The sequence below is a fragment of the Acanthochromis polyacanthus genome, chromosome 4 (genome assembly GCF_021347895.1).
Source record: "Acanthochromis polyacanthus isolate Apoly-LR-REF ecotype Palm Island chromosome 4, KAUST_Apoly_ChrSc, whole genome shotgun sequence".
In the NCBI taxonomy this organism is placed as follows: domain Eukaryota; kingdom Metazoa; phylum Chordata; class Actinopteri; family Pomacentridae; genus Acanthochromis; species Acanthochromis polyacanthus.
The window spans coordinates 15,505,361-15,649,539 of record NC_067116.1 but is presented as its reverse complement, the minus strand read 5'-3'; the positions used below and the strand labels follow the sequence as shown (position 1 = coordinate 15,649,539).

General features: G+C 40.9%; 3 protein-coding genes, 1 non-coding gene, 1 pseudogene and 2 gene segments (V, D, J or C); 4 read left to right on the top strand and 3 right to left on the bottom strand.

Annotated features, from left to right (window-relative positions):
* Positions 1-20,366, top strand: part of LOC127533664 (Ig kappa-b4 chain C region-like) — a 27,764-nt pseudogene extending 7,398 nt beyond the window's left edge.
* The window catches only part of LOC127533661 (Ig kappa-b4 chain C region-like), a 52,072-nt gene extending 7,737 nt beyond the window's left edge, over positions 1-44,335 (top strand). The window contains 1 exon segment of the C gene segment in view: positions 43,839-44,335. Within this exon segment, the coding sequence occupies positions 43,910-44,179 (270 nt within the window).
* Positions 25,610-26,005, top strand: LOC127533662 (Ig kappa-b4 chain C region-like). The segment is given in 1 exon segment: positions 25,610-26,005. A coding segment is annotated over 1 exon segment (270 nt).
* Positions 44,336-69,339: 25,004 nt separating the features above from the next.
* On the bottom strand, positions 69,340-89,715 carry LOC110966663 (retinal Mueller cells isomerohydrolase-like). Its single transcript, XM_051947314.1, has 14 exons — positions 89,574-89,715; positions 88,834-88,916; positions 86,864-87,014; positions 86,225-86,332; positions 79,957-80,098; positions 79,560-79,707; positions 78,802-78,883; positions 78,534-78,666; positions 77,740-77,882; positions 77,523-77,652; positions 76,483-76,597; positions 74,357-74,451; positions 74,125-74,236; positions 69,340-69,881 (listed from the first exon to the last, which is right to left on the bottom strand). Exons 1-14 carry the CDS (start codon positions 89,582-89,584, stop codon positions 69,736-69,738), a joined length of 1,599 nt encoding a protein of 532 aa, XP_051803274.1. The 5' UTR covers positions 89,585-89,715; the 3' UTR covers positions 69,340-69,735.
* Positions 89,716-91,833: 2,118 nt separating this feature from the next.
* Positions 91,834-106,875, bottom strand: depdc1a (DEP domain containing 1a). 2 transcript variants are annotated; one of them, XM_051947286.1, is made up of 12 exons: positions 106,693-106,875; positions 104,704-104,969; positions 103,072-103,210; positions 102,747-102,877; positions 101,555-101,685; positions 101,227-101,274; positions 100,478-100,615; positions 99,096-100,088; positions 97,558-97,730; positions 97,146-97,322; positions 95,858-96,064; positions 91,834-93,466 (listed from the first exon to the last, which is right to left on the bottom strand). In XM_051947286.1, the coding sequence occupies exons 1-12, from the start codon at positions 106,738-106,740 to the stop codon at positions 93,329-93,331; spliced, it is 2,589 nt and encodes an 862-aa protein (XP_051803246.1). In that variant the 5' UTR covers positions 106,741-106,875; the 3' UTR covers positions 91,834-93,328. The 2 variants fall into 2 exon arrangements, with proteins under 2 accessions (XP_051803246.1, XP_051803247.1); XM_051947287.1 differs by lacking the exon at positions 99,096-100,088.
* Positions 106,876-113,743: 6,868 nt separating this feature from the next.
* On the bottom strand, positions 113,744-113,815 carry trnah-gug (transfer RNA histidin (anticodon GUG)). The gene has a single exon. It is a non-coding gene; the product is annotated as a tRNA-His (tRNA).
* Positions 113,816-114,388: 573 nt separating this feature from the next.
* Positions 114,389-135,779, top strand: aspm (assembly factor for spindle microtubules). Its single transcript, XM_051947279.1, has 19 exons — positions 114,389-114,808; positions 115,082-115,225; positions 116,112-117,624; positions 119,993-120,088; positions 120,316-120,417; positions 120,523-120,669; positions 120,770-121,009; positions 121,107-121,174; positions 122,391-122,532; positions 123,500-123,630; positions 126,413-126,588; positions 127,973-128,118; positions 128,351-128,436; positions 128,531-128,743; positions 130,288-130,495; positions 130,935-131,077; positions 131,702-131,830; positions 133,797-133,991; positions 134,397-135,779. The coding sequence occupies exons 1-19, from the start codon at positions 114,533-114,535 to the stop codon at positions 135,675-135,677; spliced, it is 5,436 nt and encodes a 1,811-aa protein (XP_051803239.1). The 5' UTR covers positions 114,389-114,532; the 3' UTR covers positions 135,678-135,779.
* Positions 135,780-144,179: the final 8,400 nt, after the last annotated feature.

Here is a 144,179-nt window from a genome sequence, read left to right as displayed (position 1 = left end):
TTTAAAACTCTATAGATAGATAGATAGATAGATACATAGATACATAGATACATAGATAGATATCATAACAGTTTACAAACAAGCTTCAAAAGTGAATCATTTTTGTTTTTTTCTTAAGAAATACGAGTGATTAAACTTGGATAACATTGTAAAATACACTCATTCTGTTTTGCTTTACAAAATCTTTCATGGCAAAGCTCCCCTCCACTACAAGAATTTGTAAAGAAAAATTCCAGCAGATCAACCAGAGCAGGCTCTAGAGGTAATTGCTTTGTACCATTTAGGAAAAGTGCTCTTGGCCACTCAGTTTTCTCTTTTTGTGCATCACAAACCTGGAGTACTATAACAAGTGCCATTCGTGAACAACCACATCTTAACTCATTTACTAAACATCTCAAAGCATGGCTACTGGAAATCAGATCTGTGATCATAACACTGTGAAATTTGTTTGCTGTTGATGGGGCTTGTTCCTGAGGACTCTGTGTAGTTTGTTTTAAATGTGTAGATGTGGGATTCATGCAATATAGTCATGTGTAATAGTGTTTGAGGATCATGAGGGAAAGTGATAATGGGAAATGTGCAGTAGTGTTAGAAGGGACATGTATGGGGTAATTATGTGTAATTTAGACAGAGATATGTGCAATATTGATTAAGAGAAATGTGCAATATTATGTGCCATAGTGACAATGAGAAATATGCAATACAATGATATGTAATAGTGTCAGAGGGATATATGTAGTGGACTCTTACATTATAGTGACAGAGGGATAAGTGTAGCATAGCAATGTGCAATAATGACAGAGGGATGTGTGCAACAACAACAAAGAGATATTTGCTATATAATCATGTGTAAATGTTAATTAATTACTGTTTGGTCGCTGCCTTGATCTCCCAGTTTTTGTCTGTTTTGTGCACTACGTGTTATCGCTTGTTGTTTGTTTTTCTTTTTTGTATGTTTTTGTTGCTTATGGTTTTATATTATTTGTAATTTCTTTATCTTTGATCTGTCAATGGGACTTGAGATGGGAATTAGCTGAATGGCTACAATCTCTCATATTTACATGGAAATGTACATTAATATGAACTTTCTCATTTAAAAATAAATAAATAAATAAATGAATAAATGGAAACAATGTACAACAGAGCATGAAATTGTCGTTCAAATTGTGCTGGTCAAAGAAACAGCAATAAGTTGCTGGTATTTATAGAAATGTGCAAACATTGTTGATATTTAAAATAAGATTCAAGTTGGTGGTATTTATAATAAATAGAATGTGATCAGATGGATTCGTTATCAGTCCCACAACAGCAAATTTGCAATTGAGTTTGAGTTTGAGTTTATTTCGAGCTTTTACCAGGTAAAATTTATACATGTTGTCAACAGTACTTTGGCAGTTTTTCTACTATTTCAAGATGTGTTGATACAGTTTCTTTGATCCTCATAAACATATCAAACATACAAAAGAAAAAAAAAAAGAAGAAGAAACCCCACACAAAAAACCCACACAAAAAAGAAAAACAAAAGCTCGAAAGGGAGTGGGGAGAAGTAAAACTTATTAAGCTCCCACCCCCTTTACACCAATATTTACAAGCTGCATGCAATGTCCTTTCTCAGATACATCATCATTCGGTGCGTTGGAATAATATAAATATACAATTATATATTTACATCTACACATATCTATTTATACAACCTTATATACTTGTCTACCTATGCAACATACACTCATAGCTCTTTCTGTACACCCATTTACACATACAAATATATATACATACATACATACATATACACATATATATAAATATAAATATACATTTCTACACATACAGACAGACCCATAATATATCTAGGTATATGTGTATATCCTGTATACATACATACCTTTTAGATGATACATTGAAATGATGTACATATAGAATAATTGTTGTTCTAGTTTTACATTCGTAAGATAAACCATCATGGTCAGTAGAATGGCCGCTCCAGACAATCTCCCCATGCCAGGGCCACGGCGAATCGGTAGTCCGAGAGCACCACACGGCGGCTGAGCTACAACACACAAGAGCCCCTTCTTCCCATGCTGCAGCCATCTCAAATGTGAAGTATATCATTTTGTACAATTTTTCCTATAATTATTAGGTCCTTGCCTTATACAAAACGAGCCATGACAACTGTGTGTGTCATTGTCCCTCTGCTGGTCAAGGAGATTCCCTGGTTCATCCCTTCCTTACACTGAACGAGCCATAACAGCTGTGTGTGTCATAACTCCCTCTGTTGGTCAGGGAGATGCCATTAACAATCCCTTCCGTGTGCAGAACGAGCCTTAACAGCTTTGTGTCACTGCTCCCTCTGTTCACCAGGGATTTCTCATTGTAATTTTCTTTATTTTATTTTATTTTTATTTTGATAACTCCAGCACGTCAGTTAGGAGCCCCTGAATCGCAGCCCGCCACAGAATCGTACCACGGCCCACCGACCACCACTGCCCCGACAGTAGGAGCCAGCCGAGAGCAAACACACCACCAGCCACTAGCATTTTCATAATTTCCATCATTTCCTGACTTATCTACAGTATGGATATTCATATAATACAATGATAATTGTCTATGACACAACTCTTAACAATAATATAATGGTATAATGTTCACTATACAGAGACCATACTAAATTAAAATAAAAATACTACATCCAATGTTAACAATGGACTGAGTTAATAAGTATCATCATTTACCATCTATGTAATATTATTGCTATTACCATCATGAATATGTTTAATACCATATAACCCTCAATTATTTCTACCCAACAATACTCAATAGATATATATATATATATACAATCACATACTTATTGTTATTCATAATAAAATAATAAAATTCATAATTCCTGGTAATATATATGTTGTCAAGAAAAGAAAGAAAAAAATATATATATAATAATATTCTCAATATGTTATTATAAAGGTTTATGTATTTCTTTATACCTACATATTCTTAATAGCAGTTGAATACTTCAGTCACCAATGTCATCATTTATTTTCCTCTTTCATATACTGTGTCCATAACATCAGTTTGTACTGTGATTTGAACTTATGGATTGTCTTGCATTGCTTTAGTTCATTATCCAAATTGTTCCATAGTTTGACCCCACACACAGAAACACACCAGCTTCTCCTGGTGGTTTTCACCGCAGGAAGTTTAAATTTACTATATCCCCTTAATGTATACCCAGAGTTCCTCAAAATAAATAGTCGTTGTATATTCTGTGGAAGATTGAATTTACTGGCATTAAAACATAAGAGAGCCGTTTTGAGCCTAACCAAGTCCATTAATTTTAAAATCTTACATTGCAAAAACAGTCTGTTTGTGTGCTCAAAATAAGCTACTTTGTTAATAACTCTTATCGCTCGCTTCTGAAGTATACAAAGGGGATGCAGTAAAGTCTTGTAGTTGTTTCCCCAGATCTCAATTCCATATGTCAAGTATGGGAGAACTAAGGCACAGTACAGTACACATAGTGCATTATACTCTAGAATTTAATTTTACTTTATTAATAATTGATATACTTTTAGAAACTTTTGACTGTGTGTATCTGATATGAGGTTTCCAGCTAAGTTTTTCGTCCATGATGATACCCAAGAATTTCATCTCCGGTACCCTCTCAATTCTACTGCCCTCTATATATACTGGTAAATCTAAGGTTATATTATGATTCCCAAAAAGCATGATTTTGGTTTTGCTTGTGTTTAATGATAGTTTGTTTACATTCATCCAATCTTTTAGTTTGTTTAATTCTGTATTTAAATTGGTGATGAGATCATTGTAATTATCATTAGTGTAAAAAATGTTTGTATCATCTGCGAATAGTATCAATTTTAGTAGGTCTGAGACTTTAAAAATATCATTTAAATACAAGTTAAATAATTTTGGTCCCAATATTGATCCCTGGGGCACGCCGCAAGCAATATTCAACAATCCAGAAGCCTTGGTACCCATTGATACAAACTGCTGTCTTTCAGTTAAATAGCTATTGAGCCAGTTCAGCGCCACTCCTCTGATTCCGTACGTTTCAAGTTTTCTTAGAAGTATGGAATGATCCAGTGTATCGAAAGCTTTTTGTAGGTCTACAAAAACTCCCACTGCATATTTTCTGTGATCTAAAGCTACAGCTATTTCTTTTGCTGCGTCTATAATTGCCATTGTTGTTGACCTTTTCTTCCTGAACCCATATTGATTTTCATTTATTAAATTAAATTTGTCCATAAATTTTCTAATCTGCTATCGAACAGCCTCTCTAAAATTTTAGAAAACTGAGGAAGAAGAGAAACCGGTCTGTAGTTTGTGAAAACATGTCTGTCATCACTTTTGTAGATAGGACTTATTTTTGCTGTTTTCATTCTTCTTGGAAATATCCCAGTTGAAAATGATAGATTACTTATCCATGTTAATGGTTTTGATATACTGGATATAATTTTTTTAACTAGACTCATATTTATTCCATAGCAGTCAGTTGAAATTTTGTTTTTAGCTTTGTTAACAATATGAATGATCTCAGCTTCCTCCACAGCAGATAAAAACATACTATTTAAGTTCCTGTCTCTTGCAAATATCCTGTTTGTACCAGTATTAGGGATTTTTCCTGCCAGTTCTGGTCCCACTTTTACAAAAAAATCATTAAATTTATTCACTACTTCCTGGAGGTTATGATTATCCATATTCTCAATTTTGAAATACTCTGGGTATTCTTGTTTATCAGTGCCTTTATTTACTAATTCATTTAAAATTCCCCAAACTTTCTTTGGATTCTGCTTATTTTCTTCTAATTTCTGTTTATAATAAATCTTCTTGTTGGTTCTTATAATACTGGTTAATTTATTTTATATGTCTTATATTTAATTTCTGATTCCTTTGTTCTTGATTTGATAAACTTTGTGTACAAGTTGTTCTTTATTTTGCAAGCCTTTTTTAAGCCTGTGGTTAACCATGGGCAATCTTTGTATCTATTCTTCTTCTTATCATTTATAATAGGACAGTATTTATTAAATAACATAATGAATATTTCTAAAAAGTTCTCATATGCACTGTCAACATTTTTTTCATTGTACACTGATGAATTAGATTACAGATTACAGTAAAATAGAGTAGTATAAAGTACAAGGTGGAATGTGAAAAATAGAACTAAAGTGTCTATAGGAGGAGGTGGCGCATGGGTCCTGGTGGGCTCAGGGTAATTGTTTATTGCATGGCTGAATTTAGTCACAGGAATGTAGCAGACATCAGATCAGGTCATGAGCATCTGGAGAAGATGGCTGGTGTAGTAAAGGATGGACTGCACTGTGTTGTGTTTGTGTCTCTCAGCCACAGTCCTCAGAGAGTCCAAACTCCTGCTGAGCACAGAACCAGCGTTCTTCACCAGCCTGTCCACTCACCTGGTGTTCCTCTCAGTCATGCTGCCGCCCAAACAGACCACAGCAAAGAAAAGAACAGAATAATGCAGCACATCAGATTCACTTTGGTTAACAAATCCATGAGTGATGGTGAAAATCTTCTCTTCATGACCAAAGCTACTGCTCTATTTAACAGAGTGAAAGTTAAATGAGTTGCTTTGTGTTTCTATAAAGCAGAAACAGCTACATGATCATGTGCTGCAGCAGGAAACAGGAGATCGTCCAAACTACTGACTGTCAGTGCATGAAATCTATGAAGCTTTAATATATGAGGAGCTGATGGGTTGACATCATGTGGTGGGTTCATGATTCAGGTGTTAATTAGATTTTATTTCAGTGACTCAGTCTATAAAAATATGATGAGAAGAATTGTATTCATGCTGCTGTTAGAAACATCCATCTAATCCTAAGAAGAGAATGAACAGTTTGTCTGTGTCGTGTGTGTGTGTGTGTGTGTGTGTGTGTGTGTGTGTGTGTGTGTGTGTGTGTGTGTGTGTGTGTGTGTGTGTGTGTGTGTGTGTGTGTGTGTGTGCCCAGGTTCTGGCTATACTTGTGGCGACCAAATGTAGGGACCAAATGTCCCCACAACTGTAGGAAAACCAAAAAACATGTCATTTGTGGGGACCTCATTTTGGTCCCCACAAGTTTAAACAGTGTTTTCTTGGCCATGTTGTTGTTACTGAAAAACGTAAGAGTGCAAAACGTTTCTTTAGGGTTAGCCATTGTTTTGGTCTGGGTCAAGGTTAGGGTTGGGTTAGGGTTTGGGTTTGGGTTTGGTTTTACCAATCAATGGCACTGGCCTATTGATCCAAGGTGTATAATAAAAAAATATTTGTATTTTGGAAAAGGGCCCTAATGGAGGCCATTCGTAATCGAGGTGGTTAGGGTTAAAACTCTAGGGCAGGGATAAATAATATATATGTGCAAAAAAAGAGAAGAAAAAAAAGGGGGGGGAGGGGGGGAGAGGTCCGTTTCTCGCTACAACCTTGCATGTAGTATAGTTCCACTGGAAGGGCCATGTCCCTGGTCCAGTAGACCAGGGTTCAAAAACCATCTCATGCCACCCGCCAGTAAACAAAAATGTTTCTTTAGGGTTAGTCATTGTTTTGGTCTGGGTCAAGGTTAGGGTTAGAGGTTAGATATCGATGGGAGTCAATAGTAAGTCCCCACAATGATAGAAAAACATAGTATGTGTGTGTGCGTGCGTGCGTGCGTGCGTGCGTGCGTGCGTGCGTGCGTGCGTGCGTGCGTGCGTGTGTGTCTGTTCAGTGAACTGTATCAGTCACTTCAGTTTCTGTTCACTCTGATTGAGGGAGGTTTTTGTACGACGTTTTTTCACTGTGTGAACAACCACTGACTGTTGATGTTATGGAGACTCTGACAGTAATAAACTGCTGCATCTTCAGTCTGGACTCCACTGATGGTCAGAGTGAAGTCAGACGCTGATCCACTGCCTGTAAAACGACCTGGAATCCCTGAATCTCTGCTGCTAGCATAATAAATGAGCCGTTTCGGAATTCCTCCATCTTTCTGTTGGTACCAGGCTAAACGGTTAGAGTTATAAACATCCTGACTGGTCTTACAGCTGATGGTGACGGAGCCTCCCAGAGCAGAGCTCACTGCTCCAGACTGAGTCACTGTGACCTGTCCTCTGGACTCTGAGGATACAGAGACACAAAGAGAAAGCAGCGTCATGGTTCTGTGGGCTTGATTTGAGAGGGACGGATGTTGATAGAGGAGAGGAGTTGTATTCTCTGGACTTTACCTGTGAAGCAGCAGCAGAGGAGAGTCCAGATGAGGACGCAGATCAGAGTCATGTTTCTGATGAGGAGGATTTGTGTGTCTTCTGTTGTGATGAAGGACAGCTGTCAGTCATCCAGTGTTCAAGTGTCAGGACTATAAAGTCTCCCAGAGCACTGGAGCATGGTGCTGCTGATGCAAAGGGTCTCTCTATGGAAATGTCCTCATTGGAGTTCAGAGTTTTATGGTAACAAAACATGTGAACAGCACTAACAGAGACCATTTCCTCATTCAAATATGGTTCAAATGAAGACTATTCACAATGCGTTCTGCAGATGTAGCTTGTCCAGAGAATCAAAGACTGTTTCTGAAAGATTTGTTGCAGCTAAATTGTCTTCTTTTAATGCTGTACCACAAACTAAATTTGATATTTGTCATTCACAAGAATGTAGGTAACACACCAGGTGATGTATCATGCATAATAAAAGTATGAAGGTAAATTTGTTTCTTTATTCTTCAATTGAAAAAAAAGTTGCTCCAATCGCAAAACATGTTTTCAATCAGAAAAAACTTCACTTCAATAAAAAAAAACGTTTTCAATCAAAGAAAAAACTTGTTCAAACGCAAAAAAATATTTAAGATCCAAAAAATTGCCTATAAACACGTTTTTTCTTTGATAGAATTTTTTTTTTGCTGAAAATACATTTTTTGATTGAAGTCATATTTTTGGATTTGAGCCATATTATGGGTCGGACATTTGTTTCTTTATTACTCAATGAAAACAAAAGCAGCCCCAACCTCAAAAAATGTTTTCAATAAAAAAAACGGTCACTTCAATAATAATAAAAAAATTCAATCAAAGAAAAACACGTTTTCCCAATAGAAAAAATATTTGAGACTTAAAAAACAAATGCATTCGAACACGTTTTTTCTTTGATTGAAATTTTTTCATCATTGAATTCAGTTTTTATTTGACTGAAAATATATTTTCTGATTGAAGTCATATTTTTGGATTTGAGCCATAAAATGAGTAGGACGTTTGTTTCTTTATTACTCAATCACAAAAGATATAACTTCAATTTAAAAAAATATATTTTCAATCAAAGCAAAAAAAAAAAAAAAAGTGTTCGGAGTGTTTCGACTTTGTTTTGGCATTCAAACAACTTTTTTTCCGATCGAAGTGAAAAAAGTTTTGAAGCCTGTTTTTGCGATTGAATCATTTTGACACAAACATCCCACAGTGGGCGGATGCTTCTCCATTGGTCGGGCATGTTTGAGTGACAGGTGTCCACACCAATGACAAATCTTTCTCCAGAAGAAGCTCGAAGCTTGCGACTTGTGTGCGGGGAAGTCAGTCTTTTCTATAGTCGTATGTTTGTGTGGCTGACACTGCATCTGTGGTTGCAGGCGCAGGCCACTACTTATTCCACCACCAGCTGCAGCTGCATTGTAGTATCCACAATACTGAATTTACTGTGAGTACAATGCCCTCAGCACAAAATAAAGATGTTTTTTCTTCAAATCAAAAACGTTTCTGAGGATTTTATTGATTAATCAGAAGTGTTATTCCAGTTAAAATCTGCAAATATGAAAGAGATGCTACAATGTGATGAAAGAGAGTCTTTCTATAGCAGGGTCCATTTTATGAAAATGTCAACGATCATTTAGCTGTATAAATACAAGATGATGTCTTCATTCAGCTCTGATACAATAAAGCAGCTCGTAGTAACGTGGGAGAGAAGGATGAGTTAAGTTCATATCTAAGAGACCATGGAGCTGCCACAAGCAAATGAAAAATTAAACACTTCATAATCATGTCCTATAAATGGCTACAACATGAAGACAATCCTAAATTATTTTCATTAAATAGTTAAAAACTATTATCCTACAGTGCTATTAAGTATTCAATGCATAATCATTAAATTAGTAGAATTTTAATCATTAACCCGTTTCATCCCATTTGCAACAATTCTTGCTGCTCATTTTTCTATCAGTTTTTCTTCTCTAAAAGTGTTGTTCTGGCTTTGGACAGCTCATGTAAGTTTTAAAATCAAAGAATAGGTTGTCTCCTTTAAATTGCATTAATATCATGTAACTCGTGTGAATGGTCACATGACTAGGCCTCTTTATTTTCTGCCTGCACTGATGGAAGGAGATGTCTGCTTCAAACTTGCACAAGAATAATTTATTTGAAGAGCGTAATTAACCGATATAATAGAGATATTTTGTACATACATTTTTAAAGGGTCTGCTGCTGATATATAATGAGAATTTTATTCCTGCATGCATCTTTTGATCATAAGAATAGTAAATGTAAGCGCGGCAACATTTGCTGCAGCTAGCATGATACATAGTCCAATACATGCACAGCCAATACAGTCCATCCAATAAACCAGATTTTGTGACACATGGAGGAACTGCAGCAGACAGCATGAAACAAACTAAAGCAGACCTTGTTGATTTGTTCCTGCTGATGTATCCTCTAACTCTAAGGGTGTTCAGAAGATGATGCCATACACAAAACAGCTATCAATTGCATGAAAGCTTTATGTACACTCATTCTCTGGCCATGATGTTAGTGTTCAGTAAATAGTCAATCTCAGCTACTGCCACAATGTGAATTTCCTTTATTTTTGTAAACTATGGTGAGTTCTTATATTGTAAGATCAAACACTCTTAGCTCTACAGTTATTTAACTGTTTTATGAGACTGTGAAATGTACTAATTGCAATGTTGTCAATTTTAGTTCTCTTCAGTATGCATAGCCATGGTATCTTTATCCATCTTATAAAGTTATGAACACATTTATAACCATGCCTAATTATAATATATTCTACTCATTATTGTTATTGTTCCTTTCTTTTTCTTTAAATGTGTAAATAGGTCAAACTGAAGAATTTGTGTAAATTTAGACTATGCAGTTGCTGAGTGTAAAACCTACATTTGCACTAACAAAACCAACATGAAATGAAAAAAATATATACATATTATGTGTTAGGGAGGTCTAAGGAGTAAAATACATGCACTTATTTTGCAGGGAATAATTTGGGATGGAACGGGTTAGTTGGAAAAGTTTTTAGTTTTACAAGTAGTGCAACAGTTTAAACCTTGAACTCCTTCATCAAATCCTGTACACCAGTGGTTCTCAACCCTGTTCCTCAGGACCCCATGTCCTGCATGTTTTAGATGCTTCCCTGCTCCATCACACCTGACTCAAATGATCAGCTCGTCATCAGGCTTCTGCAGAGGCTTGATGACGAGCTGATCATTTGAATCAGGTGTGTTGGAGCAGGGAAGCATCTAAAACATGCAGGACAGTGGGTCCTGAGGAACAGGGTTGAGAACCACTGCTGTACACCACATGCAGGAAAGAAAAAGCAGGTTCTCCACATCAGAGAGCTGAGGCTGATCTTACAGCAGCTGGTCAACGTCTTGTTCCACCTGAGATCTCATTGAAGAGTACATGTGGACCTGAAACCTGAAAATAATGTAGTTGTGATCACAATATAAAAGTTAAAGATAGAGACAAGAAATCCTTGTTGGATTTGCTGGAATTTAGCAAGAAATTCCGTAAATTTTAGGAAATTATCCAATTCAGATGTTTTAATTCTTAAATTTAGAGATCAGTTAGGGATAAAAAGAAGACATAAGATAAGATAAGATACTGGCTTGCAGGTTGTGACAGTGCTCTCCCTCTCCCTTCCCTCAGACTAATCACCAGTTACAGCTGTACAGGAGATGGCAGGTGCTGCACATCAGCAATCAGTTGATCTGGCGGCAGCAATTGGGATTGGCTCATCACCTACACCCTATGCAATAAGACGAGACCTCACTTCCACTCAACGTGGGACTGTGAACAAGCCACAGTTATTTGCTGACTCTTGTTTAGTTCTGCTTGCTTTGTTAATTGTTCGCTCTGTGCTCTTCCAGCACAGGCGACCCCACCTGCTCCTGTTCCAACTTGGATCATCCTCCACTGGCTTCAGTCTACTACAGCTGCCTGAACCCTGGGTTCTCTCTGGTCTCCAACCATCCATGCTATTCTGGATCCTGGCTACCATGTGCAGCTTTAAGTCATTTCCTGAATTCTCCCCACATTACGCCACCTGCCACCAGTTTCCCCATTCTCGTTATTCGTCAGCTGAGTTTCCAAATCCTGAGCCAGGCTGGTATCATTTAGAGATTTTGTTGGTTTATTGTTCACTGCAATTCATTTTTGGTGTATAGTTCAGTCATCATATATTGGTCTTTGTTCTCTATAGATATATTTTTGATTGCTCTCAATTCTTAGTGTTGTATTTAGTGATATTGCCGTTGTATCAGCCTTTGTTGTCGGTAGATCCAGATCTACTTGGTCTCAAGTAAAGTATTTTGGATTGTTCGTCATAGTTGGCCTCTAGCCTCTTTCTATATTCTGTATGAGCTTAGTACTAGTTCAACTTCGTAGTAACTCCATATGGCAGAGTCTGGTTATTCATGCATATGTTCTACACAGTATAGATTGCGTCTGTATTGTCTTAGTCTGCTTGAGTATAGTTCTCCTGTCGAGGTCATACCTATTGTGGGTCTGTTGTAGGGATGGTCCGATCCGCTGGATCAGTATCGAGTCCGATCCAGGCCAAAGTGACTGGATCGGACATCGGAGTTCTTTAATTTGAAACCGTCCCATCCAATTCATAAGCCCAATCTATCTCATATATCCTCATCTTCACTTTTCACGACATGCCGTAACACAGACGAGCTGTTGCCATGGTTGCCATGGGCCCGTGTTTTCGTCACGTGAGCAGAGAGTGAACAGAAACCTGGAGAGCTGTGGCCATGTCTGCCGTGTGGAATTACTATATGCGAACGGAGGAGAAAAGTAAAATAACTGAGTGCAACGTTTGTAAAATGAGTGTCTCAAGGGGTGGCAGCAAAACCGGACATTTTAACACAACGAACTTAATAAAGCATCTGCAGCCTCGCAATGCCATTGAGTTATAATGTGACTTTTCTGTTTATACACTGGGATTATTTAGTTTAATTTAAATATGTGCATCAAGTTGCAGTTTTATTTCAAACATTTGAATGGTGCAGCTGGGTCTGTTGTGTTTACAAGCACTGTTAAAAGCGATGTGAGCTTAAGTTTTAATAAAGCTCCAGCAGTTACATATAACTTGTTCTCACATGTTTTCCTTCTTTCTTTAGGGGACCAGAACAGGTGTTGTACAATGAATGTGCTGTTTTTAGATGTCAGTATCAAGCAAATTACATCCATGTATTATTAACAACTTTTAGAATGACAAAAGGAATCATATCGGTATCGGATCGGTATCGGCCGATCCTCAAGGCTGCAGTATCGATATCGGTATCGGATGTGAAAAAGTGGTGTCAAGCCATCCCTAGACATGACCTGAGTGTGTTGTATGGTCTGTTTCAGTGTTATAATCATAGTAAGCTGTTATGTGAACAATTGGACAAGACACTTTTATGTAGGTTCTGTGTGATATAATGTGTGTCTTTCTTTATAGGTTTGTGACACAATCCTGGGCCATGCAAAAGAAAGGTTTGCCTTCACCAAACACCTAATCAGTGCTACACTGCTTCAAGGAGACAGATTCCAGGAGTACGACAGCCAGTTCCCTGAAGCAGCGCTCAACACCACCATGGAGGCCTGTCCAATGCTGAACAAGGGCAAGCTGAAAACTGAACTGTCACTCATCTTTAGCAACACAGAGTTCAGGAGTTGCAATGGTGCTGTGGCTCTGTACCAGCTCTTCATGAGCAACAATCTTCAGGACACCTTCTCAGAGACTGTGTCTCTCCTGAAGATCCTCATCACGACTCCAATGACAACAGCTGAATCTGAGAGGTGCTTCTCAACACTAAAAAGAATCAAGACCTTCCTCAGGAACACGATGTCGCAGGATCGTCTAAATGCACTGGCCATGCTCTCTATGGAAAAGAAACTTGTCAGGGAGACCCCAGATTTTAACCATAGAGTCATTGAGAAATTTGCATGTCTCAAAGACAGAAGAGCAAAACTTGCATACAAAAAATAAGACAGATGTAGAGGTGCTGGCTTTAATCTCTAAAATGTGAGGATTTACTTTTTTGTCATTTAATAATGTAAATAGAAATGTTAGTTGACACAAGTGGCACTTTAGACTGAAAGCCTGTTGATTTTCATATGTTCTGAAATCTGAGGAATTACTGTTTTTCTTTATTTTCATTGTAAATATTTAATGTTAGTTGACAGAAGCACTTTGGGCTAAGATATGATAAGATAAGATTAGGGTAAGGTTTTATTTGTCACATGCACAGTTATAAATAGAATAATGCCTAATGGTTTCACTATTTTGTTTTTCAGGCAAAGTGACAAATTTTTATTGCTTTGATCTTAAATATGCAGATTTGCTGTTTTCTCATTGTCATGTAAGGTTGTTAATGTAAAAGTTAGCTCACAGAGGCACTGTCTGCTTTAAGCCTTATAGTTAGGTTTTTTTTTTTTTTTAACAAAATGTCCAATGTTTGTTGGTTTCACAGGTATGGATTTGTTTTTGTTTATTTGAGTATGTAAATATAAATATGTTGTTCCAAAGATTTTGCTGGACAGAAGAAGCACTTGGCACTCTTTGAAGCTGGGAAAATGAATTGTTTCTTTTTTTTTACTTTTGAAGTAAAAAATAGATTTGTATATTTATACATTCTGAATTTGTTTAATTATAGAAAAGGAGATTTTAAGGGTTTGTGTGTACCAATTACACCTTGTCTGGAGCAAATCATATCAAACACTGGGGAGATAAATTCAAATTCACTAGCTGGGAACATTTACGTGCATTTAATTGTCTATTTGACTCAGTAGTAGTGCTTAGGTGTACCATCCTAGTGGTGCATAGTAATAGCACATCAAATGGCTGTGAACATAATTTACATCAATTCTTGTACTCCGGTGTTGCCGAATCTGCTATTTGGTTTGGTAAATTAAGTGAAGAGAAAAATTCACCAGCCACCACTGGTTGGGGCCGTGACATCTGAGTTATATGATTTCTGATGCTGATCTTTGTCTTCACACTGACTTTTATCTGGACAGAGTTGAGAAAATTATAAACAGATGTAAAGCTCTTGTAAAAGATCTTAATAGTTAATTCTCCTGAACTGGAAACATTCAGTTCTCTTGGTTTATCTGGCCAATCAGAAGATAACATGGTGATTCACGTTGATTATGAGAATTGAAAGGATAATGAGAAGCTGCAACAGAAGAAGTCATGTATATTTCTCTCTCTCTCTGTGTGTGTGTGTGTGTGTGTGTGTGTGTGTGTGTGTGTGTGTGTGTGCGTGTGTTCAGTGAACTGTATCACTTCAATTTCTGTTCAGTCTGACTGAGGGAGGTTTTTGTATGATGCTTTTTCACTGATGTGAACACATACTGACTGTTGATCACATGAAAACTCTGACAGTAATAAACTGCTGCATCTTCAGTCTGGACTCCACTGATGGTCAGAGTGAAGTCAGAGTTTGATCCACTGCCTGTAAAACGATCTGGAATCCCTGATGCTCGAGTGCTAGCATACGTAATGAGCAGTTTGGGAACTCCTCCATCTTTCTGTTGGTACCAGGCTAAACAGTTAGAGCCATGAACATCCTGACTGGTCTTACAGCTGATGGTGACGGAGCCTCCCAGAGCAGAGCTCACTGCTCCAGACTGAGTCACTGTGACCTGTCCTCTGGACTCTGAGGATACAGAGACACAAAGAGAAAGCAGCGTCATGGTTCTGTGGGCTTGATTTGAGAGGGACGGATGTTGATAGAGGAGAGGAGTTGTATTCTCTGGACTTTACCTGTGAAGCAGCAGCAGAGGAGAGTCCAGATGAGGACGCAGATCAGAGTCATGTTTCTGATGAGGAGGATTTGTGTGTCTTCTGTTGTGATGAAGGACAGCTGTCAGTCATCCAGTGTTCAAGTGTCAGGACTATAAAGTCTCCCAGAGCGCTGGAGCATGGTGCTGCTGATGCAAAGTGTCTCTCTATGGAAATGTCCTCATTGGAGTTCAGAGTTTTATGGTAACAAAACATGCAAACAGCACTAACAGAGACCATTTCCTCATTCAAATATAGTTCAAATGAAGACAATTATGAGGCTGGCTGCTGACAACTCTGGCTAGTGCCTCCTCCCCTCCCTTTTTTCCTTTTTAGGTGTCCTCACCTTGTGACTCCAGCAACAGGTGTTGCTCGTTTTCAATCAACTGCCGGATTAGGAGCAAGTGGGAACACAGCCAATCAGCCTCACTTCCTCTGCCATAAGAATGGACGTCACTCAACTCTAAGTGCTGGATCGTGAAACCTAATCTAACAGTTCTTGTGTTTACAGTCATAGTTCTTAAGTTTCCTGTGTGCTTATAGTAATTCTGGTCTCTCTTCTGCTACAGTCCTCGTCTCACCTGCACCTACTGTTCTCCGTCTGGGTTTATTCTGTTCATCTCCTGGATCATTCTGCGACCACCTGAAAGTCACCTACCGTCACCGTTGTTCCGTCCAATGTTCATCTCCACCGATCCCACCACTGCAACCCCTCCCAGATTCTTACTCCAGCCGAAGCCCAGTCCGAGCATCCCTGAGTTTTTGAGTTTTCGTTGTAGCTTCATTTTTTCCTAAGTGTGTCGATTGAGTTTACGTTTGTCACTCTTTAGAGTGTTAGTAGTATCAAGCCAGAGGCTTCGCTTTCAGTTGTTTTTTTTCCCTGCCTTGTTTTCTTGTGTTTTAGTATTAGTCCCAGTTCTTGCCTGGGTGTTACTCACCGTGAGTTCTGGCTTACTCTGTCATCAGCCATTAGTAGCATTAAAGCGCGAAGCTTCCTTATTCGTTTGTTTTTTCCGGTTAGCCTTCCGCCTGCAAGTTAAAGCCTTAAGACATTGTACCGTGGCAATAAAGCCTTTAAAACTTAAACCTCTGCGTGCCTGCCCATTCCCTGCACCGGAGCTCTCCTTCCGAATCCTGACAACTATTCACAATGCGTTCTGCAGATGTAGCTTGTCCAGAGAATCAAAGACTGTTTCTGAAAGATTTGTAGAAGCTAAATTGTCATCTTTTGATGCTGTACCACAAACTAGATTTAATATTTGTCATTCACAAGAATCTAAGTAACACACCAGAGGATGTATGATGCATAATAAAAGCAGCTGATCAAAGTGTCCAAATGACTAACAGCCATGCTCTCTGGAGGTCAGCTCAAAACTACCAGAACTGGATAAAGTAATCAGTACTGTTCTTTTGTGTGCAAATGTGTGCAAAACTCTCTCTTGGAGAGGAACATATTGATCCAACTGCTGTCTGATGCTGCAGGTTTTCATTACATTCAGAAGGATTAGTCTTAAACAGCTGGAAGAAAAAAGTTCAGATTATCTTGTGTGGAAAACTTGAATTAAATCCATTATTGATGAGAATAATCAATATTTAATCTATTAGCATCTGTTTCTGTTGCATTAAAGTATCTTTATGAAGGACATTCCATTCTGTAGCATTACAGATGTGAACTTGTAGAGCAAAGTGAGTCAGACAGGTGTGTTGTGATGATGACACAGACTGTATGTTGAGCTCGCTGTGATGTTGTTGAACAAACACTGGTACTGAAGTGTGGTTAAATCCTTCCTTAAATAATTTGATGAAGAACCACTGCTTGTGTGAGTCTGTCCTGTAATATGATTAATGTTATGGTTAAAAAACAAAAAGCAGTGTTCCATTTGAAGGCTGACTGTTGTCTCCTTTTTTTCTTTGTCAATTTAGCAGCAAAGCTAAAAACTCTGTAATAATCCCCTTGATTCACACCAAAAAACTTGATCCTTAACACGACTGTTTTGTTCTCAATGATTTCACTGTAGAAACTGTGAATCTTTGCAGCAGCTCAGATGTTTGTATGTAGAAAAGTGTTCAGGTTAATGAGGCTCCATAAGATCACAATGACATGTCTGAAATAACCAATGAAACCACCTGCTGTGTAACATGTAGAACGTCTCTCAGTCTCCATCCTTCTGCTGTGTGATGCTGTTCAATGAAGTCAGAGAAAAGAAGACCATTTTCTGCATTTGTTTGATCATGGTGACACAGAGTCTGAAGAGGTTTTCAACACTTGAGTTGGTCATGATGTGATAGTGAAGGAGACGGAGCTCATCTGCAGTTGGTTTTGATGCAGTTTACATTCTGGTTTTAAATATGTTGTAGTATAGTTATCTATAGGTGAAAAGTTATGTTTTTGAGTGTTTGAAACATTTACTAGTTTTTTCTGAGATTAGAGAGATGTTCAGACTTTGTTTGGGTTGTTATTGATCATGAAGGTTTCTGATGCTGATCTGTGTCTTCATATTTCTGTAGTTGTGGAGCTGTGATTCAACATAAAGCTGAGGTCAAAGGTCCTGATGAAGCTTGATCTCATAAACAGTCACAGATGAATCAGCAATAAATATGTTTTTGGATGATGAGAAACAGTCAATGACAAAATAATTCGACTGATATTTATATCAGTTCCTAACATTAACCTTGTCTTGATGCTTCATATTCATGATTCATGGTGAAAGAAACAGTGGAGACATGTAGAAACCACTTCATGAATGCATGTGTTTGTTCAGTGAACTGTATCAGTCAGCTCAGTTTCTGTTCAGTTTGACTGAGGGAGGTTTTTGTATGACGCTTTTTCACTGTGTGAACACATACTGACTGTTGATGTAATGATAACTCTGACAGTAATAAACTGCTGCATCTTCAGTCTGGACTCCACTGATGGTCAGAGTAAAGTCAACTCCATTCCCTGTTCCACTTCCACTGAATCTGGAAGAGATTCCAGAAGCCCTGCTAGTTGTAAAATAGATCAGGAGTTTTGGAACTTCTCCAGTTTTCTGCTGGTACCAGGCCAGGTAGTATTGTGAACCAGAGTAAGCTACTTTAGTGCTGGCTTTACAGTCAATAGAGACAGTTTGACCGAGCTGCACTGATTTATCTGCTGACTGAGTCAAAACAACATTTTGTCCAACAGAGCCTGAGGAGAGAGAAGAAACAATGAAACTCAGCTACAGTCAAATGATTTCACATCACAGAAAAAACATTTTCCTCACCCTGAGTGATGCAGAGGAGAGTCCAGATGAGGACGCAGATCAGAGTCATTCTGGTTATCAATCCATCAATCAGATTATCAGGAACATCACTCAACATATTTTGCAAGATTTTGTACTCAGGTTTACTCTTCTAGATATATCTTGTTTCAAAATGTTTCCTTTTTTTCAAACATTTAGTGAGAGTTTTTCAGGGGATCAGTTAATTAGTTAAGTAATTGATTGGGAATATGTCTGGACTTACTGCTGATATTGTTTCTCTTTGAAATATTTTATGTGTGCAGACTTTTGTTTTTATAATTTATCATCTCAGTCTTGAGAAAACACTTCTGTGAAACTTAAAAATCATTACATTTCTGCTGCCAGGATGATAAACTCTCCCAGAACACTGGAGCTTTTTTATGACTTACAACAATTTTTGAAAGTTGATCAATGTATGAATCAGTTTATCACAGTATCAATTAGAAATGTGTATTTAATTTTACATGTATGATATATTCAACAGTTTATATGTATGAAATCTTCATGTTGTTGCTTTTTATTTTCTGTTTTGAAATTGAATTTTTCCCCCAAAAAATGTAAAATTGACATTTCCAAAATTAAACAATAAATTATGGATATTTGTAGCTCTGTGTTATTTTCAGTTTTCATACCAGCTGACAAAATGATACAAACAGTGAATGATTTTGGTGAGTTTGTTTGTTCCAAAGTCAGAGAGCCGTGTCTCTCTACAGTCAGAGGTTTTTGTACGGCGGCTCAATCAGTTTGTATCACTGTGGTGGACTTTTGGTGGAGGAACCAGACTGGAATTTGGAAGTAAGTTTATATTTTAACTCATTGCTAAAAACTAAATACTACTCTTTAAAATATCTTTAAAAGTGTGAAATCTGAACAGTTGTAAAATATTTCTGAATTCAGAGAAACTTCATGTATTAAAGTTTGAATTCCTCCTCATAGATGCTAACTCTGATCAGGTTTGATGAAATTCAATGTTTACATGATTTAAAGGACTGAAGTTTTAAAATTACAAAACTTAACTTATGGACTGGACAAAATTTCATTGGACTCGTCAATTTTTTACAAGATAATATAAACACATTTATGTTCTTCAATCCTGGATGAAGTGATGATAAAGATTTGTATTTGAAAATGTGCAAAAATATCTAAACTTCCTCATTTCATCATAAATTCTTTCTACGTCTGGATGAAATGATTTGACCTGTTTAGTAAATGATGATTGAAATCCACAGAAAACATATGAATTTTTTAAAACTAACTTTCTGTATTTCTCTGTTTCTACTAAATACTTTAATGTTTAGTTGAGACTTTGAAGTGATTTTTCAGTAAAACTTGTGAATGTTTCCACATGTGCTTGTTTAGTTTCCAGAGTAGTTGGACATACTTGAGGTGAAACTGTGAGATGATTCTCTCTGAGCTGATTTACATGAGAGCTTTCTGAAAGGGAACTGAAACAATGTGTGAGTGAGTGAGTGCTGGAGCAGAAAAAGCATGTGACACAAACTCCTTGAAGGACTGAATCCAGCGTCTCACACTGAAGGTGTCCACGTGTGTGATGTTTGAGTGACAGCTGTGTGCTCCCTGTCCTCTAAGCTGATTGGTGTCTCCTAGGTGATGTCCGTCCCACCCTGACGGTGCTGCCCCCCTCCAGTGAGGAGCTGCAGCAGGGGAAGGCCACGCTCATGTGCCTGGCCAACAAGGGCTTCCCCTCAGACTGGAGTCTGTCCTGGAAGGTGGACGGCAGCAGCAGCAGCAGCAGCAGCATGAGCTGGGAGGAGAGCAGGAGCCCCGGGGTGCTGGAGAAGGACGGCCACTACAGCTGGAGCAGCACCCTGAGGCTCCCTGCAGGACCAGTGGAGGAAGGTGGTCTCTGTGAGCTGTGAGGCCACCCAGGGCTCCCACACTCCGCTCTCACAGACACTGAGGAGAGACCAGTGTTCCCAGTCCTGACCTCACTCACTGGGACTCTCATACTGCTTTGACTCTCTGTCTGCTCTCTGGAACTCTCTCTCTTTCTGTCTCTCATCAAAGTAAATAAAGATTCAGATAGTCCTATTTTCCTCCTCATCATGTCACAGCTCATGTTTTCACACAATAAAGATGTTTTTTCTTCAAATCAAAAATGTTTCTGAAGATTCTATTGATTGATCAGACGTCTTATTCCAGTTAAAATCTGCAAATATGAAAGAGATGCTACAATTTGATGAAGGGTTAAATTTTTTTGCAGCAACTTTGTTTGAACACGAGATTTTTTCACAGCAAAAGTTCAACATAATGTCTCATTTTGCATTGACAGAACAAAGAAACTATAAATACTGAAGGAAATAGTGACAAATTAAAGCTAATGTTGAAATCACCATTAAATAAATCGGTAACCTGACAGTAAATTTAAAGTATTTAATAAATCAAAAGTCACATCATCATGTCACATAAATGGGCACAACACAAAACAATCTTTACTCCTTTCATTTTATTTAAAACTCTTCAGATAGATAGATAGATAGGTAGATAGATATCATAACAGTTTACAAACAAGCTTCAAAAGTGCATCAGTTTTGTTATTTTCTTAAGAAATATGAGTGATTAAACTTGGATAACATTGTAAAATACACTCATTCTGTTTTGCTTTACAAAATTTTTCATGGCAAAGCTCCCCCTCCACTACAAGAATTTGTAAAGAAAAATTCCAGCAGATCAACCAGAGCAGGCTCTAGAGGTAATTGCTTTGTACCATTTAGGAAAAGTGCTCTTGGGCACTCAGTTTTCTCTTTTTGTGCATCACAAACCTGGAGTACTATAACAAGTGCCATTCGTGAACAACCACATCTTAACTCATTTACTAAACATCTCAAAGCATGGCTACTGGAAATCAGATCTGTGATCATAACACTGTGTAAATTTGTTTGCTGTTGATGGGGCTTGTTCCTGAGGACTCTGTGTAGTTTGTTTGAAATGTGTAGACGTGGGCTTCATGCAATATAGTCATGTGTAATAATGTTTGAGGATCATGAGCCATCGTGATAATGGGAAATGTGCAGTAGTGTTAGAAGAGACATGTATGGGGTAATTATGTGTAATTTAGACAGAGATATGTGCAACATTGATTCAGAGAAATGTGCAATATTATGTGCAATAATGACAATGAGAAATATGCAATACAATGATATGTAATAGTGACAAAGGATATTTGTAGTGGACTCTTACATTATAGTGACAGAGGATAAGTGTAGCATAGCAATGTGCAATAATGACAGAGGATGTGTGCAACAACAACAAAGATATATTTGCTATATAATCATGTGTAAATGTTAATTAATTACTGTTTGGTCGGCTGCCTTGATCTCCCAGTTTTGTCTGTTTTGTGCACTACGTGTTATCGCTTGTTGTTTGTTTTCTTTTTTGTATGTTTTTGTTGGCTTATGGTTTTTATGTATTTGTAATTTCTTTATCTTGATCTGCCAATGGGACTTGAGATAGAAAAGTAGCTAAATAACTACAATCTCTCAGATTTATATGGAAATGTACATTAATATGAACTGTCTCATTTTAAAAATAAACAAATAAACAAATAAATAAATAAAATAGAAACAATGTACAACAGAGCATGAAATTGTCGTTCAAATTGTGCTGGTCAAAGAAACAGCAATAAGTTGCTGGTATTTATAGAAATATGTAAAAATTGTTGATATTTGAAATAAGATACAAGTTGGTGGTATTTATAATAAATAGAATGTTATCAGATGGATTCGTTGTCAGTCCCACAAGAGCAAATTTGCAATGATAATACAGACTAGAGTAAAACAGAGTAGTATAAAGTACAAGGTGAAAAATGGAACTAAACTGTATATAGGAGGGGGTGGAACATGGGTCCACGTTTAATGACTTATGAGGACAAAAGATCTCCTCAACCATTCATTCCTGCAGCACTGTGAGATGAGCCGTTCACTGTAGCTGCTCCTCTGTCCAGCCAGGATGCTGTGGAGAAGATGGCTGGTGTAGTAAAGGACGGACTGCACTGTGTTGTGTTTGTGTCTCTCAGCCCACAGTCCTGAGTGAGTCCAAACTCCTGCTGAGCACAGAACCAGCGTTCTTCACCAGCCTGTCCACTCACCTGGTGTTCCTCTCAGTCATGCTGCTGCCCAAACAGACCCACAGCATAGAAAAGAACAGAATTAATGCAGCACATCAGATTCACTTTGGTTAACAAATCCATGAGTGATGGTGAAAATCTTCTCTTCATCACCAAAGCTACTGCTCTATTTAACAGAGTGAAAGTTAAATGAGTTTGCTTTGTGTTCTATAAAGCAGAAACAGCTACATGATCATGTGCCTGCAGCAGGAAACAGGAGATCGTCCAAACTACTGGACTGTCAGTGCATGAAATCTATGAAGCTTTAATATATGAGGAGCTGATGGGTTGACATCATGTGGTGGGTTCATGTGGTGGATTCTTGATTTTATTTCAGTGACTCAGTCTATAAAAATATGATGAGAAGAATTGTATCATGCTGCTGTTGAAACATCCATCTAATCCTAAGAAGAGTATGAACAGTTGTCTGTCCAAAGAAACCGAATGAAAATTATGTCACAAAAAATGTAATTACTTGTCCTGGGAAAAAAAAATACAACTATTGTGTCGTGTGTGTGAGTGTGTGTCGTGAGCGTTGTGTGTGTATGTGTGCCCCGGTTCTGGCTATACTTGTGGGGACCAAATGTCCCCACAACTGTAGGAAAACCAAAAAACATGTCATTTGTGGGGACCTCATTTTGGTCCCCACAAGTTAAACAGTGTTTTCTTGGCCATTGTTGTGGTTACTGAAAAACGTAAAAGTGCAAAAACGTTTCTTTAGGGTTAGCCATTGTTTTGGTCTGGGTCAAGGTTAGGGTTAGGGTTAGATATGTAAGGGAGTCAATGGTAAGTCCCCACAATGATAAAAAACATTGTATGTGTGTGTGGTGTGTGCATGTGTGTTCAGTGAACTGTATCAGTCACTTCAGTTTCTGTTCAGTCTGACTGAGGGAGGTTTTTGTACGACGCTGTTTCACTGTCGTGAACACATTCTGACTGTTGATGTAATGAAAACTCTGACAGTAATAAACTGCTGCATCTTCAGTCTGGACTCCACTGAATGGGTCCAGATGAAGTCAGAGTTTGATCCACTGCCTGTAAAACGATCTGGAATCCCTGAATCTCTGCTGCTAGCCATAATAAATGAGCCGTTTCGGAATTCCTCCATCTTTCTGTTGGTACCAGGCTAAACGGTTAGAGCTATAAACATTCTGACTGGTCTTACAGCTGATGGTGACGGAGCCTCCCAGAGCAGAGCTCACTGCTCCAGACTGAGTCACTGTGACCTGTCCTCTGGACTCTGAGGATACAGAGACACAAAAGAGAAAGCAGCGTCAATGGTTCTGTGGGCTTGATTTGAGAGGGACGGATGTTGATAGAGGAGAGGAGTTGTATTCTCTGGACTTACCTGTGAAGCAGCAGCAGAGGAGAGTCCAGATGAGGACGCAGATCAGAGTCATGTTTCTGATGAGGAGGATTTGGTGTGTCTTCTGTTGTGATGAAGGACAGCTGTCAGTCATCCAGTGTTCAAGTGTCAGGACTATAAAGTCTCCAGAGCACTGGAGCATGGGCTGCTGATGCAAAGTGTCTCTCTATGGAAATGTCTGACTCACTCCAACAGGGACTTGGATCAATCTGATCATGCTGGTTATCAATCCATCAATCACTTGTCAGTTAATTGATTAGGAACATTACACAACATATTTTGCAAGATCTTGTATTCAGGTTTACTCTTCTAGATATATCTTGTTTGAAATGTTTCCTTTTTTTCCAAACATTTAGTGAGAGTTATTCAGGGGATCAGTTAAGTAATTTATTGGAAATATGTCTGGACTTACTGCTGAATTGTTTCTCTTAAAATACTTTATGTGTGCAGACCTTTCTTTTTATAATTATCATCTCAGTCTTGAGAAAACACTCCTGTGAAACTTAAAAATCATTACATTTCTGCTGTCAGGACGATAAACTCTCCCAGAACACTGGAGCTTTTTTCTGACTTACAACAATTTTGAAAGTTGATCAATGATGAATCAGTTTATCACAGCATCATTTAGAAATGTGTATTTAATTTTACATGTATGATATATTCAACAGTTCATATGTTATGAAATCTTCTTGTTGTTGCTTTTTATTTTTTTTTTGAAATTGAATTTTTCTCCAAAAAAATGTAAAATTGACATTTCCAAAATTAAACAATAAATTATGGATATTTGTAGCTCTGTGTTATTTTCAGTTTTCATACCAGCTGACAAAATGATACAAACAGTGAATGATTTTGGTGAGTTTGTTTGTTCCAAAGTCAGAGAGCCGTGTCTCTCTACAGCAGAGGTTTTTGTACGGCGGCTCAATCAGTTTGTATCACTGTGGTGGACTTTTGGTGGAGGAACCAGACTGGATGTTGGAAGTTAAGTTTATATTTTTACTCATTGCTTAAAAACTAAATACTACTCTTTAAGAATATCTTTAAAAGTGTGAAATCTGAACAGTTGTAAAATATTTTTGAATTCAGAGAAACTTCATGTATTAAAGTTTGAATTCCTCCTCATAGATGCTACTCTGATCAGGTTTGATGAATTCAATGTTACATGATTTAAAGGACTGAAGTTGGAAAATTACAAAACTTAACTTATGGACTGGACAAAATTTCATTGGACTCGTCAATTTTTTACCAGACAATATAAATACATTTATGTTCTTCAATCCTGGATGAAGTGATGATAAGATTTGTATTTGAAAATGTGCAAAAATATCTAAACTTCCTCATTTCATCATAAATTCTTTCTACGTCTGGATGAAATGATTTGACCTGTTTAGTAAATGATGATTGAAATCCATAGAAACCTATGAATTTTTTTCAACTAACTTTCTGTATTTTCTGTTTCTACTAAATACTTTCATATTTAGTTGAGACTTTGAAGTGATTTTTCAGTAAACTTGTAATGTTTCCACATGTGCTTGTTTAGTTTCCAGAGTAGTTGGACATATTTGAGGTGAAACTGTGAGATGATTCTCTCTGAGCTGATTTACATGAGAGCTTTCTGAAAGGGAACTGAAACAATGTGTGAGTGAGTGAGTGCTGGAGCAGAAAAAGCATGTGACACAAACTCCTTGAAGGACTGAATCCAGCGTCTCACACTGAAGGTGTCCACGTGTGTGATGTTTGAGTGACAGCTGTGTGCTCCCTGTCCTCTAAGCTGATTGGTGTCTCCTAGGTGATGTCCGTCCCACCCTGACGGTGGCTGCCCCATCCAGTGAGGAGCTGCAGCAGGGGAAGGCCACGCTCATGTGCCTGGCCAACAAGGGCTTCCCCTCAGACTGGAGTCTGTCCTGGAAGGTGGACGGCAGCAGCAAGCAGCAGCAGCAGCAGCATGAGCTGGGAGGAGAGCAGGAGCCCGGGGTGCTGGAGAAGGACGGCCACTACAGCTGGAGCAGCACCCTGAGGCTCCCTGCAGACCAGTGGAGGAAGGTGGTCTCTGTGAGCTGTGAGGCCACCCAGGGCTCCCACACTCCGCTCTCACAGACACTGAGGAGAGACCAGTGTTCCCAGTCCTGACCTCACTCACTGGGACTCTCATACTGCTTTGACTCTCTGTCTGCTCTCTGGAACTCTCTCTCTTTCTGTCTCTCATCAAAGTAAATAAAGATTCAAATAGTCCTATTTCCTCTCATCATGTCACAGCTCATGTTTTCACAAAATAAAGATGTTTGTCTTCAAATCAAAAATGTTTCTGAGAAGATTATTGATTGTCAGACGCTTTGTTTCAGTTAAATCTGTAACTATGAAAGAGATGCTACAATGTGATGAAAGAGAGTCTTTATATATCAGGGTCCATTTCATGAAAACATCAACGATCATTTAGCTGTATAAATTCAAGATGATGTTTTCATTTTCCTCTGGTACAATGAAGCAGTTCGTAGTAATGTGGGAGAGAAGGATGAGTTAAGTTCATTTTGAAGTGACCATGAAGCTGCCAAAAGAAAACAACAAATAAAATACTATATAATCATTTTCCATAAATGGCAACAAAAGAAAGACAGTTCTGAATTACTGTAATTAAATAGTTAACTAGAAAAGCACTCGGAGAGCGCAGACCTCCGCCAGGCCGATGATTACATAACCTCCTGGCGGAGGTAAAAATTGAAGTCCTACAGTTCTGTCAAATATTCAAACCTAATCATTAAATTAAGAGAATTGATTTGTTTATTAGAAAGCTTTTAGTTTTACAAGTAGTGCATCTGTTTAGATAAGATAAGTTAAGATGGAGTAACATCAGTAAAAAATACAAAGAAACAAAAACATCCAACAACAGAATTTCAAAAACAGAAACAACTGTTTTATTTGACACTGAGAAAATGACTGTGAAAAATAAAATAGTGATGAATCATGACTGTTCTGTTTATTTTGTTCTTCTTCTGTGTCTTCAGCCTCGTTCTCTCTTCACCAGTTCTCTCTATTTCTCTGGATCTTTCCAGTCGCTGCTGTTCACCATCTGACCAACAGACGTCCTCACACTTTCCCTCCAGTCTCCTTCACCCTCCTGATCACCTGCTCCTCATCCTCCAACCAGCTTCATTGTCAGGTTCCTTCACTCCACCTGCCTCCCTGACTGTTTCAATTAAATCCTGTTCAGTCTAACAAACTCTCATTCATGAAAACTGGGTGATTTCTTCTGCTGAGGAAGATCTGTGAAAGCTCCACAACTGCTGTTTCCAACGTCAGGAATGAACTTTCTGACTTATTGATTTTATTATTTGACCATTTTTGTTTACACTGAATATTGAAGATTTCTTTTCATCATTTAGATTTTTACGTTTTAAATTATATTTTGTAGTACTGAGGGATGTACAGATGCTTTTGGGCCATGACATCTTTGATTGTCTGGTTTCTGATGCTGGTCTGTGTCTTCACACTCAAATCATAACAGTTTATTCTCATTTACTGTCCCACAGTCACTTCTCTTGGTTTCTGGACAATCAGAAAAGAACAAATGATTATGTTTGTATTTAGAATTTGAGGAGCTGCAACAGAACAAGTCATATTTAATCTGCTTGGTAACATTGTCGGTCTGTGTGTGTTCAGTGAACTGTATCAGTCACTTTAGTTTCTGTTCAGTCTGACTGAGGGAGGTTTTTGTACGACGCTTTTTCACTGTGTGAACACAGCTTGACTGTTGATGTAATGATAACTCTGACAGTAATAAACTGCTGCATCTTCAGTCTGGACTCCACTGATGGTCAGAGTGAAGTCAGACGCTGATCCACTGCCTGTAAAACGATCTGGAATCCCTGACAATCGCTGATTAACATACTTAATGAGCAGTTTGGGAACTCCTCCATCTTTCTGTTGGTACCAGGCTAAATAGTAAGAGCTATAAACATCCTGACTGGTCTTACAGCTGATGGTGACGGAGCCTCCCAGAGCAGAGCTCACTGCTCCAGACTGAGTCACTGTGACCTGTCCTCTGGACTCTGAGGATACAGAGACACAAAGAGAAAGCAGCGTCACGGTTCTGTGGGCTTGATTTGAGAGGGATGGATGTTGATAGAGGAGAGGAGTTGTATTCTCTGGACTTTACCTGTGAAGCAGCAGCAGAGGAGAGTCCAGATGAGGACGCAGATGAGAGTCATGTTTCTGATGAGGAGGATTTGTGTGTCTTCTGTTGTGATGAAGGACAGCTGTCAGTCATCCAGTGTTCAAGTGTCAGGACTATAAAGTCTCCCAGAGCACTGGAGCATGGTGCTGCTGATGCAAAGTGTCTCTCTATGGAAATGTCTGACTCACTCCAACAGGGACTTGAATCAATCTGATCATGCTGGTTATCAATCCATCAGTCTCTTTATCAGTTTATTAATCAAAAGAAATTACACAACATATTTTCCAAGATTTTGTATTTAGGGTTACTCTTCTGGGTAACTCTTGTTTCAAAACAATATCATTTTGTTTTATTTTGTGGGTGATGCAGATGTGTGTGGGTGGGGTTAGACTCTCTGGTCACCTCTAGATAGGGGTAGACACAGCTGTGGACATTCATTCTCCCATAGACACACATGTACACATACTCTGTCTCTGTTTCTCTCTCCCACTCGCATCTGCATACTAATCCAAGAAAGAATATATGAAATCAACATGAAGTTTTGGCCCCGGCAAGTGATTCATCTTTTGACTTGGACTGGGAGCAGTTTTGTGAAAATTATGAATGTAGACTCTGATCTCTACACACTTCAAATAAAATAATCTTCAGTGTCTTGAGCAGGAACTTCAGAGGCTCTGACCTATTATATTTTTGATTTTTCAGCCTGGTGATGGTTTGTTTCTCTGATAGTGACAGTTCTTTGTACTTTATGTTGAGAGCTGACCACCAAATTCCAAACGCAAATATCACTCTTGAAATTAACTCTTGACCTTTTATCTGCTCCTTGTTAATGAAATGTTGAGGGAATAACACACCTGAGCATGAAACAACTGAACAGCCAATTGTTTAGTTACTTTTAGTCCCTTAAAAAGGTGGAGGGCACAAATAAAATGTGTTGCTTCATTTCAAATCCATGGTGGTGGTGTGCAGAGCCATGCTGAAAACTGTCCAAATATTTATGGACCTGACTGTATGTGTAACATTTACTGACATTTTTTGCTCTTCATATGTTTTTACGAGGATAACTGTGTCCTGTACATGGAGGCATTGAGTCAAAACACGCTACAGAGAGTCCTGGGAAATCCTACAGCTGTGCCTCATCAGATTTTTTCTTCATCCTCACTTTTACATGCAGTCTCAGAACTCTGAAGGTTCACAGAATCTTGGCCAGCAGACAGTCGTCCACTGCTGCACCATTGGACCTTTAATGTGTCTCAGTGTCCTTTTGTCAAGTAAGATGTGGTTATTTATAATTACAAATGCAATGTAATATTCTAATGTTGTTTAGTTGTTTAAATTCTGAAAATATTTTTAAATCACCAAACTAGTGAATGTTTTTTACTGTGTCTCTTTACTCCACTGAGTATTGTATTTGCCATTTGAATGAATAATTAAAACGATTTCACTGCAGTTGTTTATGATGATGTTAAAGCATTGTTTGTTCAGGTTCCATCTTTGAAAAGCACAAATCTAAATTACTGTGACATTTATTAGAAGCTACTGAATAAGACTGTCATGTACTTTTTATAATAACCCAAATAAACCCTCAGTGTGAAGCTTTATCATGGTTTCAAGGGACAACAAAAAGTCAGTTAGTCATGAATTGGTGGATAATGTTCAAAATGGAGATGGCAAGCATTTGATTGTTCATTTTCACAATTAGACCTGTCCAGGGTGTCCCCTGCCTTAGGTGAGCTGAGATTGGCCTCCAGTACCCCCTGCGACCCTAGTGAGGATAAAGTGGTGTATAGAGGATGGATGGATCCTCATAGCAGACATGATGTCTTCCTCATACAAGATCCTTCCTGGGTGGTTCTTATCATGTGAACATGTGTACTGGAAACTGAAGTGCATATTGTTACAGTTCACTGATTTAGTAAGCAGGTGTGTGTGTGTGTGTGTGTGTGTGTGTGTGTGTGTGTGTGTGTGTGTGTGTGTGTGTGTGTGTGTGTGTGTGTGTGTGTGTGTGTGTGTGTGTGTGTGTGTGTGTGTGTGTTCAGTGAACTGTATCAGTCACTTCAGTTTCTCTTCAGTCTGACTGAGGGAGGTTTTTGTACGACGCTTTTTCACTGTGTGAACACATACTGACTGTTGATCACATGAAAACTCTGACAGTAATAAACTGCTGCATCTTCAGTCTGGACTCCACTGATGGTCAGAGTGAAGTCAGAGTTTGATCCACTGCCTGTAAAACGACCTGGAATCCCTGAATCTCTGCTGCTAGCATAATAAATGAGCCGTTTCGGAATTCCTCCATCTTTCTGTTGGTACCAGGCTAAACAGTTAGAGTTGTAAACATCCTGACTGGTCTTACAGCTGATGGTGACGGAGCCTCCCAGAGCATAGCTCACTGCTCCAGACTGAGTCACTGTGACCTGTCCTCTGGACTCTGAGGATACAGAGACACAAAGAGAAAGCAGCGTCATGGTTCTGTGGGCTTGATTTGAGAGGGACGGATGTTGATAGAGGAGAGGAGTTGTATTCTCTGGACTTTACCTGTGAAGCAGCAGCAGAGGAGAGTCCAGATGAGGACGCAGATCAGAGTCATGTTTCTGATGAGGAGGATTTGTGTGTCTTCTGTTGTGATAAAGGACAGCTGTCAGTCATCCAGTGTTCAAGTGTCAGGACTATAAAGTCTCCCAGAGCACTGGAGCATGGTGCTGCTGATGCAAAGTGTCTCTCTATGGAAATGTCCTCATTGGAGTTCAGAGTTTTATGGTAACAAAACATGCAAACAGCACTAACAGAGACCATTTCCTCATTCAAATATAGTTCAAATGAAGACTATTCACAATGTGTTCTGCAGATGTAGCTTGTCCAGAGAATCAAAAACTGTTTCTGAAAGATTTGTTGTAGCTAAGTTGTCTTCTTTTAATGCTGTACCACAAACTCAATTTGATACAGTTTTTTATGATTGCATAAACACTTAAAACAAAAGAATCACATAATTATCAATACCTTACTGTCACAGTTCCGCTCCTCTGTTCTGTCTGTCTAGTTGTCTCCCATCCGCTTCTCTACCCTGTCTCTCCTCCCACAGCTCGGTGCCTGAGTGGAGTCTAGCTTCTCAGCTGACTCCACTCAGGCAATCAACTACCTCCACGACTCCCGGACAGCTGACAATCATCATGCTAACGACTCACCTCTACAATAAGTACCGGCTCAGCCTTCCACTCCCTGCCAGAGTATTGAACCAGAACCATGCAGTTCCGTTTGGTCTCTTGCCTTTAACATTTTCTGTTTGAGTTCCTGCCTTATTCTAACTTTGTTTTTCTCCTGCCTCCACGCAGCCAGCTGTCCGGGAACCCCACTCCTGCCTGGAACCCCCTCTCCTGCCTGGAACCCCCTCTCCTGCCTGGAACCCCCTCTCCTGCCTGGAACCCCCCACTCTTGCCTGGAACCCCCCACTCCTGCCTGGAACCCCCACTCCTGCCTGGAACCCCCACTCCTGCCTGGAACCCCCCGCTCATGCACTCTGGTTTCCCCATCCTGGCCATTATTCATCCCCAACAATAAATCACTTGCATTCAGCCAGCCCTGGTAGTATGGCTTTCTGCTTGGGTCCACCCGCTCACCGTGACACTTACACTCAAGGAGCAAAACACGGGACCACATTTTCACCACTATAAACACAAAATCAGCCTCACACTTTTTGCAGAACAATACACACAGTCATTTGCAAAACATTAAACACACTTGTATACATTAGACACAGACGTATTAGTGCAGCGGTTAAGAGAATAATTGTTCAAATTATGATAAAAGTACCAAACTTGGACCAAGTACAGCCTGAACCCTTGTCTTCCACATCTGGGAGAGCTTCACCAGAAATTTGCATTATTTCAGGGGTAGATTAAGTATTAAATATTGGGTATCGGTTAATATGTTAAATATTTTAAAAATCATTTAACACTATGTATATAGCCAAATTGGTGGCCTATTTTCCCTTCAAGTGGAAGACAGCTATTGATTAGAGGGATTTTAAGCATGTTTAGCTAAAAAAAAAAATCATAGTGGTTCTGCAGCATAAATACTTCAAAATGTACACAATTTAAACTTTGAATATACAGAATACTTAACAGTTAAGAATTCTACTATATCAGTAACATTTGGCCTACATTATACATGGCTGTTCATCCAATTGTTGCACAATTTATAGCTGTGTAACTTAAAAGTAACAATCCTGTCTTTTTCATGTATTTCACTCTTGACAGTATTGTCCTTAAACATTAAATTTTGATTTAAAAGGTTTCAGTTTATTGTTACACTTCTTGATCTCAAATACGATGTTATTCTTAATACATGAGGAAACCTAAGGCAGCTAAAACATTTGAGGAATATGCCTCACTTGAATTCATACCCTACATTGAATCTCTACTTGTCAATGTGGAGAGATTGGATGTTGTTTGGGACCAATATTTTCCATTCAGCATAAAGGGACAAGCACGAGAGGGACAAGGCCAGGGAGTTAGAAGAAGAGTTTCAGATAAGACAGCATACCAAGAAACTGGGCAGACTTCCTCAGAAACACTGAGAATAAGCAGGAACTCTTCAGATACCTGTCAGAGAAGATTCCAAAAATGGTGGTAGAAGGCAAGCAGTTGTACACTACTTGTCATGACAAAGTGCTGACTGCCCACCGGTGTGACAAAGAGAACATCACAGCCCTTGAACCTTGTAATCAGGAAGAGGTTGATACGCACATGCTGCTGCATGCAGCACATGCTGCAAGTGAAGGCCACAAGAAAATGCTGATCAGGACAGTTGACACAGATGTAGTTGTCCTTGCAATATCACAAATGCAAAGGCTTTCAGTGCTTGAATTATGGATAGCATTTGGTGTTGGGAAACACTATCGTTACATCCCAGCACACTCTATTGCATCTGCAATGGGGTCTGTGAAATCCTCTGGTTTACCTTTCTTTCACAGTCTGACTGGATGTGACACCACATCAGCATTTGCAGGCAGAGGAAAGAAAACAGCATGGGATATTTGGACAGTATTTCCTGAGATATCATCTGTCTTCACCAGGCTATCAACGTATCCAGCAGACATCAGTGGAGATACAGTTGTCCAGCTTGAACGATTTGTTGTGCTGCTCTATGCAAAGACATCTGAGGCATCCAGTGTCAATGAAGCCCATCAGTGTCTCTTTGCTCGAGGGTCTCGAGACTTGGAGAATATTCCTCCCACCCAGGGAGCACTAAAACAGCACATCAAGAGAGCAGTGTATCAAGCTGCTTATGTTTGGGGTCAGACGTTAGTAGCTCAGCAAGAACTCCCATCACCTGCTGACTGGGGTTGGGAGAAGACCAAACAAGGATGGATCCCAAAGTGGACAGATCTGCCAGAAGCTAGTAAAGCATGTATGAACTTATCCATTGTTAATGTAAAAAAGCCTGCAGGGGACTATGCAAATGTCTGCGAGCTAATCTCAAGGGCACTGCTCTCTGTGCTTGCTCTGGCAGCTGCAGCAGACAGGAACTCTGAACATGCTTTATGAATCTGACTCAAACCAACTACACACAGTGTCAGGTATCAAACTTTAAAAAATGCATGTTATTCAGTCATAAACAGATGTATTCCGTTGTCAGGAGTTTTTTTTTTCCAAATATAGACATTGAAAGAATGTGATACAAGGCATTAGAGCTCTTAAACTGTGTTTATACTGTTTTGCCAATTCTTTGTATGTCATTATTGTTCTTGCCATCTTAAACTGTAAGTGTTTAACTGTTTTGTGAATAATACTGTATTGTTCATGTTATTATGGTTCTTACCATTGCACTGAAAGAAATACATGCTTTAACATTTAGATTCAAAGTAATGATTGTAAAATGTGAGACAATACCTGCATTACGCAAGCTAGTGTTCTGCTAATTTATCATTACTGTAACTACTGTCAAAGATGATTCATTGATTACAAACTTGGCATGTACTTTTTCTAGAAACATAATAGTGGTAGTATCCACTTTATGAGAATAAATATTGTCCTTTGCATTCATAATGATGATGCTTATATATGTTCCAACATGCTTCACTAGTGTATAAGATGTCCTTTGTTAATTCCTTGAATAAAACTTTTGAATGGCAATTAAATAATTGATGTGCTTAGTTACTTTTTTTCTGAAAGTTTAAAATATTTTTTATTGGTCATTTCTACACTGTCAACACTTTTTAAGTATTTACAAAGTACATTTAGCCCTGTTTTTGTTGTTGTCAAAGAGATAGTTACAAAATAAATACACACAATGCATATTTCTTGCTGAAAACCGAGTATCCTAAATAAAACATTGAATCCACCCCCTTAATCTTTTAATTTTTGCTGAAGCTCTCCTTTTTCTGCTTACCAATGGTCTTGGCTATGCATCTGCAAAATTTGGTACTTTTATCACAATTTGAACAATTCTTCCAAATATTCTCCTTAACCGCTGCACTATATATCATGATGTCACTTCCTTGCAATTCCACAGCACTGATGGACAAATCACCACACCCATGAGCCATTTGGTTAAACACCCACATCAGGTGTGCAAACACATGATTGCTTTATTGTAGACACACCAATCAGGTTTGAGCACGATAAAAATGCAACAGGTGAGTTCACCTGCTTTCCACCAAAATGGAAGCAGCCAGAGGAAGACGAGTGAGGATGAGAGGGGGAATCCGTGGAGGACGAGCAGGAGGTAGAGGCAGAGGTTGAGGAAGTGGAAGAGGAAGACCTGAAGCAGGAGGAGAACACCCTCAAAGAAGAAGAGGACCAAATTTGTCTCATGAGATTCGAGCAACACCAGTTGATCACGTCATGAATCATGGATTGATGCTGAGGGAAGCTGGACTAAGAGTTCAGCCAAATCTTAGCAGATTTACAGTGGCATCTGTCATAAGGACATTTCGACAAGAAAACAGGTAAAAAAAAAAGTTGTCAACAGTTACAGTAATCAGCTGCTTGCTGTATTGTATGCACCATATTGGCACTTTTGATACCTCTTCCTGTGTCTTTTTACAATAGCTCACATGTGGTTTTTTCTACATAGGATTGAGGGCCGAGAACGACAAGGAGGAAGGGGACCTATATTCACACCAGAGCAAGAGACAGAAATCATAAACATGGTTTTGGCCAATAATGCCATTAGGCTCAGAGAACTTCAAGCCAAAATTATTAGTGACAACACCATTTTCAATAATGTCCATCAGGTCTCTCTGACAACAATAGCACGCATCCTGAAAAAACATCAAGTTCACATGAAACAACTGTATCGAGTACCTTTTGAGAGGAATTCAGAGAGGATCAAACAGCTGGGGCATGAGTATGTGGAGGTATGTATTGTTCACTTTAACATTGTGATGTTACATACTGCAAACGTAATAATTTTTACATGTAAATTTACTGCATACTAGACCTATGCTGAACTACACAATCTTGTCTTTCACTGTATTTCAGAGAGTTTTACAGATGGATGCTGAGGAAATCCCACATGAATTTATTTACATCGATGAGGCAGGGTTCAACCTCAGGAAAGTCAGAAGGAGAGGCAGAAACATCAGTGGCCACAGGGCTATAATTAATGTCCCAGGGCAACGTGGGGTAACATCACCCTTTGCGCAGCCATTTCCCTGAATGGGGTCCTCCACCCTCATGCCAATATGGGCCCTTACAACACAGATCAAATGATCAGATTTTTGGACAGATTGCACAACCTCCTCCCAGTAAATAACCAAATGCACCAGATCCACTACATTGTCATCTGGGACAATGTGTCATTCCACCACTCTGCTCTGGTCCAGAACTGGTTTCAGCACCATCCACTGTTTACAGTCCCATACCTTCCACCATACTCTCCATTTCTAAACCCCATCGAAGAATTTTTCTCGGCATGGCGGTGGAAAGTTTATGATCTCTGGCCCCAGACTCAGATGCCCCTCATTCAGGCCATGGAAGAGGCTTGTGACTAAATTGATGCTGCAGCTGTGCAAGGATGGATCCGTCATTCAAGACGGTTCTTCCACGTTGTCTTGCCAACGAAGATATTACCTGTGATGTAGATAAAAATTATCTGGCCGGATCCAGCTAGGTGAAGAGATGTTTAGTATTTAATTTATTTTACTCAGATTTCTTTTTGTGTTCTTCATTTTCTTTACATATTTTTAACCCTTACTGGTAGCACAGTATTTTTATTTGTCTATTTTGTGGGTTTACAGTGTTGGGATATGTTTTCTTGTGATTGTCTATGTTGACTGAATGTGGTTATATGAAGAAAATTAAATAATATTTTCAAAAGTCTGCAGCATTGATCTTGTGATGTGACACGGGGAATTTGGGCTGCAGCCACATTGAAATCTATTGAAAATCATATCAAAATATTGACAATAAAAATAAACATAAAGAATTTCTAATTCCAAACACACCTGAGTGTAGTTGTCAGCTGAAAACCGATCCAGGTGATCTGTGTTTGGCCTCATCAGAAACCATATAGAAGGAGACACTCAGAAAGGTTCTACCCACAATGTACCGTGAGAGAAGACATCAGATGTAATGGATGAAAACATGAGGCCAAATGCAGACGACAGGGTGTAAATGTTACAGTATACATGTGTTGTTGGTTTTTGAATTTTATCTCTTGATTTCTATTCTGCCCCCTGAATTCTAAGATTCTGCATTTTATTTTTGTTCACAGTAAACTTTTTATTTTTTGTAAGGTCCCAAAGTACCGATGCAAAGGCACAGAGAAAATATGTCAGTGTTGTTGAAGTAAACTGCTGCATTCCCGATTCATTCTTGTTGCAATATATTACAATAATTTAGAGAACTCAAAGTGCAAAGATCTTATTTTATAATAAAATACTGATTTATCTAAAAAGAAATCATTCAAACTTGAAAGATTACAATTTATTTCATGTAATGCTCTCTGTTGTTAGTATTTTGCAGCTCAGTGTGCTCAGAGTGACAGTGTTTGTTTCCAAAGTGTTCTAGTGTTGTGGTTGAATGAGCTTATTTTGAAATATGTATGAAGTGTTTTGTTGGTGAGAAACAGTTTTGGGGATGAGATTAACTGTTTAGCTGAGATACATGATGGAAATGCAGGCTGTGTTAAGAGTTTTGAACATGTGACTTCAGTTTGGACCAATGCTTGTTAGCAACTGAAAAAAAAAAAACTGTAAGGGGGAACAAAAAGTTAATTAGTCATGAACTGGTTGATAATTTTCCAAACGGAGATGACAAACATTTGATGGTTCAGTTTGACAATTATGAAAACTTTCTAGTTTTTCTTTACAGAATGGTGATTTTTATTGTGTGTATTGGAAAGAAAAAGGCCTTCTGTGACATAACATTTGCCTTTAATCAATTAAAATATCCTTTTTTGGTTGGAAATGGAAGTTGCAGCTGTTTTGTTTTTTAGCTTGTGGATCCTCATAGCAGACATGATGTCTTCCTCATACAAGATCCTTCCTGGGTGGTTCTTATCATGTGAACATGCTGACTGGAAATTGAAGCACATGTTGTTACATTCCACTGATTTAGTAAGCAGGTGTATGTGTGTGTGTGTGTGTATGTGTGTGTGTGTGTGTTCAGTGAACTGTATCAGTCACTTCAGTTTCTGTTCAGTCTGACTGAGGGAGGTTTTTGTACAACGCTGTTTCACTGTGTGAACAACCACTGACTGTTGATGCTATGAGCACTCTGACAGTAATAAACTGCTGCATCTTCAGTCTGGACTCCACTGATGGTCAGAGTGAAGTCAGATGCTGATCCACTGCCTGTAAAACCATCTGGAATCCCTGATGCTCGAGTGCTAGCATAATAAATTAGCAGTTTGGGTAAGGTGACCATACGTCCTCTTTTGCCCGGACATGTCCTCTTTTGAGAGGCTGTCCGGCCGGCGTTTATAAAGTCCTTCAAATGTCCGGGTTTTTGATCCCCTAAATTCCACATAACGCGAAACCGCCGCACCGCACCGTGCTCTTGAATCGTACTGCGCAGCACTTAGAACCCATTCTCTTCTATCAGACAACTTCCACTGCACACGCTGCGGAGCGCCAGCGCCGCGTCTCTGAAGCGCCAGCGCGTGCCACGGCGCTGGAGATTCGCTTCCTCGCAGACTGACAGGCAGGTAGGCACACTGCGAGAGAGCACTCGAACAGAAAGAAAATGCCGAAACGCAAATGTCATTTCACTGATGAAATGCGAATAAAGTACCCCTGTTTTCGTCCGGGTCGTGTCAAATGGGAGGCAGAATAGTCTGCAAAGCTGGGACTTATGTCTATGTAGCTAATAAGAAAAGGAAAAAGAAGGAAAAAAAGGACTGTTGATTTGAGGCATTATTTCTATATTTTTTTTTCATTTGCCATTAGACACATTATTTTGAAGAATGGGCTAACTGAACATTGAAACATAGGCTCTCTCTCTTTTTCTTTTTGTTTAATATTTTGAGGCATTATTTCTATTTTTACATAATTGATAATTGGGAGGTTATTTTGAAGAATGGTACTCTACCTCACTTTTCCTAACTAAGGTGTAAGTGTCAGACTTAAGAGAGATGATTATTTCTTATTTTGTTAAACATCTGAATACATGTGTTCCTACACAACTTGAGTCAATAACTATTAAAGACAAGAGCATGCCATATTTGTATGTGACTGATTATATTGTTTAGGAGAATTGCTTTAATTTAATAAATATATTATTTATAAAGCAACTGTTTGTGAGTGTTTTGGGCTATTTTTCTGTATATCCAGGTAAAGTGTTATTTTCTGGGGAATTCAGAATATCTGTTTAACTGAGTTTGAAGCACAGAAAGCCCCCTGACCAATGGAAAGCCCCTAAAAATTGGGGGCGGGGGGGGGGGGGGACTGAAAATTTTTCACCTTAAGTTTGGGAACTCCTCCATCTTTCTGTTGGTACCAGGCTAAATAGTTAGAGCCATAAACATTCTGACTGGTCTTACAGCTGATGGTGACGGAGCCTCCCAGAGCAGAGCTCACTGCTCCAGACTGAGTCACTGTGACCTGTCCTCTGGACTCTGAGGATACAGAGACACAAAGAGAAAGCAGCATCATGGTTCTGTGGGCTTGATTTGAGAGGGACGGATGTTGATAGAGGAGAGGAGTTGTATTCTCTGGACTTTACCTGTGAAGCAGCAGCAGAGGAGAGTCCAGATGAGGACGCAGATCAGAGTCATGTTTCTGATGAGGAGGATTTGTGTGTCTTCTGTTGTGATGAAGGACAGCTGTCAGTCATCCAGTGTTCAAGTGTCAGGACTATAAAGTCTCCCAGAGCACTGGAGCATGGTGCTGCTGATGCAAAGTGTCTCTCTATGGAAATGTCGTCATTGGAGTTCAGAGTTTTATGGTAAAAAAAAAACAAAACATGCAAACAGCACTAATGCGTTCTGAAGGTGTAGCTTGTCCAGACAGTCAGACTGTTTCTGAAAGATTTGTTGTAGCTAAATTGTCTTCTTTTTAATGCTGTACCACAAACTAATTTTGATATTTGTCATTCACAAGAATCTAAGTAACACACCAGGTGATGTATGATGCATAATAAAAGCAGCTGAACAAAGTGTCTAAATTACTAACAATTATTTCTTAAACAGTCAAACTGAAATCTCAGGGTCAGCTTGAGGATTTGATGTGATAAAATATTTAACTGCAGCTGTGTGACAACTCACCTGTCTGATATGAAGACATGTAGTTGTACACAGTGTGAGCTGCTGATAGATCCTGGTCTGGACTCATCTTCTCTCAGTGCTCTCTGGAGGTCAATATAAAATTACCAGAATTGGATAAAGTAATCAGTACTGTTCTTTTGTGTGCAAATTTATGCAAAACTCTCTCTCTCTCTTGGAGAGGAACATATTGATCCAGCTGCTGTCTGATGCTGCAGGTTTTCCTTACATTCAGAGGGATTAGTCCTAAACAGCTGAAAGAAACAAAGTTCAGATTATCTCATGTGGAAAACTTGAATTAAATCCATTATTGATGAGAATAATCAATATTTAATCTGTTAGTGTCTGTTTCCACTGCATTAAAGTTTCTTTATGAAGGACATTCCATTCTGTAGCATTACAGATGTGAACTTGTAGAGCAAAATGAGTCAAACAGGTGTGTTGTGATGATGACACAGACTGTATGTTGAGCTCGCTGTGATGTTGTTGAACAAACACTGGTACTGAAATGTGGTTAAATCCTTCCTTAAATAATTTGATAAAGAACCACTGCTTGTGTGAGTCTTTTCTGTAATATGATTAATGTTATGAGTTAAGAACAAAAAGCAGTGTTTGATTTGAAGGCTGACTGTCTGTTGTCTTTTTTTTTGGTCAATTCAAGCAGCAAAGCTAAAAACTCTGTAATAATCCCCTTGATTCACACCAAAAAACTTGATCCTGAACACGACTGTTTTGTTCTCAATGATTTCACTGTAGAAACTGTGAATCTGTGCAGCAGCTCAGATGTTTGTATGTAGAAAAGTGTTCAGGTCAATGAGGCTCCATAAGATCACAATGACATGTCTGAAATAACCAATGAAACCACCTGCTGTGTAACATGTAGAACGTCTCTCAGTCTCCATCCTTCTGCTGTGTGATGCTGTTCAATAACGTCAGAGAAAAGAAAACCATTTTCTGCATTTGTTTGATCATGGTGACACAGAGTCTGAAGAGGTTTTCAACACTTGAGTTGGTCATGATGTGATAGTGAAGGAGACGGAGCTCATCTGCAGTTTGTTTTGATGCAGTTTACATTCTGGTTTTAAATATGTTGTAGTATAGTTATCTATATGTGAAAAGTTATGTTTTTGAACGTTTGAAACATTTACGAGTTTTTTTTTCTGAGATTAGAGAGATGTTCAGACTTTGTTTGGGTTGTTATTGATCATGAAGGTTTCTGATGCTGATCTGTGTCTTCATATTTCTGTAGTTGTGGAGCTGTGATTCAACATAAAGCTGAGGTCAAAGGTCCTGATGAAGCTTGATCTCATAAACAGTCACAGATGAATCAGAAATAAATATGTTTTAGGATGATGAGAAACAGTCAATGACAAAATAATTTGACTGATATTTGTATCAGTTCTTAACATTAAACTTGTCTTGATGCTTGATATTCATGATTCATGGTGAAAGAAACAGTGGAGACGTGTAGAAACCACTTCATGAATGCATGTGTTTGTTCAGTGAACTGTATCAGTCAGTTCAGTTTCTGTTCAGTCTGACTGAGGGAGGTTTTTGTACGACGCTTTTTCACTGTGTGAACACATCCTGACTGTTGATCACATGATAACTCTGACAGTAATAAACTGCTGCATCTTCAGTCTGGACTCCACTGATGGTCAGAGTAAAGTCAACTCCATTCCCTGTTCCACTTCCACTGAATCTGGAGGAGATTCCAGAAACTCTGCTTGTTGTGTAATAGATCAGGAGTTTTGGAGCTTCTCCAGTTTTCTGCTGGTACCAGGCCAGGTAGTATTGTGAACCAGAGTAGACAGCTACTTTAGTGCTGGCTTTACAGTCAATAGAGACAGTTTGACCGAGCTGCACTGATTTATCTGCTGACTGAGTCAAAACAACATTTTGTCCAACAGAGCCTGAGGAGAGAGAAGAAACAATGAAACTCAGCTACAGTCAAATGATTTCACATCACAGAAAAAACATTTTCCTCACCCTGAGTGATGCAGAGGAGAGTCCAGATGAGGACGCAGATCAGAGTCATGTTTCTGATGAGGAGGATTTGTGTGTCTTCTGTTGTGATGAAGGACAGCTGTCAGTCATCCAGTGTTCAAGTGTCAGGACTATAAAGTCTCCCAGAGCACTGGAGCATGGTGCTGCTGATGCAAAGTGTCTCTATGGAAATGTCTGACTCACTCCAACAGGAACTTGGATCAATCTGATCATGCTGGTTGTCAATCAATCAATCAGATTATCGGAAAATTGATTAAGAACATTACCCAAAATGTATTCTAAGATTTTTTTATTCGGGTTTACTCTTCTAGATATACCTTGTTTCAAAATGTTTCCTTTCTTCTTCAAATAATTAATGAGAGTTTATCAGTGGATAAATTCATTTATCACAGAAATGATTGGAAATATGTCTGGACTTCCAACTCTCTTTTAAGTACTTAATGAGAATAAAACTTTTTTATATAATTTATCATCTCAAACTTAAGAAAAACACTTCTGTGAAACTTTTAGATCATTACATTTCTGCTGTCAGGATGATAAACTCTCCCAGAACACTGAAGCTATTTTCTGACTTAGAACTATTTTTGAAAATGTATCAATAGATCAGTCAATGTATCAGAGCATTAATTATAAATGTGTAATGAATTTACCATGTATGACATATTTTACAGTTTATGTGTATGAAATCTTCATGTTGTTGCTTTTTCTTTTCTGTCTTTAAAATGAATATTTACCCAGAAATGATTTCAAATTTATACATACTAAATTAAACAATAAATTATGGATATTTGTAGCTCTGTGTTATTTTCAGTTTTCATACCAGCTGACAAAATGATACAAACAGTGAATGATTTTGGTGAGTTTGTTTGTTCCAAAGTCAGAGAGCCGTGTCTCTCTACAGTCAGAGGTTTTTGTACGGCGGCTCAATCAGTTTGTATCACTGTGGTGGACTTTTGGTGGAGGAACCAGACTGGAATTTGGAAGTAAGTTCAATTGAAAGATCTTTCTTTTCAGAAGGATTTTGTTTTTTTCATTTTCTCTCTTGTTTTCATCACAAAAGGGAAATTTTAATCTCATTTATTACAAATATTTTGGACTCATAAACAAAGCTCTCTGTCAATATTAACATGTAAAAACTAATTCCATTAGTAAATAAATAATAATAATAAAACATGTGGATGGTCCAGAGGATAAATGATTCTTTCTGGTTTTACTGGTTGAATCTTGAGAGCTTGTAGGTTTAGTTCAGTCTGACAAAGTCAGAGAGCCGTGTCTCTCTACAGTCAGAGGTTTTTGTACGGCGGCTCAATCAGTTTGTATCACTGTGGTACACGTTCGGTGGAGGAACCAGACTGGAATTTGGAAGTAAGTTTATATTTTTACTCATTGCTAAAAACTAAATACTACTCCTTACAAAATCTTTTAAAAGTTCTACATCTGACCAGTTGTAAAATATTTTTGAATTCAGAGAAACTTCATGTATTAAAGTTTGAATTCCTCCTCATAGATGCTAACTCTGATCAGGTTTGATGAAATTCAATGTTTACATGATTTAAAGGACTTAAGTTGGAAAATTACAAAACTTAAAGTATGGATTGGATAAAACTTTATTGGTCACGTTGTTAATTTTTTTACAAGACAATATATATACATTTATGTTCTTCAATCCTGGATGGAGTAATGATAAAGATTTGTATTTGAAAATGTGCAAAAATATCTAAACTTCCTCATTTCATCATAAATAGTTTCTTCGTCTGGATGAAATGATTTGACCTGTTTAGTAAATGATGATTGAAATACACAGAAAAATTCTGAATTTTCTTCAACTAAATTTCTCTAGTTTTCTGTTTCTACTAAATACTTTAATGTTTAGTTGAGACTTTGAAGTGATTTTGCAGTAAAACTTGTGAATGTTTCCACATGTGCTTGTTTAGTTTCCAGAGTAGTTGGACTTATTTGAGGTGAAACTGTGAGATGATTCTCTCTGAGCTGATTTACATGAGAGCTTTCTTAAAGGGAACTGAAACAATGTGTGAGTGAGTGAGTGCTGGAGCAGAAAAAGCATGTGACACAAACTCCTTGAAGGACTGAATCCAGCGTCTCACACTGAAGGTGTCCACGTGTGTGATGTTTGAGTGACAGCTGTGTGCTCCCTGTCCTCTAAGCTGATTGGTGTCTCCTAGGTGATGTCCGTCCCACCCTGACGGTGCTGCCCCCCTCCAGTGAGGAGCTGCAGCAGGGGAAGGCCACGCTCATGTGCCTGGCCAACAAGGGCTTCCCCTCAGACTGGAGTCTGTCCTGGAAGGTGGACGGCAGCAGCAGCAGCAGCAGCAGCAGCATGAGCTGGGAGGAGAGCAGGAGCCCCGGGGTGCTGGAGAAGGACGGCCACTACAGCTGGAGCAGCACCCTGAGGCTCCCTGCAGACCAGTGGAGGAAGGTGGTCTCTGTGAGCTGTGAGGCCACCCAGGGCTCCCACACTCCGCTCTCACAGACACTGAGGAGAGACCAGTGTTCCCAGTCCTGACCTCACTCACTGGGACTCTCATACTGCTTTGACTCTCTGTCTGCTCTCTGGAACTCTCTCTCTTTCTGTCTCTCATCAAAGTAAATAAAGATTCAAATAGTCCTGTTTTCCTCCTCATCATGTCACAGCTCATGTTTTCACAAAATAAAGATGTTTGTCTTCAAATCAAAAATGTTTCTGAGGATTTTGTTGTTTAGTTAGATGTCTTATTCCAGTTAAAATGTGCAAATATGAAAGAGATGCTACAATGTGATGAACAGTTCTTTTTTTTTTTGGACTCACTTTGTAAAAATGTGTGTGAACTTTTCACCGCAAAAGTTCAACACAATGTCTCGTTTTGCATTGACACAACAAAGAAATTATATATGGATCGATAGATAGATAGATAGATAGATAGATAGATAGATAGATAGATAGATAGATAGATAGATAGATAGATATCTGGCCCTTTTCAGACTCCCTCAAATCCTTACACTTCCCATTTTTCTTGCCCGTAACAACTATCAGCTTTGAGGACAAAATGTTCACTTGCTTCCTAATATATCCAACCTACTAGTGCCATGATGAAGCAATGATCAGTGTTATTCACTTCACCTGTCAGTGGCCAGAATGCTATACCCGATTGGTGTAAATCTATCTGACATATACACATGATTGCTTATGGTTGCTGGGACTTCTTTTGATGTGGTTTTGCATCATACCTGCTGAATGCATGTTCAAAAATTGGCCATAAATTAACAGAAATATTTTAATCTATTGTTTTCTCACATATATAAATACTTATCATAGACTTCAACTCAAATTGCATAAAAGAGTCTCAGAAATGAATACAGTTTACAGTGGTTATAATTACTACATTTACTGCTTAGTCCTATGAGTGTGTTGTACAACAGGCAGCAAGACGATCTCAGATTAAGAACCAACAGAGATCAAATCATTTTCACTCATTGTGTAAATTCCTATGAAACTTTTCCTAGCAAAATGCTTGCGCATGCAAACAGGAAAATAGATTGTTTCTTTCTTTGGCACAAAAGTGCAGGAAGAAACTTTGCTAAAGATCATTAGAGGAAGTCTGATTAATGTTGGAGTACATGCTGCCTTCAGATCTGACCAGTTAAGCATCCCTCGCTGGCAGAGGAAGAACTGTGACTTTTTATTGTTTAATATGTTGTTGTGTTTTAAGTTATGGACCTTTACAAGACAAGATGTTGTTGTTTTTGAGGTCTTGGCAAGGTGACAGTCCACCAAAAAAAAATCTTTTTACCTCTATATCACCAGAAGGCTAACTTCTTGTCACAGCTCTCATCACTCCAAAGGTGATTTGAGCTCTCAGCCACACAGTACTGACTACAGTTGGCGTTATCTGGCTCCCCATCCCCCCAGTCTGTGAAGGAGCTGCTGCTGTTGTCGGACCACCTCCATGACTGTTTGTACAAACCAATCCATGCACCATAGATGGAAATTACTGACATCACCAGCATGTTCTCCAGTCAGTGCAGCACACTGTTCAGTCGTGACTCCTCGTCTCTTGTAGTCTTGGTAATTTTGTTTCTGCTCCATTCCAGACTGGTTCCTGTCTGCTTGTGTAACCTCGGACTCCTGGTTTCGTCCTTCCTGAATTCCTCTGCAAACTCTGTGTTCCAAACCCTGGATATCTGTGGTCTATCTTCAGTTTTCCTCACGTCAGTACTGGTTCACTCTAGCCTAGCTTAGCTAGACTGTATTCCCGTTATAAGGGATATACGGGAATACGGTCTAGCCCTCCTCCATTGACACATTTTGACAGGTTTTCAAGCTCCGAGCAGATCAGACCGAACCAATCAGAGCACCAGAGGCGGGAGATAACGATGCGACTGCAACAGAGCGAGGTTTCTCTCGTGCGCTTTCCTCTGTTTTGCACGGGCTGAATTTGTCCTTAAAACCTCAACAAGAAGCAGCCCTTAAAGCTTGTCTTTTTAAAAAGGATGTATTTTTAATTCCGCCAGGCTGTACAATAGAATGCGTAATGCTGCCCTCCACTGTTGAAAGGGAGAGCTTAGATTTTCCTCAGGACCCCTGTACGGCGAAGGAAGCTGTTAAAACTACAAAACATCATGGTGGAAAGGCAATTGTTAGGTCGCTTAGTGATTGCATCACACATGTGTTACTCTGATTGGCTCTCTCCAATTCAAGCTGTGATCGGTAGTCCCGTCTCTGGGCTAGATTTGGTTCAATGGAGCAGTTCCAGACTGACTTTATGTGTATTTGTAATACACAATATAAAGGCTGTCTGGTCCCCAGGCAAGGTTCACTCACCTCTGTACCTCCGACACCAGTCACCTGCCACGCCGCCTCTGTTGCCAGTCCACAAACCCTGGCTGCTACGTCACCTCCGACGCCAACCCTACAAAACCCCGTCGCCATTCTGCTGCTGGATCCCACGTCACGTCTGGCTGCCAGCCACCACCTCGCAGCACACCGGTCTCCCCTGAAAACCTCCACTTCAGCTAAATCTCCTTACCTGTACGGTACCAATCCGTATTGTTTCTGTGCCTAAATTCTCTTGTATAAATATTTCGGCTTTCACATAATCTGACCCGTGGTCTTTATCTGTCAAAGTAGCTATTCACATTATTACTTCGTGTTGGTTCTTGTTCGAGTAGAGTATTCCTGCCTTGGTGTTACCATACGTGGGTTTGCTAATCTACCCTTTTCTGTCATGTATTTAGTCTGCCTCCTTGCTAGGAGGAATTGAGCCGTCCTTGGATGCAAAAGATTATTTCCATGGTCTAGAGCAGTTCTGGTTTCCTGTTCTTTAATCTCATTCCTGTTTTGTTAATTTAGCCTTTTAAATTGCTCCCTGGTCTGAGATCTCATTTCCTGCATGAGCCTCCGTTCACCGTAACAGTGAGATGACATTGCTTCAAAGTCAGAGGGCATACCATCCATTCACATTGATTCCAACCGGTACACACAGCCAGTACAGCTTGTTCTTTGTTTAGTAATCTGTGATTCATGCTCATGTATAGTGGGAGTGAGCAGCCACTTTTGAGTTAACCGTTGTTTTTTTTATTTTCTCTTAAGTTGAGGTAGGGAGGTAAGATTGTTTTTGTTTTGTCAGGCCAGTCTTGCTCAACAGATTAGTGGGGTTTTTGTTTGTTGTTTTGGTCTTGCTCACTCCAAAATTAAGTTAAACATTACTAATGTGTTTTTGTTCAAACTACATTCTTTGTTAGTCCATCTCCTTTATTTTAAATAACACTTTATTTTTCTGAGAATGCATTTTATGGCTGCTTGGACCAGTGAAGGATGGTTTTTCATGTTTTGTTCCAGCAGTCCTCAGGCCGGGCATAACTGAAAATGCCAGCAAGATATGCAAGTTTGGTGACCCAGACATTGTCACTGAAAAGTGCAGCCAGCTCTGCGCTTTTCAAGAAGTAGAAACTCCTGAATAGATTAACCTAATTCCAACACACATGACAACACTTTCTACGTGAAAGCCATCGAACCTCAGAATTGTTACAGTAGCACAGTGTGTTCTTCTCCATCAGAAACATAGAGATTAGAAGTGTTTGCAAAGCACTCTTAACAATATTGACAACTTTCAAGGCCGAGTCCATGACATTTAACAGTTCAGTGTTCATGTCTTTGGCAACAACTGACTCCTTTACAGTCATGGTTAGTCCACTATTTAAACCAGTCATGACTCTTGCACTGTCGGTGTACAGCACAACACATTTTGCCCATGGAATGTATTTTCTTTGGAAAAAACATCAATAACTTTGAAGATTTCAGAACTACTTGTGCTTTCAGGAAGCTACCTGCAAAACAAAAATCCTGCATTTCCTTTTGATCGACAAAGTGCACAAATGCCTTTGACATAACTATTGATTCATCCAGCTGTGATGGAAACTTCTGCCTACCTCAGCTTTATCAGTTGTGCCCTCACATCAGATATCATCTCATCAATACGTCCAGCAATGGTTGTGTCTGACAGTGAAACAGTTTTCAGTGTATTCATGTCAATATCATTCCATACATTGTTTTACACGTCAGTCACTCAAGGCAATATTAAATTCTCTCCAAGTGTATGGCTGTTCCTTCTGGGCAATCCGAAGAACAACTTGATAAGAGCATATCAAAGCTAGCTCACCAACACTGGCACTTTTTCTCATCACGGTCTGTTGACCTTGGAGGGATTTGAGACTAGTTTGGAGGTATTCAACAAATTTGTCTTCCAAGTGGCTATGGGTGGCTTTGATGGCTTTTTAGATTCATTTGGCAACCCAGAGGAGCAACTGGCACACACTGGTAGTTCAATGTCATCTGTCTTCTTGAAGGTAACTTCAGATAACTCTGTATATTTTTGGGTCTACCCTGATCGGCTGCTACATCAGCAGTGTGGTGTAACTGAGTTAGTTTGATGAAAACTACAAAGTCGCCTAGTGATGATGTCATAGGGAGGTGACTGTCGGGGAAGGCAGATAGCGCGCGGACAGACAGGCAGGTATGCTGTTGTATGGTGCAATAAACACACGTCGAAGCTGCAGTTGGACTCACGCAGTGTTTTAATAACACGACATGGTGTCAGAAGTCCTGTAGAGGACGTGTAGGGCCAGCCTGGACTTCCAAAGGTTCGTTTGTGTGTCGCGGAGAAAAAGAAGGGAGTAAAGGGCAGGATGAGTGAAGACGGAGATGCTAACGGAGGGCTAGCTACCGCTCCGGGCGCCGCTGTGATAGCGGGTCCACGTGCAACGTTCAACATCCAGCCGCCGGAGCCCTTCGACTTTTCTAAGCCGCAGGAATGGCATAAATGGATCAGGAGATTCGACAGATTTCGCCTGGCAAGTAACCTAAATGCTAGCTCTGAGGAAAATCAAGTTAACACCCTTATATATTGCATGGGGGACGAGGCGGATGATGTCTTACGTGGGCTGTCTCTGACAGATGCACAACGCAGCTCGTATGAAGCAGTACGTGACGGATTTCAAGGCTTCTTTGTGGTAAAGAAGAATGTTATTTATGAACGCGCAAAATTTAACCTGAGAAAACAGCGAGAAAGTGAGACTGTAGACTCTTTTGTTACTGCACTATACACGCTGGCTGAACATTGCAACTATGGTGTGCTACATGATGAGCTACTTCGGGACAGACTCGTTGTTGGTCTGCTGGATAAAAGGCTGTCTGAACGCATGCAGCTAGACGCAGATCTAACTCTGGAGAAGGCTATCAGGATGGCACGGCAGAGTGAGGAGGTGAAAAAGCAGCAAGCTTCTCTGCGAGGGGACACCAGAACTCAGGCAAGTGAGGCACTGTCTGTTGATAGAGTGTTAAAGGGAAGAGGAAAGCCTGCTAGAAGTAAACCTCAGCATGCTCACAAACTGCACATTGCTCAGAATAGCAAAGAAAATGGGCCACATTCAAAATGTCATAAATGTGGAAGCTCTCCATCACATTCAAAACGTGAGTGTCCAGCTAATGAAGTGAACTGTCATGCTTGTGGAAGAAAGGGACATTATAAACGTGTGTGTAAAGCCTCAAAATCTGTGCTTGAAGTGGAAGAAGATGAGGATGCTGTCTTTCTCGGCAGCATTACAACTGATGGTGATCCTTGGATGGTTAACATCAACATTCAAGACAGCAGTGTGACATTCAAAATCGACACGGGTGCTGATGTCACAGTTTTGCCACATGCAGTGTTCCAGAAAATACACAGAGAAAATCCTCCTGCGCTCCGCAAAGCACCTAAACCGCTCCTGGGACCAGGGAGAAGGCCGCTCGATGTTGTTGGCGTCGCTGAGCTGTTGCTGAAGAAAGGTGAGAAAGAGGAGATAGAGGATGTGTATGTTGTTCGCTACGTACACACTGCACTGCTGGGGAGGTCTGTGAGCTGTAAACTAGGGCTTGTTGCACGCCTAGACAGTGTAACTATGGAGACATTAAAGGAGAACTATCCAGAATTATTCAATGGACTAGGCGAGGTGCGTCAGCCATATGCCATCAAGCTCAAATCAGGTGCCAAACCATTCTCACTCAAAACGCCAAGGAGGATTCCTTTGCCTCTGATGGACAAAGTCAAGCAAGAGCTTTCTCGCATGGAAAGCCTCGGGGTAATATGCAGAATTGAGGAGCCTACAGACTGGTGTGCAGGCATCGTGGTAGTGCCCAGAAAAAACAAGATGGATCCTGTGCGAATATGTGTTGACCTCACTAACCTAAATGAGTCCGTGTGCAGAGAAAAGTTTATCTTACCTTCAGTAGAGGAAACACTGGGGAGGCTGGCTGGAGCTAAAATATTTAGCAAGCTGGATGCTAACATGGGGTTTTGGCAAATTCCATTGACTGAAGACTCAGCAAAACTGACAACGTTCATTACGCCCTTTGGACGTTATTATTTCAAACGGCTACCCTTCGGCATAGCATCAGCCCCTGAACACTTTCAGAACAGGATGGTGACAGAGGTCACAGAAGGGCTCGAAGGTGTAGTTTGTCACATCGACGACGTGCTGGTGTGGGGTTGTACACAAGAGGAGCATGATGCTCGCCTGCATACTGTGCTGGGAAAGATCCAGAAGGCAGGCATAACACTCAATGTTAGAAAGTGTGACCTGTCGAAGTCAGAAGTGACTTTCTTAGGCCACATCATTTCCGCCAGCGGCATCAGCCCAGACCCAAGCAAGACGGAGGCTGTGAGGAAAATGCCCGAGCCTAAAACAGTGAGTGAGCTGAGGTCTTTCCTTGGAATGGTGAACCAGCTAGGCAAGTTCATCCCGCAACTAGCTGAGAGGGACAAAGCTCTCAGAGATCTTCTCTCGAAAAAGAACTGCTGGGTGTGGGGCGCTGAACAGGCTAAAGCTTTTCAAGACTTAAAGGATGCACTGACATCACCACCGGTGCTAGCCGTATATGATCCCAACAGAGACTGCAAAGTCACAGCAGATGCATCGTCGTACGGACTTGGAGGAGTCCTACTACAGAACTGGGACGAGGAGTGGAGACCAGTAGCCTTCATGTCAAGGTCTCTCACACCCACTGAGCAGAGATACGCGCAGGTGGAAAAGGAGGCTTTGGGCTTGACCTGGGCTTGTGAGAGGCTCAGCAACTTTCTTATTGGAAAACACTTCCAGTTAGAGACAGACCACAAACCTCTCCTAAGTCTCCTGGGGTCTCAACCACTGGACACCCTACCTCCTCGGATACAACGCTTTCGAATGCGGCTTATGCGTTATTCCTATTCAATATCGCATGTGCCTGGGAAGTGTCTGTGGACAGCTGATACATTGTCTCGAGCGCCTGTCACAAAAGAAGAAACATCAGCTGACAAAGAGCTGTTTGAGGAAACAAACATCTACATTGATATGGTCATGGAGAACCTACCTGCAAGCACTGTTTATCTGGAGGAGCTGAGAGAACAGCTGCAGAAAGACAGTGTGTGCGCACGAGTGATGCAGCTTTGTGCAGAAGGTTGGCCGGCTCATGGCATAAATGAACCTGCACTTAAACTATACTGGACTGACAGGGCGTTCCTTACTGTTCAGGATGGTCTCTTGTTAAAGGGAGATAGACTTGTCATCCCCTCAACCATGAGAAACGATGTTCTCGCTAAGCTGCACGAAGGTCATCAAGGTGTGGTGAAGTGTAGAGAGCGGGCGCGGCAGTCTGTATGGTGGCCAGGGTTGAGTCAGCAGCTGAACGAGATGGTTCTCAACTGCAGAGCATGCTGTCAGGTGAGACAGAACCATAGAGAGCCGCTAATACCAACACCATACCCAGACCGACCATGGCAGAAGTTAGGAGCGGACTTGTTCATGTTAGGAAACAAAACTTACCTACTTGTAGTGGACTATATGTCAAGATATGTTGAGATTGCTCTGCTAACACCCTCAAGGTCTAATGACGTGATACACCATCTTAAGTCGATCTTTGCACGTCATGGGATTTGTGAGACTCTAGTGACAGACAATGGGCCACAATTCTCTGGAGCAGCTTTTGCAGCATTTGCAAAGTCGTACGGATTTCGTCATGTGACCAGCAGCCCAAGATATCCACAGGGAAACGCTGAAGCTGAACGGACTGTGCAGACGGTGAAGGGGCTTTTAAAGAAGTCAGTGGATCCCTACCTTGCTCTGCTGGCTTACAGGGCTACACCTCTCCACAATGGGTATAGCCCAGCTCAACTGCTTATGGGGAGGAGGCTTCGTACAACTGTGCCTGTATTCCCTGCGTTGCTGCGTCCTGTGCTTCCTGATGGAGATGTTGTCCTACTGAAGGAAGAAGAGAGGAAAGTAAAAGATGTGCAACGCTACAACCTGCGACATCGCACAAAGAATCTCAATAGACTCACCCCAGGACAGGAAGTGTGGGTTACAGATCAAGGAGCAGCAGGAGCTGTCATCGGAAGCCACTCAACACCGCGATCTTATTTGGTGGAGGGACCTCATGGGACCATCAGGCGAAACCGTCTTCATCTCATTCCCTGGAACTCCTCGTCTGAGCAAAGTGACAATCGTGGAGCTGAGCAGTTCACAGAAGCTGTCCCAGAGAAATCTTCAGAAGAACAACTGGCAGCTACATCTTCACAGCAGAACGCTCCTGAACCACCATCTACTCCTACTCCTAGAACCAGATCTGGGAGAGCGGTTGTAAGGCCAGCTCGGTTGGACTTGTAAATATTTCAGAGACTGAGAGACAGTATTGAATATTGGAAAACTATGGTTAAAAGAAAAAAAAAAGAGTTGAAAGTGTGATTGCACTATTTTCTGATGTTGCATGTTTTGTTAAGCAAATGTACAAGTCCAGGGCTTAGAGTGAGGACAGTACAGTACAGGATTACTATGCTTCCATAAGACTGTAGTTTGATTTTGCACATATTGTTCCATGCTAAGGTAAAAAAAAAAAAAAAAAAAAAGAGAAAATTGAACTGCAGTGAGTCTGTTGTGTGTGTGAATGGTTTTAGACAGGACCAGACCTTCCAGCCACAGAGGCAGAATAAACCTCTAAGGTCTGTTGGATCAATGGCAGTCTACCCATTGATTCTAGAAAGGGGAGATGTGGTGTAACTGAGTTAGTTTGGATGAAAACTACAAAGTCGCCTAGTGATGATGTCATAGGGAGGTGACTGTCGGGGAAGGCAGATAGTGCGCGGACAGACAGGCAGGTATGCTGTTGTATGGTGCAATAAACACACGTCGAAGCTGCAGTTGGACTCACGCAGTGTTTTAATAACACGACAAGCAGCAGGTGTCGCCTTGCCGCTTGCATTTCACCGGTGGTTTCTGAGATGAGCGGTATCTCTCTTGTACTTGTGGATTTCTTTGGTCAAGTTACAAAACAATCCATTTTCATTCAGAAGGGTATCATCTTTTCAGTAATATTACAGTGTGCATCCTTGTGTTTGGGATCTTAGCTGATGACTGAACAGGCTCTCAGCCAATCACAAGACGACGTCTTCTGCTTGCATTTATCTGTTCTGTACAATATGTTGGTTTGATGTTATTGTGTATTTAAAGACATTTTTAATTTGTTGGAAAGAGAGAGAGAGAGAGAGAGAGAGAGAGAGAGAGAGAGAGAGAGAGAGAGAGAGAGAGAGAGAGAGAGAGAGAGAGAGAGAGAGAGAGAGAGAGAGAGAGAGAGAGAGAGAGAGAGAGAGAGAGAGAGAGAGAGAGAGAGAGAGAGAGAGAGAGAGAGACAGAGGTGTGCACAGACAGACAGACAGAGGTGTGCACAGACAGACAGACAGAGGTGTGCACAGACAGACAGACAGAGGTGTGCACAGACAGACAGACAGAGGTGTGCACAGACAATTTGGAGGGCAGGTGCTCAGTGGGAAAGAAAGGGCACCTTGTGCGGCTTATAGAATCACTGGCTGCCTTAATATAACAGTGCGAGATCTGAAAAAAATAAAGAACAGATTTTCTGTAATGGCATTTATTTTAACATCTTAATAACACACAAAGGGTCAAAAAAGCATTGTACTGTAACATTGTAAATGACATTTATTTAGCTACTAAATATTCATGGGTCATGTGTGCCTCTGTGTGTGTTTAATGTTTAAGTTTAAAAAAAAAAGTTGAGATGCAGAGGGCACCTGCTTGATACTGAGGGCAAAGGGCAAGTGCTCTAGCACCACCTGGTGTCTATCTGTGCACACCACTGGAGAGGGATGAAGAGATAATCAGTGTTATTCACTTCACCCGTCAGAATGTTATGCCTGATTGGTGTAAAACTGTCTCATATATAAATAGAACAGATCTTTATTGTCACTGTTACAGAAAACAATAAAAATCCGCTTAGTACTCTCCGAATAGCAGCATTAAAAATAAACTATATAACACACCCTAAATATATATACATAAAGCATAAGCGGAAAATTTACAGTATTTAAACAGTTCGTGGTTGGAGACCTGATCTACACATGATATGAATTGCACTGACACATCAGTATTGCACTTGTAGGTATTTGATACTGTTAATCAGGGGGAATGGAGCAGACTTTTTTTTATCATTTAAAGTTTATTTAATAGGGACAGATTAAGCAGCATTGTTATGATAACCGATGCCATGTTCATTGGTCAATAGCTAACAGCTAATTCGCAGAGCAGGTCCCTAACACATACAAAAACAGCAATCAGTGTTACATAAATATATACAGTGCCTTGTGAAAGTATTCGGCCCCCTTGAACTTTTCAACCTTTCGCCACATTTCAGGCTTCAAACATAAAGATATAAAATTCTAATTTTTTGTCAAGAATCAACAACAATTGGGACACAATTGTGAAGTGGAATGAAATTTATTGGATATTTTATACTTTTTTAACAAATAAAAAACTGAAAAGTGGGGTGTGCAATATTATTCGGCCCCTTTACTTTCAGTGCAGCAAACTCACTCCAGAAGTTCAGTGAGGATCTCTGAATGATCCAATGTTGTCCTAAATGACTGATGATGATAAATAGAATCCACCTGTGTGTAATCAAGTCTCCGTATAAATGCACCTGCTCTGTGATAGTCTCAGGCTTCTGTTTAAAGTGCAGAGAGCATCATGAAGACCAAGGAACACACCAGGCAGGTCCCAGATACTGTTGTGGAGAAGTTTAAAGCCGGATTTGGATACAAAAAGATTTCCCAGGCTTTAAACATCTCAAGGAGCACTGTGCAAGCAATCATATTGAAATGGAAGGAGTATCAGACCACTGCAAATCTACCAAGACCCGGCCGTCTCTCTAAACTTTCATCTGGAACAAGGAGAAGACTGATCAGAGATGCAGCCAAGAGGCCCGTGATCACTCTGGATGAACTGCAGAGATCTACAGCTGAGGTGGGAGAGTCTGTCCATAGGACAACAATCAGTCGTACACTGCACAAATCTGGCCTTTATGGAAGAGTGGCAAGAAGAAAGCCATTTCTCAAAGATATCCATAAAAAGTCTCGTTTGAAGTTTGCCACAAGCCACCTGGGAGACACACCAAACATGTGGAAGAAGGTGCTCTGGTCAGATGAAACCAAAATCCAACTTTTTGGCCACAATGCAAAACGATATGTTTGGCGTAAAAGCAACACAGCTCATCACCCTGAACACACCATCCCCACTGTCATACATGGTGGTGGCAGCCTGATGGTTTGGGTCTGCTTTTCTTCAGCAGGGACAGGGAAGATGGTTAAAATTGATGGGAAGATGAATGGAGCCAAATACAGGACCATTCTGGAAGAAAACCTGTTGGAGTCTGCAAAAGACCTGGGATGGAGATTTATCTTCCAACAGGACAATGATCCAAAACATAAAGCCAAATCTACAATGGAATGGTTCACAAATAAACGTATCCAGGTGTTAGAATGGCCAAGTCAAAGTCCAGACCTGAATCCAATCGAGAATCTGTGGGCAGAGCTGAAGACTGCTGTTCACAAACGCTCTCCATCCAACCTCACTGAGCTCGAGCTGTTTTGCAAGGAAGAATGGGCAAGAATTTCAGTCTCTGGATGTGCAAAACTGATAGAGACATACCCCAAGCGACTTGCAGCTGTAATTGCAGCAAAAGGTGGCGCTACAAAGTATTAATGCAAGGGGGCCGAATAATATTGCACGCCCCACTTTTCAGGTTTTTATTTGTTAAAGTATAAAATATCCAATAAATTTCATTCCACTTCACAATTGTGTCCCAATTGTTGTTGATTCTTGACAAAAAATTAGAATTTTATATCTTTATGTTGAAGCCTGAAATGTGGCGAAAAGTTGAAAAGTTCAAGGGGGCCGAATACTTTCACAAGGCACTGTATATATTTATGTAACACTGATTGCTGTTTTTGTATGTGTTAGGGACCTGCTCTGCGAATTAGCTGTTAGCTATTGACCAATGTACATGGCATCGGTTATCATAACAATGCTTCTTATTCTGTCCCTATTAAATAAACTTTAAATAATAAAAAAAAGTTTGCTCCATTCCCCCTGATTAACAGTATCAAATACCTACAAGTGCAATACTGATGTGTCAGTGCAATTCATATCATGTGTAGATCAGGTCTCCAACCACGAACTGTTTAAATACTGTAAATTTTCCGCTTATGCTAGGGTGTGTTATATAGTTTATTTTTAAAGGAGAAAAGAGTGTGTTCTGAGTGTGAGAGGTCTCTGGTGATTCCCCCGGTTTTCCTCTGAAGTCTGCCGGTGTAGATGTCTCTGAGGGGGGGGAGTATTGTGGTCCCAATCACCCACTCTGCTGCTCTCCCCACCCATCACAGGTCCTTCCTGTCCTCTGCAGCGCAGCAGGTGAACCACACTGTACAGCAGTAGGTTCTCAGTGGTGGAGCACTAGAAGTTTATGTGCACCTTTTGGGGGAGAATAGCCTTACGCAGCCTTCTGAGGAAGTACAGTCTCTGTTGGACCCTCCCCACCTGGTATGAGATGTGGGTGGGCCATATGAAGTCCGCAGAGATGTGGACCCTGAAGCTCTTCAACCTCCCCATCGATGTAGACTGTGGAGTGCTCAGTTCGCATCGATCTCCTAAAGTCCAAGACCATCTCCTTGGTTGTTCCGGTGCTGAAGTTCAGGTTGTTGTGATGACACTATCATCGCAAATGCTGGACCTCCTCCCTGTAGACAGATTCATCGTTGTCTCTAATTAGTCCTATGATGGTGGTGTCATCAGCAAACATGACGATGATGTTGCTGGAGTGAACAGGAGAGCAGTCAAGTGTAAATAGAGAGTATAATAGGGAGCTGAGGACAACCCTGGATGAGTACTAATTGTGGCAATGCTACGAGGGTTAATGTGTTTTGCTTAGTTACCAAATTACCGACAACGCCACCTGGGGGAATTTCACCCCCAGGAAATCTTATTAGAGGGAACACCACTCCAATACAGGGATAAGGTCACAGGTACGTGTGACACCAGAGACAGACGTGACGCCAAAGTATACCCAAAAATAAAACTTAATGTGCTTTCTGTTAAAATGACAATATTTCAATAAAAATCTTAGTGGCGGTGCCACGAGACAGCTCAATAGTGAGTGGCAAAATAAATGCAGTCTTTTTGGACCTCCAGGGTGCAGCCACTGAACATCTATATACTGAACTGAGGGCTTACCAGACCGGAATGACTGACTAAACAGGGAAGGGGAGGGTCCGGATGTGACACACCACACGTGCAAAAAAAAAACAAAACCACTAATGGACACCAAGTGCTCTACTGTACAGGGAGTGAGGGGACCACCACCTCAGGGGGGAATCAGCCAGCCACTCGTCATACAGCCCAACAGCTCCTGCCCACAGAAAAAGAAATACGGTTAGCCACAGGAACAGAGATCTCTAGAACTACTCTGACACTACACTACACTGACCCTGGAGGTCACCACCAAAGCTAATAATTTTAACACCAACAATAACGGGTGTGCCAGGCGATGGGCACACGCACACCAAGATTGTTTTTAAAACACCATATAAGACTGATGCAGCAATTCCCGATGGGCAGAGAACTTGTTGCAATGAACACGGAGACAGAACTTGGAGACAGAACAGCAGCAGCTTGCTTCAGACATAAAGCCGCTCATCAATAAAACCGCAGCTGCTCGGGCATCAGGGGAAACAGCCGCACGATCACTCAAAAATCCAACATGATGCATAGGTTTTGCCCAGCTCCGAGGCCACACACACCCGGCTCCCAGCCTTCGGCCAAGGTACCAGCCGAATTCTGACCACCTGATCCAATACACTTAACAGAAGTGGAGATGGAGTGGGCCGTTCTGCCACACAATGCTCAAGTGGAGGAGATGTGGTCTCTGATGCTGACGTTCTGGGGTCTGTTGCTGAGGAAGTCCAATATCCAGGAGCACAGTGAGCTGTCGAGTCCAAGGTTGCTCAACTTCATAACCAGTTTGTAAGGGAGAACTGTGTTGAAGGCGGAACTGAAATCAACAAACTCCCTTCCAAGTGTGTGAGGGCTTTATGGAGAGATGTGATGATGGCATTTTCCATTGACTTGTTTGCCCTGTATGCAAACTGATGTGGATTAAGGTCAGCAGGAAGATTGCTTATGGTAGCTGGGACTGCTTTTGACATGGTTTTGCATCATACCTGCTGAATGCATGTTCAAATATTGGCTATAAATTTTAAAAAATCCAACTTTTTTATATATCTAATATGCCTCTGACTGACACCATACTCTAATTTTTTTTCCTGCAATTGGAACCAATAGGATCTTTAACAATGTGTACTCCAGTCAGAGTCAGACATTTAATAAAGAGTCAAAAGTGCTAGTAATCCACTCTCCAGGTTATTTTTCCAAGATGTTTTGTTCTGTTCCTCCGTATTTTATAGCATCTCAGTAGTTTGACCAATCTGAATAAGTATTTCAAAAGCAAGGAAATGCATGCATGACACAAGAAAAGATTTTTAGCAACTTGCATGCAACACATTTACTTTATTCAGTTGATAAAAACCACCATGAATTCTAGCTTAAGCACGTGTTTTAGTCCTGCTACATTAGGGGCGGCATGGCTCAGTGGGTAGAGTGGCCGTCTTGCAACCGAAGGGTTGCCGGTTCGATCCTCGCCCCGTCGTGTTCGAGGTGTCCCTGAGCAAGACACCTAACCCCGAATTGCTCCTGATGGGGTCGTGGTTAGCGCCTTGCATGGCAGCTTCCGCCATGTGTGTGTGAATGGGTGAATGTGATGTATCATGTAAAGCGCTTTGGGTACCTTGCAGGTATAGTAAAGCACTATATAAATACAGACCATTTGCTATAAATACCTATCGTAGACATCAACTCAACTTGCATGAAAACAGTCTCAGAAATGAATACAGTTTACAGTGGTTCTAACTGTTGCAGTCACTGCTTAGTCAGAAGTGATCAGTGATGGCCTTCATACAGACTCCTATGAGTGTGTTGTACAACAGGCAACAAGATTTTCTGAGATTAAGTATGAACAGAGATTAAATAATTTTCACTCATTCTGTAAATTCCCATGAAACTTTTCCCAGCAGAATGCTTGCACATACAAACAGGAAAACAGGTTGTTTCTTTCTTTGGCACAAAAGTGCAGGAAGAAACTTTGCTAAAGATCATTAGAGGAAGTCTGATGAATGTTTGGAGCACATGCTGTCTTCAGATCTGAATAGTTAAGCATCCCTAGCTGGCAGAGGAAGAACTGTGGCTCTGCAATGTTTAATATGTTATTGTGTTTTTAGTCATGGACCTTTACAAGACAAGATGTTGTTTTTTGAGGTCTTGGCAAGGTGACAGTAGGTTGAAAGGATTACTGAGCATCAGCAAATGCAAAATTTAAATTGTGCAAACGCACCTTGGGAATGCAAAACGAAGCACCTTTTCCTGCTTTGTAAACGGAGGCGATATACAGGATTTCCACAGAGGATATGCAAGGCAGTGTGATTTGCAAATATCTAATTTCCCTTTTTCAGACAGAGCACATTGGAAGGCTTTGGTGAATGTAGATTAACCAAAATAGAGTCCCTGTCTTTGGAGTTCATCACAAAGGACCTTCATCTATATTTGTTGGTTGTTTATTTCAGTCTGATTGTTTTTATTTACATCCACATACCACACTGTGGTTGTGAAAGCAGTAATGTTGTTTCACAGCAGATGATTTGTATCTGTCTTGCACATCCTTGTTCCAGCCACATTGATTTCATTTGTGGGTTGATGCCAAATAATATTGAATTTAAAATGAATTAAATTATAGGGTGCTACTTGCATGTTATATCTTTCAAACAGCCAAATTATAGAGTAGAACAGACTTGTAGAAAACAACTTTCTAATTTATCACACTATTTAAATTCACACAATATTCTAATGCAAGATACACTCATTAAGTACTTGAAATGCTATTTTTTAAAAAAACAACAACAAATATGTCTCACTTTTTACTGAATTTTACTATGCAGTGGATACTTCAACTAAGACCTACGGCACCACTGGGCATGTATCTTCACCTTTGTCCTCCTCTTCTTCTTTCCTGGGCTGAATCTTCCAGCGCAGCTTAACATCAGTCAGTCCCTTGCTCCTCAGCATTGCTTCCATCTGACGGAGAAGAAACATTAGAAGCTCTCTTTTGGTATAAAATGTGTCATAGTAGCAGATCATAGTTGGATAATAGCAGCTTGATTGTGTTCTATCACTTTCCGATAGTAAAGAAAGCATTCTTCAGGCACTCTTTGGCAGATCAAGCAGAATAAAAGCAGACACCTGATGCTGTGTGTAAATAACTGAACAAAAAATAGGAACATTACAATACAATGCCATCAATTAAAAATGCAGGAGGCTTCCTTGCTGCAGATTTTTTTTCATATAGCGATCTCTCTCTCTCTCTCTCTATGATGGATTGTTGAAAAATGACAAAAGAGATTGTCCTTGTACGCATGATGGCATGACTTAGCATGACCTGCCATTAACGTCTACCCAAAAATTTGTTCCTGTTCAACTAAAGTGCATAATAACATTTATGTCATTGCTTTACTGTTGATCCTTTTAAGTGAACCCATCAAAAATTAGATGCGGCATGACTTATCATTTTGGTATAACTAAACATATAGCAGACTCTTCAGAGGTGCTGTGAAAGGATAATATTTTAACCCAAACCATGATATCTTCCTAAACTTAACCCAGTAGTTTTGGTGCCTAAACCTACTTGGACAAGCTTTGACTCCATCCTACTATGCCATGCCTTTTGGGTAACAAACATGTTTTTGTTTAAAGCCAAACAGAGACTTCCGTTCAGTTGTACAGGAGCTTAATTTTTGGGAGACAAAGTTCGATGTGCTGTCAGAAAACGTAGATTATAAATAATGATAGCATATTCATGTTTTCTAAGGGTTATTTTGAGGTGTGTCTTGGTTGGTCCAATGTGGAAATATTTGTAAGGACAAGTGAGGTAAAATAGTTGGTATGTGTTGTTTTTTATTTTGGATTGTACACCAGTCTTTCGTCTGGTCTTTTCCAATTTTGGTGGCAAGTTAATGTGATGTAGCTTGTCTGTGATCAATTAGAGCCCCTGTAGGATGTTTTTGGAACTTCAACAAAAAAAACTAGGACACTTTTGAAACGATGATCCTGGTTGATTTCAATTTTTCATATTTGCTGTTAATGATCTAAGTCAAATGGAAGACAAGACACTGGTGACCGGGGAAGAAAGGATCTGTTGATTGTATCCCTGAATGATAATAATCCTATTTGTATAATCATGAATGAATTTTCAGCATTGATAAACATTATTGTTCTGGAAATAATGTTTCACCTTGGAAAGCTTTCCACAATCTGACTCGCACATATTGACAAGCCAGCGAATGCGAATACATCCATCCATTCTCTATACACCGCTTTATCCTCACTAGGATCATGGGGGTCTGGAGTTGGTCCCAGCTGACTCGGGCGAAAGCAGGGGACATCCTGGACAGGTCGCCAGTCCGTCGCAGGGCTACATATACAGACGAACAATCACACTCACATTCACACCTACGGACAATTTAGAATTATCAATTAACCTCAGCATATTTTTGGACAGTGGGAGGAAGCCGGAGTACCCGGAGAAAACCCACACATGCACAGGGAGAACATGCAAACTCCATGCAGAAAGATCCCCGGAAAATCAGGACGCAAACCGGGGATCTTCTGGCTACAAGGCGAAAGTGCTAATCACCAAGTCACTGTGCAGCCTGGATACCTACAGAAACTGTTAAATTCTATTTTCACACTGTGCAGCCCATGCGAATACATATCAAGGCAAATTATGATCAGCCACCAAGTTGCTCAGCGTCAGTTCCTCAATGTAGATGGAAAATGGCTCATTTCTGTGCTTTCTTTAATAATCGGGAATTTTTGGCAGTGAAGTTGGCTTTGGAGGAATAGTGGCACTGGTTGGAAGGTGCTGAACAATGTTTTATTGTCTGGACTGATCATAAAAATCTGGAGTATGTCAAGTCTGTCAAAAGGTTGAATGCCAAACAAGCCCGATTGACCCTGTTTATTGGTCACTTTAACTTTTCTCTCACTTAACGCCAAGGTTTACACAATATTAAGCCTGAAGCCCTATGTTTATTATAGATCTTCTGAAAATGACAACATCTGCTGAGTCAAAAATATACATACAGGAACTTGAATGATCCGTATTAGTGATGTAGAAAACTGCATTAATCAAATTTACTGGGTGACATTGCCATTTACAGGGGAAAAAATTGTCAACCTATTTACTTGCAAAAAATGCAAAAATTCTGTCAAGAGGAAGGTCAGATATTTACCCAGAAGTCTGCCAGAAGCTTGTGGACGGCTACCAAAAGCTCCTGGTTGACTTGAGAATGGCCAAAGAGCCTTTTACCAAGTACTTGCATTGATGTTTGTATATTATTGATTCAGCAGGATTATTCATTTTCCCCAAAGATCTTTACTAAATTTATGAAAACAGTCAAATTTTTTGACCAAAATGCATACATTTGGAAGATTGTTTCATAGAAAATGAAGAGTGAAGGGAATCATTGAAAACTCTACTGTGATATACATGGTCTGTCCACATGTATGTAAATTTTTATTCAGGACTGCAGATCTGATGTCTGAAGTCTGAGGCTGGCATCAAATTGATGGTCTACGTTTTCATGATAGAATCAGAGAATATGTAAGTGAGTTTTACCTGTTTCAGGATCTGGATGTTAACATCTGGATCTGAAAGGTCAGCATCAGTCTGAATCTTCATCTTCACAATGGTCTTCTTCACTCTTGGGTCTGGACAGTCCACCAAACACATCCCCACAAACCACAGGACAGAAACATTATCGAAATGCAGAAAACAAATACATAGCATTTTTTGAATTATTCTGATTTAATTTTTGTTTTTCTTTTCACCTCCATAGCACCAGAAGGCTAATTTGTTGTCACAGCTCTCATCGATCCAAAGGTGATCTGAGCTCTCAGCCACACAGTACTGATTACGGTTGGCGTTATTTGGCTCCCCATCCCTCCAGTTTGTGAAGGAGCTGTTGCTGTTGTCGGACCACCTCCATGGTTGTCTGTACAAGCCAATCCATGCAGAATACGCTGAGACTGAGAGGACTGACATCACCTGCGTGTTCTCCTGATCATTCTCAATCATAGCCAGGTCTGTGTGGTGTTCTCTGCAGTAAGCCTGAGCATCCGTCCAGCTTTTCATTTCTTGAATTAGAGTATATGTTTTCTGGTCTTGAGGCTTTGCAGCTACAGTAGACAGAAATTAAAGTATGTGTGAGGAGGTTGTAAGTCATTCTAAGCAGAAAGGCTCAAATTGGCCGCAACGGAAAACAAGAGTACATGGAGGGAAAAAACATGGAAATACAACTCAAGTAAACTTTTGAAGCCAGAATTTTCCTCTGAGTAGACCCAAGCAGAGTCAAAACTTTCAACCACAGAGTGCAGTCGTATACAAACAGCAGTAGCGTGCACAGATAGACACCAGGTAGTGCTAGAGCCCCTTGCCCTCAGTATTAAACAGGTGCCCTCTGCTTCTCAACTTTTTTTTTTTCCAAATTTAAACATTAAACACACACACAGATGCACACTCAGAGGCACACAGACACACATACTCGACCTGTGCCGTGCTGCGACTCGCCCCGCCCCGTGTCCTAACATGAAAACGAGGAGCAGACACCTCCAACCAGGTAACACGTAAATGAATCAAGTGTTTTGTTCGTAAGCCTCAGCTGCAAAGCCATACAGTGCATTTAGTTGCCTCTGTTGTGAAGTAGCCTGTCTCATGCAGCGCTAAACAACCGTGCCTAAATTAACCAACTGCCCGCCTGCTTAACAAGCTGGATGCTACCCATGATAATAACCAATTAATCAACATAACATGATGAGGAACACCACACAACCAATGTTATTTGATGAACTGGTACAGCATATGATCAGTATACTACAACTGAATATTTAGTTTGTGTAGGTTTATTATTATTATAATAATATTAACTGTGGCTTAGGTGGTAGAGCGGGTCGTCCAATGATCCCCGCTCCTAGTCATGTGCTGTTGTGTCCTTGGGCAAGACACTTTACCCACCTTGCCTCCAGTGCTGCTCTCACACTGGTGTATGAATGCGTGTGAATGTTGGTGGTGGTCGGAGGGGCCGTAGGCGGGGATTGGCTGCCACGCTTCTGTCAGTCTGCCCCAGGGCAGCTGTGGCTACAAATATAGCTTACCACCACCAGAGTGAGAATGTGTGAGTGAATGAATAATGGGTCCATTGTGAAGCGCTTTGAGTGGCCAAAAAAGCGCTATATAAATCTAATCCATTATTATTATTATTATTATTATTATTAATATTAATATTAATTAATTAACATCTCTTTTAATATAAGCCATATAACAGTGTGACTCACACTGTTATATTAAGGCAGTCAGTGGTTCTACACATTGCACAAGGTGCCCTTTTGTTTCCACTGAGCACCTGCCCCCCAAAATGTCTGTGCACACCATTGACAAACACAATACATTAACGCAAAATGTTTCTTACCCTTGAAGCATACAAAATGTTGTGTGTCATGACAATCCCAATCATCCCACCATCTGGATCCTGTCACAAACCCACAGAGCTGGTTTGCATCATATTTATTTGGAAAACCTGGCTGCCAGTTCTGGTATGCAGTTTTGCTTGTTTCACCAGTTGATGACCATCTCCAGGAGTTTGTATCATTTCCCAGAGGTCCCTTCCAGGATTTTGGGTCATCTGTCAGTCCGATCCAGGACGGTGAGGTTACCAGACCAGGTCTCTTTAATCTATTTATGTCATCCATGTTTTCAAAGGTGGCCAGATCAGTGTATTTTACTCTGCAGTAATGCTGAGCGTCGGTCCAGGTCATTTTCTGGTCAACATAGTGGTACTCACGAAGGGTGACATGAGAGTGGGACGTCAGGCCAAATTCTGAGAGACAAAGATAGAGCGCATGTTTAGCTGTAAAGCATCAAAATGTTTGTTTTGAGCGGTTCATCTGAATAATTTCAAAAGGCTTTGTGTTTAGTTTTATAGTAGAAAAATATTTGACATCTTTTTTTCTGGATGTCTGATCTGTCTGAACTGAACACCTGATGATTAGACAGCATTCTCTCCAACATGTTCCCAGCGTTGGACAGTGGGTGTTTACATTTATCTCAGGCTGCACATTTATCCTAAATCATTATCCTGATTTTGTGGTTCCATAAATAAATTCTAAAATTTGCATGATTTACTGTCATACCATTACATTCTATGTTGTAATAAAGTTTGCACATCCAAAATGCTGCTATTTGGAAACAGATCCCGTAAATAAACCTTTTTTCTTTTAGTCTTGCATCCCAACGCCACATTTAACTTGAAACTGAAAATCACCTGTTCAGTAAATGATGTGCGTTGGGTGTCATTATATTTATATTTTGTCTCTTGAAGATGCACTGAGTTCACATGAAAGAGAATCTTATTTTGCGTCTCATTTTGATGCAAAGATTCATGTATTAGTCGGAATGTAGCACAGCGTGGAAATGAAAGCCGTGTCAGTTGAAATGTGAACATACAAAAATGTTTTTTTCCCTCAAAATCAGATCATTCAGATAAATAGCTGTGATCTCAGTACTGATCAAAATGCCACAGGTTTTTACTTTGGTTATAATCTTGTTGCCCTTTTATCTATTTGTTGCTCCTTTTATTGGAACATTTCCCATTTTCTTCCTGGAGAGATTCTCTAAAGACATGAGCTGTTATCCCAGTATTTAAATGATATTAATCCTCCCTCTGTCATGGTTTGCTTTTCTACTGCCTTCCGCTGTTGTCGAGCTGGACGACTGTAATCAAATTAGATCTGTGACGTAGCTGGACAACAAGCAAATTCTGAGAGACCATAATCCCACCCTAAGGTCTTGGCTGGATCAACCTGTTCAGGAACTCCCCACCTACCACTGTCTTTACATGTACCAAGACAAGTCTAAATAATTATCTAATATACTAAAGCAATATATGTTGTTGTAGTTAAAGCATATTGATTATTGCATATCTTGGAGATTTTAGCTCCATGATTCATTGGAATAGTTTTAAACAGTTGGATAAAAACTGAAAATTATCATTGTGACATTTTCAAAAGCAGTTGTAACTTTTTCCCATCATGATAAAAAATAACTTTGAATCCATGAAACAAAACAATGTTTGACAAAGCAGACTGCACTGAGAAATCAGATTTTACCACTTAAATAACTTTGTCTTTGGTTTTACAATTGGTTCACTTTTCATAAAATGACCACTAGCTGCAGTTTTGAGGTGATGTGGCTCCAACAGATTGCTTCAAGTTCTTCTTTACTTTTTGTATATCCATCCATCCTCTATACACCGCTTTATCCTCACTAGGGTTGCAGGGGGTGCTGGAGCCTATCCCAGCTGACTCGGGCGAAGGCAGGAGACACCCTGGACAGGTCACCAGTCTGTCACAGGGCTACATATACAGACACACAATCACACTCGCATTCACACCTATGGGCAATTTAGAATAATCAATTAACCTCAGCATATTTTTGGACAGTGGGAGGAAGCCGGAGTACCCAGAGAAAACTCACGCATGCACAGGGAGAACATGCAAACTCCATGCAGAAAGATCCCAGGCCCAGGCCGGGATTTGAACTGGGGATCTTCTTGCTACAAGGTGAAAGTGCTAACCACTACTCCACTGAGCAGCCCCTTTTTGAATATGAGTTATTCAATTAATATAAATGTTTTTCCAAGGCTAAAGAGGTCAGATTTAAATAGCAGTGCAGCCTTCGTCCAGCCTGAAGTCAGAATTCATAAAATGTTGGTGCTTTTTTTCAGCATGGGCATGTAACTTCATGGAACCTTCATTCATTTATTTTTATGTCACTGAGTTCCATCCTCTAGCAAACTTATTTTATTTCAGGATAATATTTGTCAGTTTTACAATTGAAGGACAGCTGTTAAAATGTTTTGGGTGAATACTTATAAGATTTTTTAAATACAAGTCTCCATCTCAGCTCTTACCAAATCCAAACGCAAGGAAGATCAAAGTCAGTTTCTGATCCATTTCTGATGTCACTGCAAATAGGAAAAACAACACATGAACACTGTTAAAGTCCTCAACCTCGAAACAAATTCTTTTTGTATACAGTACAAAAACACTAAGCGTGGACACTAACACATTAAATGACACAACTTTTAATACATCATGGTGCATCAATAACACAGCACATTGTGTGCCACAGCTCAAGGAACAGAGGTTTCAGCAGTTTTGCAGTTTACAGAATATTAATACAGGACTGTCAAATATCTGTTGTCTTTTTTGTTCTTTTGAAAATCAATAAAACCTGAAGTTCATCTTCAAAAGGAAACTAATGAAGTGACAGGACACAGATACAAATGATCTTACTGCTTTATAATCTCCTGTAGTCCAGTTTGACTGTAACAGCAATCGGAAAGTTGCCAAAAGAAATACTCACAGGTTTAAAATCCAGTGTTTGATCACATTACTGCAAAGTCTGAATCCCTGATACCTGCCAGTGTTTAAAGGGTGTTTCTGAGAAGCTTCCAGCACTGTGCTGTATTTTGTTTTTAGTCATTTAAATATTCAAAAAGGAATCTGACAGAGGTCACCTTGACTGACACCTGATATAAAAGTGTGACGTGGAACCTGGAACACATTTTTACAATCATTGTACAGCTGTAATATGTGGAATTTTTATATACATTATCAATCCAGATGAAAATATGTATTAAAAATCAAACACTGATGATGTTAAATAATACTGTAGGGCAGGAGTCTTCAGCCTTTTTTAGGCCATCGACCCCAAGATGTTAAGCTTGAAAACATGGAGTGGCAGCACAATCTCCAGACTTAAACCCCATGGAGCTGGTTTGGGATGAACAGGACAGAAGAGTGAAAGCAAAGCAACCTACAAATGCCACAGATTTATGGGAACTTCTGCAACAGATTTGGAAAGAACTTTCTGAACAGTATTTGATTTCCGTTGTGGAAATAATGTCACCAGTGTGTTCAGCTGTTGTATCTGTCAAACGTGGTTACTTTGATGAGTCAAAAGTTTAGAATACATTTTGTTTTCTAAATAGATTTCATTTGTTTATTTGTTCTATGCTTTCATTGCAGAGCGCAATGAAACATTAACATGCATAATTTCCAATAAAAAAAAATGAAAAATTGAGGTGTTCTAAAACTTTTCACCAGTATTGTATATATGTATTTCATATCAGCCATGTAAATATTTACTAACGGTTTGCTAACTACATAATGTTGACAGTTCCACAGGTAAACTAGGTCTTACTTTAACCTCTCTCTCTCAGCCGGAGAATGCATCACCTACAGGAACCGGCGCTGTAGCACCTACATTTCCTCAAATGTGTATTAAAAAAGAATAAATCTAAAATTCTATTTCCATCTTGCTGAAACAGCTTCTCTGAAAAGATTTCTTCATGCAGTACTTCTGTCCAGAGCATCAGCCCTGGCTTTCAGGATTCCTAAGCATCAGGAGCTGCTATATGGGAGGAAAGCATGCAGGCAGGAGCATCTGATGATACAACCAGGAAGTCCTCATAGGTTAGAAATCTCACTTAGTAATGCTCAGACATGGTCGTCGTGTTCTTCTAAGGATGCAGCCTCTGAATTAGAACACAGCTACTCTTACTTCAGATATTTAGAAAGATAATGAGCACACCAAAACTGTAACCACAAATGTAAAATTATCACTGGATTTTAATTGATTTTATTTGTATAAAATAGTTTGAAAAACCTGTCACAAAGAATTGTAACTGTAGCTCTTGCTTTACAAAGATGACTTCAGACAAGCAGATGCCATTTTGATTCTAAAATAATGATGTATCTGATGCAGTAAAAGTAGCTATTTGTACTTATGTGCCAGTTTGTTTCTCTTCACTCCTTGCCTGTTTTTTACCACTACCTACAAGACAGTATTTAATTGTTCATTACAATCAACATAAGCAGAAACAGCATTAATACTATGAAATAAAGCACATAATAAATGTTTTACAATATGTTTCAAGGGTCAGTTGAAGAAAAATTGAGAAAGGACTGGTGTGTTTTAGGATGTGTTTTGGCTGGAATTGACAAAAGTCATGGTTTGTATATTCCGTGCAAGGTGACAGGGATGATGGTGTTGACTTCTGCCCTGGCGAGCTCCGTCAGCTTCATGGCATCCAGAACCAGCAGGAAGCCTGGTCTCTCTGCACCCGGCTTCACCACGATACTCAGCAAAACACCTGCAAAACCCAGACACAGGTGGTGACTGTGTTTGTGTTTCCACCACAGACATTCTTAAGATTAGGCACAGATTCAGCATCCTTTTAGGGGGAGAATTTTAAATGTTTTTTTTAGCTTAGAATTTCATTATGTGTAGATTAGGAAGACTGAATTTCAAATGCAGGATGAAGGAGAGATTGTTGAAATTATGATGCAATGTTTGAATTAGAATACTGTGTTTTCACAAGAATCAATCTCTCAAAAAAGGATCGGGTGTAATAAATGTTACATGCAGGGCTGAAAAAAGAACTGCAGCTCTTTATTAATGACATAATTCGCTAATAATTAGCGTGTGGCTACTGTACAAGGCACAAAGTTATGCAGCATCATATAAGCACAAGATGAACTGAAATAATAGATGCTTGAACAGATGTCTTGAAGGTGTCTTTGTCAGTATATTATATCCAATGCTTGTGAGCAGCTGGTCTCACATAGCCAGATCTATCCTTACAGTGCTTTCTGTGCTAAAGAATGGTCTGACTTCACCTAGTATCATTCTGCTACAAGAGGAAACATGGTCTGCTGTTTGCATTACTTCAAACAAATAATTCCTTTTGGTGGCGTTAAGTCCAGTATGTAGTAGTACTGCAAACTAGTGACAGGTGAACTGATAATGTGGAACATTCACATTTCACAAGCACTGTTATTAAAATGGATAATTCACTGCAACAACAAGAAGGCCTGCGTCAGCCACTCAGCTTTTGTGGCTTTTGTCTTTTTGTAATTGGCTCAGTGTTTACACGTTTATCAGGGTTTTCTTGAAACTGAATGAACACAAAAAAGTATAATGTGAGTTTTCTACTGCTCTAAAATGAAAGGATACTGTTTTGGCCAGAATATAAATGAGGGTACTTGGATAATTATGTGTTTAGATATTCTTTTTGACAGGAGAGATTACAAGTGTAAACAGGTTAATATATAATTGCAGGACTTTTTGCAACATAGTTGACAGATATCATAGTTGACTTTTTTGCTGTTTTCAGGCCTAAAATCAACATGGCCACCTGTAATCAAACACCACATGGCATTTTTACAGAAAGATTCTTCTAAAGATTATTCATACAATTGAGTAAAACTGAAAATGAAGGTTTTTTATAAAGATATTGTAGTAAACCTGTTGACATGCCATAAATCCACACTTGACTCACATACTACTTTATATGAAATAACTCAGAAAGCCTTGGAGTCTTGTCAGTCTTTTCTTCAGGAGGAAATTAGATCATGTGAAGCAGGTCATGTGATCTGGAATTAACACACTTCCTTGAGAGGTGTTTTTGTAACGGGTAACTTAGTTGAAAGTGATCTCTCTACAATTCTACAATTCTACAATTTCATTTAGCACACGCTTTTGTCCAAAGCGACGTACAACACAAGCAAGAATTCAGACATAAGGGAAAACCTGTAGTAAGTGCAAAAAGTGCAAAAAGTGCGATTGGTCAAAGGTGTTGCCATCAAGTTGCAGAAGAATTGCCACCCCCCCCCCCCCCCCCCTTTTTTTTTAATCTTTGTCAGCGCTAAATAAATGCTGGGTTTTGGACCACCTGACTTATTCTACCCCTAAGGTGGAGTCAGATTAAGTGCCTAGGTGTTCTCTAAAAAATTGAGTCTTCAATTGTCTTTTAAAAGTAGAAAGGGACTCAGCAGAATGCACAGAGTTTGGTAATTTGTTCCACCATTTGGAAACAAGGAGAAGAGTCTGGCTAGAGATATCGAGGGTTTTGGACCACCTGACTTATTCTACCCCTAAGGTGGAGTCAGATTAAGTGCCTAGGTGTTCTCTGAACAATTGAGTCTTCAATTGTCTCTTAAAAGTAGAAAGGGACTCAGCAGAACGCACAGAGTTTGGCAGATTGTTCCACCATTTGGGAACAACAGAGGAAAAGAGTCTGGCTAGAGATATCGAGCCGTGCTGGGCTGGAAGCACCAGGCGTCTCTCACATGCAGAGCGAAGTGGGCGTGAAGGGGAGTAGACCTGGATTAGGGAATCCAGGTAGGCTGGGGCCGTTCTTGTAAATGTTTTGTAAGCCAGGAGGAGAGTTTTGATTTTGATTCTGGCTGCAACTGGAAGTCAGTGAAGAGAGATGAACAGGGGAGTGACATGAGCTCTTTTGGGCTGGTTGAAGACCGGATGTGCTGCTGCATTCTGGATCATCTGTAGAGGTTTGACTGTACATGCAGGGAGACCTGCCAGAAAAGAGTTGCAGTAGTCAATGCGTGACATCACAAGAGCCTGAACCAGAAGTTGTGTGGCCTGTTGGGTCAGGAAGGGTCTGATCTTCCTGTTGTTGTAAAGGGCATAACGACAAGATCGAGAAACTGAGGCCACATGAACCTTAAAGGTCAGCTGGTCATCAATCATGACACCCAGGTTTCTGGCTGAGTTTGTGGGCACAAGTAGGCTCGAGTGAAGTTGGACACTGATCTGAGGCTGAACAGATGGACAAGCTGGAAAGACCATGAGTTCAGTCTTAGACAGATTCAGCTGAAGGTGCCGTTCCTTCATCCATGTGGAGATATCAGCCAGACATGCTGATATCCGAGCTGAAACTGTTGTGTCGTCAGGTGGAAAAGAGAGGAAAAGCTGAGTGTCGTCAGCATAACAGTGGTAGGAGAAGCCATGGGAGCGGATCACTGCACCAAGTGAGGTGGTGTACAGAGAGAAGAGTAAGGGACCAAGCACTGACCCCTGAGGGACCCCAGTTGATAGGTCGTGTGACCTTGACACCTCCCCTCGCCATGTTACTCTGAAGGATCTGCCTGTGAGGTAGGACTTGAACCACAGCAGGACAGAACCTGAGATGCCGAGCTCAGAGAGTGTGGAGAGGAGGATTTGATGGTTCACGGTATCAAAGGCAGCAGACAAATCCAGCAGCAGTAGGACAGAGGACTGACCAGCAGCTCATGCCAGCCACAGAGATTCTGTGACTGATAGGAGTGCAGTCTCAGTGGAGTGGTCGCACCTGAAGCCTGACTGAAAAGGGTCAAGTTGGTTGTTGTTCCGCAGATGTTCAGAGACTTGGTTAAATACTGAGCGCTCCAGTATTTTTGACAGGAATGGTAGAAGTGAGACTGGTCCGTAGTTTTCAACCTGGGCTGGGTTGAGATGAGGCTTTTTGAGCAGTGGGTGACGCGGGCTTGTTTAACAGTAGCAGGAAAAATGCCAGATTCCAGGGAGGAGTTGACAATGTGCGTGATTGCAGGTTTGATTGTGGGCAAGATGGTCTGCAGGATGCTAGTGGGTATTGGATCAAGAGGACAAGTTGTAGGTTTTGAGCTCAGAAGAAGCCTGGAGACCTCATCCTCGCTCAGAGGAGCAAAAGAGCAGAGTGAAAGAGCAGTAGTGGGTTTGAGCTGACTGGACTGGTCAGGTTCAGAGAACTGGTTGCTGATTGCAGCCACCTTTTCAGACCTTTTCAAATTGTATCTAACACAGATACAATTTTTTTTCCATAAAAAATTTGACATATTGCCACAAAAGAAAAAAAAATGTCATGATTAACTCAACTTCATAAAAGGAACACAATCAAAACAATTTTTGAATAAGCTCATTTTATTATTGTTTAGCTAATTAGAAGGTGGTTGTGATTTAATTTGGACTGTTATTTAGTTGACATTTTAATGATATCCCCTTATTTTTTATTAATAAGTGATTGTTTCCATAATAAATAATTATGGAATTTGTAAAGACATGATCTTAATGAACATGATTTTTTTTTAACTTTTAATAAAAATGTATGCAAGATATATTCCAAAAGTCCCTCAATTGTGTATTGACACAAATATAACCACAGTCTTCTACAGAGGATGGCATTGTGAGTTGTCTATTGATAGTGAGCCTTCTAGAGGTTGAAGTGTTTGGAAGTTTGTGAAAATTTCTCTGGAGCAATTTGCCTCCACACAGGAAAACTTTCATCACGAGTAAATTCACACCTTCCTCCAACATCTTTACTGCAGAAACTATCCATTAAAAAAATCCAAATAAACCAAAAAAAATAAACAGTCAAGGTTTGTAAGGGTCGCAAATGCCCTCAGAGGATCAAAGAATCAATTTAGTAACTCAACCAGCCTTCTAGAGGCTACTGTCACCACTGTGACCAGCGTCACCACAACATTCTCTAAGATGAGGGAAATGCTAATTATAGATACAACCAGTAGTGGAAAAATGTGTGAATTTGTGTACTAAGATGTGAGAATGAGCTCTACCGTCATCCTCCTTTGTAGCTCCAGGTGTTGGTACAAACAGCGGCTCTGATGGGTAACAGTCTTCCTCCTGCCACACCCAGGTCTCTTTGGTCTGCACATTCAGCTTGACAATCTACAGAAACAACCAACACAGCTGTTAGCACTGCCACCTGTGGGTGCTGGGGAGTCAGTTGACTTCTCAGGGCCTGACAGTGTCTGTAGCTCCTGCTGTGAGAAATAAAAGCTCTCCTACCTTATCAGGGATGAAGTGGTTGAGTCCCAAGCCGTAGGCAAAAGAGTACTCCTTTCCACAACGCTGGGAGTAGTTGATCTGCGGAAACTCAAAAGCTGAGAGGAAGACAGCCACATAAAAATGTAACATAAGAAGGATCAGCACATCGTGTGCCCGTTAGATTAGATATTTTGTATTTGTTACATACACCTACAGTATGGCAGTGAAATGCAGTATAAATACAAAATTTTAAAATACAAATAATACAAAAAATACTAATAGGTTCAACTATAACATACAAGAAATACAAGCAGGTAAAATGGCAGTATTTACAGAATGTACACAGTGCAAAAGGTAGCAGATGTACAAAAGTGAGGATGTGCATTCACACAGAGAATGTGCAGTCTGTCTTCTTTTCCTTTTGACTTTTCCCTTCAGGGGTCGCCACAGCGAATCAATTGCCTCCATCTAACTACCTTCATGTCCTCTTTAACCACATCCATAAACCTCCTCTTTGGTCTTCCTCTAGGCCTCCTGCCTGGCAGTGGGAAACTCAGCATCCTTCTACCAATATATTCACTCTCTCTCCTCTGGACATGTCCGAACCATCTCAGTCTGGCCTCTCTGACTTTATCTCCAAAGCCTCTAACATGTGCTGTCCCTCTGATGTACTCATTCCTGATCCTATCCATCCTGGTCACTCCCAAAGAGAACCTCAACATCTTCAGTTCTGCTACCTCCAGCTCTGCCTCCTGTCTTTTCCTCAGGGACACTGTCTCCAGACCAAAAAACATGGCTGGTCTCACCACAGTTTTGAATGTGCAGTCTGTGTAATATTGCAATATTTACAGTTGTGGGTTCATAGTCCTTGTTTGTGAGCTGCTGACTGTATGTCAGAGTTGACAGTCCTGACAGCTAGAGGGAAAAAGCTCCTCCTGAGTCTCTCTGTTTTCACTTTGATGAGGTGAAGGCAAGGCCAGAGTGCAGCCACTCCAACACTTCATTGTGACATAAGTTATCCACTTGGTTGCAGAAACACTGTCCCACTAGCCACCTGATTTGTAATATACATTTTGGCTTATGCACACAACATAAAGTATAATACTGGACAGCTGCATAAAAGTGGAAAACAGGCTATACAAAGAATATGTCAGGGCTCCCTCCTCACCCCGTTTCCCACCTGACATCCCAAAAGACCCCTTTTCCCTACCTTTCTCCTCCCTGTTTCTCTGCCTGTCTGTCTCTCTGTCTCCCTCCCGGTCTCCCATCCGCTCCTCTACCTCTCTCTCCCCCTGCAGCATGGCACCTGAGTGGAGTTCGGCTTCTCAGCTGATTCCACTCAGGTAATCAACCACATCCGCGGGTCCCGGACAGCTGGAGGACATAATGATGATTACTCTCCAAGCAATAAGTACCGGCTCAGCCTTCCACATCCTGCCAGATTGTTGAACAAGACTCTCCAGTCAGTTCGCTCTCCAGCCTACAGAAGTCTGTTGGGTTTTGTGATTATTCTAACGCTGTTTCTCCTCTGTCCTCGCATAGACCCAGCTGTCTGGGACTCCCTCCACCCTGATCCCTCGTCTGTCCTCCTGAAATCATTCGGCACCAGTTATTCCCCTCCTGGATCCCCCATTCTGCCTGGACCCCCTCCTTGGAACCCCGACCATCTCCATTCACGCCAACCTGGAAACCACAGCAGCAAGCCGGCTGCTTGTCGCCTCCCGGCGACCTCCTGGAGATTCCCGCCTGGACGTTAGTCACTGTCTGGCCCACCGAACACCTTGGCCCCCCGGATCGTCGGGGTCCGACGTCCTCCCTCCTCCGGCTGCAGCCCTCTGGGCCTTCCCCGGACCTACAGCGACCGCCGATCCCCGGCTCCGTAACCACCAGGCCCGAACCCCACTCCACCAACCGCTCCCCCTGCACACCGGCTCCTCTCACCCCCCGCCATAACTCACTTCCCTGACAATAAAACGCATTTTCATTCAGCCTTGGTAGTGTGGCTCTCTGCTCGGGGCCAACCCGCTAAGTTGGTGACAGAATACATCTTACTGATTATAGATTTGTTCAGTCATACAGATCTGAATGATAGAATTTCAAATTTCTCTGTGCCTGCCTGTATACAGTGGATTATTTATGTGCATTACCTTGTCTTGGTCCAGAAAACAGAACTTCAGGTTCCAGCCAGATGGTGCCATCGCTATGAAGGACGGCGGTTGCTGTAGTGTAGGACAGAGAGACCAGATTCTTCCCCTGCTCCTCCTGGACACACATAGACATATATAAAAATGTTAAATGCTGATCCACTCAGGTCTTTTACACAGGAGTGGAAGAAAAGTGGGGTTTATGTAAAAGATGGCTGAGAGAATAAGGTCAAGTTAATCCTGATTTATAATAACAACATGCTTTCCTTTAAGTCAAAGAATTGTTACATATTGCTGATTGAAACGTCATAAAAACCAATCCTAGCTTTAGTTTACAGGTTTAATTCTCCTGGGAGCCTGCAGTTCATACAGAAGCCCTTTAAAGAAACTTTACTGCCTACAGCAGCCAAAAGATTGAAGAATTGTAAATGGTTTATGTGGTATTTTAAAAATCCTTTAAAGACCCCTTCTGCTGAAAATCAAGTGTTTTAACTTGTGAGCATTTCAAATAGTGCTTTTTTTTATTAACTAGAAGCAGTCAAAGCCATATCTGAGCATGTTCACCTTGAAACTGCAGTCTAGCAATGACAGTCTCAAAAAACAACAATTCTGATTTTTCGGTTTCATACGTAGCAAGGAAAATATTTTTTTTTCTTTTTTTTTTAATGATCAGGGAGACTTTCATTTTAAAACCTGCTCTTTCACTAAGGTAACTGAATTTAGAGCCTTTTAAGACTTTTTCTGACCTGCAGACAGCCTGGTGTTGAATTGTAATACAACGTTCAGTTTGATGTTTTCCTATTTTCTTTAGTTTTGTTTACATGATGTTTTAAAAAACGCATCATAGCTCCAAATAATAATTGATTAACTTATAATTCATCATACTTTAGCATTTCAAACTGATTTCCTCATGCATTTTAGGACATGAATGTAACCAATCATGATGAATGCTGTTTCTCCAATGCAGGCTACACAAACAGTAAACACAGGAGTAAAGTCAATACTAATGACAGTAGAAATTTGCAGTGTGTTTGTAGGCTTACCCTGTGAATGTCCAGTGGCAGTACATATCGTCTGACCTCAGGCTGAGGAGCTCTTGTTGCTGCTTTCTTCACCTCCTCCCACTCCTCCTTGACATTGGCCAGGTACAAGTAGTTGTATACAAAGTCATGACTGCAGATGGAGAGAGAGAGATGTCTGCATGACACAGTTACACGTAAAACACACTCACACACTCACACATGCAGCACAGCCACTCACCCTTTCCATGTGCAGAGGTCTACCACGATGAATCCCTGGTCTTCATAGGAGTTAATTTGATGAAAGAGATTGAAGGCTGACGCTCTGAACTTGTGGCTGCTCATATAAGCTGCTGGGTCCTTAGTGGCCAGGTGGAACCATGTCTGCAGACACACACACATACTGAATATAAACAGGTGGAGGCAGCCACATGCAACCAGATAAACACACTCTGCCGACATGAGGGGCAGGAAACATAGCCTGATTGGACAACGTTAATAGATCCTTAGGCTAGGATCAGAGCCGTTCACAGCAATTTTGACCTGATCAGTACTGACTCAAAGCCATTCCCAATACTATTTACTCTGCCAATTAATGCGGAGATGATCGGCGTACATTTGTCCGTCCTTCTGTTATTCTGTCTGTTAGCAGCGTTACTCAAAAACAGAAAAACAGATTTGGATGAAATTTTCAGGGAAGGTCAGAAATGACACAAGGACTAAGTGATTCGATTTGGACAGTGATGCAGCTTACAGTCTGGATCTACGGATTTGATAAAGATTTCTGAATCATTGCAAGACAGCATCATGGCATCACTGTAACTATGACAACAAGTGAACACTATGTCAGCTGCCTGCTGACGATCACATGATTGCGATCCTACTACAAATCAACCACGACCTCAAAGCGGAAGCAAAAGAGACATCTCTAGCTTCTGTGTTCATTGTAATTCAATACAAAACATTTTTAAATATTCTATTATTATTTGTATTGATATGAAGAAATAGCAGGGGGCCAGTGCAGCCCCAGCCTACCCCCATGCTGTCGTTGGATTCAAAGCAGTCCATGTACGAGGCTCCTCTGATGCTCCAAGCTGAAAGGAACTTAAGCAGATTGATCTTCACCGGCTGCTCCACAAACACAAAGTAGTTGTCTGTCATACCGAAACTACCGACAGAGACACAGACAAACAAAGAGATGGATGGAAAAAAGATATGGTTTGTTTGTTTTAATGTTATGTATCAGAGACAAAAAAAAGTCTTTTTGATCCAGTGTAAGTATATGCATGAGATAACTGTGTACCTGTGTATGTAGGAGGGTTTTAACCTCTCACTGCTGGGTATCTGCACCACAACTTTGGATTTCTCTAATGGCTCTGATTCATCTGGAAACACACAGATACACAGATTACTACACAACAGTATTTTTCGTAAGTACTTTTAATATGCTACTTTTCTTTTTGTCATCCTTTTGTCATCTATCCATCTATCCATCCATCCATCCATCTATCTAATCTATCTATACCGAGTTCCTCTTATTAACCTCTTGCCCTCAGGCACATTAATAATGCAGGAGGAACTAATTTTGAATTTGACACCAAGGATTTCTATCTATCTATCTATAGATTTCTTAAATAAAATTGAAAGAATAAGGACTGTCTTTGTGTTGTACCCATTTATGTGACACGATGATGTGGTCTTTGATTTATCAAATACTTTAAATCTACTCTCAGGTTGCTAATTTATTAATAGTGATTTCAACATTAACTTTACTTGTCACTGGTTCCTACAATATTTATAGTTTCTTTGTTGTGTCAATGCAAAATTTGACATTACTTTGAATTTTTGCAGCAAAAAATCTTATGTTTTAACAAAGTTACTGCAAAAAAAATGAATTATTCATCACATTGTAGCATCACTTTCATGTTTGCACATTCTAAATGGAATAAGATGTCTGATCAATCTTGTTTTGTTTTTTGTTTTTTTCGATAAAATGATTTCGGTTAAAGATGACTCTCTGTTATTCTGTCACTGACAGAGTTCTCTGATTACCAAACTCACCTCCCTGAGCAGGTGGGATCTTGACGATATTATAAGCCAGACTCATGTTCTTGCCAAAACAGTTGCCGATGTTATAGACTGTACCATCTGCTTCAGTGTGGGGGTGGGCAGTCACTCCATTTACTGACAGGTACTTGCACAGGTCCACCTGATGGAAATGCATGCACACAAGACAAGGAATGAACGCAAGAAACACCATGTAAATCATAAATTTATAAATATAAATATATCAATAAATTGTTTTGTACAACTGCTCAAATTAACAGTTATGAAAAGCAGAAATATTAACATTTCTTTTCTTATGTTAACAGTAAAGGATGATTGTATCATCCAACTCTGAAGTTGCCAGAAAAATGTTGGTGAATTTGAGAATCCTGGAAATGTAAACAGGTCCCACCTTCTTTAATGTCTCCAGTGAATCAGGATCAACCTTGGTGATGTAATTGGTCTCAGTGACAGCATAGAAGTCTTCTCCAATTGGATAGATGTTCACTAAGCAGTTATCAGTCACCTCAATGCCTTTGAAGTAGGTAAAGAACCTAAACAGACACAAGCACAGGGAAAACGGATAGGTTCATATTCAGCCAACTACCTGTTTCTCTGAAGTAACAGTACATAGTTTAATTACAGGATATTAATATTGCAGCTCAGTGAGTATGTACATAACAACACAGGTCAGCAGTAGACATCATCATGCAGAGCACTCACACAGACCCTGCTGAGAGCCCGAATGCACAGACTGTGATTATTATCCACGCCCGACGGGTACGTCGGTGGGGTTATTGCATTCGGTGCGGTATCTGGCTGGGTATGTATGTATGTATGTATGTATGTATGTATGTATGTATGTATGTGGCTATGTCCGGTCCGATATCTCTGCAACCACTGAAGTCAGGATAATCAAACTTGGCACTGAAGATCAGTCTAAGGTCCCCTGCTCAGTTGTGGAGTTACAGGTCAGCAGATCAAGTAGGGAGGGAGATATGTACGATGATCAAAATTGATACATATTGCATCAGTTGTATAGGGAGGACAGGGTTTTCGCCAGCAGAGGGCGTGGTTCTGCCCTCTACTGAGGGCTCATCGAGTTAACATTTATGTTTCAGTCTTGAAGTAGTAAAGTTTTAGCCTAGCCGCACTAGACAACCCAAGGCAACGAATTTAATTCTCTGCCAGGGTCGGTCTAGTTACCCTCGGTAAGCCTCGAGGTTGGATTCTCCTAAAACTGGCCGACGAATCACCATGAAGTGTAGAGTCAGAAGGCAGGCGTAACTAAGTGAGGACAGAAGCGCACCACGATTCTGACAGAAACAACCGGAAACAACCATAGAAACAAGGATAGACAAGAAGATGGCTGCGCACAATAAACAGTTATCTTTCGACTTTTGGCCACAGCCCTTAAAGATTTCTGTTAACATGTCTGTAATATACTTGAGCTTCGCCCATTGACTGTATAAATAAGGCTTCACCGAACTCCCGCATCCGGTGTTCTAGGAACTACGTCAGCCTGTTCGTTGCGCTGATTGGTTGTATACCTACCCAACTGCTGCAGAGTGATTTGAAAGACAATCTTTTAGTCCGCCTCCCTCCCTGTCGAGAGTTCCTAGACCCTTGTGTCTTCAGACCTGGGTCTAGCGTGGCTAGGCTAGTAAAGTTTAGGACTGAGTGTTTCTTTATAGCAGACATTTTTAAGTTGCTTGTTTTGTCTGACCGTATATTTTCTTTAATATCACAGAAAAACTGCAAAAAATCACATGTGAGAAGCTTGACCCAGTCACGTTTTATTTTTTTGCTGTTGTCTTTTTACTACGGAGCCCCTAAGGTGCCACAGACGAAAAAAAAAATAACTCGTGCTCACGAGATACTATTCGTGAGCACGAGATACGAAAGCGTGCTCACGAGATACGTATTCGTGCGCACGAGATACGAAAGCGTGATCACGAGATACGTATTCGTGCGCACACTATACCAAAGCGTGCGCTCGAGATACTTATTCGTGGTCACATTTAAGTTAAAACGTGAGCACGATATGTTAAAGTGTGTGCACGCTTTAAGATAAAACGTCAACCGGCGGGAGGAGGACTCAGATTTGGTAAATATCCCTGTGCGCACTGACCGTGGAGAGCCCTTTGCGGAGCTGTTCATGGTCCTGAATGCTATACGTGCAGAGGAACACACTACCGAGGCAGGTATGGAAGCAATAAAGGGAATTTATTGTAGACAACGTAATATGGAGGCAGGTGGGTCTGAGGTGAGAGGGGAGTGAACCTGGAGATGAGTTCGGTTCCGAGGATGGTGAGCCGGGGATCGGCGGCCGTCTTCGGTCCGGTGGAGGGGGATGAGTGTGGCGGCTGATGGTATTTGGATCCCTGGCGGCAACGGAGTTGGATTGGGGCGATGACAGATGACGTGCTTGAGGAGCGGGGATTTACAGCCCAGCGACAGCATCTTTATTGGAGACACAACTTGACCAAAACGGGACAGTTCTTTCACTAAAATGTCATTTCTAATGAACGGTGGAGCATTGGAGATGATGATTCGCTTAGCAGGACTCACCAACGGAAGCACAGGTGTGTACACACGTGGACAAAATTGTTGGTACCCCTCAGTTAAAGAAGGAAAAACCCACAATTCTCACTGAAATCACTTGAAACTCACACAAGTAACAATAAATAAAAATTTATTGAAAATTAAATAATCAAAATCAGCCATCACTTTTGAATTGTTGATTAACATAATTATTTAACTTTTTTTTTTAATTTTGTGCTTATATTTCACTCTTTATGTTGAGATTTTTAGGACATTTGTCTACCTATGTTTGTCTTGTATTTTTTCTACTCCCTAAAATTGTAAGACTTTCAATAGAAGCAACAGTAAAGTAAGTATTTTCCCTTCAGGAATCAATAGAACATTTCGGATTCTGATTGTTTTGTTTTTCATTTTAAAAAAAAGAATGATCTTTTATAATGACTTAATGTTATCGCAAAGTCTTGAGGGACAGTCATTGTGCATTTAACTGTACATAATGTATGGCCATGTGACATGTGAATCTTGAATATAAGCTATACTTAACTCCTAAGCAAGGCTGCCCTCAGCTGGTTATATCAGGAACCTACCATTTACTAGGAAATTTCTAGTGACTCGTGTGCTGAATGTGCTTGCTCGTACACTGTGGTATTATCAGGACTCGATATTAGTGTTATGAGAAAGTAAAAGCTGCAGTCCGCACATATTCTTCCCTTACATTCTTTTTTTCAATTTTGTTTTCAGGTTAGCAATCTCCTGCAAGACATTTCGTCGGAGAAGATTGTGCCATTGCAAATTCATGGGAGAATGTTTAAAATACTGCCGTGACCCGGAGTTGCTGCGGCCACAACGCAGAGTACTAACCACTATACGATCACGGCGAGCTGTCTACCGGATGGATTCCTTCGGGCCTCAACAAACATACTTCACTCCCGTGATTCTATGGTTATGCGTGTACTGATATGAGATAATTAAAAGATCAGTTCAGGAACAAAATAAGTTGAAGACATTCATGGGAATTTCAATTAAACTCGAGTGAGCAATAGCTTTGACATTGAATCAAAGATCGTACATATATATTGATACATGACTCAAGTTTGAAATTGTGGGCCACTTTACAGCAAAGACGTTAACCTCATGCGGTCTACTCTTCGGCAGCTGTTATTCTCAGAATTAATTCCATGCAAGATAAAATTTGTTCGATATAAATGATTTCTCTGGGTGTGACAAAATTCACAGAGTGATACATCTTAGTTTTTCCAGTGTCTCAGGATATGGGCGGGGATTATGGCAGTTTAAAAACGTAATCGAGCGCTGATTGGTCGACAGTTGTGTATTCATACGGATTGGATGTGTTCTGTTTTCTCATTGGGCATGACGTAGGCATGTCTCGCTTATCATTGGCTGATTACCTTAGGGGCTCGGTATTTTTACTTCGTTAGCATGGCCGTATATTTTTCTTTATGTGCTGGCAGACGTGTCATTTAACAGCAGTCAACACGGTGGCTGCACATCTCCACCTTGAAGCTTCAGTGTATCAATGACAGTCTAAATACAAAATAACCTCAGACTTTAAGGGTTTCATATGCAACAAGCCGAAAGAGCCCATCCTGTCAACTTGGGTGGGATCTTCTGTATCATTATTCTTCTTTAGAATTGTTTTCTTGCAAAACCATGACAAATACCTTGTCATGGTTTTGCATACAGCAGTTTTACAGGATTTGAACAGAGTCATAGGTGAGCTGGTGTACTGAGCTGCAGCAAGTGTACAGGAGTAGGTGGTAGTTCCTCCTATGTCCTAGAAGCTGGCTTCAAAAGCAATCCATCAATCCCCATAGACCTCATGCAAAAATATGCATCTTTAAAGCAGAGAAAAACATTTACAGTCTGGTATGAAGAATGGTTGCGGTTTGTATAGCTAATTTCATCATTCTGGACAACTGTACAAAGGGTGACTGTTCATATAACTTCCCCTTTTAAACTGTAGTAAGGCCTGAAACATTAAAGGGTGGGGCTGTTTGGAGTGACGGCTGGGTGCTGTCACAGGACAGTCCATGGCCCAGAGATATTTATATGGCCCATCTTCACTCCATCACACTCCACCTCCTTGCTCATTTTTAGATTAGCTGGGATTTAAGAGGAGTCACGCACTTTCAAGGTGGTGACAGCCATATTACTGACACCACAGAAGGTTTGCCCATCTTTAAATACAGTCAATTATCTGCACATTTTAATGGATTGACTGTTTTGAATTTAATGAATGATGATTTAAAGTGGTGTGGTTATACGTATCTGAGGGATAAATAATAGTAATAACAATGGATTAGATTTATATAGCGCTTTTCTAGGCACTCAAAGCGCTTAACAATGGATCCATTATTCATTCACTCACACATTCTCACTCTGGTGGTGGTAAGCTACATTTGTAGCCACAGCTGCCCTGGGGCAGACTGATAGAAGCGTGGCTGCCAATCCGCACCTACGGCCCCTCTGACCACCACCAACATTCACACGCATTCATACACCAGTGTGAGAGCAGCACTGGAGGCAAATGGCAATACGCTGGACAAAAAAAATCAACCTGAACTCCAATGTTTCAGTTTTTAAAATAAAGATTTGTGTAGAATTTGTCTGACATATTTAATAACTAAATCTGACGAGCACCACGGATAAACCTACAAAACAAACTACTACTTTGCTCTCCAAAAGTTGTACCTTTTCAACATCCAGTACACAACCAGACCACAGGAATGCTGGAGGTTTCTAGTGCTGCTGCTAATCTGAACTAACAGTCTCTTAGCCTCAGTTTCAGAGTGAAAGATTTGGTGTTTTCATCTAACTCTTGGTAAGACCACAAATTAACCCAGAGGAAAATTTTACTGCTCAAAGCTTGCTCTTCTACAACTCAGGAGACAAATTTGAGATTCTCATGTCAGCCTCATTTTAGTTTCTATTTTGTCTAAAGGTTTCTCATATGTTTCTCCTAAAATTCACTAGGAGAAATAGGTGAGACAGGATAATTAGAGGGAGTCATACTTGAGACTTGTGGGAGATACCTTGCTAATCTCAATACAGTGTGTTTAATGGCTCCTTTATTTCTCCTCTGGAAAAGAAAATGAACAATAGTGGAGCTTCTACAGAGCAATATGTGAGACTCACTCACAGCTCCACATGAGCATGACAGACTCGGAATCGAACCCCAGTCTTCTGGGTGAGAGACAGCCACTCTACCCACTGAGCTATGCCACCCTATGCATATGTCACTCTGCACACACACACCTTATAAATGCTGCAACAAATAAGAAGTTGCCAGGATACAGCCTAAACATCTTGAGGCACTTATAATAATATATGGTGACTTCAATCATGTCACCCTCTCCTCCCACTTGACTGGATTTATCATTCTAAACAACACGGATCATCCACTCATAATATCGTGATGGGCCTCTCTCTTGACTGCAGGACGGAGAGATATAGAAGATCTTTGTACCCACAGTGATCAGGCTTTATAATTCTATAGCAAATAGCAGATGAGCTGACAGACAAATGAATTTCCCTTTTGGGATGAATAAAGTAATCTGAATCTTTATTAATTAATTTAAAAAAATATCATGTGGATTACAATAAAGTCAACATGCCAGATGATTAAAAACAACCAAAACGTTGACCTGAGTCTGAGAATTCAGTGAGCGCTTGTGGAGATCTCTTCATTTGTTCTCTCTGAGCTTAGTATGAGATGCATGAACTGAAGCTGGGATGAGAATAGATTGAGTTCTTAGAGAGAGCTCTCTGATTTCTCTGCCTGAGATCACAAAGAGACACAAAAGTTGAGAAACTCTGAGAATTATATGAGAGCTTGTTGAGATCTCTTCTGAAACTTTAAAGGAGACTAAACTGAGATTTAGTGCATCTTATTGCTCAGGAGAAAAAAATGAGACACAGGAGAAATAAGCCTTAGTCTCAGTTTGGTGTCACACAGATCTCAAAGTTGTCTAGGAGAAGTAAATGAGACATTTTTGAGATCTCTTTTTGAATTTTCTTTTCCTCTGGGAAGTGCATTTTTCAAAATGTCCTTGCAACATGTGACAAGCTCATTTGAAAACTTCAATCACATCTGGGCACAGGAGGTTTGGAGTTACCTGGAGAAGATGTTTTTGCAGGGGTCTGGATAGGCTGCAGTGCCAAACTCAGTGATGACCACTCTGTTCTCTGTCATGGCACGAACATACGCATCTGTCCTGACAAATCTGAAAACACAAATCACACACACCAAGTGCCAAAGAACCAGAAAGCAACCTTTATTCTCTCCTGAAAAGGAACTGAAATCTGGGAAACATAGCACTGACTTGTTGATTCTCAGAGACATTCAGTGAGGGATTTTTGTGGTCTGTAGCTGCTCCATGCCTGTGTTTTGTTTTTGTCTTTTCCTCTGCAACATTCCAGTGTGAATAAGTTTACTTTCAGTGCTTTTCCTCAGCTGCACAAAAGTGCATTCCAAAATCAGATCTCATAAAATGTCTAGATTTGGATCTGCAGGTGCGGGATACATGAGCCAGAATTTTTTTTTCTTTGTTAAAAAGGAGAGAAAACAATGAAAATGTTCCCAGTCGGCATTGATGGCAATATTCAGAAGCCCCCTAAAACACTCAGGTTAAAGACAATATGTAGAAACAGGTGTATCAAAACTGAAAAAATGTATTTGTCTCAGAACAAAGCCATTCAAAAAAGATTCTATTAAAAATGTGCTGATAGTGTAAGGTAATGCCAAATATTGTTACCTCCTGTAGTAGGTGACCTCACCATTCTTCAAGTCAAACTTATGTATGAGAGCCTGTCCATCAAACAGGTGGTTGAGAGGTTCACCTCCCACCTCGAACTGGCCTGGACCCATCCTGAGAAGACTGCCCCCCAGCCATGACGGGATAACCCCTGCACACATAGGATGGAACATTCTGCTGTTTTTAAGTCTGTCCGACACTACAAATAGTAAACGATCCGTTTCAAATTTGACAATATCAAGACTTTTTAAAAAGGATTTTTTGGCCTTTTGTTAGTAGAGAAGCAGACGGGACAGTCAGGAGAAGAATGGGAGGGAAGCAAAGGGCCGTAAGCTGAAATTGAAACTAGACTACTGCATTGCACGGTCAACCTGTTTAGCTACCTGGGCGCCCCACAATCAAGACTTTTACGAGAATTTTCATTAACAAGACTGATTTATTTCACTCGGTACTCCAGCTTCCTCCCACAGTCCGAAAACATGCTGAGGTTAACAGTGATTTTAAATTGTCCATAATTGTGTGACTGTTTGTCTGTATATGTAGCCCTGCGATAGACTGGTGACCTGTCCAGGGTGTCTCCTGCCTTCACCCTAAGTCAGCTGGAATAGGCTCCAGCCCCCACCTTCATGAGGATGAAGCAGTATCTAGATAATGGATGGATGAAAGACTAATTCAAATGTAAGAAGAGGTAAGAAGACTGCCAATGATCCATTAACAACCTTCAATAGATATATTTTTTACCAATGACTCCTGTCACACAGCTGTCTGGAAATCGTTTTACTGTGACAGATGAATGAGATAATGAACTCCTTTACCTCAGAAGTCAGCAATATAAAGACTTAAACTCAGGTTTTAAAGGTTATCAAACCCAAACTTTACCTGAGTGTGAATTCAATTCTCTGCTTTTAGTGCATTGCCTCACTGCACCAATATACTTTCACTGCAAAATGTAATTATTTTAAAACCTACTGTTCCCAGGCAGGGGCTGCACAGTGTCGTAGTGGTTAGCACTTTCGCCTTGCAGCAAGAAGATCTCTGGTTCAAATCCCGGCTTGCCAGGGATCTTTCTGCATGGAGTTTGCATGTTCTCCCTGTGCATGCGTGGGTTTTCTCCGGGTACTCTGGCTTCCTCCCACAGTCCAAAAATATTCTGAGGTTAATTGATTATTCTAAATTGTCCGTAGGTGTGAATGTGAGTGTGATTGTTTGTCTGTATATGTAGCCCTGCGACAGACTGGCGACCTGTCCAGGGTGTCCCCTGCCTTCGCCCGAGTCAGCTGGGATAGACTCTAGCACCCCCCGCGACCCTAGTGAGGATAAACCGGTGTATAGATAATGGATGGATGGATGTTCCCAGGCTGTCAAACTTCACTATGCAACATGCAGAGCCATTTGTTCTCACTAGAACACCAGCATTTTAGATGAAAACCAGCAGGCATGTCAACCTCACCTTCCCTCTCCCTTCACTTTCATTTACAACCAGATAGGTTGTGTATATATGAGCCAACAAGAAAATAATCCAGTTGCACTAGCATTGCAAAATGCTTTGAATGGCCATGATGAAGTGGTGTCAACTCAAGTAACTTTAGCTTCACATTACCCGTCTTTCCTTCTCTCTTTGTCTTTGCTCTGTCGGACTGGAGCAGACATGTGTGGAAACAGACACAGAAAGACTGGATCATAATAGACTCCAGTCTTTCTGGAGTCATGGAGAAATAGAAACAGAAGAGAGCCCAGGATTCACGCTCTGGGAAGCATGAATATTTGTACAAAAGTTCATGACCTTGACCTAGCAGTGGTCCCAAATGGACACAAGTGGTGGATGCGCCAACATTGTCACTCACGCAAACTTATATTTGAGGATAATAAAAATGTTAAGACAAAAGAATTTACGTTAGATTTATTTTTTAAAAATAATATACTGTGCATCTGTGCCTATTAGTCCATGTGGAGGTTCTCTATGTTCCTACCGGTGATGGTTGCAGGTATGGGTTCATTCAGCTCCTCCACTGTCTCAAAGATCTTCTTGTAGCCTGCAGCAGGATGCTCCACACTGAAGAAGGAAATAAAAAACAGAATTCCATCACATAACTGAGTCAGAAAATTGTTTTCAAAGTCTGATTTCAGCTTGTATGGAAAAAATCCACTGTAGGGTTTGCTGCTGAATCACTATGAATATCCAGGGCCTGCTGCACAAGAGGGTCCAACCCGATGCTGGAGGCAAAAGTTCACATTCTTTTGCCACTCATAGATATGCAGAACTGGATCTTTTGCATAAAATATGTCAGTCACTAAATTTAGTATATGTTTTTTTTATCATATTTATGCAGAAATGTAAAAAATCCTAAAAGGTTCACAAACTACGTGTGCAAATATTGCTTCCGATGTTTACTTGTCTGCCTCTTTTCTGTTAAAAGACTGCTGAAATTCTTCCTCGGCTCTGTTTAACCACAGCCAACTCAGAGTTTAGTTCAAATTTTCTCATGGTTACGCAAAAAAGATCTCATGGGGAACTTTGCATTATTTCAAATCCTCTCAGTTGCCTCAATATTGTCTTTTTCAGCAGATCAAGACATGTCTGAAAGCTGCTTTCTTGTATTGCAATCCCAAGAAGCAATCGGAATCTTGAGAAGTTGTTCTAATGTTTGGATCTGTCTTCTTCTGATTCTCAAACATTCACTTGAGAAAATAATGGGGAAGTGTTACTCACCGGCTGACCATGCTGCTGTATGCTCTTCACTCTGTGATTCTCATGCACAGAGTTGCTTGCAAAAGAGACTCTGGCCTGAGTTTTAACCACACACAGATTTCCTGTGGTGAGCGATGGAAACTGGGCCCCCTCCTCCCTCCCTTCATTTTCCCCTCCCCCTTTCCATCCTTCCTCACTCCCTCAGTCCCTCTCTCTCCTCTTCTTGCCCTCTCCTCCCCTGTTTTCCTTTCATGCCTTTCGCTCCCCCTTCCCCAAAACCCCTCTACCTCCCCCAAGTCTTCCAGAGCTCAACAAACCAGTTTTGTCTCTGCTGCTTTCAGCAAGCTTGGCCCTCGACTCCATGCAGAATGTTTTTGAGGCCATCTAAAAAAGATCTTTGTCATCCTGGGACCGCTCACACACCTACCAGTGATGGGGGTCAAACTAATAAAGTCAGCTTTGAAAAGCAGCATGTTGATGTTGTGTAAAGGTAGGCATGCATGCACACAGAATCCTATCTAATTAGTTCCAGACATCTGTGACAAACACCCAATAATCTGCTTCACTTTGCTAGTCTGGAGGGAGGGGAGTAGCAGAAAGAGCAGAGTCAGTGAATAACTGCCTATTTGTTTATTCTGTCATCTTGATAAATGAAAGCTGGATGCTGAGCAGAAGAATAGTTGCATTACAAAAGGTTAGACAAAGCAGTAATCTATCATTTCGTGAGTGTGTGTCACTGATGCTGGTGCCTGTAAATAAATCAGCAAAACAAGTCTAAGCTGTGCCTGATTGTCTGTAACCCCAAAATACAACCTGCTTGACAGAATGAAGGAGATGCTAATGATTTTGCCACTTTAAGAACCAAATTGATGGCCTCAGGAAGGAACTTCAATAAATTCGGCAACATGATGTTCTTTCTAGTATTGAATCTGTTCTTTACTGAGTTATTGACGGGTAGTCAATCACTGAAATATCTTAACTATTTGATGGAACGAGCCTTTTTTCAGAGTTCAGTGGCTTCAGAGGACGGATTATGCTGACTTTAGTGATAACCTTTTCATGTAGCGCCACCATGAAGCTGGCATTTATGAAAAAAAATACAAACTATTCGAGTCCTGGCTGAACTGTTTAGCATACAACAGTCCAGTGACCCTAGCTGCATTCACACGCTTATAAAATGAGCTGTAAACACTACAACTTTCTGTTTGGGACCTATGGGCTGTGTATATCTGCATATCTGCATTGTGGTTCCACATGGAAAAGAACTGCCAGGGGAACTGAAAACTGATAGCAAGACTTCCCAAAGATGGAAAAGGATACAAGTTGTTTGGTGACCAACTAAAAATCAGTTGAGACACAGTCAGGGTGCTACTTGGACGATGTGATGCTGAAAGAGACCTGCAAGTGCTTCAGACTCAGCTCAGTGTGATGGACTTTGCTTGATACTGCCTTCTGTGGACTGCGTCTAAGGAAGAAGCTCTTGCTTGCGTTTTGGCACCAAAAATAATATGATTAAATTTGGCTAAAGAACGTGAAAAGAAGCCTGATGAATACTCGAAGCACATACTTTTATCTGATGAGACCATAATACATTTGTTGGTTCAGATGGAGTCCAGCATGTTTGGTGTAAACCTGGCCAGGACTACCACAGTGAATGCATAGCCCTGACAGTGAAACACAGAAGGATGATACAGGGTTACTGAGTGGAAAAGGTCTTTGGAGAATCACATTTATAGATGGCACTAAGAATGTCTGTGGATATACCAAATACTGGTCGACACAAAAATCCAAAACACACTGCCAAAATCACACAAGAAGAAAACAGGGGAAACTACAAGTATGTGGTCTGACTTTAAAGTAATTGAACACCTTTAGGGTATTTTAAAGAGAAAGGTGGAGAAAGACCTCTTCAGCAAAAACCAGCTGAAAAAAACACAAATGTGTGCCACACTGGTGTCCTCAGCATTGAGCATGTATTGAGTAAGAAGTCAAAAATGAAGATGAATATTGAAAAATAGATATACAAGACTGCCTTTTGCTGTACCGAGTTCCTACTGTGGGGCTTCTTTTTCAGGCTAGATGGTTAGCTTTTAAAATTCCTGCAAATTCATTCTGTCGAAATTAAACATAATACTATTATTGCAAAGGGATACCACTTTGAAACATTTCATATTTAAGATGCACTAAGTAAGGCTGCAATCACTTAAATACTGTACATAATATAATGAATGTGTACACTATTGTTGGCACACACAAAATCAACACAAGCAGTAAAAAGTCATACAGAGACAAACTGAACGGGTTTATTTCCCAAGACTTTGCATAGTAAACAATGTAGATCAGTTGTAGGTATACACACTCCTCTGTCGGTCTTTGTCAAAAGCATTGCAGATGAATGCATACATGGTTACACAATATACGTACCACTGGCTCTGAGGTATAAACAAACACACATCAGGGTTGGACTAATACTTCATATAGCCTTAGATAAATAAAACAGAAAAGTTACACTTTTGGAGTCAGGTTTGTTACATTTCTTCAGACACCTAACATGATATGGGTTCTGTAATTCACTTCAACTTACCAAATACCTGCTACCATCCAGCACTGAAATTAATGTACGCCATGAGACATGCAGGTCCATTATATAGACAGTTCCTAAGCACTGCATATTAATTTCAGAGAGTAATGCCACAGAGTCATTAGCTGGCATCCTGAGAAAGCATTTCATTAGAAGCTGTTGTGACATTTTACCCAAAACATGCCAGGTGTCTGGTGAAAAGCTTAAGGGGGTAATATGCATTAAATAAGTATAAATTAACATTGTTATGAATGACGTAAGCTTGTCGGTTATCCACAATGCCCTAAACCAGTGCAAAACATTTCTCTAATCAATATACAAAGCAGGGATGAAACACACACAAAAAACAAACAAGCAACTGGAAAAGACTAGCTCAATTTGAAATAACCGAGTTGTATGTAAAAAAGCTGAGACTGTTAAAATCAGACATTTCCTATGAAACAAACAGTAACATGCCACGCAAGTGAGTGCAACAAAAGGAAAACAAGTCAAGAACAAGAAACATTTTGAGAAAAAGAAAAAGCTGAAGACCATACTTCAAAAAATTCTAAAGAGCACGTCAAATAAAACTTAAGCATCTAGGATATAAAATGTCTTAAAAATAAACAGTTAACATGACAAGAAACACTTACATCAACTAGCACTCTCCCAATATCACCATTCATATAAGTTAAGAAATATATCATCTAATTGTTCCCATATTTACCAGTGATGTCAAAATTGCATATTTTACTCCCAAATGCTCTCTGAAGCTCGGTTACACACTTACGCACGCAGATCAGAATCAGCTACCAGTAGAGGAACAGGTGAGGATAAAAGAAGAAACTGGTGAACACTAAAAAACCCTGCTTTATAAAAACACACACGTTTAAACACAATGAATGGTGTGAATGGCTCTATGGATCTACTGTCTGTCCACCTCCCTTCATCTTACTTAGCTGTCAACACGCATCACAATAACATGAATACACACATTAACTGCTGTAGAAGTCTTACAGGCTGCATTAACTCATGCAGCCTGTAAGACTACTAATGCAGTAGCACGCAAATGAGACAAAAGGTTTCCAATGTAACACAATGATTATGGCTGCAAAGGGGAAAGAACTTTTCAAATCTCCTCTCGGAGTGCAATATCAGTGCAGTAATAGTGCAGCAATCACAACAGTAGGAACTCTTCTCTGGCCTCTGCAAGGGTTCAGGTCCTGATGCTGAAAGCTTTGGTCTTCTTGAAGTTGAGGAGGGGAGGTTTAATCTTTGGTTTGTTGTCAGTATTGGTCTCTTTGTCTGAAGAAGGGAATCGACGTCTGTAGATATCCGGGTACTGCTTCTGAAACTGAAGCAAACACAATATGAAGACACAGAGTTACACTTTCCTGTGTCTGCAGACCCACAACAGTCATTTGTGGCACAGTGTAACTACACCCCCTGTCTAAAGTTTTGAGACGGGTTCTAATTTATTTGAATGAGGAAGTGTCTCAAAACTTTTGACAGGGGGTGAACATCTTGGCTAAAATACATTGTGGATTAATTTGAAGACTCCTGAAAATACTGTTGCAAAACAGCGTCATCACAAAGATCAGCATCAGGTCACTAAAAGATACAGTGGGTGCGGAAAGTATTCAGACCCATTAAAATTTTTCACTCTCTCTCATTGGAGCCATTTGCCAAAATCAAAAAAGTTCATTTTATTTCTCATTAATGTACACTCAGCACCCCATCTTGATAGAAAAAAACAGAAATGCAGAAATTTTTGCAAATTTATTAAAAAGAAAAACTGAAATATCACATGGTCATAAGTATTCAGACCCTGTGCTCAGTATTGAGTAGAAGCTCCCTTTTCAGCTAGTACAGCCACGAGTCTTCTTGGGAATGATGCAACACGTTTTTCACACCTGGATTTGGGGATCCTCTGCCATTCTTCCTTGCAGATCCTCTCCAGTTCTGTCAGGTTGGATGGTGAACGTTGGTGGACAGACATTTTGAGGTCTCTCCAGAGATGCTCAATTGGGTTTAGGTCAGGGCTCTGGCTGGGCCAGTCAAGAACGGTCACAGAGTTGTTCTGAAGCCACTCCTTTGTTATTTTAGCTGTGTGCTTAGGGTCATTGTCCTGTTGAAAGGTGAACCTTCGGCCCAGTCTGAGGTCCTGAACACTTTGGAAGAGGTCTTCCTCCAGGATATCTCTGTACTTGGCCGTATTTGTCCTTCCTTCAATTGCAACCAGTCGTCCTGTCCCTGCAGCTGAAAAACACCCCCACAACATGATGCTCCCACCACCATGTTTCACTGTAGGGATTGTATTGGGCAGGTGATGAGCAGTGCCTGGTTTTCTCCACACATACCGCTTAGAATTAACACCAAAAAGTTCAATCTTGGACTCATCAGACCAGAGAATCTTATTTCTCATAGTCTGGGAGTCCTTCATGTGTTTTTTGACAAACTCTATGCGGGCTTTCATGTGTCTTGCACTGAGGAGAGGCTTCCGTCGGGCCACTCTGCCATAAAGCCCCGACTGGTGGAGGGCTGCAGTGATAGTTGACTTTGTGGAACTTTCTCCTATACCCCGACTGCATCTCTGGAGCTCAGCCACAGTGATCTTTGGGTTCTTCTTTACCTCTCTCACCAAGGCTCTTCTCCCACCATTGCTCAGTTTGGCGGGACGGCCAGGTCTAGGAAGAGTTGTGGTCGTCCCAAACTTCTTCCATTTGAGGATTATGGAGGCCACTGTGCTCTGAGGAACCTTAAGTGCTGCAGAAATTCTTTTGTAACCTTGGCCAGATCTGTGCCTTGCCACAATTCTGTCTCTGAGCTCCTTGGGCAGTTCCTTCCACCTCATGATTCTCATTTGCTCTGACATGCACTGTGAGCTGTAAGGTCTTATATAGACAGGTGTGTGCCTTTCCTAATCAAGTCCAATCAGTTTAATTAAACACAGCTGGACTCCAATAAAGAAGCAGAACCATCTCGAGGAGGATCAGAAGAAACGGACAGCATGTGAGTTAAATATGAATGTCGCTGCAAAGAGTCTGAATACTTCTGACCATGTCATATTTCAGTTTTTCTTTTTTAATAAATTTGCAAAAATTTCTACATTTCTGTTTTTTTTTTCTGTCAAGATGGGGTGCTGAGTGTCCATTAATGAGAAATAAAATGAACTTTTTTGATTTTGGCAAATGGCTGCAATGAGAGAGAGTGAAAAATTTCAAGGGGTCTGAATACTTTCCGTACCCACTGTAAATACACATGTAGAAAAGAAGGAAGTTGACTGTCCAGCTTAATGTGCCAGTGAAATAGAGCTTCACTAAGTTAACAAACAAGCAGAAGTTGATGGATATATTAGCACAAGCATATGCTGTATGTTGTCTGCTAAGTAAAAAGAAATGTAAGCTATGACAAGTTTAACATGCTGCTGTAAAACTCCAACTAAGTACAGACTGGACATTGGTCACAATTATTGTAGAACCACATTAAAGGGACAAAAACTATTTTTGCTACATGCTCATGTTAAATAAACAAATACTGGGCAATTTATGAGCTTCTGATTTAGAAAACTCATATTGATATATTATTCTGCTTTAAAAACTCTGGCTTGCTTTGGTTCTACAAAGTGCTGCTATTAAGTTCATGCTTGTTAACAGAAGCAGCTCCAGCTATATGATTGTTAAAATCAATTATGCGAGAATGCTAGTCACTATCGTGCAAGTGTTTTTTTTTTGTTTTTTTTTACCTGCTTCAGTTTCTTGTGTCTGTCTTTCTCACTTATATTTTGGTCCGTCAACAGGATCTCCAGCAGCTCCTCCATGGCTTTCTGAGAAGATGCCAACTTTTGCTCTTCAAACTCAGCACAGCTTATTTGATGGCAGAATGCATAAATGGGCACGGGAGCGCAAACCGGATCGCCTCCATCGGTATTAGAAACAGAGTCGATAGGAACCTGGGATCAGGACAGTAAAAATCATCAGCATGTCTGTACTGTTTAAAAGAAAAGAGGCAAAGCAAGACCTCTAATATGGCAACAATATATCTCTATTCCTGCATTCCAGCCTAGTGTGAAAACCAATAATTTCCAGACTATTGAGCGCACCTGAATATAAGCCACACCTACTAAATTTAAAAAGAAAAAAGTTTTGTACATATATAAGCCGTACCTGTCTATAAGCCGCAGGTGTCCACGTTGTAACATGAGATATTTACACAGAAAGATTTTTTTAACTTTTAATTAAATAAATGATTTTTTCAGAAAAGTGCCTGAAACATGGCAGTAAAACTCACTGAGTCAGTTCACTGCCGACTCCGTCTCACCATTGATTCATTGATGCCAGCTTACATGCAGCAGCTCTATTTCCTTCCTTGACAAGCAAATCGATTGACTTTAACTTAAAAGCTGCTTCACACGCATTTCTTCATGTGTTTCCATGATGATGGTGTGTGCATGAAGTGCAAAATGACTGATCTGAAGAAATTAGTGCGAGTGTGATTGATTTAATTCGAACAGTTTCATTGGTCCACTGTGACCTGTTTGCTAATTTTATTGGTCTGATGTGCCCGTAAAAATTTATACACTAGCTGCATCGCTGTATAAGACACAGAGTTCAAAGCGTGAGAAAAAAGCAGCGGCTTATAGTCCGGAAATTACGGTAACTAACTTTTCCAGATCTTTGTAACCAAGACTTCAGTCTAAAATTCCCTAAATGTCAGTATAAAGCTAAAAAGAGGACTGTTGCATGCTACAGCTAACAAACCTCCTGTCAGCTCATTAACAGAGTCTGGCTCAGCTGTTTTAGACCAACATATCTATTGGCGGATGCCACAAAAATGCAAAGAGTGCTGTTGTTTTTCCTAACAGTCATTTTTTGCAGTGACTCTGCTCATTACACTTGATGTTATTCTGTTAATATATGGCCTCTAAACTCTAGATTTAGCTGGATTTCACTTTTTTATTTGCTTGAAATATATAGTATTACATAGTCTACGACTTGTGCACATGGTTTGCGTGTGTCCATATGCAGGTGTACCTGAACTGTGCGCAGGTATTGTATATGGTCACTGATGGCACTGAGCAGGTACTCTGGGACTGACAGGATGCTTTGTTGATGGTCCATTAGAAATGACACCAGTCTGGTAGCCAACAGCTCATCCAAGTCACACTCCTCAGCACTGCCCAGGACACAGCCTGAAAATGTGTGAACCATCTGAAGAACACAAAAAGGTAAACAAAGCAAAATCAAACAGTCAAACTGCCACTCAGACACACATCATGCTAGATATAAAGAAAAAGCATGATGCGGGAGTGGGAAAGACAACCATAAAATCAACTAAGCAAAAATTACACATCACTGCTCTTCTGAATTTTTGAGAGTATTATACTAAACGCATGTGTGTGTTGTTTGTTAGCAGAGGAGCATTGTCACAACAATTTCTCCTCACCAGAGTTCGGGTGCCGATGGCAGGGTGCAGACGAGGCATGTCCACGTTCTGGCTAATGCGTGACATCATCCTCATGAGGAGTTGCAACTTCCTGCGCGAGGAAGGGGGGAGGAGGAGGGTACAAAGCTGCAGAGCCTCAATGGCTACGCGTTCACACTGAGGCTGGAGAACGCCTACATGCATACACACAATCAAAATGTAATGACAGCACACACACATTTCTGTTTTGCAGCAAGTATCGGAAAAAAACAGAGGTAGAAGCACTCTTCATGACCACATTCATCCATCACTGCTCCATCTTTTACATGTCTAGACAAATGAATAGATGAATGGATGAATGAACGACAAGATTAATTAACTACAGCTATGGTGAAAGATGCGTTGGGTAAGAGTTGTGAACCTGTTACAGCTGTTATTGTAATAAAGCAGTCCTGCATGGAAATTATAAAAAAAAAAAAAAAAAATCAGAAAATTTGTGTTGTGGCAAATACAGAAAATATTAATATGCCTGCAGCTGTGGGAGATCTGATGAGCTCCCATCATGGTCAGTCTGAATTTGGCAAATGATCAAATTTTCAGATGAATCATAAATATCACGTTATTAAATGTACTATATAAAAATTTTACTGAGAAAGTTCGGTGACTGGTAACCAGTTAGCACCTGCCATGTCTTGTGTTTCCCACCTTGAGAACGGTCAGTCCTTGACGATATTCAGCTGCCTCTCCAGGTGGTCTTTTGTTCTGCAGACAGATTCCAACTCACTGCCTAGGACTGTAGCTGTCTATCATAGTGCTTGTTCCGTTTTCTCTCTAAAGTCCGCATGTGATTAAACAGCCAACTAAGCTAGCTAGCTGTAGTCTAAGATGTTGGAGTTATCTGCTGAACTCACTGGAGAGGCAGCTGAAATGGAGGACTGTCATACCAGCAAACTGGCCAGCCTGCAGGTAGGGGAACACAAGACAGGATGGGTCCAGCTGGTTAGCAAAGGCGTGGACTGTGGCAGGGGTGTGTTACACAGAATATGGCTGAGGATCAGGGCTCCCTAATTCATTTCTAATTTTATAAAAAAAGCACAATGCCTAACAATGAAGTGTCGGTGCCTTTTAAATCAACGCATTGTTTCCAATTTCACCTTTTTCAAACCAGCTTTGTCATTATTGCTGTATATTTAAATGCTAAATCAGATACATTGAGCTTCCACAGCTTCAAACAGCTCCATTCTGCACACAGAAGTCTGTCTACTTTCAATTCCATTTTATTTCACTTTACTGTAAAATGTGCATGACAGAGTTGTGGATAAATCTGACACACTCCATCTCATTAAAGCAGAGCCTAAAGTTAGAAGGCCCAGCTTACAAAACCTCTCACCTAAATAAAATTGAAAAAAAGTGAAAGTGTGTGAACAGAGCTGTATTTGTAAGTTACAAGTTCAAACAAACAAACTCAATGCTGTCAGAAGTTAGATGTTAGATGAGGTTAATTTGATTAGACACGAACAGAGAAGCAGACACAGACCGGTAGAGGAAGGAGGTCTTACTGTGCTCAGGTTTAGGTTTGCGGGGCTGGAAGCTGCTGGTGGGCACACAGACAGGCGGTTTGAACAGTGAAACGGGTCGAGGTGGCTTGGACACATCCATAGAGCTGAGGCAGCGGCGGACAACAGCAGGTGCAGGGAGTGTCCAGAGATTAGCGGTACTGGAAGCAGGTCTGGGCCCACTGGGTCCTGTAGCAGCTTGTGTTTTGGTTACAGCAGATACAAAAGAAGAGGACAAAGGACCACAGGAGGAAGAAGAGGGGTGGTGTGAAGGCAATGAGGGAGGGCGTGAAGCTGAGGAAGTGTGATGCTGGCTTGCAGGAGTGTTCACGTTGAGGCAGCTGGTTGCTCGGCCCTGCCACTGGATCTCTTTGACATCTTCCTCTCTGGTCTCTATGACAATGTCCAGACAGCTGCCTACGCTGTGCGGTCGCAAGTGACGCAACCTCTGCGCAGCTGAGAGTCCACCTATTGAAGCCACAGACAGTCTATTTCTGACTGCAGCTCCTGGAGTATTTTCACAAGTAACAGCAGGTGTTTCGGATGCAAAGTCTGAATGACTGTACGTTGCTATTGTGGCAGGGCTGTCGTCCTGGCTCCTGTTACTATAGGCACAGGAAGTCAGGCTGTCACTGGATGAAAACAGCTGTTGCCGGGTGAGAGGTGCGGAGTCATCGAGGACGTTTTCCAATGAGCAGCTCCTGGTTTGAGGCCTCACAGAAACAGCTGTACTGAGGCTCATACAGCTGCCTCCAATCTGACCGTCACCTGCACTGCCTCCTTTCAGTGCTGCCAGTCGTGACTGAAGTTTCCCACCAAGCACCTCCGTCATGGGTGATTCTACCTCATCACATGACCCCTGCCTGAGCAGCGACAGCAGGAGACACTCTGTGGAGCGAAATGATGACTTTGCTGGAGGAGGAACTGAGGGAAGATCTGACTTCTTGCGTTTCCCATGTTGGTGCGTAGTGGGAGCTGCGACGTACCCACAAAACACTGAGAGCAGAAAAAAACATGGAGAAGCAGGGGGAGCCAAGCAGGGCAGGCAGAGTGTCAGTGCAAGCAGACAGTGAAGAGGAGGGAGAAGGTTTAGTTAGCTCAAACCTTTACTGTACATACAGAAACAACAGCACACAAACACCAATAGACACAAATAGTACAGATGCTGGTATCTCTGTTAGGACTCAACAAACACCCAAAACCTCTGTTAGGGGTCAAAATGCTGTGTTAGAAGTCAAGCAATTAACTCATAGTGGAGACAGCAGGTCAACATGACTGTGCATCAAGATCCTGCCAGTTTCATCAATATTTTCACATAAACGCAACACCAACAAGTGGCTTCGAAAAAAAAAAATCAAAGGATTAACACGAAATAGTGAACTTACCCAGGACATTGATAAACAGTTCATACAGTTCGTATGTGAGTAAAGGCTGTGGAAGGCTGTAGAAGTAATCAGACACCGTTTTGAAGACATCTCTTTCAAAGCCGGGATAGGATGGTTGTGCGGTGTCATACTTCGGCCCTGGAAACAAAGAGCAGGTTGCTGCTGCACACAAGACTGAACAATATCTGAAAGCATGCTTATCACCAACCCTTACAAGATAAAACAAACCACAAATAAAACACAAACTTCGCAAATAATTCAAAATGTATACTACCAATCAAAAGTTTGGGGTCACTTAGAAATGTCCTTATTTTTGATAGAAAAGCGTTTTTTTTTTCTTCAATGAAGATAACACTAAATTGGTCAAAATAGAGCTGGAAAGGACTGATTTTTAATGGAATATCTCCATAGGGGTACAGAGGAACATTTCCAGCAACCATCACTCCTGTGTTCTAATGCTACATTGTGTTAGCTAATGGTGTTGAAAGGCTAATTGATGATTAAAAAAACCCTCGCATAATTATGTTACCACATGAATAACATATGGGTTCTGTAAAGCGCCTTGAGACAATTTGACCTCTAACTGGCGCTTTATAAACAAAACTGAATTGAACTGAACAAATGTGTGTTTTCATGGAAAACATGGAATTGTCTGGGTGACAAACTTTTGGACGGTAGTGTAGAAAAGACATATTTTCTTCCCCTTTCTAGGCAGGACCAAGTCGTCTATGTAGCTTATTGCTACTTACAGTTGGCCAGGCTCTTCATGGCAGACAAAACCCAGTGTGGAAGGTCATCTATAAAGGAGTGTTGACAGGTTAGACTGGTTGCAATATTGGCAATTTCGCTGTTTATAGGTTGTCTTACACCAAAAAGAGGCAGTTCTAAATTAGCATAGTTCTAAAAGTTTAAGTCATGAGGCCAGTGAGCATATTTCTGTGGATTGTAATTGTTTTATGTGAACAGTAGACATGTATCTTATCAAAGATGAGATTATACATTACTCTATATACTGTTCTGTAGTGTATGATGATTATATGCTGGCTTTTGAACACTTCCGTAGCTGAACAAACTTACTGTTCTTGTCATCCAGTGTGACCACTCCATGCTTGTTGACTTTTGTCATATTATGAATGATGTTTTGTGGGTTGACACAATGCGGGTCTAAAACCTCATAGAAAGATGCAACACCAAGAATCCTTTGAAGGCTGAAACACACACAAAAAAACTTTTGTTACACTAGAAAATTCTCCTCACAATCTACTATCTGGATTTAAACTTCTCTTTAGGTCTCATATTCTTCTTTGCTTCCACTGTGAAGAACCAGAGCTCCAGACTGCAAACAAACTGGCTGCATCTGGACCATTTCTTAAGTGTGCTTTAAATTTCAATTACAAACGCAAATGCAGTGCTAGGGTTCCAATGTTACAAAAAGAAATATTAACAATGATCATAAATCTGGCTTCTCCACAACTAAATGAACGTGACTGATAATAATAGTGACATTAAAAATATTGTACTCACTAAAAACTCTGTTCACAGAAATCTCTGATAAACTGTACATTAAAACAACTTATTTCAGTGTTTTCAAAGTAAATTTTGGTCACACGCCCAGCTAACATGTACCAGAGCCGATGTGTGGAGGTTTTAAGTGACATAGGAGTTTAAAGGGTGCATAAGAGAAAACGTCACAGGTTAAGACTGATGACCAAGCTAATATATTTTCATATTAAATCATTTTGAAAATATCAAGCCTCGAATTGCTGACAATCTTTACACTGATACAGAACCAGGTTATGCAAAGACTAGCATTCATCAGCATGCCAGGCTGATTAAGATCATGACGTACAAAAAAATGGGTTAGTAATGCAACGAAATCATGTGCTACCACAGGGATGGGATCAGCAAGTTCTGATTTTAGCGGAAAGTTGTTGACGGGGGGGGGGCTGCGGCGACTTCCAATCGCTGGGCCGTTTACAATAGTCGTTAACAAGCTATCGTTAACGTCGTTACCATCGCGCGGGAGTATCAGCGACAATAAAGTGTTCAAACTTGTGAAATCAGCGTTCAAATAAATGAAATCGGCGGAAATCCGCGGTAAATTCCCATCCCTGAAAAAAGCGGAATTCCGCCAATTCGCGGAAAAATCACATCCCTGCTACCAGTGAAAAAGTTATTCTGGAGCCCTGTGAATTAATAATGAGCAATGCAGTCAATGTGCATGACATACAAGTGCGAGAGATTTTTGGTTTATGTTGTGCGTTTATACTGTGTCAGCGTGATGTCTCTCCAGATGTCCTGTTCATCCTCCACCGTCAGCTCACGCCTCTGCCTCTCCTGCTCTTCTAGCGGCTGCTTCTCTCCGTCTTGCTGTGCTTGAAGAGCAGGATCTACATTTTCCTGGAAAAGAATTAAAGCAATGAATCACAATCACAAAACTGATATTTTTTTGCATTTAGACAAAACTGTGATTGTGAGCTAGCAATTTGCCTTGAAAGAAAATGACATTTTGATTCAATATATTTGTGTTACATGAGTTTGACAGCCACACTGTAAATACACTAATGTAGTAACCTGTATGGAGTCTAACTCACCAGTGATTCCTTCTCGTTCTTCTTGAGGCTTCTAAACTTAAAGAAACCTTCTTTGTCCCTGAACGATGATCTTTTCTTAATGGAGCTGGAGGCCGGAGCTGGACAGGGAATAGGCTTCAGAGGAGAAGTGGAGGGGAACCTGGTGGGAAAAAAAAATTACATCGTCTCATTCAGTTTGTGTGATCACAAATGAGGTAATCTCTCACATGTAGGGCTGGGTATCAATCTAAAAGTTTCGATACCGGTACCAATTCCGATACCTTCACTTCGATACCGGTTCCTAAACGATACTTTTTTCGATACCAGTTTTACAATATATACTCTAACAGAATGAAAATTGCATTACACATTACTTTTCACATCTTGAGTTTAATTTTCCAGTGATTTCCAGTGCAAAAGAACATTTGCAAGCAATGTACAGTTCAGTACATTCTGAGCCACCTTCGGCCCCGGACCCTTCCTGGCCGACCCGGAGCCGGTCGCGGCGCACCCCGCGGAGGAAATGCGCCAGGCGGGGGACGGCCCGCACCCGGTGAGAGGTCCCGCGAGGGGATCCACCCGCACCAAGCGGCCGCCCCTGGCCCGCCGAGTTGAATCTCCCGGGCGGACTGCGCGGACCCCACCCGTTTACCTCTTAACGGTTTCACACCCTCTTGAACTCTCTCTTCAAAGTTCTTGTCAACTTTCCCTTAAGGTACTTGTCGACTATCGGTCTCGTGCCGGTATTTAGCCTTAGATGGAGTTTACCACCCGGTTTGGCATATACTGCACCGCGCACTATTGGCGTCTGTGGCGATGGGCGTGGGAGAGCTCAGCTGCAGAGGGGAGAGGTGTGGAGGAGAGTGTGTGGAACCAGCGTCAGGTTAATTAGCGCAGCTGGCACCAATTAGACTCACCTGATTCTCTCGGCAGTAACAGACTGAAGCAGAGGACAAAAGACAGACGGACAGAGAGGACGGGGGAACGGACGAGCGGAGGACAGCGGACAGGACGAGGTCCGGTGGAGCGGGCAGCTTATCGAACGAGATCCTGTGGAGATCCGGCTGACGCTGAGACTGTTTACCGGAGGAGAACCGGCGGAGAGGCGGCGGACGTTGAGACTGTTTACCGGACGAGGTCCGGTGTAGCGCCGGGCAAGGAAGAGAGACTGTTTTATTTACATTGAGACGGTGTGGTGAATAAAAGACTTTGTCTGCATTGGCCGAACTGCCGTGGTTATTGTGCTGAGCAGAGCCGCAGACAGGTTCTCCTGTTACAGCGTCCATTTTACAAAAGTAGAGCCACGTTTTAGACCTCAGAGGCATCTTTTCCCACTTCGACGACATGCTAAACAACTGCAGTAAATTCAATGTACCTAACGTGAAACCTGTCTGTGAACGGGCAGCATGCTTTTTTCCGGCTTGCCGCAATCACGTGTAATGTTACAGCCAATCACAGGTTTGCTTTATCATAATCACGTGATAAGTACCGGAACATGGAACCGAAAGACGAGGCTTATTTCGATACTCATTAGTACCGAAACATTTCGGTCGGTGCCATTAAAGAACCAAAGTTCGGTACTCAGCCCTACTCACATGTATTTCATTGTGTTTAACTAAAAAACTAAAAAGCAAACTTCTGCAAACTGCCCACCTGTACAGCGTGTTGTTGTCCTCCAGATCCTCTGTTCCCCAGCGACCCTTCACATCTTCAATCACATGGTTCTTCAGAAATTTCTTCAGGAGTTGAACCGTTTGTTGCCTGGTGACGTCAGGGCCAAAGTTGCTGTTGCTACGGAGAAGCTGGTGCAGCCAATCCACAGCAGCTGAGGCGGTGAAGCAGGAAGAGTAGTGCCTGAAGTTCTGGCGGTGTTTCCTGAGGGGCATACCAGCCCGAAACAAACGAGTCACCTCATTCCACTGAAAGCAGAAAGAGACAGTTTTCACTTAGGCTAGAGGTTAACTAACATTTTTTATATGGAAACAAGATGATGCTAGTGCACCACGACAATTACGAAAACATAGTAGCCAGAGCTTCAAATACAACAGTGGTAATTTAGGGTTCAAACACCAGTAACACTGTAGTATTAACAATAACTTCATTTGGAGAGCAGCAATTTTTCTTCTTCAGAGTTGTTCAGGGACTGCAGCATGAAACACAATGTTTTCACTGGAGGGTTTTTTGTTTTTTTGCTTAACTTTCTGGGATTCTGGTTGTTGCATATTTCTGTTCATCATGAACTTTAGTAAAAGGTATTTCAGGATGTGAAAAAAAAACTTCCTACTTCAACGCTTAAAGGTCAGCCAAAAACTTGACAACAATAATTAAGCAATAATTTTCTAGGTCAATTACTGAAGCAAACAGACTACCATTAGTGGACTCCAGCTTTTAAAATACTAGATGCTTTTCTGTTTTATATCACTGTCAAAGTTCCAGTCCTGCCATCTAATACGCCTCTAATCTTTGTGTAATAAAGTTAGACATCTAGAAGTGTTTTATGAAAATAATTCATGCATACACAGCGTAGATGTAAGTGTACGCCATCGCTTCCTTTAGAATGTGCAGATCTATGAAGTCTGCTCAAATGCTGTAAAACTATCCAATGCCACATAATGACAAGTTCTAAATGTAAGCTATAAATGTTTACACTGTTAACCGATTCTGAAGATGATACAGAAAGTCCCAGCCAAGTTAACGGGAGTGATTCCTGTGGTGCATCCTATCAAGTGCATAAGTTTAAATCTAGGCTTTAAAAATAAAGTTGCTCAGCCATGATATCGACTGCTGATGTGTCCTCCAGCATATAAAAAGACCATATGAATGGATATCTTTGAACCCTTAGTTGGGGGCAATAAAATAATTTGCAAACAATAAATTATTTTCTCTTAAAATAGGAATTAGTAAAGCAGGTTCCAAAATATCCAAGTGTGATGAAATGCTATGCAGACAAACAATTAACATAAGAGCCAGAAAATGATTTTTAGTTGTAGCCCAAGAATTTCAACATGTCTGGCTTTTATCTGTCACCCCAATTACACCATTAATTTGTTTTCATCAGTGTTTTTCTGATTTTTTGTTCAAGGAGACTGAAAATCCCTTACAAGATGCGAGAGGATTTGAGCTCTACACTTTAAAAAAACGCTCATCTGAGCACCACCAACATTATGACAATGATATCATGCAGTGAGACCCCTGATTGTTTTCTGTTCAAATTTCTGCCTCTCTTTTGTTGTTGGTTTTGGGACTGTTTACTGAACAAATATGACACCTTGGGTTCTGGTATTTCATGAAGCCATTGATTGAACTCACTGTTATCTATAGCATTTCCTAAACAAATTAGGTCATGAACCAACAAAATAATCTCTAAGCACACTCATGAACACAGCGGCAGGCGGAGTTTCGTAAAAGCTACATAAGTTAGTCTAATGAACAACTTAACGTACGGTCGTTGTAAAAGACCAAAGTAAACCAAGGAGAAACACTGTTTTGTGTCACTGAAACAAACAAACACACTTAACATTGCTTTTAGACAACCTTTAAATAAATTTAAACTGTTATTTAAAGCGGCTATCAGCTGAGCTAAACGTCTCCGTTGACGCTAATGGATTAGCTAACTAGCTGTTAGCCACCTAATACACTCACCAGTTTTGTGGCTCGGTACGGTCCAGGAGTGATAACGTGAGAACTCATATTTACAACAAAGACGAAGCGCTAAAGCTTTCACTTTATCCGATATAGCGAGAGATAATATCCATTCCTCGCGTAGACATATGTGGATGTTTTGCAGCTTGTGAACGCAGCTGTGTGACTCTGCTGCCTGGCTGCTCTCCGTCTGTTCAAAATTACGAGCCGTCTTCTTCTGGCCCCGGATTGGACGGCGGCCGGAACACGTGACCAACATCGACCTGAGGAGGGTGGAGGATCAAAACAGAATGCATGGATGCAGCGTATGGTCCTAAACTCATGTAAAATCAGTCAGGTTTCAGAAAAAGCTTTTGTTCAGAGTTTGCTCAGTTGTAATTTGGGATCCAGACTAAGTTCTGTAAAATATGTTTTATCTGATCTTTGAGAATTGCTTGTTTTTGAGAGTTTTTTGGGTCATTTAGCTCAGAAAGGTTTAAACTGGTAAAGCGTAATTAAAGTTCGATATCTTTAGAAATATAACTCTTATAGACCTGGTGAGGTGAGGATACAGACTAAATGGCATGTGTGTATGTGCGCAAATGTCACAAGGCAGCCCAATTTGGGTTAGATCTGCTGGGAACACTTTGTCCATGTCTCTTGCCATGTTTCTTGCATTTTTTTAAAGTAAAAATAGAACAAAGATCTGAAATTCTCAAAATTCAGCCAAAATATTTTACAGTCCTTGAGAACTGCAAATGAAGAAAGACAAAATGTCAAAAAGAAGTCCAAAGTTCCTTTGTTACATTAGTTCTGAGGAGCAGAAATATGTGGAACTCTGCTCTGACAATGAAACCACGTCTTTTGCAATGATCTTATGTGCTAACATACTTAAATATAACTAAAAAAAAAGAAAAGGGCAAAAAAATAAATCATTTCTCAGGTGTTGTTTAAGGAGGCCTGCAAATTAGAGTTTTTTGTATTTTTTTAATTTAAATTTTACAAAGTTTGGTCTTACATATTATAAGATTCGTACATTTCTGTATAATCTGCAGAGCTGTGTCACTTAAAAAACATTGTAAACATTTTTATGCTTTTTTATATACCTTTTTCTATTTGAATTGTAAAACTTGTTTTTATTTCTCTTCTGGCATTTATTGTTTATCAGATCTAAAACTTACTTCTTAAAGGCAACAGTGCTACCCCCCGATCCACTGTGCAGCCCTGTGTAAATAGTCATTTATTCATAAAAAATTAGTACAAACTTGAATTTTTTCTAAGATTTACTGAACTGCATTTCTGTCCCAGTTTTTAACCATATTCTTGCAAAGGCCATTCTTATAAGTTCTTAAATAATATACATACTACATCCTACATTTCAGCTTTTGTGAATCGCTAATTGCGTTGTGTCAAATCACGATTTCAATTTGAAATCCATGAATTGTTCAGACCTAATCCTGGCCAGTTATAACCATGACACTTTTAACATTACAATTGTAATATCGTGCTCTCTATTTAGCACACTAAAAGGAATACATGCAGCTCCCCAGAGCATTTGCATCTCCTCATACATCAGCATTCACACTTATCCCTGAACAGATCACACAAGCATCCTGTGAAATGTTCTAGAAGTTCCACAACCTGTTTCTGTCTAATGCAACAAGCAGGTATCTGAGTGAACAAACACAGCCCGGAAAAAGATCAGAATCTGTATTGTAGTGTTAAAAATGTATTAAAAAAAGACAATCTTGAAACAAAGTTTGTGTTAGTCCATAGCTGGACTTGTACAAACATTTACTGTCCAGTAGTACATTCTCCATCCATTATACAACCTCCATTTATGTCTGCTCTTTGATATGATCATATTATGAAGTTAACTGCAATGGTGGAATGTAACTGAGTGAATGTTCTCATGTTGTAGCCCACTATTTTTTAATTTCACCACAGTTTCAATCAAACTTTTGCTCGCTGTCAACTTTAAGTTCTGAGACTTTATCAGGCAAATAGTTTTGTGCAAAGAGAGAGGTCAAGAGTCACCACATGAGGCAATTTTTCAAACTGAGAAGGATCTGTCACTTCATGGAGACAACTCATAAAGAGTGGATTTACACAGCAGCAGTACCCAGTTCTGTGGACTAATCAGGCATATGAGTAACATGTTGACTGCTTTCACTTTCTGTGGAGGATTTCCAGGAAATTAATTGCTGTGATGTTTTATAACTGATGCTCACTCCGTCTTGGGGGGGTACTTCTTTCTTTGCAATTTTAGGTTTTTGATATTGTTGCAGGCTTTAAGCACTGTTAGCTACCCATGCTATTCAAATAATTTAGTTTACGATTCTCTTTTCTATATGTTAATGGAACAGTTGTTAGGTGGAGGTTTTAGCAATTCACACCTCCCTATGGTATGTGGACAATGTACATTAGCGTCAGGGTGACACTCCCTGTGTAAGATGGCTTCACTCTTTGTACCAAACTACTGTATTTGCCTGATGATGGTTTACCACCAAAATGTATCTTGCAAGTGAGACAGTGTGAAGGATTCTGATTGAAACTCTTTGATATGTCCACTGTGCTAAGAGTTTCTTTGCTTAAATTGCTTGTTTTCTCCCAACATTCATGTGTTTACTCACTGATGCCAAACATGCAGCAGTAGTGTCCACAACCATCCATGGGTTGTGACTCATTGGTCATTTTATTAGGTACACCTTGCTAGTGAAAGGTTGGACCCCCTTTTCCCTTCAGAACTGCTTTAATTCTTCGTGGCATACTTTCAACAAGGTGTTGGAAACATTCCTCAGAGATTTTGGTCCATATTGACATGATGGTATCACATAGTTGCTGCAGATTTGTCGGCTGCACATCCATGAAGCCAGTCTCCCATTCCACCACATCCCAAAGGTTCTATTGGATTGAGATCTCATGGCTGTGGAGGCCACTGGAGTACAGTAAACTCGTTATTGTCATGTTTAAGAAACCAGTCTGAGATTATTTAAGCTTTGTGACATGGTGCATTATCCTGCTGGAAGTAGCCATCAGAAGATGGACACACTGTGGTCACAAAGGGATAGACATGATCAGCAATAATACTCGGGTAGGTTGTGGGGTTCAAAACATGCTCAGTTGGTACTAAGGGGCCCAAGGTGTGCCAAGAAAATATCCCCCACACCATTACACCACCATCACCAGCCTGAACCTCTGATACAACCCAGGTTGGACCCATGCTTTCATGTTGTTTATGTCACATTCTGACCATCTGAATGTCACAGCTATAACTGAGACTCATCAGACCAGACAACATTTTTCCAATCTTTTATTGTCCATTTTTTCTGAGCCTGTGTGAATTGTAGCCTCAGTTTCCTGTTCTTTTAACTGAGAGGAGTGGCACCCGGTGGGGTCTTCTGCTGCTATAGCCCATATTTTTCAAGGTTGGACGTGTTGCATGTTCAGAGATGGTATTCTGCATTCCTTGGTTGGAACCAGTGGTTGTCTGAGTTACTGTTGCCTTTTTATTATCTCCAACCAGTCTGCCCATTCTCCTCAGACAAGCTCCTCTGGCACAAGCAACCATGCCATGTTCAAAGTCACTTAAATCTCCTTTCTACCCTATTCTGATGCTTGGTTTGAACTTCAGCAAGTTATCTTGACCACATCCATCCATCCATCCATTCTCTATACACCGCTTTATCCTCATAGCGGGAGGTGCTGGAGCCTATCTCAGCTGACTCGGGCAATGGCAGGGGACACCCTGGACAGGTCGCCAGTCTGTCACAGGGCTACATATATAGACAAACAGTCATTCTTGAATTCACACCTATGGACAATTTAGAATAGCCAATAAACCTCAGCATATTTTTGGACTGTGGGAGGAAGCCGGAGTGCCCGGAGAAAACCCAAGCATGCACAGGGAGAACATGCAAACTCCATGCAGAAAGGGCCCAGGCCCAGGCCTTGACCACATCTACATGCCTAAATGGACTGAGGTGCAGCCATGTGATTGGCTAATAAGCTGTTTGTGTTAACAAGCAATTGAACAGGTGTACCTAATTAAGTGGCTGGTGGGTGTAAATGCTCACTAAATCTGCAAATTAGTAGAATAATAGCAAATATGCATCAATAGTGTCCACAACCATTCACGTGAATACAGATGTTACTTTTACTTAGTGTGCCTGCCACCACTGGGTACTGCACTCTGCCACAGGTAATAATTTCTTCTCTCATCATCGTAAGTTCGTGCATGACACCAACGACAAACCGAAGCATTCATCTATAAGACTCTGCTATAGCCTCATGACATCTGTTCTCTGCTCCCAAATGAATACGATGTCAGGTCACAGGATATTTGACAATTAGTAGTACCACGCTCAGAAGTATTTATAAATTTGCTTTCCAATTGTCTTTAAAGTTATTTAGCTTTTATTGATAGGTGCAGTGAAGAAAGAAGGGAGAAGAGTGGGGGGAAGACGTGCAGCAAAGGGCCGCAAGCCCTCAGGCCGGTACATGGGTCGCCCGCCTAACCCATTGAGCAATACAGGGTCCCCTCCTTTCCAGATTTTTAACTAATAAGTGTGTAAATCTTCTGTGTCTGCCATATTTTAATTGTATATTTGCACTCATGTACACAAGTCGGTCTCTTAAAAAAGACATTTGGATCTGAATAAGATTATCTAACTAAACCATTCAATTAAAACAATAACAATGCATAAAAAAGACGGGAATGTTTTGCTGTTTAGACCACCCCTCTGTTCCTGGCTGTCTCCTATCATAGCGCTGCAGCGTCAGCAAAGTAAGTGGTGAATCAGCACTGTTGTATCCACTCATACATACTAGGTGTGGCATTCACATTAGCATATCTTCACAGCCCTTCTGTGGGGAAATTAACTCAGGGCAGAAGAACTGTGTAGTAGGGGCCCAACAGACAAAGAGACAGTAGAGGGTAAAAGGGATAGATAAGGCTCATTTCCATTAGTTACCTACTCGGCTCGACTCTACTCGACTAATCTACTCTACCATATGGGTGGGGGAGGCTAGCCATATGCTAATGTCTGCAAACAGTATTCTCACATCTATAAATCAACCAAGTCGTCCCCTCTAAACACGCTCGGGAACCAAATAAAGCAGTTACTCAAATGCTGTATGCACATTGTTGAGGTATTTGTTGCTTACTTGAGCATTTCTAGCTTACGCTTTTTTTGGATTCCACCCTACTATGACTCACACTACCGTTCAAAAGTTTGGGGTCACTTAGAAATGTCCTTATTTTTGAAAGAAAAACATTTTTTAAAAAAATGAAGATAACATTAAATGAATCAGAATTATAGTCTAGACATTGTTAATGTGGTAAATGACTATTCTAGCAGGAAACGGCTGATTTTTACTGGAATATCTACATAGAAGGACAGAGGAACATTTCCAGCATCCATCACTTCTGTGTTCTAATGCTACAGTATATTGTGTTAGCTAATGGTGTTGAAAGGCTAACTGATGATTAGAAAACCCTTGTGCAATTATGTTAGCACATGAATAAAAATGTGAGTTCCCCATACCATTACACCACTGCCACCAGTCTGAACCATTGATACAAGGCAGGATGGATCCATGCTTTCATGTTGTTCATGGAGATTATGAAATTGTCCGAGTGACCCAAAACTTTTGAACACTAGTACATGTTTTCAATGTTTATAGCAGTTTGCCAAGAAAAAATTCCCTTCAAACCTTGTTTTTAAGATTTTAATAACATTTTTTCAAGAAAAGATGAACTATCATGCCCATAATGTTGCTACAAATTTGATTCTCATCCCGTGAATCATCACAGAACACCCCAGACTACCTCTATACGATTACAGTGTTTCAATTTATTTCTGGAGGTACTTTACCTCCATCCATATTAAAACAATGAACCAGCGCAAAACTCTCCTCCTCCTGGGCACCTGAACAAATCAGCAACAGAAGAAGAAACAGTAAACCATCTCTGTTTACAAGATGGCTTTCTGCCATTTGAACACATTGTTTACTGCGAGCAGACTGCGTTAACCCAGCAGGAGAAATTATGGCTTTGCAACAGATCCAAGTTCTTTTTAGAATTTTACACAAGTGCAAACTCAGCAAAGTACTGTGGTATTTGTTGTTGTTCTGTTTGTGTTTCTTCTTTTTCTTCCCAGCTCTGTTCAAGAAAACAGTTCACGCTGTGCTACTGCCCCCACCTGCTCTTTCATTGTGTCACTGTGACAGCTTCTCCAAAGCTGTGTTTTCTCTGTACACTCTATAATGACAAGCCAACATTTTCAGGAAAAAAAATGGAAACTGGATCCTTGGCTCCTGACTACTCAATGCTCAGATCACTTTAAAATCTATAAAATATAATATTTTGAGGTTAACTGTAACACAACAAGAAGAATAGGACTCATATTGAAATCTCTACCTCATTATTATGACATTGTGACTTATTTTCTTTTTATTTATTGTCCTAGTACTTTTTTTTTTAATTTTGTGCTTATATTTCACTCTTTATGTTGAGATTTTTAGGACATTTGTCTACCTATGTTTGTCTTGTATTTTTTCTACTCCCTAAAATTGTAAGACTTTCAATAGAAGCAACAGTAAAGTAAGTATTTTCCCTTCAGGAATCAATAGAACATTTCGGATTCTGATTGTTTTGTTTTTCATTTAAAAAAAAAGAATGATCTTTTATAATGACTTAATGTTATCGCAAAGTCTTGAGGGACAGTCATTGTGCATTTAACTGTACATAATGTATGGCCATGTGACATGTGAATCTTGAATATAAGCTATACTTAACTCCTAAGCAAGGCTGCCCTCAGCTGGTTATATCAGGAACCTACCATTTACTAGGAAATTTCTAGTGACTCGTGTGCTGAATGTGCTTGCTCGTACACTGTGGTATTATCAGGACTCGATATTAGTGTTATGAGAAAGTAAAAGCTGCAGTCCGCACATATTCTTCCCTTACATTCTTTTTTTCAATTTTGTTTTCAGGTTAGCAATCTCCTGCAAGACATTTCGTCGGAGAAGATTGTGCCATTGCAAATTCATGGGAGAATGTTTAAAATACTGCCGTGACCCGGATTCGAACCGGGGTTGCTGCGGCCACAACGCAGAGTACTAACCACTATACGATCACGGCGAGCTGTCTGCCGGATGGGTTCCTTCGGGCCTCAACAAACATACTTCACTCCCGTGATTCTATGGTTATGCGTGTACTGATATGAGATAATTAAAAGATCAGTTCAGGAACAAAATAAGTTGAAGACATTCATGGGAATTTCAATTAAACTCGAGTGAGCAATAGCTTTGACATTGAATCAAAGATCGTACATATATATTGATACATGACTCAAGTTTGAAATTGTGGGCCACTTTACAGCAAAGACGTTAACCTCATGCGGTCTACTCTTCGGCAGCTGTTATTCTCAGAATTAATTCCATGCAAGATAAAATTTGTTCGATATAAATGATTTCTCTGGGTGTGACAAAATTCACAGAGTGATACATCTTAGTTTTTCCAGTGTCTCAGGATGTGGGCGGGGATTATGGCAGTTTAAAAACGTAATCGAGCGCTGATTGGTCGACAGTTGTGTATTCATACGGATTGGATGTGTTCTGTTTTCTCATTGGGCATGACGTAGGCATGTCTCGCTTATCATTGGCTGATTACGCAGCACCACCGAATTTCAAACCAGGTCGCCTTTCAGTGTGTTGTTGAAGGAAGCATGTTTAACGTTTGTTAGCCGACTGTTATCAGCAGTGAGTAACCTGTTCATACGGATAGAGAGGTATTTTAAACGACTTGCGCGAACAATATGGCACGTAGCTAAGGAACAGACTGCGAATTTAATGTAAAATGGCTGAAACGGTAAGTTCAGCACGAAGAGGACGCATGGACTTCAGTCCAGTGAGGAGACACGACTCGAACAAGGAGAATGATGTTCCCGTTTTGAGTTTGATCCAGTTTTCAAAGGCTCCTTTTCTGACCTTCGGGACAGTAAAGTTGGGCACCTCCAGGTCGGTTGTTCTGCGGATAGAGAACCCCACAGTGGACGGAGATGCGGAGGTTACTGTTGAAAAGATCCCGTCTAGTAAAGGCTTTTCTGTGGACCACAATACGTTCACGATCCAGGTATGTGTTAGCTAGCTAACTGTTAATTACCCGCGGTGCTATTTATGTATATTGTAGAAATAATGAACCAACCCATCAGCCTGGGTGATACGTGATTGTAAAATACGCTGCAGAGCTGAAACAGCGTTGTAATAGTTGCCCTACAGACAGCTGCTGCCATGTCTGGTAGTTTTGCCCACGTTAATATATACTCTTGTTACGTCTATTTGCACAAACACATCAGTCAACATTGGTGAATTTGTCCTGATGGCACCATGTGCTTTGTGTCTGCAGCCTGAGGGCTCATTCAGTTTGACAGTGAGCTGGACTCCAACAGAAGAAGGTGGGATCAGAGAGCTCATCATCTTCAATGCTAATGGGATCCTCAAGCACCAGGCTGTTGTGCTGGGAAGAGCAGAGGCTCCGAAAAGGAAAAAGGTAAATATCTGGTACTACTGCTGAGAGTTTTATTTATTCGTTGATTGACAGAATATTACTTGGCACTTGGATGATCAAATATTAACTGAAGCCTTTTCATAGTAGTAAAATTATCTTATTTGAAGTAGATCTGACAGTTTAGAGGCCAACTGTGAGTTTGTCTGGACAGATGTGATTCCATTTGCGATATGTCACGCGTCAGTTAAATATTGACTGTCAGATTTCAAGTGGAGCATCACAAGCGTGACTGTCTCACAAGGAGGACAGTGTGGATTTCTGAAACCACCGATAAGGCAGTTTAAACCCTGGGCCTGACATGTATGAGGTGTGGCTGTTAAAGACTAGGCTTATGCCAGCTGAACCACGGTGTACATGCAAGAACTACGCGTGCACTGATCAATAGCTATAAACAACAACAGAAAGTTTCCATCTGCTCAAATGAAACTCAACTGAATTACAATATTAGTATAATTTAATGGTGACACCAAGTACATCCTAAATGACATTTGTAGTTTCCTTACTCCATTATTTAAATTGCAATTCTGATTTGAAGTCAAATAATTGTTCACAGCTAGTTTAAGCTTCTGGAATGAGTAGTTGTCTTGATTTTCCTTTTCTCAACTTTAAACTACACAAAACAGGATGTTTGATATCATATGCTTGGGCTCTATGAAATTGGTTGTGAATTAAGAATATAACTGGCATACTCATTATTCTGACAGTCAGATCTAGACCGAATTGAAAGAATATGTAGTGCGATTTGTACTTAGTTAAACCTGGCACAAGTTCAAGAAGAAGTCTGATTGTGTCTGAATGACAACTCAAGGAGCTGCGTTGTATTTGATGTGGCATTTGCAACTTCTACTTTTGATCTTTTGTGTTTCAGAAGAGCTTATGGGATACAATCAAAAGCAAAAGAGAGGGGGAAAAGGTGGCTGCACCGAACAGAAAGAAAACCGAATCCCCACTGAAGATGGCAGCCAATAAAACATTCCAAGTGTCCCGAAAGCCACAGTACAAACGGGACAAACCGCGCAGCCCACTGGCTTCGCTTAACGAGGAAAAGGTTGTCAGAGAGAGGTCGCTTACCAAGCACAGCCCCAGTGATGATTGCTGCCTGACATCAGAGGAAGTCAAGGCCCTAAATCTCAACCAAAGGCAGCAGCCTCTGGTGTCGTCAGACCAGGAGAATATCTGTCAGAAGAGCTCTCCCCTCGTCCTGCTTGTCCCGACGGCAAAGCTGATGGACTCTGAAAACATGTCTGCTTGTTCAGACAACCTGGTAGGAAAACCTGACAACAAAGAGCTCACTAAGATGCTTAACAGAACGCTATCACCTATCGGGACACCAGAGAGGTTTAAGAAGCTGATGCCTCATATTCATCCAGAGAGCCCACTTCCCGCTGCTCCTCATGTTTACGACGAATCATGCAAAGCCTCGGGTCTGTCTTTGAAGGATGCGCTGGTGGTCATTGGCTCTGATCTGATCTCCTTTAACACCAGTCCCCGAGATGCTAATTTGAGCTGTGAATTTTCAGATTCGCTGGAATCCCTGAGCGACAAGCAAAGCAACGGACCTCACACAAATGTCCTCAAATCAAAACATGGTAGCCCGGAGCTGTGCAAGCCAAACGAGCCAAGACTGACTTTCTTTGTCAGCAAAAAGGTTGTTGTGAATGAGGTCGTTATTTCAGAGACCGATAAGGCCAAAGAAAATGTAAAAAAGGCCTCGTTCTGCTCCGCCACGGTGACCAAGAGCAAAGCACCAGTGGAGGCAAACTGTTCGAGTGGAAGGAAAATCAAGAAATCACGGCGACGGCTCTTAGAGAAGACACTTGAGCTGTCTGATGGCAGCAGTCAGTGTGAGTCTGGACGAGACACTCCAACCCTCCCTGTGATAGAGCCGGACGGAGCAGCCACACTGTGTGATGACGGCCATCGAGCCTCAGAGTTTACCTCCTCCAGCCCATCTCCGAGGCCCGACGCCTCGCCCGCTCCCATCACCTTCCCCGTCTCCTCCCCTCCACTCATCGCTCCTTCTCGCTTCTCCTTCTCCCTCGCTTCTCTGCCTGCTTCAGATCCGACTCCCATCGCTTTTACCCTCACGTCTCCATCACCTGTGGGCTCATCCTCTCCTCTCCACTTGTCAAACTCTGGTCTGTACAAACAGTCCCCAACAGTTTTACCCCCTCCTTCCATTCAGGAAGAATTGTTTCCTATTCATGTGGTGGGAAAGAGCAAGAAGAGGAAGAGTGAGGAGTATTTGAGAAGTGATTACAAGACTGAGGATGCTGGGAAAACTGAGCCAGTCAAAAGGAGCAGGGTGGTGACCAGAAGAACCGAGCCCTCGAGACCAGTGCAGGAGAAGAGAGGTGTATCACAGCGGCAGAGAACAGCAGGTGAGCATATTCTTCATGAAGGCTGTAACGTTACAACTCACTTCAACAAAGTTCAATAAATTGGAGTGAGCACTAACTGTTTCAGCTAGTTGTGCCCAAGATGCTGAGAGCTCAATGTGTAAAATGTTAATGTTACATCTTAATGTGCCTCGTAAGTGTCTTCAGTCTCTTTAATTTTTTTGTCATTTGGCGACCTATTATACCAGAAGTCATAAACTGCCCCAGTTTGCTTTAGAATCTCTATTAAAAGCACTGGTAATAAGATGGTGTGCTTTTTAAAAGCTGATTTTGTGAGGTTTTTCTCTTATTCTCTGTTGTTCTGCTGTTGTTAATTCTGCAGACAACACAGCAGTGTTAAATGCAGTATTCTTAAACTTAAAGGGAAAACAGCACATTTATGACACTCTAATTTTGCTCTTTTACCTTTAAGGCCTACGTCGATACTAGTTGCGCTGCTACAGGAACGTGCTTAAGTTTTGTGAGGACGACGCTATCGTGGGTCTCTATAGAGCATCGGTCTCCAACCATTTTTCCACCACGGACTGGTTTCAGTCATCATGTACACAACAAATCCTAATCAGGGTTTTTTTTGATTGATAAATAAAGGTCCTAAATTAATAAAATTACTTTTTATTTCTAAATATTTTTTAACTTCTTACTTATTTTTGTCTCCCTCTTTTCAAAGAATTTCCCCGGAGATGTTTTTTATTAATTTTGACAGGGTTTAGAATGACCGCTTTATTTAAGGCATGTAGTGACGGGAAGACGATCTAGTCATTTTTCAAAATAAAACATTGTGTAGACTGCAGGATCTAAAATAAAATATGTTTTCATTTTTTTCTGTACAGCCCAGTGTTTGGGGACCGCTGCATTAGAGCACATATTAGACACAGCTGTATACAAACACGGGATTCGCAACTTTGTCCGGTGATGCGACAAAACACTTCCTCACATTGAACACTAAGAAAACAGAAGAGATAGTGTTCAACTCCCAAGCCATCAAACCAGAGCATAGCAGCGCTCGATTTAGACGGTCGCCGGGTCGCGTATCATGTTTTCTTCATGGAGGCAGCCACTTTGTATGATGTCATCAACCTCCTATCATTCCCGGCGCTCGCGGCGACCTGGCGACCGTCTAAATCGAGCGCTGCATAGTCTGGGTTCTCTTGCACAGACACCTGGGCAGACACATTGACGACAAACTGACATGGGATGTTCCAATTTAAAATGTTGGCACTGGGGTCCAACAGCAGCTGCACTTAATTTGTAGCCTCATGATCTTCGATGTCAACCAGAAAGTGTTGCTCCTCTTTTGTTTTGCTCTAGTTTATATTGGAATGTCACCTCAGCTCCAGTGTCCTGCTGAAAACCCAGGTCAGGTTCACTTAGAGAGCCACAAAAATCACAGGAATCAGGCAGCACTTCATGCTCCAAACTAGAACTGCAACAATGAATCAATTACTCGTTAACTATTAATTCATTGTCTGCTATTACGGATGGTTTGAGTACATTTTTAAAGGGAAATTGGCGAAATCTTTTGTTTGCAGCTTCTCAAATGAGAATATTTTCAGGTTTCTTTCTTGCTCTATGACTAAACTGAGTATTATTTGGGTTGTGGACAAAACAAGACTTTTTTGGATGTCATCTTGGTCTTTGGGAAACACTGACCTGCACTTTTCACCGTTTTGTGACGTTTTATGGACCAACTACTGATTGATTAATTTTAGAAACAATTGACAAATTTTCAAATTAAATGAAATTGCAATCCTAATTCAGGCTCTCATTAATAAAACAATCATCAAACAGGACCCTAAGTTTTTACTGCTGCCTTTGGGATTTTCCAATTGAATTGTGTCAAATTGTGATTTTGATTTAAAATTAATTTACTGTTCAGTCTTATATAAATTACGCTTATGTATGTTACTTTTTGACGGAAAAAAAAGTTAACATTTTTCCGTCAAAAAGTAACATACATAAGTGTAATTTTGGAAACTTGATAGGCCATATGTCAAAAACGTGCCCAGTTTACTATCTTTTCATATGTTTCTATTGTTAAGGCAATCATCAAAGTGTAATAAAATGTCCTTTGATTAATCAGTGAAAGAATTTGAATTTCTAGATGATTTGTTGCACATTATTACTCCTTAGCAGATTTTGACTCGTATGCATTATGTGATTTAGATCTCTCCCAGGAATGTAAGTCTGACCATTTAGTTTGTATCCACAAGCTACATTTGATGGCTATAGAGTGTTACATTCTGGATATTAAGGCTCACTGCAGGAGGTGGATGTAAATTAAAATTGCCTATTAATTAATGAGAGTGAGTTTCAACTCTTGAACTTTTTTTTTTTTTTTTTTTTTCCCCAGGCCCAGCAGGCTCAATGACCACATCTTCTCAAAAGACTACAAAGTCTTCAGTTCCTGCTCAGGCTAAACAACCAAGCTCCAAAGCCATCTCACGAGGTACACATTCATGCATAGTTCCTGTGGTGTAAATGTGTCATGGAGCAAGTTTTAATGTGTCTTAATGGAGTTTGACTCGCATTTTAATAAAGCACAGAAAGAAAAGGTTAGCCTTCCAGCTGTAGCGTCTGTAAGATGTAGATACTGCTGCTAATATTGTGTTTTTGACAGTTTACTGACAGGATTTGTGTTAAATATCGAAATGACTTTTTTTCTGTTGCTCACAGGTGCTGCATCTCGGAAAACATCTGCTGCTCCATCTGTGAAGACGGCAAAAGTAGTCGCTGTAGCGCAGTCGAAGCTGACGTTTATTAAGCCGGCTCAAACAGGTAGCTGACTGCAGGACACTGTAAAATGAGCTTTTGTGATGCGTGGAAAGGTGTTTTACTTAAGTTTGCCTTTCTTTGTTTTCTGCCTCTGCTCTGTTCTTTCAGCTTTACCGAGACACCCCATGCCGTTTGCCGCCAAGAACATGTTCTATGATGAGAGATGGATTGAGAAGCAGGAGAGGGGATTCACATGGTGGCTCAACTACGTTCTCACCCCAGATGACTTTAAAGTGAACACTGAAGTCACTACAGGTAACACACACACTGAGCTTTCACTCATCGCTGAACTTAAGTACAAGAATCGCTACAGCAGCACCTAAAACTTGACCTCTTTCATGCGTGTTTTGTGCAGTGAGTGCCGTGTCTCTTGCCATGGGCAGCGATGACAACTTCAGTGTGCCTAAAGCTCCCACCAAAGAGGAGATGTCTTTCAGCACCTACACGGCCAGGCGGAAGCTAAACCGCCTCCGTCGTTCTGCCTGCCAGTTGTTCACATCTGAAGCCATGGTCAAAGCTATTCAGAGGCTGGAGCTGGAGGTGGAGGCCAGACGGCTGCTTGTCAGGAAAGACCGCCACCTTTGGAAGGACATCGGTACGAAACCTACCAATGAGGGGTTTTTCTGTTCTCTAAAGTTCCTATAAATAAACCTGAAAGTAACATCATTTTCTTGTTTTTCATCTTCTTTCAGGTGAACGCAAAAAAGTCCTCAGCTGGCTGCTTTCATACAACCCGCTGTGGCTGCGGATCGGCCTCGAGGTATTCTGATAGACCACCGTCTTCTTCTGCTTGACAACAATTGCCTTTCAAATAGGGTTGCAGTTATCAATTATTTTACTGTTTGAGTATTCTCTCGATTATTCTGGTGATTAATCGAGTAATTGGATTCTGCGGTTGGCATGCACGTTACAGCATCAAAAATGGAAGTGAGTGCGCTGTGAAACAGAAATAACCGTCCTGGTGGAACACAGGCGGACATCTGCCGTTTATTGTACATATAGCATATAGTACAGGTGTATTGTACATATTCAACTAAACTCAAAGACATGGGAACCTGACATGTATTTAGTTGTTGATGCAGAAATCACGTAAACATGCTTTTTTGTTTGGTCTGTTTAAACTGCTGCTACTGCAGCTGATAGAATACAAATAAGAAAACTGATCTGTTTATTACAGAGAATATTCTATCAGTAACATTACTTTCACTTTGATTTGGCCACAAATTAAAGTGATTTCCTTCATTATGAGACGGTGTCAGACCTGCATGCACTTCAACACAACGTCATGTTTGGTAGTTGTATTGTTCAGCCATGTGTTTTCAATAATCAGCTGCATTGATCAGTAAAATAAATACGTTATGCACGTTTAACAGTTTTCTGCCAGAATTCCCTTCTTATATAATTTCCAGTTGCAGCTTTTTATCTTCATAAATTTTTATTTTCCTCATTGTTCTCCATTGAAAGAACCTGTTTGTAATTGTTTCCTTTTGGTGCAGAAAACGAGCCAAATGATCGTTAAATGCTCCTGTTTGTGTGGATGAGTTTGAAGCAGAAAGTCTGAGTTAACATAGAAAGTTGAAAACCACCTTTATACCTGTTACTCTGATCGAGGTTTTAGGTTTTGCCTACTCACAAAGAAAGTCTGACTGTGTTGAAGTGTTTCATAGTTCGGCCTCTGATCGGATAAATGCCATAAACTCTAGAAAAGATGTGCCGGTTAAAATAGAAGCATCCTTTTGAATTTAAACTCTCCTTATATTTTACTGATTATTGGTCCAGGTCCTTATAGGATGAAGTCTGGGTCCAGACTCGAATCAAAGTCCTTCAGTTAGTGACCTGGGCTCTAGTATGTAGTGGATTAAAGCCTCAATTCAGAGAATTTAGTAATCGAATTACTTGAATAGCTTGAGGAATCATTTCCGTCCTACTTTCAAACACTGTTAGTTTTCTCACATCACAATCTTACTCCTCCTCAGACTATCTTCGGTGAGCTGATCTCGCTGGAGAGCAACAGCGATGCTTTGGGTCTGGCTATGTTCATCCTCCAGCGGCTGCTCTGGAACCCAGACATCGCCGCTGAGTTCAGACACCCCAGAGTGCCTCACCTTTACAAAGACGGTAATTACAGAGTGTGCCGTGTCGGTGTTGAAGCTGCAGAAATCTCTGCGATCTTCTGTGGTGGAGACTTTGTTTGGGAGCTACTTTTTGTCTGTTTATATTCAAAGTAATTAAAAGTGTACCATTTGTGGTATCAGCCCAGCTTGTGTTTTGTATTTCCCACTCGAGTGAGAACATAAGCATCCTTTGCTGTCCTTATCATAAGCAGACAGAAACACTTCATGATTGAAAATTAGCAGCTATGGTATGAGCAGAAGTTTAATTAAATTGCCTGACATCTTGTCATTCTACACTGAAGTTTCTGATGCCAAAAAAATCTTTAGAAAGTGCAGTGCATTTATATTATACTGCAATATTTAGAGCTGTCTGAAATTTGGAGCGGCAGCTTATGATTATTGTCATTATCAGTTCATCTAAAGATTATTTTGTTATCAACAGTTTAGTGTATTAAATGCCAGGGAGTGCTTAAATGGTCTTACCCTGTTTCACAGAGGATGAAGTGATGACTTTAAATGTCTCCTTATGTCAGATTAACTTTCCAAAACCCAGAAATATTCAATTCACAATGATATGGAATAGCAAATTTTTACCTGTGAGAAACTAGCACGAAAGAGGAGATTTTTTTTTTCTAAAACAAATCGAAAATTTTTGCAATTGACTTTGATCAGCTAACTGAATGTTATAACAATACCCGATCTACCCAAGATCTACTTTTATTATAGACTTAAAAATAATTAAGTGTATAAAAAATTAAAGAGACTGATTCTGATGGTTTCCCTCTTTGAGCATATAAGCACAAGCATCAAAGGCCTCTATTGGACAGCGCCTACCTTCTTGATCAAGACCTGTTTTTGTCAAATAACACTATAATTTTGTATTACAAAATTTTTTTTTTTAAATTTTATCAAAAAAATTGCCTGTATTGAGCACATTTTTAGACTTACTTGTGTGAACTTTCCTCGGTCAGGCCATGAGGAGGCGCTGTCTCGCTTCACTCTCAAGAAGCTGCTCTTGCTGGTGTGTTTCCTGGACAAAGCCAAAGAGTCCAGACTGATTGAACACGACCCCTGTCTGTTCTGTGTGGATGGAGAGTTCAAGGTGGGTCTGCATTTGGTAAATGGTTTGCATTTATATAGCGCCTTTTCACCTCAGCACTTCTACAAAATGCTTCGCAATGTTTCTCATTCACCCGTTCACACACACACTCACATACTAATGGCAGCAGAGTGGCCATGCAAGGCACTAACCTGCCACCAGGAGCAACCTGGGGCTCAATGTCTCACCCGAGGTCACTTCAGCATGCGGAGGGACTGGGGATTGAACACCAACCTTACAATTAGTGGACATCCTCTCCATTTGTCAACAGCAAGCATTCAATCCATAACAAACTAATGCACAGGGTGAGCCAAAAGTAGGCTTACACTTACTAGGTAGGATTTCTGTAAATCAACCACCGAACCTGTGTTTTCAAATTTACTTTATGTGATAAATTGCCTGACGTGAAGGTGGGGGAGTGTTAAAGGCTCTTTGCCGTGATATGTGCATCTGTTTGGCATTTTCACATTTCCAGTACTGCTCTAGTATCCGCTTTCTTTGCTCTTTGTTTAATTTGTTTGCCATTGTTCACAATTCTTGTAAAAAACATTTAAAAACATGAAAATCAAAACTAAAAGTGGAAGACATAGCTTAAAAATATGGAATACAGGCTTGAAATTATAGTTTGGATAAATTGGATCTAGAACATGAAACAAATAGTGAAACAACCGAGAGCCTAATTTAGCCCACCTTGTGTACGTCACAGTCTGATTAAAGGATAAAGGTTCAGTCACATCATGTAAGTCCATTTATAACATTGTTAAAATTACAACATATAATAGCTTTCGTAGTGATGTTCTTCTTTGTATTAGTGTGTTTTCTCCAGATGTCTGATCTTTAATGTTTTTGTAAAAACCCTAAGAGGAAAATTAGACATCTTTTTTTAATAATAGTAATAATAATGTTTTAAAGCTTAGAAATGTAGATAAATGAAGAAATTGGTTTCAGAAAGTACACCTATTTTCCTTGTGACAGGTGCCGGTTCAGTTAACAACGAAGGGCTGATTTATGGTCTGTCAGAACCGGTTCTTAAGTCGGAACGAAAATGTGTCTGTGGTCGATTTGGCTGAGAAGTTGTAGTGTTTTAAAACGGGGGATAAAGGTAGTTGTAGCTCATTTGTCCATGGAGACACTGATGGGATTGCATTAGGTTGCATGCTTTAAAAGTGCCAGAAATGGTTGAATAGCAAATGAAAAAAAGAGAGCTAGAAAGAGAAGCACAATGCTGAGGTCCTCTCCACACGCTCACGGGTCGGTGTGGGTGTCAGGTTGTCAAGTGATGGATGACAGCCGACGCAGACACCTGCTGTTAGGGACAATCCAACGTCCACCCTGGACAGACCATAACTCCATCTTAAAGCACAGAAACAGTTTCAATCTGCATTAGTGTAATGATATAAATATCTGAAGTGCCATAAGACAGTTTATTTCCTTCCATCATCTACCTCTTGAGTAAACTAGGAGCTGAGACCATATCTTATCACTAATACCTAACATCACAAAAGTGGAATTAAGGTGCTTTCAGAGGTGTGTGTTTTAGCTCCAGGCTGGTTCGTGCACATACTGACAGTCACACAAACTGACTGGGGGAAGCTTTCATCACTCGCTGATCTTACATCACAGCCGCTGTCATCTACCTGTATGTTGGTTTGTTTTAGCAGTCATTTCTGTTTCTCCGGTTATAATTACACACAAATGTAGTATGTCACAGATGGGAGCACAAGCAAATGTTTAACATCACCTACCTGCTTTTAGAAAATGCCATGGTTGACTAGTTAATCCTCAACAAGCTGTGCCCAGATGGGTCCACTAGTAGGAATACTGATTGACGGCTTGAACTCAGCAGCGAGAACCAAGCAAAAGCACCAGGAGTAGTTCAACCAAATCAGCCACCCTTTAATATGACGCCTACTTAATTCGAAATTCTAAAGTTAAATCTTACTATTTTGATGTTAGAACAGCTTAAACCTACCCAAATGTTTCTGAGCATTGGTATTCTAGTTCAAATCCCAAAACATTAATTTAAAAATGAACTTCTTTAGCTCTGATGTAGCTGCCTCAATCTGTAGGTGACATTCTGTGGCCTTGAGCAATTTCCCACCTGTTGCTGCTGAGTAATAGCCAATCAGCACTTTAAGATAAATGTTGTTAAATTGTTCTTTTTTTTTTTTAATATAAATGTGAAAAACAGACTACCGTTTAAAAGTTTGGGGTCACCCAGGCAATTTCACGTTTACCATAAAAACTCACACTTTTATTCATGTGCTAGCATAATTACACAAGGGTTTTCTAATCACCAATTAGCCTTTCAACACCATTAGCTAACACAATGTAGCATTAGAACACAGGAGTGATGGTTGCTGGAAATGTTCCTCTGTACCCCTAAGGAGATATTCCATTAAAAATCAGTAATTTCCAGCTAGAATAGTCATTTACCACATTAACGATGTCTAGACTGTATTTCTGATTAATTTAATGTTGTTTACATTGAAAAAAAAAAAGCTTTTTGTTCAAAAATGAAAGAATTAGGACATTTCTATGTGACCCCAAACTTTTAAATGGTATTGTATGTAAATGTGTGGATTTGTTTATTCAAATGGAAAAAAACCCTGCATGTATAAAGAGTCTGTTTACTCCTTTTTTTTTTTTGGAATGAGACAGTGCATCTGTAAATACAGGGAAGTACACAGTTCCAATTAAATCTCACACCCCCTGCAACGTTTCCTACGTCATCTTGAGTTGCATTAACCTCTGCCATGCTGTGTGCTGCTTGTTTCTTGTCCAGGCGAGTAAAGACCTGCTGCTGGCCTTCTCGAGGGATTTCCTGAGCGGAGAGGGCATCCTCCCCCGGCACCTGGGCTACCTCGGGTTACCCGTCTCCCACGCCCAGAGGCCTCTGGACGAGTTCAACTTCGCTGTGAAGAATTTGGCAGTTGACTTGAAATGCGGCATCCGTCTAGTGTGAGTGAGACGTCATGAATTTTAATGTGACGCTCTGATCCCAGAAGGGATACTTCTTCTCTCAGAGGTCGTTCTAGGCTGTGTGGTGGTGTCCCAGCAGCTCAGAGGGATTCTGTGTTTAGGACTCTGCAGCAGAACACTGTCAGACAAGGGATTTCCTCTGTGGGATTTTCACTGAAGGATGATCTCTTTGTCTGTCCTGTCGGTGTAACTTCATTACTCTGATCATAGTTTAGTCTCATATGTGTGTTTCTGAAAAGTTCATTTTTCGTGTTTGCTCTTTTATTGCACAGAAAGGTGGAAGATTGAAGATCTCTTCTCCGGTGATTAGATTAGTATTCTCTGGGTTACTCTTAGATTGGCAAGCTTCCTCACTGGTATTTCCCTGGCTTTAGGAGGATTAGGTGTAAAAGGCCATCATTTTAAATTGAAAATTCAAAGAAAGACATGATGAACTCGTCAGAAAACGGTCAACTATGCTTCGTGAGTGTGGATGAACTCTTGTTATACTACATCAGGTGTCTGCGTGCTGAACTTTCTTGCTGTGGTTGTGAATTTTTGGGTGTACAGCTGTGGACAGTGCACAAACCCTTTCATGAAAATCTTTGGCAGAAAGATGTAAAAGAAAATGATGATTTTAATCATCACTGATATAGTTCTAAGTTACACATTATTGGAGTTATGACAGCATATAATTGCATCTTTCAGAGTTTCCCTCCAGGTATAAAGTAATATAATGTTAGGCAATCAGAGAACTTTTTGTGTAAGTTAAAACGTCATCATTTTTAAATATGAAATACGTGCTGCCTCTGACCAAGGACTTTTTTTCTTGCTAGTAGCCAAATCAAAACTTGGATGACTACGGCTTCCCTCATCAACTAATGTTTGACTATTAGAGGGCAGCCCTACATAACTGGATTGAGTATTTACTAGGGATGAAAATTCAAGAATTGCTGCATCAGTGGATATTATTCTATGTGGTGATAGAGCTGCTTTTACACACGGACATGTGACAGTCATGTAGAAGTGGGTCCTCCGGTGGGATCATTGTAACAAATACTGATCATAGCCGCATGTTTTCAAACCTGAAGATATTCATTTTATTCCAATGTGACTAAAAAAAGAAACGTTTAGCATTTTAGTTTAAAAAATACCAAACTGATTAAACCAATTATCAGAATTATTGGATTTAAGCATTATTACAGTCCCTTCATTTAGGATGGCTGTCTTTGGACACCAGCTCTGCTAAATCCTATCAGCAACCAAACGGATAAGCAATGAGTACAAAACTCTATGGTTTAAAAAATAAAAAGAGAAGCAAATGGATTCCTGTCCTACGTTAATTTCTGATAAATGTATATTTGTGTAAATGCTTTGTCTCCAGGCGTGTGATGGAGCTCCTCGTCCAGGACTGGAGTTTATCAGCGAAGCTCCGTCTGCCGGCCATCAGCCGCCTGCAGAAGGTGCACAACGTCGACGTCGCTCTGCACGTGCTCAGAAGCAAAGGAATCGACCTCAAGGATGAACGCGGTAATGAATAAATTTCTAAACTGGGAGATTTGAATGAATGGCTGCCCTCAAAAAAATGATGTTTTTTTTATTAGCTATTTGAGAATTAAAGTGTTACATATTTATTGTGTTTTCACACTTGATTACATCTGCAGTTCAGCATCAATCTACTGATATTCACATTATTTTTTCTCAGCCACAAACCAACATTATTTTTGTAGCATGTATTTAACAGTTGTGTTCTTATGTTTAGGTGTCACTATTGACTCCAGAGATATTGTAGATGGACACAGAGAAAAGACACTGAGCCTCCTGTGGAAAATCATCTTTGCATTTCATGTGTGTATTACATTTTTTCCCCCTCTGGCAAATAGTTCACAAACATCTTAATGCCTTTTTAACAAGGTGATTGATGTGCTACAAATGCGTTTAGGTGGAGGTAATTCTGGACGAGGATCAGCTCAGAGACGAGATCGGCTTCCTGAAGAGAACCCTGAGAACCAAACGGAGCCTGGCGTCTCTGAGGGCCGATCGGGGCCTTCAGCCGAGTCCTGCAATGACCAAGGGGCCGTACGAACACAGCAGCACCAAGGTTACCCTGCTGATGGACTGGGTCCGCTCTGTGTGTGACTTCTACAACCTCAAGGTGAGACACACTGGAAATTTTTATTCTCGGCTCACAGACCAAAAAAACACTGTCACGTTCGGAGGTAAAGCTCCAGCATTCCATAGGTTTTGATTAAATTCTGTCTCGTTTGGCTCTGTGCAGTAAGACCACCTACTTTATTGCGTTATTAGATTATTCTAGCCTTTAGTGTTGAGTCTTTGCTGGAAGCTTTCTCTTCAATCTGTCTATAAGCAGTTAAGGCTTTCTCTTTATTTCAAATGGAAACACTTTGAAGAGTAAAGAAACAACCTGAGTATTAGGTTTGACATATCCGATGAGCATGCTGATATTTGCTTGGGCTGCTAAAATGCCAACCTCAACAAAAAGAGTTATGATCAAAATAAATATCTACAGGCAGCTACATTGCTATGGAGCAAGGATATACACATCATTTACATTTGGCAATGAATTACAATATGTGTCCAGATACATATTTTGCACATACTCTGCCAGTCAAAACTTTGGACACACCTTCTCATTTAATGCGTTTTCTTTATTATTTTGACCATTTACGTTGTAGATTCTCACTGAAGGCATCATAGCTATGAATGAACACAGATGGAATTATGTAGCAAACCAAAAAATGTGAAATAAGTCAAAACATGTTTTATATTTTAGATTCTTCAAAATAGCCACTCTATGCTTTGATGTCAGCTTTGCACACTCTTGGCATTCTCTGGATGAGCCTCATGAGGTCATCACCTGAAATGGTTATCCAACAGTCTTGAAGGAGTTCACAGAGATGCTGAGCACTTGTTGGCTACTTTTCCTTCACTCTGCGGTCCATCTCATCCCAAACCATCTGGATTGGGTTTAGGTCAGGTGACTGGAGGACAGGTCATCTGATGCAGCACTCCATCACTCTACTTCTCGGTCAAATAGCCCTTACACAGCCTGGAGGTGTGTTTGGGGTCATTGTCCTGTTGAACAACATATGATGGCCCAACTAAACGCAAACTAGATGGGATGACATGTCGCTAAAGGATGCTGTGGTAGCCATGCTGGTTTAGTGTCAGCGGCAAAGCTCCCCCACACCATCACACCTCCTCCTCCATGCTTCAGGGTGGGAACCATGCATGTGGAGACCATCCGTTTCCAATTGTTTGCTTGCTATATAATTCCATATATCTTGCTTTATAGTTTTGATGTCTTCTGTATGTGTCTACAATGTACAAAGTATTAAAAAAAACATTGAATGAGAAGGCGTTTCCAAGCTTTTGACTAGTAGTGTATATCTGGGCACTGGAATTTAAAGACGACATTCACATCTCTCAGGTCCATTAGTCATCAACGAGTTGCCGCTGCTTTGATTTGTACATGTTTACGATCAACATTGCCCAAACACAGTGTACAGCTCTAAATTCTAAAGAAATCCAGTGCTAACCCTGTCTGCTGCAGCCCAACCTGTAATCAGCTGCTGGATCCTGTAGAAAGCACAGCCTCACAGCCTTTCAGGAAAAACCCAGGGAAGCGTAAAGTCCAACTTCAAGGATCCAGTAAATGAAGTCTGCCGTCTGTCTCAGCAGGTGGAGAACTTCACCGTGACATTCTCGGATGGCCGCGTCCTCTGCTACCTTATCCACCACTACCACCCCAGCCTCCTGCCAGAGGCGTCCGTCAGTCACAGCACCACTCAGACTGTCGAGTGCTCACCGAGGGGCCGACTGGAGCTCAGCTGCTCAGCCAGCGACTCCGACAGCTCCTTTGACTCCATGCCGACAGGCCTGAACGGTACGTGTCAGTTGTGTGCTGCAGCTGCCTGTTTGGATGCATCTTTTCAACTACTGTTCAGTTAGCTGGATGTTTGTGCTTCACATGGACATTTTGAGTACATCAAAGTGTGGAAAACAATAAAAAACAGGGATTTAAAAAGCAGCACATCCACCTGTTGAATGAATTTATTAAGCTGGAAAGTCTTCTACCGATAGAGCATTGATATTATTTTATAATCTGGGCCACATTTCAACCCAGACAGATGTTTTGGAACTTTTGCTGGCTGATACAAAAAAACATCATTGTTTTTTGCTTTAGTGACTTAATATTAGAGAACAGGTGAATGACATGCTGTGGCTCAGAAGTTAAATGTGTTTTCTAGCTTCAAGGAGATGATTGAAAATGTAGAAACAGACAGCAATGACATGTAATGACGTTATTCTGTGATCATCGCTAGGTTCTCCGTCACTGAAGTTTAAAGAGCTCCTGGACAACGAGAAAAACAACTTCAAACTGGTCAACAGTGCTGTGGCTTTCCTGGGTGGAGTTCCTGCCATGATCAACCCAGCTGACATGTCCAACACCATTCCCAACGAGAAGGTGAGCTGAAGACGGGAGCTTTTCTCCATTCTTTCCACTTATGTGTAGAAACCAGGTGATAGAAGTAATTAAAAACATGTTTACATGCAGATTTCTCTCATTACTGTTCCTGTCACCAGGCTTGTAATACCTGATTCCATGTAAGGCCATAAAATACGTGTTCTAAAGCAGAAATGTAGCTTTCCATTCCACTCTGATCTCTGTCTAAGCACAACAAATCTACCAAATTGCTATTATAATTACATAAAGTGCTTGTAGATTTTTGTTGAACATCAACGTGGCATTTGTTTCTCTCAGGTAGTTAAGGTTGCAACCAACAATTGTTTTTCATTATCACTTTATCTGCAGATAATTTTGTCTGTGAAAGCAAGACCTGTTCTAATTTTTCAAACCTGAAGATATTCAGTTCATTATAGCATGACTAATAAAGAGATGGTTGACATTTTACTAACCTGATTATCAGAATTATTGGATTTAAGCAATATTACAATCCTCTCATTTTAAAAGTCAATACTAACCGTGGAACAAAAATACACATATAGAAAGAGTTTCCAGCATGTCCGAAAACTAGAGTCCAGACCAGCGTGAAGCCCTCCAGCTTTAACCATATTGATTTGTTTCCAGGTTGTGATCTCCTACCTGTCCTTCTTGTGTGCTCGTCTGCTGGATCTACGGAATGAAACCAGAGCAGCTCGGGTCATACAGGGCGCCTGGAGGAAATACAGACTAAAGAAAGATCTACAGCTCTACAAGGTTGGTGCTATGCTTTTTATTTATCCGAGTACTTGAGCTTCATGTCTGGACAGCAGCAGCATGAACCTGTTTTATCCCACTGGCAGCAATTGTTGCCGCTCATTTTTCTTTTAATTTTTATTCCCTGAAAGTGTTGTTTTGGCTTTGGACTGCTAATGCAAGTTTTAAAATCAAAGAACAGGTTGTTTCCTTTAAATTGCATCAATGCCATGTAACTAATGTCAGTGGTCACATGACTAGGCCTCTTTACTTCCTGCCTGCACCGATTTTACAGGGAAAATTTTGGGATTAAACGGTCAGGTGAGGTCAGGACAAGAGAACAACCACATCTATGTCAGTTGCTGGTGTTTTGCCGCTTTATTATTTTTACTCCGCCAAGGAACACGGCAGAGTTATGAGACGATTGGCATACGTTTATCCAGCTGTCTATTATTCCGTCTGTGCACAACATCACTCAAAAACGGACTTTCGGATTTGAATGGAATTTTGAGGGAAGGTCAGGAATGACACAAAGACCAACTGATTAGATTATGGCAGTGATGCGGCTTATAGTCTGGATCTACAGATTTGTTAAAGATTTCTGTATCAGTGCAAGATAGCAGCAGATAACCGCATCACCTTTGCTGCAAGTGAACACTCCGTCAGCTGCCTGCTGATGATCACGATTGCGATCATACTGCAAATTAACTGCTGCGGACTTATCAGGACTTATCTGTCGCAAATCATACAAGGAACATTTGATTAAATTATGTTGTTGTTTCTGAGTCAATTCCCGCCACCTGATACATATTTAGGTCGCCCAATTCGATATTTGTACATAACACACACGCATAACAAACGCCTGTGCTCAGCTTAACGTCGTTTTGTTTGTGGGTACATCTATATTAAATGACCACATTCTATGTTGCCATGATTTCTGATCATCAATAACTAATAAACAAATGCTGCATTTCTGACAATGCCTTATGGGGGAATGGACAGCCAGTACTGTCCACTGAGTGCTTTTCTTGTTTATTTTTAGATTGTTCTTGATTATTTTCTCCAGAACATGTTATTGATGCAGCATACATGTATAATAATTTTGGTCACTGATGGTGGAGATACTTAACATAACAACACAAAATATTTGGATAAAATGACTCTGACACACTTAAATGTCGGTAAGTTAAATGAATACGATACAATATTTAGAATTAATCATTTTCTTTCTTTATATTTTATATTACAAATAAGCTCTAAAGATATATGCTAGATTTTTGAGCATGAATATGGCATTAGTACAGCAGCAAACAACTATCTGCTATGTAAAAGGAAAAAAATACTAAAGTCTTTTGCAGAGAATGAAGTCACACTCCCTATGCGTGTGTTGTAATTAGTGTGTACATGGTCCAGCATGGTAGTACACGTTAGTACATGCGAGTTCTTCCCTTTGAAACCAGCATTCAGCCAATGTTCTAAAAAACAAAGTATTTTATTTGTTGTATTTACCTAATTTATGTGCACTCATTTCTGTTTAGCTCAATGTGAGAGTCTCTTCTGTTCTGTTTTGAGACTCTCCTCTGCTACTGTTTTGCTGTGTCTGTTTTTCTTTGTTGCATTTCTGTTTTCACACATATTTAGTGTGATAAAATGGACATTAGTAGAGCAAAGGAAAAAATCGACTCAAGCGAACACGATGTCAAATTGTTGAAAATGTCAGTCAGGTGCAAAAACCGTAGAGCTTAATTGGCTGTAATCAGTAGAATAATAATAATACCAGTGTATCAATCATCAGTTTGAAATCAGTGTGACAATATGACAAACCTCTAGTTCCCCTGTCTTTGCAGATTTTTTTTAATAAGTTTCAGCTCTTGTTTAACTGTCCAACCAGCTTCAAATATAAGATGACACTTCTCTATAGAAAAGAGATACAGAATAAAAAATAGAAATAATAATGAATTTATATCATTTTCTTCTCTGGATACAGGAGAGAAACATGGCTGCGGTGAAAATTCAGGTGGTGGCAAGGAGGTTTCTCCAAAAGTGCAGAGCTAAGAGGCAGAGTCAAGCTGCTGTTATCATTCAGTCATTCTGGAGGGGTCATGTAACCCGCAAGAGGCTGAGGCTGAAAAAAGAGGCTCAGCTTCGGACGGTGCAACACGAAGCAGCAACTGTCATCCAGGTAGGTTCACATATTTACTGATAAACAGGACTGATAACAAAGTGGGAATGACCCCAGTTGAACATGATTAGACTTTCTGAACATGTAGCTACACTTGACCGAAAAAAACAACAACAATCCATATTAGATGTTGCAGTATTTTTCAGTGTTCTCAGGTGTTGGTTGTTCTGATTTAGTTTTTCCTACTTCAGAGATCCCAGTTGTAAGAGTCTGGCCAAGGACACACTGATATTTAACGCCATGAATTTACATGCTCTTGAGTCAACATTTATGATTTTGCTTCTTTTTTTTTTTTTTGAAGCAATTTCACTTTGTCAGTTTTGTTACAGCAAGGACATTTGCTGCATAATAAAGCTGCCATATGCAATTGTTCATTGAATAATGGGTTTTATCTGGTCTATGCAGGCTCAGTGGAGGATGTTTTCGGCCATGAGGGATTACCAAAGCCTCAGATATTACACCATTGTTGTCCAGGCACAGTGGCGAATGAGGAGGGCAGCCTCCTCTTATGGAAAAATCTACTGGGCAGCAACAGTCATTCAGAAGTACTCACGAGCATGGGCTCTTTCAAGAAGAGATCGGGACCGTTATCTCAGCCTTAGGACTGCAGCGGTGAAAATACAGAAAGGTTACAGAAGATGGAAAGCTCAGAAAACACGCAAAGAAAATTGTGCTGCTGAAGTGATACAAGCTGCATTTAAGGAATGGTACAAGAACAAGATGGCAAAAAAATCTGCCGCTGCTGTAAGAATTCAATCTTGGTACAGAATGCACACGTGTCTCTGTGAATACAGAAAGATCAAGAGGAGTGCTGTGGTCATTCAAGCCCAGTACAGAGGCCGTGCACAGAGGCGCTGCTTTTGGACGTTGAAGTTGCAGCACCACTCGGCTGTTGTCATCCAGAGTGCCTTCAGAGGACTTGCTGCCAGGAAACAGGTGGCGAAGATGAGATGCGCTGCAGTCATAATCCAACGCCGGTTCAGGGCCTCTGTGACAAGAGACACGGAAAGGAAAGTGTTTCTGAGGATGAGACACGCGGCTGTTGCCATACAGGCAGCTTATCGGGGAAAAGTGGCTCGAGAGTCGCTGAAAAAACGACACGAGGCAGCAACAGTAATCCAGGCAGCTTTTAGGAAATACGCTGCCCGAAGGCGCTACTTTGTCTTGAGAAAAGCTGCAACTGTGATACAGCAGAGGTACAGAGCCACAGTTTTGGCTCGTAAGACAAAGAATGAATATGACGGTCTTAGGAATGCTGCGCTCACTTTACAAGCTAACTGGAGAGGCAGAGCTGACAGGAAGAGGATAGACCAGTGGCATCGGTGTGCAACACTGATACAGGCCTGCTATCGTCAGCACAGAGCACAAACAGAGTACAAATCCATGAAGGCAGCAGCTTCAGTCATACAACATGCTTACAGAGCCTTTGTGGCTGGAAAGGAGACGAGGAAAGCATACCTACAGAAGAAAGCAGCATGTGTTATTCTCCAAGCTGGATTCAGAGGCATGACAGTTAGGACAGAGCTGAAGAAAAAGCACCAGGCAGCGACTGTCATTCAGTCTTTTGTAAGGATGTTTTTCTGTAGGAAACGGTATTTTTCCTTCAAAGTGCAGCCATTATCATCCAAAGCCGATACAGAGCTCTTCTACTCTGCAGAGAGCAGCAAAATGAATTCAGAAAACTAAAGCAAGCCACCATAAAGATACAAGCTGTCTTCCGGGGATTGAGAGTCAGGAACGACCTAAACAAAAGGCACAATGCCGCCAGAACAATCCAGGCTCAGGTTAGGATGCGAAGAATGCGTTTGGCTTACCTTGCTACCCAGCATTCTGCCATTATTATACAGCAGCGCTACCGGGCTAAAATGCTCATGGATCAACAGATGCAGAGGTACAGAAGAATGAAATGTGCAGCCGTCGTCATCCAGGCAGCATACCGTGGCCACCAGGACAGGAGAAAAATTGCAAAGATGCACCGAGCCGCGACACTCATTCAGAGAATGTTTCTGACCACCCGAGATAGGAAGCAGTTCCTAGCTATCAAGGCAGCAGCTTTGGCCTGTCAGCAGAGGTACAGAGCAGTGATCCTGGCAAGAAAAGACCGTCTGGACTATCTGTCAAAGCGCAGCGCAGTCATTTGTCTGCAGGCAGCCTACAGAGGATATGAAGTTAGAAAGCGGCTGCGAATCGAGCATATGGCAGCTGTAACAATTCAGTCTCACTTCAGAAAGCACCAGCAGAGAACCAACTACAAAAAGCTCCGCTGGGCTTCCTGTGTATTACAGGCCCGTTATAGAGCTACCAAAAAAATGAGAACAGAAGTGCAGGCTTTAAGAACCAAGAGAAATGCTGCTGTTGTCTTACAAGCTGCCTTCCGTGGATTGAAATCCAGACGAATCATCAAACAAAGGCATCATTCTGCCAGTGTTATCCAGAGAGCTTACAGGGCCCACTGCGAACGCAGGCACTATTTTGCCTTAAAATCCTCTGTGCTCAGCATTCAGCGCAGGTATCGGGCAAATGTTGCAGCAAAAAAACAAAAGAAACAATATGAACAAATCCGTAAAGCAGCCATCATCCTCCAGGCAGCGTACAGAGGGCAGCGGGTCAGAAAGGAAGTTGCTTGTCATCATCAGGCCGCCACTGTGATCCAATCTGTATTCAGGAAACACAGAGAGCAAGCCAAATTCCAGGGAATGCGACTGTCTGCCATTATCATCCAGAGATGGTATCGAGCTCATGTCCTTCAGAGGAAAGACAGAGAGAACTTCCTGGCAATGAGACGCTCTGTAGTTGTTCTCCAGGCAGCTTTCAGAGGTTATTGTGTGCGGAACAACATGGCCAAGATGCACAGGGCAGCTACTGTCATTCAGGCCAACTTCAAGAGGCACAAACAGCAATCTGCCTTCAGGAGACAATGCTGGGCAGCCTGTGTCTTACAGCAGAGGTTTAGAGCTCAGAGACAGAGAGACGTTGAGGTGAAACATTATCAGGAGGTCAGAAAATCAGTGGTCATGCTTCAGGCTGCGTATCGTGGAATGAAATCCAGACGAAACATCAAACAGATGCATCAGGCTGCCACTGTTGTCCAGAGAGCTTACAGGGCCCACTGCAAACGCAGGCAGTATCTAGCTCTCAAATCTTCTGTCCTGATTGTTCAGAGAAGATATCGAGCCACTGTAGCAGCAAAGGAGCAGATGCATAAATACCAAAAAATGCGTAGAGCTGCTGTTGTCCTCCAGGCAGCGTACAGAGGGCAGCAGGTCAGAAAGGAAGTTGGCCGTTTCCATCAGGCCGCCACTGTGATCCAATCTGTATTCAGGAAACACAAAGAGCAAGCCAAATTCCAGGGAATGCGACTGTCTGCCATTATCATCCAGAGACAGTATCGAGCTCATGTTCTTCAGAGGAGAGACAGAGAGAACTTCCTGGCAATGAGACGCTCTGTAGTTGTTCTCCAGGCAGCTTTCAGAGGTTATTGTGTGCGGAACAACATGGCCAAGATGCACAGGGCAGCTACTGTCATTCAGGCCAACTTCAAGAGGCACAAACAGCAATCTGCCTTCAAGAGACAATGCTGGGCAGCCTCTGTCTTACAGCAGAGGTTTAGAGCTCAGAGACGGAGAGACGTTGAGGTGAAACATTATCAGGAGGTCAGAAAGTCAGTGGTCATACTTCAGGCTGCTTATCGTGGAATGAAATCCAGACGAAACCTCAAACAGATGCATCAGGCAGCCAGTGTCCTCCAGAGAGCTTACAGGGCACACTGTGAACGCAGGCAGTATGTTCGTCTCAAAACATCTGTTCTGGTCTTTCAGAGAAGATATCGAGCCACTGTAGCAGCAAAGGAGCAGATGCATAAATACCAAAAAATGCGCAGAGTTGCTGTTTTTCTCCAGGCAGTGTACAGAGGGCAGCAGGTCAGAAAGGAAGTTGCTTGTCGCCATCAGGCAGCCAGTGTTCTCCAAAGAGCTTACAGGGCGCACTGTCAACGGCAACAGTATCTGAAATTGAAATTGTCCGTCCTGACCATTCAGCGAAGACATCGGGCTACTGTGGCAGCTAAAGCGCAAAGAACACAGTACTTGGAAATTCGCAGTGCAGCCATCATCCTCCAGGCAGCGTACAGAGGGCAGCGGGTCAGAAAGGAAGTTGCTTGTCGTCATCAGGCCGCCACTGTGATCCAATCTGTATTCAGGAAACACAAAGAGCAAGCCAAATTCCAGGGAATGCGACTGTCGGCCATTATCATCCAGAGACAGTATCGAGCTCATGTTCTTCAGAGGAGAGACAGAGAGAACTTCCTGGCAATGAGACGCTCTGTAGTTGTTCTCCAGGCAGCTTTCAGAGGTTATTGTGTGCGGAACAACATGGCCAAGATGCACAGGGCAGCTACTGTCATTCAGGCCAACTTCAAGAGGCACAAACAGCAATCTGCCTTCAAGAGACAATGCTGGGCAGCCTCTGTCTTACAGCAGAGGTTTAGAGCTCAGAGACAGAGAGACGTTGAGGTGAAACATTATCAGGAGGTCAGAAAGTCAGTGGTCATGCTTCAGGCTGCGTATCGTGGAATGAAATCCAGACGAAACATCAAACAGATGCATCAGGCTGCCACTGTTGTCCAGAGAGCTTACAGGGCCCACTGCAAACGCAGGCAGTATCTAGCTCTCAAATCTTCTGTCCTGATTGTTCAGAGAAGATATCGAGCCACTGTAGCAGCAAAGGAGCAGATGCATAAATACCAAAAAATGCGCAGAGCTGCTGTTGTCCTCCAGGCAGCGTACAGAGGGCAGCAGGTCAGAAAAGAGGTTGGCCGTTTCCATCAGGCCGCCACTGTGATCCAATCTGCATTCAGGAAACACAGAGAGCAAGCCAAATTCCAGGCAATGCGACTGTCTGCCATTATCATCCAGAGACGGTATCGAGCTCATGTTCTTCAGAGGAGAGACAGAGAGAACTTCCTGGCAATGAGACGCTCTGTAGTTGTTCTCCAGGCAGCTTTCAGAGGTTATTGTGTGCGGAACAACATGGCCAAGATGCACAGGGCAGCTACTGTCATTCAGGCCAACTTCAAGAGGCACAAACAGCAATCTGCCTTCAGGAGACAATGCTGGGCAGCCTCTGTCTTACAGCAGAGGTTTAGAGCTCAGAGACAGAGAGACGTTGAGGTGAAACATTATCAGGAGGTCAGAAAATCAGTGGTCATACTTCAGGCTGCTTATCGCGGAATGAAATCCAGACAAAACATCAAACCGATGCATCAGGCAGCCAGTGTTCTCCAAAGAGCTTACAGGGCCCACTGTGAACAGCAACAGTATCTGAAATTGAAATTGTCCGTCCTGACCATTCAGCGAAGACATCGGACTACTGTGGCAGCTAAAGCGCAAAGAACACAGTACTTGGAAATGCGCAGTGCAGCCATCATCCTCCAGGCAGTGTTCAGAGGGCAGCGGGTCAGAAAGGAAGTTGCTTGTCACCATCAGGCCGCCACTGTGATCCAATCTGTATTCAGGAAACACAGAGAGCAAGATAAATTCCAGGCAATGCGACTGTCAGCCGTTATCGTCCAGAGACACTATCGTTCCTGTGTTCTTAAAAGACGACAACAGGAAGAATTTCTGTTACTGAAACACTCTACCATCCACATTCAGGCAGCCTTCAGAGGCTGGTGTGTCAGGAGGGACATTAGCCGACAAAACCGAGCTGCTGTTGTGATCCAGTCATACTGGAGAGGTTCAGTGCAGCGGCGGATCTTCCAGACGAAGAGAGAAGCAGCTGTGAAGCTTCAGCGGAGGGTTCGAGCAGTGTGGCTCGGCAGAGAGAAGAGGAACAATTACACCCAAATGAGGAAAGCTGCCGTCACACTACAGAAATGCTGCCGAGGCTGGATTGCAAGACGGCAGGTAAAGTTCACAAGTTGCTAGAAATGTTTACCCTGCCTTCCAGACAGCCCTTAGTTTGCAGTTGTTGCTCAACTGAAACTTGAAAGTAAACACTGTATGATGATGTATTAATTTGATGTGACATTTGTGAAATTAAAATGGATGTATTGATATGAAATAAAGGGCTGTCTGTCTGGAAGTACTGAAATGATGATTTGTATTGAACAGGCTAAAAAAAGGCTCATAACTAGTTTTCCAGTCCTTTAAGATTATGCCAATGTGTTTCAGGTACTTGAGGCCGCTCAGGCAGAGAAGAGACTCCGTTTTACATCTGCAGTTTTCCATCATGTCAGTGCCATAAAGATCCAACGAGCCCTGAGAGCTCACTGGGCTTTCGAGTCGGCTAAAAGACAGATCCATTCTGTCATCACCATACAGGTACAGCGACAAGAGCCCACAATGCCGTTTGCTGGTGAAGAACACAACATGTCTTAAACTTGTTCTCTTTTCTATTTTTAAGCGATGGGTGAGAGCGAGGCAGCAGAGGAGCCGGTACCTGGAGGACAGGAAGAAGGTGGTTATAGCTCAGAGAGTGGTCAAAAGCTGGCTAGCTCGTCGCCACAAAGCTGCTTCCATCATCCAGCAGGCTGTTCGGAAATTCCTCCTTCTGAGACGCCAGAAGAGGGTTGAAAGGGGCATTGTCAAGGCTCAGGTATGCTGAAATTAGTACAGGTGATACTGAAGCAGGCGAGTTTACACATTTTGGTCATGTCATTTCTATATAATCCATAGTTGGATGTCTGTATGAGCCCTGAAAGTTTTCTCTCGGTTATACTGGCCAGTCAGAGTTAAAACGCACTTTTAGTGTAAGTCAGTGACAAAATCCACAGACTGGGTCCACTGTGCCATAAAAGGAATTCAAATTTCATCTGAAGTTCAACTATTTGTGCTGAAACAAATCAAGTAAATATCTTCCAAAGTTATTTGTCCTGGTAAACTATGGCTTCATCTTCATTATATGACCTCTGGCCAGAACCCATTAACTACCACAGAAAACCTTGTTGTGGTGACGCAAGAGAACCTACAATTAATCATTAATATCCTGTTTAAGACAGAAGTGGAAAAACTGTGAGCTTATTCTTGATGATGGAGCCTGAATTATTCTAGTTCAATTTCTTAGTGACAAATCATCATTGTGTACTCCCATTGTGTGTCCGCTATAACACAGCAGTCTCAGAAACACTTGTAACAACCTTTAAAGTTACAAAATAGACAAGTAATCTTCGTAAAGCTTCTATAGAAGCTCACGTGACTCTGTAGTATTATTTATGATCATCACAATATCTGTGGGGGCTGCACAGTGGGTAGTGGTTAGCACTTTTGCCTTGCAGCAAGAAGATCCCCGGTTCAAATCCCAGGGTGGGCCTGGGATCTTTCTGCATGGAGTTTGCATGTTCTCCCTGTGCATGCGTGGGTTTTCTCCGGGTACTCCGGCTTCCTCCCACAGTCCAAAAATATGCTGAGGTTAATTGATGACTCTAAATTGCCCGTAGGTGTGAATGCGAGAGTGACTGTTTGTCTGTATATGTAGCCCTGTGACAGACTGGTGACCTGTCCAGGGTGTCCTCTGCCTTCGCCCGAGTCAGCTGGGATAGGCTCCAGCACCCCCTGCGACCCTAGTGAAGATAAAGCGGTGCATAGAAGATGGATGGATGGATAATATCTGTGGTGGTTAACACTTTCGTCTTGCAGCTAGAAGATCCTGGGTTTGCGTCCCGGCCTTCATTTGATCTTTCTGCATGGAGTTTGCATGTTCTCCCTGTGCATGTGTGCGTTTTCTCCAGGTTCTCTGACTTCCTCGCACAGTCCAAAAACATGTTGAGGTTAATTGATAACTCTAAATTGTCCATAGTGAATGCAAGTGTGCTTGTTTGTGTCTATATGAAGCCAGGTGATAGACTGGTGACTTGTCCAGGGTGTCCCCTGTCTTCACCCTAAGTCAGCTGGGATAGACTTCAGCCCCCCTGTGACCTTAGTGAGGATTAAGCGATGTATACACACGTGGACAAAATTGTTGGTACCCCTCAGTTAAAGAAGGAAAAACCCACAATTCTCACTGAAATCACTTGAAACTCACAAAAGTAACAATAAATAAAAATGTATTGAAAATTAAATAATCAAAAACAGCCATTACTTTTGAATTGTTGATTAACATAATTATTTAAAAAAACAAACTAATGAAACAGGCCTGGACAAAAATGATGGTACCTCTATAAAAGATTGAAAACTATTTGACCAGAGTGACATGATTAACTCAGGTGTGTCATTTAATTGACATCACAGGTGTTTCCAAACTCATAATCAGTCAGTCTGCCTATTTAAAGGGAGACAAGTAGTCACCCTGCTGTTTGGTGAAAAGGTGTGTACCACACTGAACATGGACAACAGAAAGCGAAGGAGAGAATTGTCCCAGGACATCCAAAAAAAAATGATAGACAAACATCTTAAAGGTAAAGGCTATAAGACCATCTCTAAACAGCTTGAAGTTCCTGTGACAACAGTGGCTCATATTATTCAGAAGTTCAAGACCCACGGGACAGTAGCCAACCTCCCTGGACGTGGCCGCAAGAGGAAAATTGATGACAAATTGAAGAGACGGATCGTTGGAATTGTATCCAAAGAGCCCAGAGCAACCTCCAAAGAAATTAAAGGTGAACTCCAAGGCCAAGGTACATCAGTGTCAGATCGCACCATTCGTCGTTGTTTGAGCCAAAGTGGACTTCATGGGAGACGACCAAGGAGGACACCACTGCTGAAAAAAACTCATAAAAAAGCGAGACTGGAATTTGCAAAAATGCATGTTGACAAGCCACAAAGCTTCTGGGAGAATGTCCTTTGGACAGATGAGACCAAACTGGAGCTTTTTGGTAAGGCACATCAACTCTATGTTCATAGACTCAAAAACCAAGCATACGAAGAAAAGAACACTGTCCCTACGGTGAAACATGGAGGAGGCTCAGTAATGTTTTGGGGCTGCTTTGCTGCATCTGGCACAGGGTGTCTTGAAAGTGTGCAAGGTACGATGAAATCTGAAGACTATCAAGGCATTCTGGAGAGAAATGTGCTGCCAAGTGTCAGAAAGCTTGGTCTCAGTCGCAGGTCATGGGTCTTCCAACAGGACAACCATCCAAAACACACAGCCAAAAACACCCAAGAATGGCTGAGAGAATAGCGTTGGACTATTCTAAAGTGGCCTTCTATGAGCCCAGATCTGAATCCCATTGAACATATGTGGAAGGAGCTGAAACATGCCATTTGGAGAAGACACCCATCAAACCTGAGACAACTGGAGCTGTTTGCTCATGAGGAGTGGGCCAAAATACCTGTTGACAGCTGCAGAACGCTCATTGACAAATACAGAAATCGTTTAATTGCAGTGATTGCCTCAAAAGGTTGTGCAACAAAATATTAAGTTATGGGTACCATCATTTTTGTCCAGCCCTATTTTATTAGTTTGTTTTTTTTAAATAATTATGTTAATCAACAATTCAAAAGTGATGGCTGATTTTGATTATTTAATTTTCAATAAATTTTTATTTATTGTTACTTTTGTGAGTTTCAAGTGATTTCAGTGAGAATTGTGGGTTTTTCCTTCTTTAACTGAGGGGTACCAACAATTTTGTCCACGTGTGTATCAATGGTTCAGACTGGTGGCAGTGGTGTAATGGTATGGGAACTCACATTTTTATTCATGTGCTAACATAATTGCACAAGGGTTTTCTAATCATCAGTTAGCCTTTCAACACCATTAGCTAACACAATATACTGTAGCATTAGAACACAGAAGTGATGGATGCTGGAAATGTTCCTCTGTCCTTCTATGTAGATATTCCAGTAAAAATCAGCCGTTTCCTGCTAGAATAGTCATTTACCACATTAACAATGTCTAGACTATAATTCTGATTCATTTAATGTTATCTTCATTTTTTTAAAATGTTTTTCTTTCAAAAATAAGGACATTTCTAAGTGACCCCAAACTTTTGAACGGTAGTGTGAGTCATAGTAGGGTGGAATCCCAAAAAAAGCGTAAGCTAGAAATGCTCAAGTAAGCAACAAATACCTCAACAATGTGCATACAGCATTTGAGTAACTGCTTTATTTGGTTCCCAAGCGTGTTTAGAGGGGACGACTTGGTTGATTTATAGATGTGAGAATACTGTTTGCAGACATTAGCATATGGCTAGCCTCCCCCACCCATATGGTAGCGTAGATTAGTCGAGTAGAGTCGAGCCGAGTAGGTAACTAA

Coding starts and splice junctions, on each gene's coding strand:
- LOC110966663 (XM_051947314.1), bottom strand. Junction 80,099..86,224: donor TGCAAAAACATCTTCTCCAG/GTAACTCCAAAC, acceptor GTGTCTGTTTAG/GTTCTTTACCTACTTCAAAG. Junction 78,667..78,801: donor AAACCCTCCTACATACACAG/GTACACAGTTAT, acceptor CTCTGTCGGTAG/TTTCGGTATGACAGACAACT.
- depdc1a (XM_051947286.1), bottom strand. CDS start 106,740: ATGAGTTCTCACGTTATCACTCCTGGACCGTACCGAGCCACAAAACTG. Junction 104,970..106,692: donor CGTACCGAGCCACAAAACTG/GTGAGTGTATTA, acceptor TTCTGCTTTCAG/TGGAATGAGGTGACTCGTTT. Junction 100,616..101,226: donor CATGAAGAGCCTGGCCAACT/GTAAGTAGCAAT, acceptor CTTTGTTTCCAG/GGCCGAAGTATGACACCGCA.
- aspm (XM_051947279.1), top strand. CDS start 114,533: ATGGCTGAAACGGTAAGTTCAGCACGAAGAGGACGCATGGACTTCAGT. Junction 117,625..119,992: donor ACAGCGGCAGAGAACAGCAG/GTGAGCATATTC, acceptor TTTTTTCCCCAG/GCCCAGCAGGCTCAATGACC. Junction 126,589..127,972: donor AAATGCGGCATCCGTCTAGT/GTGAGTGAGACG, acceptor CTTTGTCTCCAG/GCGTGTGATGGAGCTCCTCG.